This window comes from Neovison vison, chromosome 7 (genome assembly GCF_020171115.1).
Source record: "Neovison vison isolate M4711 chromosome 7, ASM_NN_V1, whole genome shotgun sequence".
In the NCBI taxonomy this organism is placed as follows: domain Eukaryota; kingdom Metazoa; phylum Chordata; class Mammalia; order Carnivora; family Mustelidae; genus Neogale; species Neogale vison.
In genome coordinates this window covers 193,771,868-193,885,383 of record NC_058097.1, presented here as the reverse complement: position 1 = coordinate 193,885,383, position 113,516 = coordinate 193,771,868, and the positions used below count along the sequence as shown (strand labels likewise).

General features: G+C 39.7%; 1 protein-coding gene across 1 annotated transcript; it reads right to left on the bottom strand.

Moving 5' to 3' along the window:
* Positions 1 to 11,368: 11,368 nt before the first annotated feature.
* LOC122912930 (fatty acid desaturase 2-like protein FADS2B) lies at positions 11,369 to 49,447 on the bottom strand. Its single transcript, XM_044259329.1, has 12 exons — positions 48,841 to 49,447; positions 40,333 to 40,443; positions 36,869 to 37,066; positions 34,538 to 34,639; positions 27,905 to 28,030; positions 23,743 to 23,803; positions 18,777 to 18,853; positions 18,502 to 18,599; positions 17,428 to 17,524; positions 15,542 to 15,621; positions 13,291 to 13,416; positions 11,369 to 11,883 (listed from the first exon to the last, which is right to left on the bottom strand). Exons 1-12 carry the CDS (start codon positions 49,159 to 49,161, stop codon positions 11,832 to 11,834), a joined length of 1,449 nt encoding a protein of 482 aa, XP_044115264.1. The 5' UTR covers positions 49,162 to 49,447; the 3' UTR covers positions 11,369 to 11,831.
* Positions 49,448 to 113,516: the final 64,069 nt, after the last annotated feature.

Here is a 113,516-nt window from a genome sequence, read left to right as displayed (position 1 = left end):
CAGGGCCCTTGTACTTACTTCTGATTATCCTGCTTATCAGGATCTCATGGCAGGCTCCTTCACATTCTTCTCACACTCAATTTTTTCCCCTGACATCCTGTTTATCATTCTCTTACATAACACCCAGTTTATATTCATACATAATCTTGCTTTTTCTTCCACTTACTTGTTTATTGACTGTCTTCTCCAGCAGAATGTCAAGCCAAGAGACCAGGGTCCAGCCTTTCTCATTCACATCACCTGCCCAATGCCTGACACATGGTAGGGGTTTAATAATTCTTTCTAAATGAAAGAGGATGACGAAGATAAATGTGTAAGTAAGTGAAAAACAGTGAAAGATAAATGTATGTCCAATGTTTATTCTGTTTTGGTTTAATTTTCCAGAAAGTTAACAATGTTATTTTTCTCTTATAGCAAAATTCCCTTAAAATTCCTTGCAAGATGAAGCTGCTCCACAATTTTCACCAATTCTTTATGGAAGGAGAGAAATGTACTTTTGTGGTTGCCTAATCTGGGCTTATTTTAAAAAGTAAGCTTCTTTAGATTTACTTTGGAGCACATAAAAAAATCAGATGGATTAATGGACAGATAGGTGGATGGATAGGTGTGAAATGAGATGAGTTTTCTAAAGTGTTACTGTTCAATTTAGGTGATGGCTACTCAGATGTTCACTGTAAAATTCTCTCAACATTGATGTCTGTTTGCAAACTTCCACAAGTCATGCTAGGAGAGAAAAAGTCCCTGAGTATATTCTTGCCATCAAAAGGGTTTAAATTCAATGCCCTATACCTTCTGCATCTTTAAGGTTGATGACTAGCATGGGAATAGTCAAGAGAGTCCTTTATAATAAACTGATGAAGTAACAAATGGTACACTTGAATTGGGTATGATTTCCAACAATGACAGTTGTGCCTTCACATGGTTAACCAGGAGTCTGGACAAATAGAACCCCTGGCTCTCTTCTATCTCTCCAGCCTGAGATCTGGATGCTGGTCCCAGGAGATTTAAGATTAAGGGCAAGACATTTGCGACAACATGGATGGAACTAGAGCGTATCATGCTTAGCGAAATAAGTCAAGCGGAGAAAGACAACTATCATATGATCTCCCTGATATGAGGGAGTGGTGATGCAACATGGGGGCTTAAGTGGGTAGGAGAAGAATCCATGAAACAAGATGGGATAGGGAGGGAGACAAACCATAAGTGACTCTTAATCTCACGAAACAAACTGTGGGTTGCTGGGGGGAGGGGGTTGGGAGAAGGGGGGTAGGGTTATGGACATTGGGGAGGGTATGTGCTTTTGGGTAAATTGGAAGGGGAGATGAACCATGAGAGACTATGGACTCTGAAAAACAATCTGAGGGGTTTGAAGTGGCGGGGGGGTGGGAGGTTGGGGTACCAGGTGGTGGGTATTATAGAGGGCACAGCTTGCATGGAGCACTGGGTGTGGTGAAAAAATAATGAATACTGTTTTTCTGAAAATAAATAAATTGAAAAAAAAAAGATTAAGGGCAAGAGGTGGAAGGTGACTCATGGGTGTTACTTGTTGCCACAAGAGAAATCATTTTCTCACTTGTGACTCATAAGCTTATTTGGAGAAAGGTGTCCCTGTCATTATGAAAACAATTTAGTGTCTTTCTATCCTGTGGGTCTGTGTGACTCTATGGCCTCTCTTGCTTTTGGTAGGTCTCTGATTGGAGGAACCTCCTTATAACAAAATAACAATAATGAGCATGTGAATGGGTGTTCTCAGCTTATTAAACTATTACCTTACTCATTTGTCCCAACCATACTATGATGCATGTAGACCAGGTAACAGTAGGAACCACACCTATTTCACAGACTGAGATATGAAGTGTATAAATGACCTGGCCAATTTATTGTAGGGTGTTACAGAGCTGTAATTAGAAACTAGGTTCTGTTATAGGGGACTTCGATTCCAGTCACCCTTACTTAATGCCCAATGGAAAAGGCACGCAGGTTCTTACTGCATCATTTTACCAAGAGGCTTTAGAGGAAATACGGTTTCAGGGAAGGCCACATGAAAATAGCCACAGGGAAGATGAATTTTCTTTGACTGAATTCATGTTATAGCACCACAAAACCTCAAATCCATTTCTTCATCCTGTTCCTATAGGTTAAAGCAGTGCCTGCCATTTCTGAAAACTTAGATCTCAGCTTGACTACTCCCAAGTGATATTTCTCTGAGCAGGATACCCTTTTAGGATTGGTGAGTAGCTGTCAGTCAACAGGAATCCTTTCTGAGCTGGTGCTTTGCCTGTCATGCTGCTCTAGCCTTCCCTTCTCTGGGGTGCCTGTTCCTGCTGAGGTGAAAAGCTCACTCCCTTGATGCTTATTCCATCAGCTCCTGGCAAGCTATTGGAGATATTCCAGAAATGCCAACTGCCCATATCTATTAATGTCACATAATTATCCTTTGAATTTCTTGGCATGGAAATTAATGAGCGTTGAGTATGGAGTCAGATATCGCTGAGTCTGAAACTGCTCCACCACTTCCTACCTGTGACATCAGGCAAGTTGTTTGGCCTACTTAAGCCCCAAGTTTTTCACCTATAAAATGAGATTAGTTATAGGACTTGCACCATGGTGCTATTATGAGAATTAAATGGAATAATGCCATGAAAGGTGTAGCTCAGTACTTAATACTTGGTAGATGTTCTCCAGTTTTGATAAGCGTTCTAATAATTCAGAATTGGATATAGAAGTGCTTTTCATATATTTGACAAAATTTACCCTTTGATTTGACAAAATCCAGCATCTGTTCCTGATTAAAACACTTCAAATTATAGGGATAGAGGGAACATTCCTGAACCTCATCAAATCTATCTATTAAAGACCCACAGCAAATATCATCCTCAATGGGAAAAAGCTTGCAGTCTTCCCGTTGAGATCAGGAAGAAGACAAGGATGCCCACTCTCACCACTCTTGTTCAACATAGTATTAGAAGTCCTAGCAACAGCAATCAGACAACAAAGAGAAATAAAAGGTATCCAAATTGGTAATGAAGAAGTCAAACTCTCTCTCTTCGCAGATGACATGATTCTTTATATGGAAAACCCAAAAGACTCCACCCCCAAACTACTAGAACTCATACAGCAATTCAGCAACGTGGCAGGATACAAAGTCAATGTGCAGAAATCAGTGGCTTTCTTATACACTAACAATGAAAATACAGAAAGGGAAATTAGAGAATCGATTCCATTTACTATAGCACCAAGAACCATAAGATACCTGGGAATAAACCTAACCAAAGAGGTAAAGGATCTGTACTCGAGGAACTACAGAACACTCATGAAAGAAACTGAAGAAGACACAAAAAGATGGAAGACCATTCCATGCTCTTGGATTGGAAGAATAAACATTGTTAAAATGTCTATACTGCCTAGAGCAATCTATACTTTTAATGCCATTCTGATAAAAATTCCACCAGTATTCTTCAAAGAGCTGGAGCAAATAATCCAAAAATTTGTATGGAATCAGAAGAGACCCCGAATCGCCTAGGAAATGTTGAAAAACAAAAATAAAGCTGGGGGCATCACGTTACCTGATTTCAAGCTTTATTACAAAGCTGTGATCACCAAGACAGCATGATCTAATTAGGAAGTTACATTCATGTACTTTTTTTTCTTCCCTCCTTCCTCTCTCCCTACCTCCCCTCCTCCCACACATCTTTATTGTGGGTCTCTAACATGTCAGGAAGTTCTGACTCTTATGGATATTGCAAGCATGGGTAGAAGAGAAAAAAATTAAGACCTCACACAAAAGAATGTGAAATTTTACCTGTAGTGATGGCTACAGAGCATATCACAATAGATATTGACTTTGTGGGGAGGTTGCCCAGAAATCAGCAGTTTAGTAGCACATAACCAGGTGAGAAGGGAGGGCAGGAGGGTGACAGAGATGTTCAGATACTGTGTTCAGGAGCAAAAACCCTGTGGCAGAGGGAAAGTGATTACTAGAAGAAACCATGGGGTCTGAAGCAGAGGGAGCAAAGACCAGAGTGGCATAAGGTGGGGCAGGGTGCATGGGGATGGCCAATGTAGGCAAAGTCTGTTGGAAGTCCTGGGTTTGGTCTTTATTTCAAGAGCAATGAGAATCCACTGAAGAGTTTTAAGTAGGGCTGTGACTTAATTCTCAGTATCGATTGATTGATTGATATTTATTTCTTTTTCTTTTTAAAATTTAAATTGAATTAGCCAACAATATTACATCATTAGGTTCAGATGTAGAGTTCAGTAATGCATCAGTTGTGTATAATACCAAGTGCTCATCACATCATGTGCCCTCCATCATGTCCATCACCCAATTGCCCATCCTCCCTCCTAGCACCCCCTCCAGTTACCCTCATTTGTTTCCTATAGTTAAGATTCTCTCATGGTTTTTCTCCCTCTCTGATGACTTCCCAATCAGTTTTCCAACCTTTTCCCTATCATCCTCTGTGCTCTTTCTTTTGTTCCACATGTGAGCGAAACCATATGATAATTGTCTTTCTATGACTTGTTTTGCTCAGCATAACTCTCCAGTTCTACTCACATCAGAACCCTCCAGAACCCTCCAGTTCTACCCACATCAAATTAAATGTTAAATATTCATCCTTTCTGATGGCTGAGTAATATTCCATTTTAAATATGAATTGCATCTTCCTTTTTTTTAAAAAAATAGTTATTTGACAGAGAGAATTTGACTTCTTTGCCAATTTGAATGTCTTTTGCTTCTTTTTGTTGTCTGATTGCTGAGACTAGGACTTCTAGCACTATGTAGAGCAACAGCGATGCAAATGGGCATCCCTGTCACGTTGTGACCTTAGGGGAAAAGCTCTCAGTTTTTCCCAGTTGAGAATGATATTTGCTGTGGGCTTTTTCATATATTGCTTTTTTTCATATATGGCTTTTATGATAATGGTATATGTTCCCTCTATCCCTACACTGTGAAGAGTTTTAATCAAGAAAGGATGCTGTCTTTTGTCAAATGGTTTTTCTGCATCAATTGAGAGGATCATATGATTTTTGTTCTTTCTATTATTAATGTGATGAATCATGTTGATTAATTTGTGAATGTTGAACCAACCTTGCATCGCAGGAATACATCCCACTTTGTCATTGTGAATAATCTTTTTAACGTACTGTTGGATCCTATTGGCTAGTATCTTGGTGAGAATTTTTGCATCCATGATCCTGAGAGATATTCATCTGCAATTTTCCTTTTTGTTGGAGTCTTTGTATGACTTTGGGATCAAGGTAATGTGGATTCATAGAACGAGTTTGGAAATCTTCCTTCCAGTTCTGTTTTTTGAAACAGCTTCAGAAGACAAGGTATTAGTTATTTAAATGTTTGGTAGAATTCTCCTGGGAGAATCGGGCCCTGGACTCTTATTTCTTGGGAGATTTTTGATTACTGCTTCAATTTCTTTGCCTATTATGCATTTGTTCAGGTTTTCGATTTCTTCCTGTTTCTGTTTTGGTAGTTTATACGTTTCTAGGAATGCATCCATTTCTTCCAGATTACCTAATTTGTTGGCATATAGTTGCTCATAAGATGATCTTATAATTGTATTTTCTTAGTGTTGGATGTGATCTCTTCTCTTTCATTCACGATTTTATTAATTTGGGTCCTTTCTCTTCTTTTTGATAAGTCTAGCTATGGGTTTATTGATCTTATTAATTCTTTCAAAGAACCAACTTCAAGTTTCATTGATCTGTTCCACTGTTCTTTTGGTTTCTATTTCATTGATTTCTGCTCTAATCTTTATTATTTCTCTTCTCCTTTGTTTGGTTTGGGCTTTGTTTGCTGTTCTTTCTCCAGCTCCTTTAGGTGTAAGATTAGCTTGTGTATTTGAGACTTTTCTAATTTCTTGAGAAAGGTTTGTACTGCTATGCACTTCCCTCTTAAGATTGATTTTGCTGCATTCCAAGGGTTTTTAATAGTTGTGTCTTTATTTTCATCTGTTTCCATGAATTTTTAAAACTCTTATTTAATTTCCTGGTTCATCCTTTTAGTAGGATGCTCTTTAACCTCCAAATACTTGAGTTCCTTCCAAATTTCTTCTTGTGATTGACTTCAAGTTTCAATGTATGGTGGTCTGAAAATATGCAGGGAATGATGTCAATCTTTGGTACCAGTCAATACCTGATTTGTGACCCAGTATGTGATCTATTCTGGAGAAAGTTCCATGTGCACTGGAGAAGAATATGTATTCTGTTGCTTTAGGATGGAATGCTCTAAATATCTCTGTGAAGTCCATCTGGTCCAGTGGGTCATTCACAGCCCTTGTTTCCTTGTTGCTCTTCTGCTATGTCCATTGCTGGTGAATGGGGTGTTAAATCCCCTACTATAACTATATTATTATAATGTGCTACTTTAACTTTGTTATTAATTAGTTTATATAATTGGTTACTCCCAAGTTAGGAGCATAAATAGTTATAGTTGTTAGATTTTCTTGTTGGATAGTACCTTTAAATATGATTTAGTGTCCTTCTTTATCCCTTACTACAGTATTTGGTTTAAAATCTGATTTTTCTGGTATAAGGGTTGCTACCTCAGCTTTCTTTTGATGTCCATTACCATGGTAAATTGTTCTCCACCCCTCACTTCCAATCTGGAGGTGTCTTTGGGTCTAAAGTGTGTCTCTTGTAGACAGCATATGGATGGGTCTTGCTTTTTTGTTCAATATATTGCCCTGTGTCTTCTGATTGTAACATTTAGCCCACTTACATTCAGAGTAACTATTGAAAGATATGAATTGGTGCCATTGTAATATTCCTTGTGTGTCTCTTTGCTTATAGGATCCATGTTAATATTTCTTGCAGGGCTGGTTTAGTGATCACAAATTCTTTTAGTTTCTATTTCTCCTGGAAGTGCTTTATCTTTCCTTCCATTCTGAATGATGGCCTTGATTTATAACATTTTGTTAGTTGCAATTTTTCTCATTTAATACTCTGAATATGTCATGCCAGCACTTTCTGGCCTACCAGGTCTCTGTGGACAGGTCTGGTTGCCAGTCTAATGTACCTGCCCTTGTACATTAAGAACCTCTTGTCTTGAGCTGCTTTCAGGATTTTCTCTTTATCTGTGAAATTTGCATGCTTCACTATTATACGTTGGGGTATTGATCTATTTTCATTGATTTTTGGGGGGGTTATTTGTGTCTCTTGGACTTGAATGACTGCTTCCTTCCCCAGTTCTTAGTTATGATTTGCTCAAATATACCTTCTGTCCTGCTCTTTTTTTTTCCTTCCTAGGGGACCCCAATAATTTAAATAGATTTTGCTTTATGGTATTGCTGATTTCTCAAAGCCTCCTCCATGATATTAATTGTTTTTCTCTCTTTTTCCTTGGCTTCCTTTCTTTCCATCCTTGTGTGTTCTATACTGTGGACTATCTTCTGCCTCATTTATCCTTGTTGTTAAAGCATCCATTTTGGACTTCATCTCAGTTAAAGCATTTTTAATTTTAGCTTGATTAGATTTTATTTCTGCACTGAGATTCTCTAGTGTCATTTATCCTTTTTTAATCCCCAAAGCTCAGCTAGTAACATTATAATCATTATTCTGTGTTTATATATTATATATATAACATAATATATATAATATATATATAATAAGACCTATTCTAGATCTTATATTTTACTTATATTTATATTGATTAGGTCTATGAAAGGAAAATGTTACTTCTGGTGCTTTCTTTTGTTGTGACTTTCTCCTTCTAGTCATTTTGTTCAGAGAAGAATAGATGATGAGAGAACAAAATAAAAAGTATCAACCACGGGGTGCCAGGGTGGCTCAGTGGGTTAAAGCCTCTGCCTTTGGCTCAGGTCATGGTCCCATGGTCCTGGGATCGAGCCCCACATCAGGCTCTCTCCTCAACAGGTAGTCTGCTTTCCTTCCTCTCTCTGCCTGCGTCTCTGCCTACTTCTGATCTCTGTCTGTCAAATAAATAAATAAAATATTTTAAAAAAAAAGTATCCACCACAACCCTAGCAAAATACACACTAGAGAAATCTGAAGAGGTTGGAAACCAAAAAAGAAAAGAAAAAAAAAAGGGAAAAAAGAGAAAATATAATCTCCCAGGTGGACAAAACAGGGCGATTCACTTGGTCCTGGGTGTATTTTGGTACGTTTGTTAGAAGACATTAAGTTCCAAAATTATAAAGAAAGAAAAAAGATATATATATACAAAAATAAAATTGAGTAACATGACAGAAAGCCAAAAATGAAGAATATATCTATAAAATATTAAGTATAAAAATGAAAATTAAAAAAAAGAACTAAAAACAAAGAATTGGTAAAATAAGAAATTAGTTGAAAAGGACAAAGAAGAAAACAGAAACAGAAACAGAAAATTTGAAACTGAAAGAGTAAAATCTCATGAGAATAAAACCTCCAATTCTATATATTATTTTCCCTAGCACAGGAGTTTTTCAGTTCTGTGTGTTCCCTAGAGTTGGTATTTGCCCGAGATCCTGGGGAGGAGTGTTTATGGCAATACCTGGTTGAGAGGCCATTCCAGGGCTTGCTAACTGTAGCTGGCTTCCCTGCTCTAATGCTTGGGAGCTCTGCTGCACTCAGGCACCCCTGCTCTTTCTGTAACCCTGGGAATCCTGAGATCCCCACCACACTATCCTACCTGGTATTCTGCCCCACTTTGCCACATGAGCGCCTTTCAGATAAGGACACCCTCAGTAGAACAGATTTTAAAGTTCTGATTTTGTGCTTTGATGCTGTATCACTTTCCAGGGCTGGCGTATGGAGGTTCCTTCTCCCTTGAGGTTACCTTCCAATATATCCCTTAAGATTCATGTCTCTGTATCTCCTACCTTGCAAAAAATGGTTGTTTTTCTATTTATAGAATTGCAGCAGCATGTTTTCCTTAGATCACAGATTGAATTCACAGGTGTTCAGAATGATTTGACAGATATCTAGCTGAATTCAAGGGACCAGATGAAATGTGGGTCCCCTAATCTTCTGTCATTTTCCCTCCTCCTATTATATTTACTTATTTTTTTGAGGGGGGGTTAGGGGCAGAGGGTGAGAGTGTGAAGCTTGATGCAGGACTCAATCTCAGGACCCTGATATCATAATCTGAGCCTAAACTGAGAGTTGGCTGTTCAACTGATTGCTCCTCCCAGGGCCACTTTCAGGAGTCATTTAGTTTAAAGAGACAGAAGTCTGGTCCACCTTTATTCATGTGGCCATGGAGTAGAGCCCTACACTCTGGAGAACAGCAATAAAATGCCCTGAGTACTTACCATCTAGATTCTAACTCAGTGCTCAGTGGTCTGGGAAGATGTGAACATTATAGGACTTGGTTCTCCTTCTCTAGGAGGCTTAATATAGAAGTAATACAATAAAAGAAGTAATAAAATGTCCCCCCAAGTAAAAATACCAGTCAGCACAGGGTGAGGGAGAGAAATCAGTTGAGATAGTTTGTTAAAGAAAATGACTGTTACACTGAGATAAGATCCACAAAGCAGGTTAAAATTAACTCCGTCATAAATTTGAATTCTTTAGCAAATTTCTTGAACTGATTTCACGTGTTTCCCCTAGATAATGTGTCTCAATCTCCCAGATTTGTTCAGTCCCATAGTAACCAACTTCATCTGGGCAACTGCCAAGTGGACTAGTTTCAACATTGATGGAGGGATGTCTTTGAGGTAGTGAGTCTGTTCAGAAAGAGGTCTGGTTGCTATTTCAAGAGACAAGGAGAAGAAACAGTGCTGGAGCATCTCTGGGAGTTGGGCCAGATACAGCAGAGAAAACCAACCACTGTACCCCAGAACCACTTACAACCCTGACTTCAGGCGGGAGAAATCATGTGTAGATCCACTAGCATGTGCAATGTGGGTTCTTGCCACGTCAATTCAGGGCTTATATCATAAAGAATTATGAGGAAGTGATGATGCAACATGGGGGGTTAAGGGGGTAGGAGAAGAATAAATGAAACAAGATGGGATTGGGAGAGAGACAAACCATAAGTGACTCTTAATCTCACAAAACAAACTGATGGTTGCTGGGGGGAGGGGGGTTGGAAGAAGGGGGGTGGGGTTATGGACATTGGGGAGGATATGTGCTTTGGTGAGTGCTGTGAAGTATGTAAACCTGGCGATTCACAGACCTGTACCCCGGGGGATAAAAATATATTATATGTTTATAAAAAATTAAAAATTAAAAAAAAAGAAGAATCATGAAGTCAGCAAAGCCTTTCTTCCTTTCTATCCTCTGTCCAACTTCCCTGTTTGCTATCATTAGCATCTCTATGTTTCTTCTTCCTGAGTAGTTCTTGCTTTCTGAGCTTTGACATACATGAGTAACTCCTCTGGACCTCATGTATTGTTCTTCATTGTCCTTCTTGTACCACTCTGGCTTCTGCTCCTAATGCTTTAGCACCAGGGGCTTCTTTCAAGTCATCACACTTCCTTCTGCCTTAGGATCTTTGCTCTGGAACCCAGGGACTTAATTAAGAAACAAAGAAAAAGAGTATTTTATAGGGTTTGAAGAAGGGGAATGGAATACTTACTGGTAGCATTTCAGACAACAGATAACCCATAATGCTGACTTGTTTGGAGCTTCAGGTGGAAATTTATGCTGTTTGTTTTCCCTCCCACAGCTAGGGTCATCTCTAACATGACCCCATGAATGAATGAGCAAAAGCCCAGATGCTCGACATCAGTATGGTGCTGAGAGCGTCCCCTACCCTAATCCTTCTAGCACTGAAACTTTCTTGTCCTAACATGTGCTTAATTCAATGCTCAGCTTGAAAAATGCTTTGACACAGCCTGATGTCTACAGTACACAAAACAAATCTCTTTTCTTCATCAGGGTTACCTAATAACAAGGTGTAGTAATTCTTCTTTGGTGGGTAGGGATTACATAAATCAATCAAATGATCAGGGACAGTTTATACTTTAGCATAAGACCAATAATTTTAAAACATGGAATCTTAACCTCTTTAATCAATGGCTATTGGGCCTTGATGTAGGGAACTCCTTTAAGAGATTTTATAATTTAGAAGCAAAATTTATATACATAACAATTACAGCTATGTAGGTACAATAATGAAAAACCAAAGTGAAGATGAAAACAGTTAAGGAGGCTTTAACATTAATTAGACTTATTTTTTAAAGGAAAAGAGGCTCTGGGTCACCTGAGTGGCTCAGTGGGTTAAAGCCTCTGCCTTCAGCTCAGGTCATGATCTCAGGGTCCTGGGATCAAGCCCCGCATCAGGCTCTCTGCTCAGCGGGGAGCCAGCTTCCCCCTCTCTCTCTGCCTGCATCTCTGCCTACTTGTGATCTCTGTCAAATAAATAAATAAAATCTTAAAAAAAAAAGAAAAAGAGGCTCACACATTTAAGTAAGGAATAAGCAAAGATTTGTATTCTGGCAGAAATTTCCTAAATACACCATTCTCTTCTAGGAACAACTGCAGTGTTTCCTGAAGTGCCCATCAGAGGTCTCTTCTTTGGCCCATTTCTTCCTATACCCACCTCATCAGTAAAATTTTCTCTGGTTCTTGTGCTTATGACCCAGTGATGGAGACCATCCAATTGGTAGGACCAAGTTCAAGATTCTATTGAAGAAATAAAAGAATTTGACTCCCATTTCCCTTTTGTCACCTTAACCACCTTGTGTTTCCATTGCTTTGCATTTGCAGAGAAAACCTTCAGGGAAGGGGTTATCGTGTATCCTTGGAATTCACTCTCCTGGCACCCTCAGTTATGCCAGAGGCACCATCAGGTAAGCAGGAAAGATCTCTTGTACATTCATTAACCCCCTTCAGAGATACCCCTACATGTGTATTAAGGTTGATGCTCTTCTTCATGTTTCGTAGTAAGCATCCCTCCAGAGGGCTGCAGATTTCTTCAATGCCCTGCAGGAGAGACAGACAAAATCATCAGTAGGTGAGACTTTAATGGAAAAGGAGCTACTCCATATAACATGTGCTTTTTCATTTGATTCACGGCAATGTTGTCACTTCCAGCAATATCTGATGGATGTTTTTTTCTGTTGCCCAGAAAAAAAGTCAAATACACTGCATTGTTTTTGTTAGCAGAGGAGTTCACCTTTCCTCTAAGGAGGAGATTGAGTTTATATTTCATTTTATTCTCCTTTGTACCCCAAAAATCAATTGTTCTTTTTTCTAGTATTCAAAATAAAGTCTCTGAGTTTCTATAAGTTAAAGCATCCTATATCTACCCACCTATCATACTTTACAACGTGAAAGATACTTTTTTAGGCTTTGGGGATGTAGCAATGAGTAGGAGACACATGAGTCCCATCTACATGGGATTCCTGATCTAGGTTGGGAGACATACATTAAATAATATATTAGCCACGATGTTATTTAGTCATGATTGTGATGAAAGTCACAAGTGAAGAGAAGCAGGTGCTGTAAGTGCAGATGAAGGTTTGGCCCTGGAGGTGAGAGGGGATTGAGAGGAAGAAAAGGCATTTATAAGCCTTGGAAAGTGGATGGAAATCGAGAAGGTGATGTGAGGGGGAGGTGGTGGGCTGGAAGAACATTCTAAGCAAGGAAAAGGTGGGAAAGGACAGGAAATGGTAAGGGGCAGGGAGTTTTGTAGCAACTGAAGAGAAGCCAGATATCCAGAAGGCAGAAGAGGGAAATGGGAGTGGTGGGGAGTCTGAAACGGGAGCACGGTCCAGAGGTCAGATCAGGCCAGGCCTGGCCTTGTTGGCTTAATTCAAAACACAGGTATTTTATTTTTCTTCTGATTGTAAAAGTAAGAGAAACTTATTACATCCAGATCATGGGCTTTTAGTGTTTTGTAGGAGGATGTGAATATACCAAGATGAGTACAGATTTTCAGTTCCAGCATGCATCTCTGCTCTTGGTCAGTTACCGCTCTCCGATCCACACATTTATGTTCTTGGACCCTGTAGGCATCTAAGTTCGTAAATCTGGGCAAGATGATTGGAGAGTCCCCCACACCCCCGGCATATAAATTATAAAGCATGATAAGGCTCTTGAAGAAATACAGGGGCAAATAACACACAATTCTGGTCTTAAGAACCTTGAAATTTAGGAAGGCAGCAAGGCATTTTCACAAAGAATTAATTACCTAGAAGGAAGTAGGTACACAGTAAGAATTATTTACTATCATTGCATTGTTGACGTTGTTCCCTGAAGGTTCTCATGTCCATGCTAAGCACGCAGATGCCCTTTAATAAATAGTTTTTGAATAAATGGTTCACAAGGCAGTGACAGTCTGGGGACCAACAGTGATAGGAACTGTGAGCTGAAAGACTCTGTAATTACCTGACAATATCTCCAAATGCTTCCAGCATGGGCTTACTCACATACGGCAATCCGTGTTTGGCACACAGTGACCTCACCAGGGGTGCCACCTTGTGATAATTATGGCGTGGCATTGTGGGAAACAGACTAGAGATACAGAGACAGGAGATACAAAACTTAGATCAAAAGAGCAACCTGAAGAAGTTTTCTTCCCCCTATTACTAGATAAAACTCTATTAGCAAGGCAGACCCAACCTTGACATTGCATAGTACTCCAGTTCCAGGAAGTTCAAAACTCTTGTCAAAACACTCTAATCTAGGGGGTGCCTGGGTGGCTCAGTGGGTTAAAGCCTCTGCCTTTGGCTCAGGTCATGATCTCAGGGTCCTGGGATCGAGCCCCACATCAGGCTCTCTGCTTGGCAGGGAGCCTGCTTCTGCCTCTCTGTCTGCCTCTCTGCCTACTTGTGGATCTCTGTCAAATAAATAAATAAAATTGTTAAAAAAAAACAACAAAAAAACCCCCACTCTAATCTTATCTCTTAATCTTCTTCAAGCCCTGTGGGTGGCAAATGTTTGGGAAGACCTAAGAGAACTACCTCTACCAAATATATTTATTTTTAGCCAGGTCAAATGAAAGTAGAGGGCTTTCTACCATCTTGAAATACCTACAGAGTTGGAGATAACCACCCCTCCACCATTCTGTCTCTCTCTATATATACGTTTAACTCCTGCACAATTAATATGTTGATTATTCAGTAAGTTGTAGTCAAGGTATGTGGAGAAAATTTCTAGGATAGGAATAAGAAGTGAGGAGAAATGGATTTTATCCAAGTCTTTCCCTAATCAATCAGATGAAATTCTTGGCTTTTAACCTTTTCTTTGATAAAATATGAATAATAAACTTTGCCGTTTTGATGAGATCTTAAAGATTTTATTTATTTATTTATTTGAGAATGAGAGAGAGAGAGAGAGCGAGCGAGCATGGGAAGGCAGAGGCAGAGAGAGAGAGAGAGAGAGGAGGAGAGAATCTCCCCCTGACTCTGGGCTGAGAGTGGAGCCCAGAGTGGCACTTGATCCCATGACACTGAGATCATGACCTGAGCCAAATCAGGAGTTAGATGCCTAACTGACTGAGCCACCCAGGTGCCCCTTGCTGAGAATTTATTTTATTTTATTTTATTTTTTAAAAAGATTTTATTTATTTGTTTGACACAGAGAGAGAGAGAGAGAGAGAGAGAGCAAGCACACACACAGCAGGGGGAGAAGCAGGCAGAGGGGTGGGAGAAGCAGGCTCGCAAAGCAGGGAGTCCCATGTGGAGCTCAATTCTGGGACTCTGGGATCATGACCCGAACCAAAGGCAGACACTTAATGACTGAGCCACTCAGGTGTCCCCCTTGCTGAGATTATAAAGGACTAACAGGAGAAGAAGGTTGAGAAAATTCCGTGAGTACATATTTTTCCTTCCTCTGATTATCAGATACAGCTTAGGGAAAAAGGGTGTGGAAAGTCTCTTCTTTGAATATTCTGGAGAGACTGACTTTCAAAGTACTATCATTTTCTCTTTCTTTAGTGGACATCCTCTTAACTGCCCGTTGGTGAAGTATTTCCAGATATCATTTGGAAATTGCAGCAGGAACTGGACTTCATTGTTATTTTGTAACCTCAGCTCTAACGATATAGATTGATATTTTTTTTTTTTAAGAGCTCATGTTTTTTTTTTTTTAAAGATTTTATTTATTTATTTGAGAGAGAGAGACAGTGAGAGAGCGCATGAGCGAGGAGAAGGTCAGAGAGCGAAGCAGACTCCCCATGGAGCTGGGAGCCTGATGTGGGACTCGATCCCGGGACTCCAGGATCACGCCCTGAGCCGAAGGCAGTCGTCCAACCAACTGAGCCACCCAGATATGAAATCTTAATTAAGTTTCAACACAACTTGGTTACACAAGTATTATGATTTTTCTTGGGTATTACCAACAAACCACATGCAAGACAAAACGAAACCAATCACCAATTCGTAAGTCTTTGGGAATCTAGAAACTGAGTCTTTGGTATTTTTTTCAAGAACTTCAGTTTCTCACAATTGTTACACTTTGTTTTCTTTATTTCCCTTCCTTACCATTCATGTTTTAGAAAGAAAGCAGCCTTTAAAGAATTCTGGTTCATTTTTTTCTCTCTGAAATCTTGGCTATAGGGCTCTGCTCTGGACTGTTTGCGGGGGCTATTCAAAGTGACAGCCCTTGCCTTTTACCATGGATTGTTTTTATTACTCACTGGTGCTCGATTTGGAAGTTCAGGTGCCCAGTGAACCAGTCATTGAAAAAGGACTGTTCAATATTACAGGTGGCCAAGACCTGCAAAGAAAAATCTTACATTAGATGTAAAGTGAGCCCAAGTGTCAAATAAAATACTTATTCCTTTAATAATTCAATTGTTCAACAAGTACCTATTTAGCGTAAGAAACTATGAGGGATGAAAAGGATACACAGTGTGTTTTTCCAAAGAACTTATGATTTTAAAAAGTAATAAAACATTTTGCTAAGAAGTTTATACAAGGCAATAGATACGAAGAAGTATGTGGGGCCTGAGGGGCTAAATCATCATCAGCTTTTGGATATAGATGACTAAGTTGTCATGAATGAAGACTCTGGCAGAGGGAAATGGGACTGTAGGAATTTGGTAGAGATTATAGGTGTTAGAATATCTTTTCTATAGGGCACACTTGGAGGACTTCTAGATGGGGAGTAAGGCGTTCAATTGTTTCAACCACAGGTTCTGGTCATAGAAGTGCATTTCAGTGTAAGTAGTTTCCTTTGTAATCTATGTATTCTATAAACTTAAAACCCTTATCCTAGGAAGGATTCAAGGGGTTCTCTAGATTGCCAAGATTAAGAACTCTTATAAATGTCATTTTATTCAATTTTCTAAGGTTTAATTCTAGTTGGGGTTGTTGCCATTTTGAGTATTATTTTTATGGTTCGATGTCAGTGTTTCTCAAAGTATGCATCTAGCACACCTTAGGATTCTCTAGGATCCTTTCAGGGGATCTGTAAGGTCAAAACCATTTCCAGAATACTTCTAAGATAGAATTTGCCTTTTTCATTTTCAAAGTCTCATGCTTGTACTGTGGAGTTTTTTTCCCCCAGAAGCTTCTAAATATGGGATGACATCATCAGTCTGATGTTTAACGTGTATTGATGAGTTTTATTTTCATTATTTTAAAGTTAATTAATAAATAAATGTTTTAAAATTATGTTTTAATATTAAATATAGTAAATATCAGTGGATATAACCTACATAAACAAAAGTTCTTTGACGTTCTCAGTAACTCCTGAGTATGAGATGGTTCTGTGACCAAAAAGTTTGGGAACCAATACTCTATGCTTTAATTGAAAGTCCACTGAATTTGGAAATGAGCTTGGGGAACAAAGTGTTATAATGAGAGAATTCTCCAGTTAATCATGGCACAGACAGCGGAAAGCTTAGGAGGCTGAGATAGTCTGCGGCGATCATAGCTCTGTTAATCATTAACAGCGTGCTCAGAGATCATGCCATGTCTCCTCTCTGGGCCCTTCTATTTATACACTGAAATGAGGTAAATTCCAGGGTCCTTCTAGGTGTAAAAATTCATTTTGTAATTCTAGGAATGCAGATTCTTTTGAAAGGCTGTGTCATATGGGGGAGGGGTCAGTAAACTTTCTATAAGCAAGACAAATATTTTAATTCTCTGTCACACTCAGTTTCGCTACTGTAGCATGAAGGCAGGCATAGATCATACGTAAATGTATAAGCATGGCTGTATTCCAATAAAATTTTTTTTATAAAAATAGGCCATGGGCTGTATTTGGCCCTTGGACTATAGTTTCCTGATCCTTGGTTTAGAGAAAAGGCTTTGAAATCAGACTGCCTAATGTTTAAAACTTACTTTCTACCACTGACTAGTTGTGTGATCTTATACAGTTACTCAATTTCTTTATGCCTTAATTTTATCATCTGTGGAGTAGTAATGATTGCAGCATTTGTATCATGTAGTTACGTGCAAAGCAGTGGACAATGCCTGGCCCCTAGTAAGCATTCCATAAATATAAATTATTATTATTTGAGGAAACCAGACTCTAAATCGTGGTCTCCAGGATCTTCTCCTAGGAACTTCACATTACCTGGGTGCTGAACCAGTCCCGGTTCTCCTCTCTGCTCATTTTCATTGGTATATGGCTCATTTGGGTAACATATGTCATCCAGGCACTTTCAAGAAACCTTTCAGAGAATAAAAGGAGGAGGTTATGACTCCTTGGGGTGTTTCAGTTCTTATCACTGGGTTCATACAACTGCTGGCAGATCTGGTTGAGCATTAGAGGAAATGAAAGGGAAGGAGAGATTCCAATAAAATGGTGGTCCTTTGTTTCCCTCTTTGGAAGCTCTTTGTATATGGAGATGACACACTAGGCTATGATCACTTGACCAGCCTTGCAGCCTAATGTATGGGAGAAGTGACCCCAAAGTTCACTGGAGCATTGGCCCAAGGATCAAAAGATACCTAGGATATGCAAAGTGAGTGAAATTTTGGCTTTGTCATCAGATAGAACTGGATTCAAGTTCTGGTTTGGCACTGCCACTGGCCCTTACCAGCTCTGTAACCTTGACAAATGATTTAATCTCCCTGAGCTTCAGCTCTCTTAGCAGAAAAATGATGGTGCTATCTACATTACAGGAATGTGCAAGGATTCCATCAAATAGGATAATGCAGATGAATCCTTTATCCAAGTGCCCAATGCACAGTAGCTGTCAATATCCTCATTATTATGTAGGGTTTAGAATAATAATGTAAAAGAATGGGTGAGGAATAAATTGTAAAGTTGAAGACAACTCTTTAGTCATTTTGGTTTTGGGAAAATCTCTTGTCTTAAAATAACTATTAAAAATTCCTGTCCTTCCATTATGGAAGGATTTTGGTGTCCAGCTGGATTGCAATTCAAAAGAACTTGGGGGTCAGATGGAACTCTGTAATTGGGAATTAAACATGTGGAAAGAAAAGGGCAAGATTGGGTAAATCTTTTTCTAAGGAACTTTTCTTATTCAATCAATTCAACTTCAAAAAAAAAATTTCGTGGAAATATGTCAGTTACAGAGAATGGGGCCTGTTGTCCCAATCTTCTGATAATCCCAAATAGCTCAGATAAGGAACATAAGAGGATCATTTAGGTTGCAGGAATAAAATATTCTTGCTTTCTTACTTGACCCCATATATGAGCAGTATGGTTCCGAAGATTCCATAGAAAGGGCCTAACATAATGAAATGGCGGATGTAAAAGCTGCTGATCCAGGCAATGTCCTGCAGAGAGAATGACTGACAGTTAAATACCCTGGACACAATTTCATTTCCCCTTCACCGGGCTAAGGCTAAGTCTTATGCCTTTTTAGTCAAGGAAGCCACATCTGAAGGGACTAAGCATTTTCATGTCCCCTTTTCTATTTGATCTAGCTTCAGAGGATAAGTCAAGTTACTCACTTCCCAACACCTTTGGAAGTACATCAATTGTATGGATTTTATGTTGAAATACAGAGGCACGAAGAGGGGGACCCCAACTGAAAACGAACAACAGCAAAAAAATATGGTAAGTAAATGAGTAGAATATGACCCCAGTGCAAGTCAGCAGGAGTCTACCTCCTTAACATGTCACTTCTGGAACGTTGCCCCTGAGAAGCGATACAAGGTGGAGAACCACAGCCACATCCTGGGCTCCATGGGGCTCTTTGAGTCTCTGAGGCTGAAACAAGGATTTAGTTCAAGCTCTCTCAAGAAGACTAAGGAAGCTTTGAAGATTTGCATCATTCTTGATAGAGACATCCTAGAAAAACTTCTATTCTGAACTCTCATGCTTTCTCAAGGTACATGGAATCCTTCAGTTTACCACAATCCTTGGGATTGGGCCCTGTCACAATATGTCAAGGTGGTAGAAATAAAGAAGCAATATTCATTTTCTGACCAGATGGTTATTTACCTTCTTCTCCCCAGGAGCAGTGAGGCTGCCTAGAGCACAGTCTGATGGAGTCTCTCTGAGTTTTGACAACTCTGCCTTTGATCAGACTTTAGTTAAAGTCTTCTTTGTTGACTAGATCTCACCATTGGCTTCTAGACTCTCAAATACAAACTCTTAGTACAAATGATTTTTAAAAAATTTTTTAAAAATTTATTTATTTTCAGCATAACAGTATCATTATTTTTTCACCACACCCAGTGCTCCATGCAATCCATGCCCTCTATAATACCCACCACCTGGTACCCCGACCTCCCACCCCCCCACCACTTCAAACCCCCCAGACTGTTTTTCAGAGTCCATAGTCTCTCACGATTCATCTCCCCTTCCAATTTACCCCAACCCCCTTCTCTCTAACTCCCCATGTACATATGATTTTGTCTATACCTCACACTGAGAGACGAGACTTGAACATCAGGAGCAGAGTTTCTTACCTTTTTTTTTTTTTTTAGGAGCAGAGTTTCTAACAGTGCAAGACCACACCTTTGGGATGATCCCAGACCCTTATGGTTCTGCCTGAGAAAGTTCAGTACCACCAAAAGAATTTACTGTTTGTTCAAGCCAAAGCTGATTATAGGCATCAGACCTTCCTTTTCTTAGAGTATATCTGTTAGAAAACTTACAATTATAAAATCCTTTCTCTGTCTCTTTGAAATGGATTTCCTACAACCCAGAAAAGTCTTTCTCAAGGACCTGGGAGACATACCTTTGAATATAATTGTCCAGGATAAGCCCTGTCTCCCAGTATCTCTGTGGGGAGGGGGAAGTGGGATCCTAAGCACCAGGTAGCAGATACAGATGGCCTAAACACACTGACCAACTTTCTCTCCCCTCAGTTCCTCTTGGTAATTTCCTTTAGCACACATTTCCCAGTGGTGGACGGGGGCAGCAGTGGGAATTGACATTTTTGGTTAATATTGGTTAACCAAAAAGCCAATAGACATTTTTGTCTATGTCCTATTGGAGCAACATTACTTCTGGTAGAGAACCACTGATCTACAGGAAATGTTTGGAACCTTCCATGATTTTGTCTTATTTCTCAAATGTGTAATGAGCATATTTTGGGGTTCCATGAAAACTTTCTTTGTGAACTGCCATGAATTTGATTTTGGTTAAGAACAAAGGATTTTTAATTCTCTCAAAGAACAAGCTCCCAGTTTTGTTATCTGTTTTTTTTTTTTAAATTTCTATATCATTGATTTCTAGTTTAATCTTTATTATTTCTCTTCTCCTGCTGAATTTAGGTTTTATTTGATGTTCTTTTTCCAGTTCCTTCAGATGTAAGGTTAGGTTGTGTATTTGAGATCTTTCTTGTTTGTTGAAAAAGGCTTGTATTGCTATATACTGCCATCTTAGGACCATCTTTGCTGTATCCCAAAGGTTCTGAACTGTTACATTTTCATTTTTATTTGTTTCCATGTATTTTTAAAAATTCATCTTTAATTTTTTGTTTGACCCATTCATTCTTTAGTAGGATGCTCTTTAACTTCCATGTATTTGTGTTCCTTCTAATTTTTTTCTGGTGATTGAAATAAAGAAATCGATCCCATTTACAATTGCACCAAAACACATAAGATACCTAGGAATAAGCCTAACCGAAGAAACAAAGAATATGTACTCTGAAAACTACAGAACACCTATGAAAGAAATTGAAGAAGACACAAAGAAATGGAAAAAACATTCCATGCTCATGGATTGGAAGAACAAATATCTTTAAAATGTCTGTGCTTCCCAGAGAAATCTGTACATTCAACACAATCCCTATGAAACACCATTGACATTTTTCACAGAGCTGGAATGAATACTCCTAAAGTTTGTATGGAACCAGAAAAGATCCTGAGTCACTAGGGGAATGTTGGAATAGAAAACCAAAGCTGAAGACATCACAATTCTGGACTTCAAGCTCTATTACAAAGCTATAATCAAGAAAGTATGGTACGGGCACAAAAACGGACACATAGGTCATAGAACAGAATAGAAAACCCTGAAGTGGACCTCACCTCTATGGTCAACTAATCTTTGACAAATCAGGAAAGAATATCCAATGGAAAAAGGACAGCCTCTTCAATAAATGGTGTTGGGAAAATTGGACAGCCATATACTATGTAGAAGAATGAAACTAGATGCCTTTCTTACAGCAAACACAAGAATAAACTCAAAATGGGTGAAATATCTAAATATGAGACAGGAATCCATCAAAATCTTAGAGAAGAACATAGGTAGTAACTTCTTTGACCTTGGCTACAGCAGCTTCTTGCTAGACATGTCTCCAAAGGAAAGGAAACAAGACAAAAATGAACTATTGGGACTTCATCAAAATAAAATATTTTGGCATAGCAAAGGAAGTAGTCAACAAAACTAGAAAGCAACATACAGAATGGGAGAAGATATTTGCTAATGACATCTCAGATAAAGGGCTAACATCAAAGATCCATAAAGAACTTATTAAACTCAACACCCAAAAAACCAAACAATCCAGTTAAGAAATTGGCAGAAAACATGAACAGATATTTCCCCAAAGAAGACATCCAAATGGCCAACAGACCCATGAAAAAATGCTCCATATCTCTTGGCATCAGGGAAACACAAATAAAAACTGCAATGAGATACCACCTCACACTAGTCAGAATGGCTAAAATTAACAAGACAGGAAACAGCAGATGTTGGCAAGGATGTGGAGAAAGGATAACCCTATTATACTGTTGGTGGGAATGCAAGCTGATACAGCCACTCTGGAAAACAGTATGAAGTTTCCCCAAGAAATTAGAAATAGATCTAGTCATGACCCAGCAATTGCACTACTATGTATTTACCTCAAAGATAAATATGTAGTGATCCAAAGGGGCACCTGTACCCCAATGTTTACAGCAGCAATGTCCACAATGGCCAAATTATGGAAAAAGCCAGATGTCCATCAACAGATAAATGGACAAAGAAGATATGGTATAGATGAGAATATTACTCAGCCATCAAAAAGAATGAACTCCTGCAATTTACAATGACATGGGTGGAACTAGAAGTATTGTGCTAAGTTAAATAAGTCAGTCAGAGAAAGACAACTACTATATGATTTCATTTATATGTAGAATTGAATAAAAAAAAACAGATGAACATAGGGGAAGGGAAGAAAAAATACAATAAAATGAAAATTGGCAGGGAAGCAAACCAGAAGAGACACTGAACTCTAGGAAAAAAACTGAAGGTTGCTGGAGGGGAGGTGGTGGGTGGAAGGGATATTTGGGTGATGGGCATTAAGGAAGGTACTTGATGTAATAAGAATTGGGTCTTATATGCAACTGATGAATCACTAAATTCTAACTCTGAGACTTAAAAAAAACAAAAAAAAATCCAAAGCATTTTGCTTATGATATTTTTTATTAGTATCAGAATTATTTAGTTATCCTATTGTCTTTCAAGCCTGAATCCACATTCATATCTAATAATATATATATATATGCATATACACATATATGTGTGTGTGTATATATATATATATATATTTGTATGTACCTGTGATTTTTGCTTATATTGGGTGCAGCTATCATGAAGGATATCCAGTGACTTGTGTTTATAAAGTGGGAATTCAAACATTTGCAGGATTAGTGAGCTTCAAAAGTTGAATAGACATGCCAACCGTTCTCCACTGAGAAACTGGACAAAGTACTATGTCTTCACAGTTATGCTTTTCTTGAATGCTTTTTGATGTCGAAGACACTAGCTTAGAAATTAAAAACCCTTTATCTTACAAAATACACTTTGAATGATGGAAGGTTTTAAGCATCTTTACAGTTGATTGTTTCAAATATTGGCTTTATATAAAAAAATAAGCATACTAATTTTAGGCTCTTTGTAGTAGAATAGTTTAAATATTCTACTACTAAATAAATTTTGCTGCTTGGGCCATTTTAAGTACTACCTTAAAAGTAAAATAGATACTGACATATATCTACATGTCTCTGTCCACCAAAATATCTTCTATAGCTGTAAGTAGGCCATGGGAATAACCATCTCTCTTTTACACAGAAGTTTAACAGGTGCCTTTTATTCCTGAGATTCTATATTTTCTGGCTGCACTCTGCCAATCCTTTGGTATTCTTTTCCTATCTCTTTTTCTTCCCTATACAAATACCACTATTCTTTTCTTCTTGAAAGATGTTTAGTCTTTCAAGGATGAGAGTACCAGATGCAAAATCTCTTGATTGGCATCCTGACTTCCATCTCTCTTGAAGCATCTCGTGAGATGCACATAAAAAATATCTATTTGCTTTTCCATTTTCCTTTTCAGAGTTTTGCCCCAGGAAACCCGAGATAAGACATGCTGCTCTTCCCAGTCATAAGAACATAAGAAGACATGGGCTTGTCTGTGAGAGTGCAACAGTGAAGCTGTCTGGCTTGACCTGATGGGATGGTAAAGAAAGTGGCTTCAAGGAAACTCACCCATGTAGAAATACAGGTGCTGCTTTTCATAGTCAATGAATTTGATTTTCTTCTTGCCATACTGAATGGAGAGAGAATAAAACTAAAATAAGAGACAAGACTTCTGGTCATTACACTCAAGGACAATGCCCTGTGTGTGTGTGTGTGTGTGTGTGTGTGTCTAAAATCTCTGTAGAAAGAACCATCTGGTCAGAGTTTTTTGGCTATCAAACTTAAAGTACTAGAAGAACCAGAACGGTAATAAGAGGAAATATTGAGGCACATTTTTGCTTTAATTAAATGTGGGCAATTCTTGCATTTGACTACGGGGATTGTGATTAACAAAAATTTCCAGGTGATGGATATCGGGGAGGGTATGTGCTATGGCAAATGCTGTGAGTTGTGTAAGACTGATGAATCACAGACCTGTACCCCTGAAACAGATAATTCTCATATGTTAATAAAAAAACCCACAACAATTAATGTTAAAAAATTTCCTAAGGAAGTCATTTTGAAACTTTTTGTCCTTAAATGGAGTGGAGTGGTGATCAGAAGGAATATTTCTGATGAACTTTCCTAGCTCATCTTAACTGTGGTGTTTAGAATCCTGCTTGAAGCCAGTCTCCATCTCCATCCATTCATCCAACAGATATTTATCAAGTGGTCATGTGATAAAAGATATAGTCATGCACCTCTTATCTGTCCCATCTTTCCTCCTTTATGTTCTCATCATGGATTTAAAACTGTAATTTACTATTTCTAAAGCATAATGATATTATGTACATCTTTTTTTGGGGGGTGGGTGTAATGAGAGGAAGAGGGAAAATCTTAATCAGGGACCATGTCCACTGAAGAGCCTGAAGTTGGGCTTGATCTCACAACTCTCTGAGCTCACGATCCAAAATCAAGAGTCAGATGTTTAACTGAGTGAGCTACCCAGGTGTCCCTACATACAATTTTTTTAAGAAAAGATTTTATTTATTTATTTGACAGAGAGAGATCACACGTAGGCAGAGAGGCAGGCAGAGAGAGAGGGGGAAGCAGGCTCCCTGCTGAGCAGAGAGCCTGAAGCAGGACTCGATCCCAGGACCCTGAGATCATGACCTGAGCTGAAGGCAGAGGCTTTAACCCACTGATCCACCTAGGTGTCCCCCTACATATAATCTTAATACTGGGAATTTTATTCATTTTCTAGTAATCTCCTTAATTTAGCCTGTGCTCAGCACACAAGGACAGCAAATACCCTGAGGGGAAGTGTAGAGGTAATGGTTATGTCTCCAATACCTAGTAAACATACAATACATCTTTAGTTGAAAGAATGAATGAATGAATGAATGAATGAATAAATAAATGAAAATTTACATCTCTGTATTTTTTTCTATAGTTCACTTGGTTACAACACTATGGGCAACATTTGATTTCTACCCCCCTTTCTTTTTTTTTTTATTTTTTTATTTTTTTATTTTTTATTTTCTTTTTAATATTTTTTTGAAGTTCAACTTAATTGATATATAGTATATTATTAGTTTCATAGGTAGAATTTAGTGATTCATCAGTTGCATATAGCACCCAGTCTACCCCCCTTTCTGTTGATATCTTCCCTCTTACATATAAACCTTTTTCTTTTGTATTTGGATAGCAGGGTTGACTTTTGCTTCTCTACTGTCATAGATAAGAAATATCATGGCGATAATGTTATAAGAGCTATTTGCAGTTACTCCCAAACCTCCAGATATTTAAGTAGTGGGAAACATGGAAAAAAGAGCAGGTGGACCAGGTTACACCAGTTAGAATGGCCAAAATTAACAAAACAGGAAACAACATGTGTTGGAGAGGATGTGGAGAAAGGGGAACCCTCTTACACTGTTGGTGGGAATGCAAGTTGGTGCAGCCTCTTTGGAGAACAGTGTGGAGATTCCTCAAGAAATTAAAAATAGAGCTTCCCTACGACCCTGCAATTGCACTCCTGGGTATTTACCCCAAAGATACAGATGTCGTGAAAAGAAGGGCCATCTGTACCCCAATGTTTATAGCAGCAATGGCCACAGTCGCCAAACTATGGAAAGAACCAAGATGCCCTTCAACGGATGAATGGATAAGGAAGATGTGGTCCATATACACTATGGAGTATTATGCCTCCATCAGAAAGGATGAATATCCAACTTTTGTAGCAACATGGACGGGACTGGAAGAGATTATGCTGAGTGAAATCAGTCAAGCAGAGAGAGTCAATTATCATATGGTTTCACTCATTTGTGGAGCATAACCAATAGCATGGAGGACAAGGGGCGTTAGAGAGGAGTAGGGAATTTGGGTAAATTGGAAGGGGAGGTGAACCATGAGAGACTATGGACTCTGAAAACCAGTCTGAGGGGTTTGAAGTGGCGGGGGGGTGGGAGGTTGTGGTACCAGGTGGTGGGTATTATAGAGGGCACAGCTTGCATGGAGCACTGGGTGTGGTGAAAAAATAATGAATACTGTTTTTCTGAAAATAAATAAATTGGGAAAAAAAAAAGAGCAGGTGGAAAATTCCTGGGAGATGGCACACCTAGATGGAGACTGATTTTGAGTATCACTCCAAAGGAGGGCTCTATGTCTTTTAGAACATGAACATATGTAGAAAGGTTGGCAGTAAAATGAGAAGGAAGGGAAAGTTCAGAGCTCTTCAGAACCATTTTTTATGTAAGACAACTGAATTTTAGAGTTTAAATAATTTTAAGCAATGCCTTAGGCAGTAGCTTTGAAATTATATCACATAGAACTATAAGGTCTAGGGACATGTCCCAAGAGCAGCTGTAAATCTTGGAGTGGTGAGCTCCATTATTTGTAAAGAGGTAGCATGTGTATTGAACATATAGTCCTAAGGAAGGTACTTCTGGAGAGGGTCATCCTGCTTCATAAAATTCAGTAAGACAAATCCTTGCTCTGTGGGGATGATTAGAGAAATCAGTGTCAAAGAACTAATGATGTGTTTTATGGTGACTAACATAACACAATTAAAAAAAAGAGAAATAAGTGTCACATTTTTGATGATGAGTATAGGAGTCCACAACCATCACAGAAGTCCAGCTTGGTTGTAGCCATTGTCAAAAGCAACTGATTCATGATCACAGCCAGAGACTTTTTTTTTTTTTTTTTTTTTTTAAATCTAGTCAAAAATCTGGTTCTTAATTCACCTGGAGAAGGTCAGGTCTTCCAAAGCTGGGAAAACTTACTTTCAAAAAGTTGCACGATTTTTCTTTAGATAGTGCCAAGTGCAGGTAGCAACTGACAGAGCTATACTCTTTTATTTTTAATAAAACTCCTAAATTCTTTTAAGAAATAGAAGCCTCTTTCTAAGTACCTGACTCTCAGGATGTATCATTCCCCTTGGAGGAGAAATACCTTTCTTTGATTATCCTTGTACCCTTTTTTTTTTTTTTTTTTTTGAGGTGAGACTTTTTCCTAAAAATTTTGGTAGAAGTCCTTCACATGATGATTTTAAGTTGAGGTTAAGAAAAAAAAAAAAACCACAAAAAACCAGCAACTGAGAAATTCTGGAATTGACGTTTCCCCTCCTTTTCCTTGTTTAAGAAGTCCAAATTAGTGGTGAGATCTCTCAGTGTCTTACAAAGCATTTGGGCTGTTCATGTATAAATGAACCAAATAAATACAAACTAAAAATACCAGCATAGCCTTTTCTAACTGAGCTAGAATTAGTTGAGATATCTAGTTATTCAGGTATTTGTGATCTAATGCTTACTGAATGTACCAACATGTTTTCTCTGAACGAATGTCTCCATATCCTCATTAAACTTTGGAGAGTCATTGTCAACCTTAGTGACCTGGTTTCATTATCTAAAATTATCTGTGTCACCTCAGAGGTAATGATGGCCATTGGGCAGGGATCTGTCTGTCACCAGGATTGCTCAAGCAGGGTGATGAGTTATCATTTTTCCTGTTATAGGAGGTTGGTTGGATGTCTTCAAGGTTGTAGAATCACATGCTCTACATCTCTCTCTATTCATACAACCCCAGTTTCATTATTTCATGTCTCTGTCCTGGGCTTAAAAGAAGGACACATGCTCTGAGAATGTGCTTGAAGCGGGAACCTCCCGCTTGATTTTTCCTGGACAAGATCATAGCTGTTTCCAGGAACCACTTCCAGGAACATTTCTCATATGCTTGGGAATTCTAAACCTACCTTGACAGGTTGTAAATCTCCAACCAGGAAAAGTGGGCCCACATCAATATCTGGGTCTTTGGGGTAGATGTTTGTTTTTACATGATGTTGGAAGTGTTGGTTATTCCACCATTTTGCTGAGAGGCCCTGAGGAGAAGAGAGAGTTTATTAGTGGTGAGATTTCTCTTCTGAAATGTCCTTCTTTGTCAGAGTTTCCTGCATGCATCTCTAAAGTCAAAGACATCTGCACTTCTTGTCTTGCCTTAGGCCATAGAATGACTCATTGGACAAAGGCTTTCAAAACCTACAAACAAATAACTATGTGGTCCAGGAACACAAGTTCAGACTAATGCAATTCCTGATTATGAAATTTCATAAAAACCTGTGGCAATGAAAAATTTTTCCATCCCTCTTTCTTTAGGGGGGGCTCCTCATTTGAAAAAATTCTAAAGGTGGGTGGGGCAGAGAGTATTCTTATTTTAGAAATAAAGAAAACTCAGCTCTAAAATTTTAATTAGCTTTGGGGGGCATAATGGTGCCAGGAATCTTGCTTTACTGAGTATTTCAAAGAACCATGGATCTGAAATGATTTCTTAGGGGGGCTTGACTCAGAAGATTGATGTTCAGGCTTCAGTGCTCTCATATAAAAATAAAGAATAAAGATATTTGAATTGATGTCAAGCTCAAATGATCTCTGATTAAGTTGTTTGTGATTTTCTCTCAATTACAGTCTGAACGTTTTCATAGAGCTAAGATTTGGAAGTTCATCGATGTGGTTTCATGTCCTGGATGTATAAATACTGTTGTGTGGTTTGGGTAATTTTCACTCTCTTTGAGGCTCTAGTCCATCTTCAGTAAATGTAATATAATGACATTTACCTCCATTAGTTTTTTTGGGAGACATGAGATGATATATGTAAATTGTGGGTACATTGAGATATTCAATTTCTCTTCTTTCCCTCTATTACATTAATCACTACAGAAGAATAAAGAGCATTTATTTTTTTATTGAATTTTTGACCCCTTTCAGTAACTGGCTTATATGTATTTTAGTTCTTCACTGTTCAATACAGTAGCCAGGAACCACATGCTGGTTATTGAGCACTTGAAGTATGACTGGTCAAATTAAGATTCGCTGTATGTGTATAATATTAGATTTTGAGACTCAGGATGAAAAAAGGAGTCTAAATACCATATTAATGATTTTTCTATTGATTACACATTGAATGATAATATTTTGAATACATATAAGTGGGGTAATATAGGTACCTTTTAAAATTTGGCTATTGGAAAATTTAAAGTGATTGATGTCATTTTTTTTTCCAATTTATTTATTTTCAGAAAAACAGTATTCATTATTTTTTCACCACACCCAGTGCTCCATGCAAGCCGTGCACTCTGTAATACCCACCACCTGGTACCCCAACCTCCCATCCCCCCGCCACTTCAAACCCCTCAGACTGTTTTTCAGAGTCCATAGTCTCTCATGGTTCACCTTCCCTTCCAATTTACCCAAATTCCCTACTCCTCTCTAACGCCCCTTGTCCTCCATGCTATTTGTTATGCTCCACAAATGAGTGAAACCATATGATAATTGACTCTCTCTGCTTGACTGATTTCACTCAGCATAATCTCTTCCAGTCCCGTCCATGTTGCTACAAAAGTTGGGTATTCATCCTTTCTGATGGAGGCATAATACTCCATAGTGTATATGGACCACATCTTCCTTATCCATTCATCCGTTGAAGGGCATCTTGGTTCTTTCCATAGTTTGGCGACCGTGGCCATTGCTGCTATTAACATTGGGGTACAATGGCCCTTCTTTTCACGACATCTGTATCTTTGGGGTAAATACCCAGGAGTGCAATTGCAGGGTCATAGGGAAGCTCTATTTTTAATTTCTTGAGGAATCTCCACACTGTTCTCCAAAGAGGCTGCACCAACTTGCATTCCCACCAACAGTGTAAGAGGGTTCCCCTTTCTCCACATCCCTCCAACACATGTTGTTTCCTGTTTTGTTAATTTTGGCCATTCTAACTGGTGTAAGGTGATTGATGTCATTTTAATGTGGCTTACATTATATTTCTGTTGGGCTATGCTGGTCTAGACACTGACATCCCCTGTAGAAGGGGATGGGTATGTTTGAAAATCTTCAAGTGTCTTGTCAATCAACATTGTCTTTCCATGGTCCTTGGAGAAGAGCCCTCTCTTAGCAAACTTTTCCTGACCCCATCAATCAGGAGAGATACTCTCTTTTCACCTCTAACACCCCCTACTATTCTTAGAGTAAAATCTCTCTTCCTTCATCCCCGTATCTCTCCCCTGAATCTCACGCTTGAAAGGGCAGACACTTTCCAAACATTTCCTTTTTTCTGGATCATGATAAGTCAAACTCAATGTGTACTCATCAATTTTTATTCCCTCTTCTGGGGCTCCATTGAACTCTGCATTATCCCATCAAACTGATGTGGGAAACAGAGGCAGAAGAAAAATTATTAAATTTCCTTACCCACTGACAAACCCTTGGAAAGGCAGAGTGACATTCCTCTAGGGACACAATTACCTCCACCTGGAGGATTTGCTAAGGGCAAAGGGCAATCCTATCCTGATGGACCCCAACCTCTACCAGGCTCCTGAAGTCTACTTTAACAATTCTTTTGAAAACTTTATCTCTAAACACTCCAAGATAGTCTTGACAATCATTACCAAGCATATGGCCCATTGAAACATATCTAAAGAGTCTCATGACAAAGATTTTATTACCAGTAATAAACAACCTTTTTCCCAATAATAGCTAGCCCCTCAAGGTCCTGGAAACCTTGCTTCCAAACTTCCTTAAAGACTTACTCTATCCCTGAACCCCTCCCAACTTACAAGTATATAATGGACCACTCCTCACAGTCCCAGGGCTTTAATAAACCACCATTTTGCACCAAAAATGTCTCAAGAATTCTTTCTTGGTCATTGGCTCCGGACCCCACCCCACCAAACTTCACTTATATTCTAAAACTCCATCAAAACAGCATACCACCCACTCACTCTTACAGCTGTGCATTTGTACTGACCCATTCATTATCTATTTTGAAGTAGATCCTATGCACCAGACACTGAGTCAAACATTGGAATACAAAGTCAGACATGATAAAATGGGGTTCCCTCATTTATGAAACATACAACCTTAATAGGAGCAATAAACACACAAGGACACTGTAATAAGCAGTGATTCACTTTGTTAATTCTTTTGAGAACCAACATTTTGGCCTTTTCCATCAGCTGACCGTAACTTTGCAGTCAATGACTATCTGTGGAAACTGATAATAGGAGAGACAAGTTTTGATTCATGATAGGTTGGGGAGTAGATCTTGACAGCTCAAGTTTCTGTAGCTTAGAACAATGGTCAGAATAATTGTGAGTGGAATCTAAAGTAGCTAGCTCTACCTTTACCCCTGGGTCTGGAAGTCACAGTTACTGGAACCAAGGGATAGACTGATCCATGGGGATGTGAAGATTATTAGCTGCATGCAAGTAGGCTGCCCCATATCAAATGTCATCTAGAAACTACCCTAAAAGTCATTTCTCATTTCCAAGTGAGGTCCTTTCTCCGTGCAGTATAAGGAATCCAAGCCTTGGCCTGAAGCCATTTTTTGGCTTGAATTCAAATCCCTGCTACTGGATGTGTGTGGCCTTGGGCAAAATCCTCATCTGTGAAATAGGTAAAAAGAGGATTACAGGAAATAACATGCTTGACTCCTCCCTCCCAAATTATTTTCAGATGTAGTCATAGAAGCAGGATAGGCCAGTTTCAAGGTAAGTCTTAGTATCAAATATTTTGTCTCTTTGTCCCTATAATATACTTTGATTCTTATAGTTTTCAAACTGTGTATACTGGGTGTTGGGGGAGGGGTTGAAAGATACACCACAGGGGGTCGATTTGGATTTTGGCATTGCACAAAAATCCAAAATGTGTGCAGATATTTAGCAGTGTGTTTTCACAAGGGTTCTTTTATTGCTATGAAGACCAGGCATACACATTTGCTTAGTGCAGTGAGTGAAAAAAAAATCCCTCCCCCCCATAAAAACCCAAAACAAAACCCAACTCAATGTCTGTGCTTTTCCAGGAGGAGGGTAAATGGACATGAAATCAAGTTTTAAAACTTAAAGTTGTGATGTATGTAAGGGTCTATTTAGCCAGAGCAGTCCCACCTCGGTGGAACAGCCATTTTGTTTATGCAGTAAAACTTAAATTGACACTGCCCCCCCCCCACCCAAGGGAACTTACTTAAAAGCCAGTCCAGGAAACCAGTCCCAGGTAACAAAGCCCAAATACAAGGGTGGGTCAGGTCAGGTAGAGATAACAGCCCTAATGCAGGGATGAGTCCGGTCAGGTGGACACATCCAATCAGTAAAGCTCACATACTGTCTCCCTAGCTACAAGGAGTGTGGGCCCTGCCTTTTGGGCGCCAGTTCTCACTAAGGTGATAGGCTAGTTCAAATGTTTACTATGGGGTGAATTGTAGTTCAATTGGCCACCGGTCTGTGACCTAGCATGACCATACTGCTGTCTCTGTGTATTGGCTACCTGTGTGTGGCCAGGCTCAACCACATGGCCTTTGTTCTATAAAAGTTAGTCTGTGAGGCAGGGAGGGGTCGCGCTCTCTGTAAGAGGCGTGGCCCTGGCTGGTCGGTTTGATTCTCCATGCTTGGCGCGAAATAAAGCTTTGCTTGACCTTCGCTTTGTATCAGTCTTGCTCCTTTAATCACGGACCCATTATTGGGGGACCCAACATTGGGGACCCAACAATGTACATAGAAGGTGAAGTTGTTGCTGCTTATATTATAATTGTTATAATTGTTATCTCCCTCCTGCCTGCCTATTCCTCCTGGATAGTTTTCTCTCCTGCACAGAGTGAAGCCTATATTCATTTTTCTCAAAATTCACTCACTGGTTTTGCGGGCAAAACAGCGGAGTATAGTCGATTTGCTTTTTAGAGCATTTCCCATTTACTTACTTCGCTCATGAGTCATCAAGGTTATATTCACTTAAACTAGTGCAAAATTGTTTCTGGCAACACAATTTACAGAGAGAGAGCAGTGTAAGAATTTGGACCAACAGGAAAGCAGTGACTTTTTAAAAGCACCAGAGAGGATGGAGCTTGAAATATTGCATATACTAGCACTGAGTCAACTGTCAGTTATCTTCAGGCTACATGAGTCCCCCTTTTCCTCTGACTTCCTCAAAACAGAGAGAGTTGGAGAGCCCATTACCTAGTTCTCACAAGGACAGAAGAAACTATATTTGCTTTTATTCTGTGGTAAAGATTCTGAATGGATGCAGAAATGTTTTGTCAATCCAGCACTGGTGGATAGAAGGCAGAGCAGTGTACCTGTAGGAATTTTCCAGTTAAATGAGACTTGGCACATAAAATGACAGTATATTTTTCATTCTAACCAATTTGAGTAACAGACATAATTCTAATATGAACCTAGATCCAAGTCTGTGCAATTTAATCTACTTAAACTTAGTTTGCTGAACCAGAAAGAGGGTTGATAAGGCTGTGATTTTAAGTGTCTTCCCATTCAATATAAAACCATTGTGTTAAAGCAAAACACATAGGCTCTGAGTCAGTGCTTATGAGTTTTTCCTAAAATGACCTGGCTCAAATGCAAGATTTGGCTTAGTGGAAGGCTCAGAGGCACTTCCTCCCTTCTGGGCCAGAGTACATAGTCAATAAATCCTAGAATGTCATAGAAAAGCACAGATTCAGTTTAAGTCCTAATCTTAGAGATGAGAACACTGAAAACCAGAGATGGAATATGACTCAGTCAAGATCACACAAGGAGCCTTATCATAGCCAGGCTAAAACCCATTCCTAGCAGTTCTGTACTGCTACCTTGGTTCACAAAACCACCCAATCATCCATCCATCCATCAACTCAGCAAATGCTATTGAAATTGAAGGCCTACTATGTGCCAGGAACTCTGCTAGGTGCTGCATTGCAGCGGCACATAGGACAATGTGCCTGCCTTCGTGGAGCTTATGTTTGAATTGGGAAGGGAGACAAGGTCAACTGTCACCATCACCACTGCTTTTTCTAGCAGTCTGGGGTTTGTAGTCCTTGACTCAAATGGTGCCATCTGACCTTTCTGGTCCATTCTCTTTCTCTTCACTTTTTTCTATTCTGCTGCCTTTCCTTTATTTCTTCATACCCTATTCTTCCAAAACTAATCAGTCTTGCTGGATTCCTGTATCTTTCTTGCAGTAAATGTTCAGACCCCTTCTATGAATGCTCCCATTCATGATTTTACAAGGCACATCTTCATTTATAAAGGCACAATCCTTGTCCTGTGAGGTGGTTTCTTAATGGGGCTTCAGGGATTGGGCCAAAGAGTTTATTAGGGTAAGAAAAGATGTTGGAACTTCCTAAATAAAAATAAACTTATCTCCATAAAAATTTAACATCCCAATCTTAGCATATGTGCTATAATATTATATACATATTAGCATATACATAGTATCTACATTACTAGTGTATTTACACTTATTTATAAATCTGTTTGTGCACAAACATTTTTTACTGAGCTCACGAACTTGGAAACCACTGCATTAGGAAATGATGTCTGAGAATCCCATCACATTCCCCTAACATCCTGTACCTTGAGATGACTCATCAGAAATTTCTGCATCAGGTGGTTCCACTTGGAGTTTGTAAACACGGAAAGGTGTCCTGAATCATGCTCCAGGAAAAAACTCTGCATCTAGAAGAGAGAAGTTGTTGTTAGAGAAATTGGGGGAGTGTCAAGAAGAAATTAATAACTAAGTCTGCTTGTAGACTCAGGAGACCTCTGGAGAGGAACTGTGGGGGATCTCAGCTGACCCCAAGCTATGTTCACTTTCTATTTCCCACATGTTGGATTCTTTCCCAATTGTGTGCCTTTGTCCATGGGGTTCTCACAACCTAGAACATTTTCCTTGCCACTGTCAAAATCTTCGAGTGAGAAATAGAAAGAGTATGGCCTTTGGAGTCATGCAGATTTGGGTTCTTAACTGTTCTTCACCATGTAAGTTTTGCATGGATTGTGGCAAGATACTCAGTAGCTCTGAACCTTAACTCTTCTTCTGATAAGTACGGATAATAATACCTTACTCATGGACCATTTGGTATCTTAAATACCAGTAAAGTGCCTGGCTTATGCTAAGCACCAAGAACTGTTTGTTTCCTTTCTTAAAAACAAGTTGACTTTTCAAGAAAAAATTAGCATAAAATTCTGGAGTTAACATGGAAAACTTTCCCAGATATACCAAGGAGAATTAAATGTCTTTTTCTGCTTTAACAGCACATACTTGTTCTTCTCCTTAGCATTAATGTCATTCTGTTTAGCAATTTGGAGCATCAATCTCCTGCACTTGAAGACTCTTTTCCCAAAGGCAAGAACCGGGTGCATTTCTTTTCATGCCCACAACACAGTGCTGTGCTCACAGAGGGCTATGTTCAGAGATTCATACTTCATTCAACAAAGATTTATCAAATATTCTGCTATGTGTCAGTTGTTGATTATAATTTATGGTAGAATCCATATGTTCTTCTTTAAAAATTTAAATTCCACTTAGTTAACATACAATATAATATTAGTTTCAGGTGTATAATATAGTGACTCAACACTTGCATACAACCTCCAGAGTGCTCATCACAAGTGGCCTCCTTAGTCCTCATGACTTATTTTACCCACCCCCAACTCCCTCCCCTCTGATAACTATCAGTGTGTTCTCTATAGTTGAGATTCTGCAATTGCAGGGTCATAGGGAAGTTCTATTTTTAATTTCTTGAGGAATCTCCACACTGTTCTCCAAAGAGGCTGCACCAACTTGCATTCCCACCAACAGTGGAAGAAGGTTCCCTTTTCTCCACATCCCCTCCAACACATGTTGTTTCCTGTCTTGCTAATTTTGGCCATTCTAACTGGTGTAAGGTGATATCTCATTGTGGTTTTAATTTGAATCTCCCTGATGGCTAGTGATGATGAACATTTTTTTTTTTGAGTTTGAGGAGTTCTTTATAGATCCTGGATATCAACCTTTTGTCTGTACTGTCATTTGCAAATATCTTCTCCCATTCCGTGGGTAGCCTCTTTGTTTTCTTGACCATTTCCTTGGCTGTGCAGAAGCTTTTGATTTTGATGAAGTCCCAAAAGTTCATCTTCGCTTTTGTTTCCTTTGCCTTTGGAGACATATCTTGAAAGAAGTTGCTGTGGCTGATATCGAAGAGATTACTGCCTATGTTCTCCTCTAGGATTCCGATGGATTCCTGTCTCACATTGAGGTCTTTTATCCATTTTGAGTTTATCTTTGTGTACGGTGTAAGAGAATGGTTGAGTTTCATTCTTCTACATATAGCTGTCCAGTTTTTCCAGCACCATTTATTGAAGAGACTTTTTTTTTCCACTGTATATTTTTTCCTGTTTTGTTGAAGATTATTTGTCCATAGAGTTGAGGGTCCATATCTGGGCTCTCTACCCTGTTCCACTGGTCTATGTGTCTGTTTTTATGCCAAAACCATGCTGTCTTGGTGATCACAGCTTTGAGATTCTGTTTCTTGGTTTGCCTCTCTCTCTCTATTTGTTGATTGGAAGACGAACACAAGATAAAGGTGAGTGTTACATGGCTGAGAAAGGACTCCAGTTACTGAACTGGTATGTAGAGAATTGGGTGAAATGTAGCATGTGTCATAAATTAAATATTTCCTATGTGCCAGTCACTGTCACTGCTAGGCATTTTATATGTTAGCTTGTTTAGTCTGGAATATTTCCATAAGCAATTATTATTCCACTTTTACAGAAAAAAGAACTGGGGTCTGGCAAGTTGTGTCAGATGCTGATGAGTAGCTTGACAGGAAGTGTCAGGCAGCAGCTGATGCCAGTCTAGAGAGAGAAGGAAACCTTCTGAACCTTCCATCTAAGCCACTGCCTGAGCTTAGGCTACCTGCTTACCTGGGAAATTAAGAGAAGGAAGGAAATGAATATTGTCATCAGCCAGCCATTGCCAAAATGCCACATCATTAGCCAAGCCAGGGTCTCCAAAATCAAGATCTGGGCCAGGTGAAGGAAGAAGAACACCCAGTTGGCCTTGAACATGTTCATGGCCTCCAATGTTCTTCGCAGTTCTTGGAAATCTTCCACCAACCGGGGCTGAGAAATAAATATTCATGGAAGGAATTAGTTCGCTCAGGGAACACAAGTGAACACAATGAATAATCCATTCTATAAGCTTATTAATACCTTAATTTTAATGCATAGAAATTTATTGATATTAATATGTTTAAATGGGTGAAATTAAAAACATAAAACCATGGACAAACAAAACCTTTTAAAAGGTTATAATTACATATATATGTATATTGTAAAAATAATATATTTTTTTTCTGGAGAAGAGAAAGACGAGTAGTGATTTGTTTTTTTTTTTTTTCCCAATTTATTTATTTTCAGAAAAACAGTATTCATTATTTTTTCACCACACCCAGTGCTCCATGCAAGCTGTGCCCTCTATAATACCCACCACCTGGTACCCCAACCTCCCACCCCCCCCGCCACTTCAAACCCCTCAGACTGTTTTTCAGAGTCCATAGTCTCTCATGGTTCACCTCCCCTTCCAATTTACCCAAATTCCCTACTACTCACTCATTTGTGGAGCATAACCAATAGCATGGAGGACAAGGGGCGTTAGCGAGTAGTGATTTGTAAACTGTCCTCAGACTGTTTTGGAAATCAGAATTGGGTTTGTTTTGGGGGGTGAATGTGGTTATTGTGTCTAATAGTCGCCATTTACTTATTTATTTATTTATTTTTCTTTAAGATTTTTATTTATTTATTTAGGACATAGAGAGAGAGAGTGCATGAGGGAGAGGGAGAAGCAGATTCCCTGCTGAGCAGGGAGCCCAGTATGGGGGTCAATCCCAAACCAGGGGCTCTGGGATCATGACCTGAACTGAAGGCAGATGCTTAACTGACTGAGCCACCCAGGGACTCCTAATGGTTGCCTTTTAAACCATCAGTATTATTTCAGATGTTAATTGATCTCTGATAACATTGTCTATATGGGTACCCCATACTTAGGGGTACAGTTTACACAACATTTTCTATGTCATCAGCAGTTTAGTATGTGTGAAGGGCTCTTTCATTAAAGATGTTGAGCAGAAAAATACCGTTCACTTAGTGTAGCTCAAAGGATGACTTTCATGTGAGCTGCTTGATGGAGCCCCAGAAACAAGGCAGGATCTCTAGTGACGTTAGTATGTATCTGCTGCCATGTGTGGGGGCCTTGGTCCTCTGTCTGTGTAAGAGGTATACACGCATGTGTGTGTATGCACAAGGCTAGTTTTGGTTTGCCAGCTTGCCGGTCAGACTGGAGAATCAGTGTGAGGGCTGGGAATAGATATCTCTTAGCTTAATGATTAATGGGTTTGAAATTGGGGCAGTTGACACAGTGACCAGGGTATAAGGAAGAGAGCAGGATTATTCAGATACATGAAGAGAGAAACATTTGCAGCATCAAAAGAAAGAGCCATGAACAAAATTCTAGAAGCAAGCATTTTCACTTCAAAATTCACTGATGGAACTTTTAGAAGATCTGCTGCCTGCATTTATCTTTCAAGCCGCCATCAACTTTGGAATTCTGGTAACCATGGATAACCTTAAGAGGCCATCTCTTCGACTGCCTTCCATCCTGGTCATCTTTTCCAACCCATTTATTTTGCCGAGTAGTGGGTCAGCAAGCCTAGTAGAGCAACTGCTCGGAAATCATCATCAAGTCAGCGACAGATACAGGACTTCAACCTATGCTACCTGACACAAGTGCTGTACTCAAACTAATTGTCTATATGCATGTATCTGAGTATATATGTGTTATTTTACACACACACATGAATATGTATATCTGTGTATCCATGTAGATGTACTAAAGACAATTTAGAGCAGACCTTTCCCTGCAGAGACCAATACACTTTTAGATAATGAATGATTGTCTTACAGCTCTCAACCATTAGTGGACTTTCTTTTCCTTTTAGAAAATTTTAGGAAAAACAATTAAGCTTTTCATCACTTTCTCTTTTTAAACCAAGAGACTCCTGCTCTAAATGGTGGGGACATATCTAGGAGGTTTGTCAATTGCTAGTGTCACCACTGAGTTCATGATAATGATAGTATATTAAATGTATGAAGTATTTACTACATTCCAGACACTGTGCTAACTCGAAATGCCTCTAACTCTTTCCATAATCCCCCAATTATGGAAGGAAGCTGGTGCTACTACTGTTGCTGCTTGAGAGAGAAAGAGAGAAACTGAGTCATGAAGAGGTTTGGTAACTGGTCTGAACCCATAAAACCTATGGTAGGGCTGGGCTGTGAGTACCAGTGTGCAGCCTCAGAGCCCTTGCTGCCAAATGCAGGGCTGTGCCTCCTGACACATAGCCGTGTGGGATGCATGTGGACCTGAGGGGTAAGCATAAGTGTTCATCTGAGGTTTGCCCCAAACCTGTTGTGTGTCCTCTTCTTGGCAAGTTTGTGTCCTCATTTCTTCAAGCAGAAATATAATGCTTATTCAGCACTCAGTAAAAATTATTTCTTAACAATTAAACTGAACGTAAACAGGTTTTAACAAAACTTGCTGAAAAAAAAAAAAAAGAAAAACAAATGCTCGATGTTAGTTAAAATCTCTGTAAGCTTTATGTAAAATCATCCGAGGGAATGTTTGATCTTACAGAGACCCTGTCTTTTGGAAGACAGCACTCAGATAGCCAAAGTATTAGAGAAAGAAAGAGTGGCACCTTTCTTTGGGAATACCTAAGGGCTGGGACCAGAAAGAAGAGACTTGGAGTCCCAGTTCTTTGACCCACCAACTGTGGGACTTCCAGAAAGTAATTTATTCTCCCTGGACTATAATTTCACCAAATTAAAAAGGTGCTGCTGTTATGATATACCCATATCTTTCATTCAATAGCAATTTAGAAGTCTCTATTACATGTCTGATCCTGGGCAGGTGGGTGCTTGAGGACAGAGGGATAAGCAAAATACACATATTTCCTGCTCTCATGGAATTTACTTTAGCAGGAAACACAGATACACACATCTAACAGCTATAAGCTGAAACCACTGAAAAAAATTGTATGTGTACATTGCCTGGGACGAAGCAGGTACTTAGAGACGTGGAATTATTGTTTGGTGCAGGACCAAAAATTTCATTCTATTCTCACACAGAAGTTTAAGAGTTTGAGGGTCTAAGGAGGATAACATTGTTTTGAAATATGAAGAATCTACTCATTCATGGTACGGCAGGCTCACCCAGGCATAATGGCTGGTGTCTCACAGAAAATGATCAGTTCTTGGATATAGGAAGAAAAAGTCAACTGGATCTTATCTCCATCCCTCCATATGCGCCTGGGTCCCAACACCTCACTCACATTTTTGTTTCTTTCCTGGCTGGGCTCTTCTGGGGCAAGCTCTCCGATAAGCAGTGGCTCAAGGTACAATTTTACAATGTCAAGCTTCAGGTGCATGGCTCTGAAGACATCCTGTAAATCAGAGAGAACTGTTGGATGCTTAAGGGATACACACTTACCTGCAGAATATTTCCCTTCCTTACCTCATCCCGCACCCATCTTGGGAATCAGTAGACTCTATTATGGAGGATTTCTTCTATCTCCAGGTGGATATTTCAAGTTGGAAAATCAAAATTACTCTTGGAAATCCTCTATGAAAGCCTATTGCTAGAGACCCACCTACTTAGCACACTGCTTCACTGGCCAAGCCCAATACTGCCAGGACATTCCTGAGCATTGAAAGAGATCACTATTTTGTTGAGCACCAGAAGAAGTAATCAGCTTGAGTTAATGAGCCATGGTGACTCCTTAAAGCCCAATATCAGGCTTGGTGAAATTTGCTCACACTGTCTGGGGCGCAGATAAAAATCCCATCTCCCATCAAATCTCCCTCTTGGTTCTTGGTCAAAGCCAAGAAGACTGAAGCCTTTGAATTACATTATTTCTAAACAAGGACAGTTTAAAGTTGGCAATGGTAGTGTAGGACAAGTGCACAAGAGAGCATGGGAGCACAGCTCTGAGGTCTGTGTCATCTAAAGTATTACACTCTTGGCACAGTTTGACACTGAAGGGGTCTTGTCACTTTTTCTAAAAAATTCTAAGACAGTCTCTGCAAAGGATTATGACAGCCAGGCATAGAAGAGAGGTGACCAACGGTGTGTTTCCCCGCCCCCCCCCACCTCAGCTCCATGTTAAGTAGCACTTCGTAGAGGTTATGAGAAACAGTGGTGGTTCCTCTATCCTGCTTATATTTGGAAGTAAGAAATGTTCTCTTCCACCCCAGGGATTTAAGCAGTTTTTGGGGAAGGAGAATTTTCCAAGAGCTAGATGCTAGACTTTCTGCTAGTGTGGCTTTGGGGACAGGAGTGATTAAAAATGAGGAAATATTACCAAGATTGTAACTTGAATACATGGAAGTCTTACATATGACTCTGAAGCGCTGGTGTTCCATAGTATTCACTAAGAAAGTGGACCCTGGAGCAGCATTCCTACTTCTAAATTCTGGTTTCTATTTACTATCTGTGTAATTGTGGACAAGTCCCGTTACCTGTTTGTACTTCCATTTTCTCTACTATAAGGGTGATGATCATAGCCAAACAATTTATAAAGTTATTGTAGGGATTAAGTGAATCAACTAGAATCCAGTTGGCATATAGTAAATCCTCAATACATATCAGCCAACTTTTTTTTTTAAAGATTTTAATTTATTTATTTGACAGAGATTGTAAGTAGGCAAAGAGGCAGGCAGAGAGAGAGAGGAGGAAGCAGGCTCCCTGCTGAGCAGAGAGCCCGATGCGATGCGGGGCTCGATCCCAGGGTTGAGGGATCTCAGGGTCGAGGGATCTCAGGGATCATGACCTGAGATCATGACCTGAGCCAAAAGCAGAGGCTTAACCCACTGAGCCACCCAGGTGCCCCTCAGCCATCTTTCTTGTATGTATACTTCTAGTTCTAAGAACTTACTACCCACCTTCTCTTCAATACAGCAATTCGTAGATTTTCTTCATATATTCCAATGCCTAATGTAGTACGAGCTCTCAGTTATTTTAGTGAATATAATGAGCCCTCCATTTTCAAAGTATAAAGCAACTTTAGATACATCTATGAACTACATACAAGCCTACTTAGAAGGTGTTTATATAATGAATAACATTAATTAGAGGGGTACAATATCAACTCTTTAGACTTCCGTCACCTAAGGGTCTCTAGATACAATGATGTAAAAAGGGCTTTGTATTTGCTAGAACCAGGCTCAACTGTCCATTCTGCTTCTCTATGCTTCCTCTGACCCCCTTGGGAAAGGCTACACTGTATGATTTTAAGTGTGTTTCTTAACTGTTATATTCTACAAGTCTAAAACTTAGTTCCCCAAACCAGGAAGAGAGCCATTCAATGATTAAGAAGGTGATTAAAGTATTTTAGGACTGTCCATAGTGAAAAATCATATCCTACTTGTTGTGTAAGAGCACATTAGGATGGAAAACATTCTGATGGATCAAGGTAAGAGTGCGGAAGAAAGGTAAGCTGTTGAAATTTCATATTACCTTGAGCAGTCATGCAGAGTCCTTGAACAATGTGCTGACAATACTGTTCTTCTGGGTTTATTGTTTTTTTTGTTTGTTTTTTGTTTTTTTTTCTGACTCCCAGCAAGATTTGCAGGTAGTATTGTGACAAGAGATCCTGAAAACATACAGACTTTTCCAGAATAATAGGCATTGTCGTGCTATGTGGAAGTCTTTTCACTGTACTGATGAGCAGTAAAACCCAGGAATTTAGGTAGTCTTAGATGATTCAATTTAAAAGACTTTCCTAGGGGCGCCTGGGTGGCTCAGTGGGTGAGAGCCTCTGCCTTTGACTCAGGTCATGATTCCAGGGTCCTGGGATGGAGCCCTGCATCAGGCTGTCTGCTCAGAAGGGAGCCTGCTTCCCTTCCTCTCTCTCTGCCTGCCTTTGTCTACTTGTAATCTCTGTCAAATAAATAAAATCTAAAAAAAAAAAAAAGACTTTCCTAATAGAGGCTGGATATTATATAAGTTGTGAAATCCTCTTTTGAAAGACCTATAAAAATAGTCTATATTATTAACACTATTGGGCAAGTATAATCCTGCTAAAAGATATAGGGGTAACAATATAATCCTGCTGAGGAAGAAGGGATAAAAAGGGGAGAGGAGGTAGTGCCAACAACTGTTGAATGTGTCCTATGTACAGGGTATCCTATGGGCCAAATCATAATCAACACCTTTGTTCTATGAGGCTCCCTCTTGTCTTATGTAAAGACACCAAATCTCAGAGAAGAGAAATATCTTGTCCACAATGCCACAATAAATTGATAAATAGTAGAGCTGGGATTTGAACTAGAGGCTTCTTGACTTTTTTTTTTTTTTGCTTCTTAATTTTTATTTTTATTTTTTATAAACATATAATATATTTTTATCCCCAAGGGTACAGGTCTGTGAATCACCAGGTTTACACACTTCACAGCATTCACTATAGCACACACCCTCCCAATGTCCATAACCCTACCCCCCTTCTTATCCACCAGACCTTTCCCCATTCAGTAAACACTCCATGCCTCTCTGTTGTTCAGAAGCTTTTCATGTTGGTTCCTTGCCTTGACTGCCTTCCTCCATTTTCTCTCTCAAAAAACTCTTTACCTTTCCAGATTCAGATTATAGTGCCTCTTCTAACTCACTCAGGGAAGTTATTTATGATCTCCCCTGGGCTCCCATAATTCCTATAGCTTTTCAAATTATAGTGTAATGAAACTGTGTATTTTGTTCCTTCTTTAATGGTCTTCGTATTTTTTTAAATTGACATATACTTGATATACATCATTGTATTAGTTATAGGTATGCAATAGAATGATTTGATATTTGTTTGCATTGCAAAATGATCACCACAATACGTCTAGTTAACTTCTGTCACCTTACATAGTTCTCCCAATTTTTTTCTTGATAACTTTAAAGATTTAATCTCAACAATTTTCAAATATACAATATAGTATCATTAACTATAGTCAGCATGCTATACATTACATCCCATTATTTATTTATTGTAACTGGAAGTTTGTACTTTTGAACCCTTTCACACTTTTCTCCCATCCCATACTTCCCACCTCTGGTAACCACCAGTCAGCTTTCTGTATCTATGAGCTTGATTTTTTTTTTCTTTTTTGGATTCCACATATAGGTGAGATCATATGGTATGTGTCCTTCTCTGTCTGATGTATTTCACTTAGTAAAATGTCTTCTGGGTCCATCCATGATGTTGCAAATGGAAAGATTTCATTCTTTTTTTTTTTTTAATTTCTTTTCAGTGTAACAGTATTCATTGTTTTTTGCACCACACCCAGTGCTCCATGCAAGCCGTGCCCTCTCTAATACCCACCACCTGGTTCCCCCAACCTCCCACCCCCCCGCCACTTCAAAACCCTCAGATTGTTTTTCAGAGTCCATAGTCTCTCATGGTTCACCTCCCCTTCCAATTTCCCTCAACTCCCTTCTCCTTTCTAACTCCCCATGTCCTCCATGCTATTTGTTATGCTCCACAAATAAGTGAAACCATATGATAATTGTTTCATTCTTTTTTAATGGCTGACTAATCTATCATCTATCTATCTATCTATCTATCACTTTTTATTTATCTATTCAACTGTTGGTGGACACTTAAGTTGTTCCTATGTCTTTGCTATTGTATATAATATTGTTATGAGCTTAGGGGAGCAAATAGCTTTTTGAGTTAGTGTTTTTGTTTTCTTCAGACAAATATCCACAAATGGAACTTCTGGATCATGGGGTAGTTCTATTTTTAACTTTTTGAGGAGCTTACATGCTGGTTTCTATAGCAGCTGCACAAATTACTTTCCCATCAATAGAGTACAAGAGTTCCTTTCTCTTCACATCTTCATCAACTCTTGCTATTTCTTGGGTTTTGATAATAACCATTCTAACAAGTGTGAGGTGATCCTTTACTGTGGTTTTGATTTCATTTCCTTGGTGATTCAGGCCTTGTGCTTAAGTCTTTAATCTATTTTTAATTCTAGTGTATGATGCAAGATAGTAGTTCAGTTTCCTTCAGTGGCATGTAGCTGTCCATGTCCAGTTATTCTAATACCATTTTATTGAAGAGACTGTCCTTTCCCATATTCTTGGATCATTTGTCATAAATTAATTGTCCATGTATGTGTGAGTTTATTTCTGGGTTCTCTATTTTGTTTCATTGATCGATGTGTCTGTTTTTTATGCCAATACCATACAGTTTTTATTATTATAGCTTTGTGGTATGTATTGAAATCAGGGAGTGTGATGCCTCTAGATTTGTTCTTTCTCAAGATTGCCCCCCTATCAGAGAAGATGCAACTATGATTACTGATTATTACTTTCTTTTCATCAACAGCTTAGAAATCCTGGCTGCTTTTGTGGTGGCTGGGGGTGGGGAGGGATGACGTGCTAGGGCAGCGTCACTATGTGTAATGGAAGAAGAAGAAGAGGAAGACATGGCTCAGCACTCTAAGACCCCTTCCTTTCCTCCTCTTTCTCTTTTCTCTTTCTCTACCTTTCCTCTCCAACCTCTCCTCCTCATGTCATGATAGTCACTGATGCTAATTGAGCATATACTATGTGCCAATATTGTGCTAAGCAGAGGAAGTGGCTAAGCTGGGATGTCCATTCTGGCTGGGTATTTAGTCCTGATGTGAATCCTATTTTCATTCCACTTCTGTGCACATCCTCTCCATCTCCTACCCTAGCCTCACCTCTCTTGGCTCCATACCACCCTTTTGGAGTTGCACACAACGCTCCTGTCTTCCACATGGTAGTCCTCTAAATAGATGAAATGGACTTTTCTATATTTCCTCTAAGTTTTTGTCATCCCTTCTCTGTCAAATTGACCTTTGACCCACACAAGAAAGCACTCGAGTTTCTCAGCGTCCTTCTTAAGAGTGTGGCTGTCCAGGGGCACCTGGGTGGCTCAGTGGGTTAAGCCTCTGTCTCCCAGCTGAGGTCATGATCCCCAGGTCCTGGGATCGAGCCCTGCAATGGGCTCTCTGCTCAGCAGGGAGCCTGCTTCCTCCTCTCTCCCTGCCTGCCTCTCTGCCTACTTGTGATCTCTCTCTGTCAAATAAATAATTAAAATCTTAAAAAAAAGAGTGTGGCCTCCAGAGATAAGGAGGAAATTAACCTGCTTTGTTTGTTCTGGACATGTTGCTGATGTGCATGCACCACAATATTGCATTTGTTCCTTCCCTACTGTTGCCTTACATAAAATTTGTGACCAAGTAGGGTTTCATGTCATGTCCTCCAATGCTTTGTAAACCTCATTTCAATAATTGCAAAAGCAGCCCATCATATAAATATATACTTAATTATATAATCAATCCTACTTGGACTTTTCCTGTAAGCTCTTCTCTGGTAAGAAGACTAGGCCTAGACTGTAATTATTAGCATCATGTCATTATTATTTTTTAAGAAGATTTATTTATGCATTTTGGAGGGTGGGGAAGGGCAGAGGGAGAGGAAGAGAGAGTCCTAAGCAGACTCCTTGCTGAGTATGGAGCCCAACATGGGGCTGGATCCCATGATCCTGAGATTATAACCTGAGCCGAAACCGAGAGTCAGACACTCAACAACATGTACCACCCAGGTGTCTCAGCGTGTCATTAGTTTTAGATCACATAGTTCAAAAACAGTAAGTTAAGTTGTACATGGAGTAATAGGAGCTGATGTACCCACTTCGTTTTATGGACTTATTTGTCTTGTTTGTTCTTTGGAGAAGATTACAACCCATTTCAGAATAAAGTAATAAAAAAGCCCAGGAACTGTCATTTTTTTTAGTGTTTAATCTGTGCCAAACACCACAGGCACTGTTGAATTTCACAAGGCTAACATGAAGGTATTATTATCCTCACTTTCTAGGTAAAGGAGCTGAAGCTCCAAGAGCTTCTGCAGTCTCCCCTCAAGGCATTCTCAGTGAGAACTCAGATACAAGCCAGGCCTGTTTCGTTCCTAAGTCTGTACTCATACTCATTAGGCTGGACCCTTAACAAAGGTTTTAGAATGGCTGGCTACATGAAGGAATGAATTAATCATTCTATGGGAAAGGCTATCATTAGTCACCTTTTGTGAGGAGGATGGAATCTTGGAGAAGAGTTTCCATGTAAATAAAAGAAAGGTGTCCCCCTCTGGGCACCTTTGGGTCCAGGGCCAGCACACAGAGAGACCATACTTTCTTTGGTCCACAGTTGCCTTTCAGGGTACAACCTGCAAACACTTCTTAAGTGGTAGAGTAAACATCTGACTGCAGGTCCTATATACATTTTGCTCTCCTTCACTAGGGAGCATGATCCTTCCCCACCATGGGTTCCATCTTTCCCCAATCATGTGACATCAAATACAACCAGATTTCTAACCTGGTGCTAAACAAGAAATAATAATTACACCTCTGAGGCTAGGAGTAGCCTAGCCAGTGAGATAAATAATAATATTTATTATTAATAATAAATGAGATAAATAATAATAGTGAGATAAATAATAATAGGTACAATTTAATGAAACTTTATTAAGTATCTGGCATTGTGATAAGCACTTTGTAAACATTAGTCCAATTTGCCATAAACCTGTCAGATAGGTAAGGTCATTCCTGTTTCACAAATCATGAAGTAGAGGCTGAGAGAATTGCAATAACTTCCCCATGTTCACACAATCACTTCCAAAGTTCAGGATCCCTGAATTCTGAGTAGCTATGGAACATTACATTTGTCAGAATTCTTTCAGAACCTCCCATTCTTCTCAAGACATCTTCCTTTGGAAGAACCTTTTCTCTGAATATTTTTGGACTTATTTACCTTACATCTAAGGTACACGGTTGACCATGTTCAGGATTTTCATTCTTAAGATATGAATCCTTAGATGGCATGGATATTTTCCCCTGAAGTTCTCTGATGGTTTCTTTTTTCTTTTTTTTTACTACTCAGTTCCTCCTTGTTGGCTAGAATTGAATGCAGAATCATGGAGTTTTCCTAATTTCTGGGAGATAAACATCATCAGCAAGTTACATATTTATCAGCCCAGCTATCTCAAGCTGAGTGAATTTATCAGTGATTTATTTCTAAGGTGGTAGAAAGCCCATATCTTTGGCAACAGATCATCTGAGCTGATTCTGGGACTTGAACTAGAAAAGCACCATCCTTAATTGTAGGTTTGCATTATTGTTATTAACATTTTATACCTATCAGATGAATCACTAGCTGTCTTTTACACACTTCATTTATAAGAGTCTGAGAAATTTCTCCTTGGGCACAGATATTTTTTTCCCTAGATTTTACTCACCCATTTGTTACTATCTTCTTAAAAGGCAATGACAGATGGTAGCCACACTTCTGGTGAACATAGGATAATATATAGAGTTGTTGAACCACTATGCTGTACACCTGAAACTAATTTTAACACTGTATCAACTATTCTCAAAAAACAAAGCAAAATAGACAGTGGCTTTAATTCAAATCAAAACAAAACACCAAGAGCACTGGGTGTGGTGAAAAAATAATGATACTGTTATGCTGAAAAAAAAATGTCTACACCCACTACACACACACACACACACACACACACACACACACCAAGAGCAGAACAAAATCCAAAATACACAAACAATATCCACTGTCAACATCTGAGCTCATCCCCAAGTAAGAGTTAAACCTCGAGGCTTAATGTGCTTTCAGGTTCTTGCTGGATAGGAATCCTGTAAAATTGGTTTGGGAGGAGATGAGCAATTGTGGAGTTTGAGCACACACTCAAAATAATTTTGGGAAGAGAGCCAAGTCTCAGTCACCCATTAGCTGGAAGAGAGAGGGCAGAGCTCTGGGTTCCTTACCGTGGCATCTTCGCCAGCATAGTGGTTGAGGACCCGGTGCCCACCTGGATGCCTCTTGGCCCAGTCAGTAACATCGTAGACCTTGCGATTGATCACCAGCCACTGATCAGCCTCCTGATTGTGTCTCTGGATCTCCTGCCAGCTGTACATCGTGAGGATTTTTCTGGGCATGTCACATTTCCCATTTGCCTCCTGTTTTACAGAGTCTTCACCTTTCCCATTTGTTACTGGTTTCCCATTTGCTTGTTGCTTCTCACCTAGATACTGCTGACTCTTTCCCACAAGGCTCCCATTACCTGCATGCTTGTCTTCAAGTGTCATTGTCAACACCCCTGAGATTTCTGGGTTCACTCCTGAAATTCTAATACTTGCCTATGATTGGATCACAAAATGACCCTTTTCCTTATTTCTTATTCCACTACAATGTGATGTCTGCCTGGAACACTTCTTTTTAGCCTAGTTACCTCTTCGCAAACCTGACAGTGTGTACGTCCCCAGCTTCTCACCTCTCTGTCTGTCCTGAATCTTTTCTGCACTGATAGAGGCAAGATCACATTTTTTTCCTGGGGGGTGAGACCAACTGTCTCTCCTCACTTCTCCTTTCTCTGCTGGCAGGTGTCTTAGCAACATCTTCCTTCAGCATTAAATATCCCTTAGGAAGGAACTTGAGCCAATCATTTGGTCTGAAAGTTGTAGCCTGCCCCAGGTTGGAGGGAAAAGCCTCAGGTTACTGGGCTGTCCTACACTGTTACCCCATGGGGTTGGGTTCACTAGGTCTCTGGCATGCTTGTGGTTGGAGGCATTTAGGTTTGTTAATTCCGCATGAAAGCAAAACCTTTCAAAACCTCCAGGATGACATGAACGCTTGGTAGACTTGGGAAGTGTTCTTTGTGGACAGCTGTTATTTCTCCCTAGGTTTTGCTAACTTTTTAAAAAAAACAACATTTAAAAAAATGATTTAGATTTACCAAAAGAGCCAATGAGCAGAAAACTAGTTTTTCTCTTTTATCTCTTTTTTCTCTTTTACTACTAAAGGGAACAGCAACTGATGTTTGCTAGAAGACGTGATGGTTTACAAAGCCTTTATCACATGTTATATTTGATTTAATCCTCACCTTAACTTTTGAGGGAGGTGCTCTTAGTGTCCCATTTTCCAGGTGAGAAAACATGAACTGAAGACCCCAGGTAACATGCCAGAATCACTTCATTCATAAGTAAATTGCTGAGGAATTCAGAATTTCCATATCTCCAACTTTTCCCCTGGCGTTCTTCAAACCTAGGGTCTAGACATATATGATAGTAACTTAACTCAGTGGTTTAGAAATGAGGCAGAAGGAGAGCTTCTGGAATAATATAGTGTTGGTGGTGGGGAAGGGTCTTAATTTCAAGAAAAGAAGATGCATGAAATAATAGAAAACATCCATTCTTCTATTTGGGAATCAGTCCAAGATTTATATGCTAAGGGCTTATTCTAGTACTGTTTACAATTGCTATTGTCATACAGCTCACATTGCTTGCAAGTTTGCTGAGCTGAAGGAGAAGCTAGATCATCATTCTGGAAAAAAGCTGGAAGATGGTCCCAAGTTTTTGAAATCTGGCGACACTGCCATTGTTGATATGGTTCCTGGAAAGCCTATGTGTGTTGAGAGCTTCTCTGGCTCTCCTCCTCTGGGCCGTTTTGCTGTTCGTGACATGAGACAGACGGTTGCTGTGGGTCATCAAAGCCGTGGACAAGAAGGCAGCTGGGGCTGGCAAGGTCACCAAGTCTGCCGAGAAAGCTCAGAAGCCTAAATGAATATTATCCCCAATACCTACCACCCCAGTCTTAATCAGTGGTGGAAGAACGGTCTCAGAACTGTTTGTGTCAATTGGCCATTTAAGTTTAATAGTAAAAAGACTGGTTAATGATAACAATGCATCGGAAAACCTTCAGAAGGAAAGGAGAAAGTTTGGTGGACCATTTTTGTGTGTGTGTGTGTGGCAGTTTTAAGTTATTAGTTTCTAAAATCAGTACTTTTTAATGGAAACAACTTGACCAAAAATCTGTCACAGAATTTTGAGACCCATTAAAACAAAAGTTTAGTGAGAAAAAAAAAAATCAGGGATGGCCCAAATGTCCAGCAATTAAAAGAAGGTGAATGAACTATGTATATGTTGAATATTATATAGATATAATATTATTATATTATAATATTATATATTATATTATTTATATATTATATCATTATATTATAATATAAATATATAGATATTTATTTATTATATAGATATTTATTATATAGATATTTATTTATGTTGAATATTATATATATATTTTTTTTTTCCAATTTATTTATTTTCAGAAAAACAGTATTCATTATTTTTTCACCACACCCAGTGCTCCATGCAAGCTGTGCCCTCTATAATACCCACCACCTGGTACCCCAACCTCCCCCCCCTGCCATTTCAAACCCCTCAGACTGTTTTTCAGAGTCCATAGTCTCTCATGGTTCACCTCCCCTTCCAATTTACCCAAATTCCCTACTCCTCTCTAACGCCCCTTGTCCTCCATGCTATTTGTTATGCTCCACAAATAAGTGAAACCATATGATAATTGACTCTCTCTGCTTGACTTATTTCACTCACCATAATCTCTTCCAGTCCCGTCCATGTTGCTACAAAAGTTGGGTATTCATCCTTTCTGATGGAGGCATAATACTCCATAGTGTATATGGACCACATCTTCCTTATCCATTCATCCGTTGAAGGGCATCTTGGTTCTTTCCATAGTTTGGCGACTGTGGCCATTGCTGCTATAAACATTGGGGTACAGATGGCCCTTCTTTTCACGACATCTGTATCTTTGGGGTAAATACCCAGGAGTGCAATTGCAGGGTCGTAGGGAAGCTCTATTTTTAATTTCTTGAGGAATCTCCACACTGTTCTCCAAAGAGGCTGCACCAACTTGCATTCCCACCAACAGTGTAAGAGGGTTCCCCTTTCTCCACATCCTCTCCAACACATGTTGTTTCCTGTTTTGTTAATTTTGGCCATTCTAACTGGTGTAAGGTGATATCTCAAAGTGGTTTTAATTTGAATCTCCCTGAGGGCTAATGATGATGGCCATTTTTTCGTGTGTCTGATAGCCATTTGTATGTCTTCATTGGAGAAGTGTCTGTTCATATATTCTGCCCATTTTTTGATGTGTTTGTCTGTTTCGTGTGGGTTGAGTTTGAGGAGTTCATTATAGATCCTGGATACCAACCTTTTGTCTGTACTGTCATTTGCAAATATCTTCTCCCATTCCATGGGTTGCCTCTTTGTTTTTTTGACTGTTTCCTTTGCTGTGCAGAAGCTTTTGATTTTGATGAAGTCCCAGAAGTTTATTTTCGCTTTTGTTTCCTTTGCCTTTGGAGACGTGTCTTGAAAGAAGTTGCTGTGGCTGATATCAAAGAGATTACTGCCTATGTTCTCCTCTAAGATTCTGATAGATTCCTGTCTCACGTTGAGGTCTTTTATCCATTTTGAGTTGATCTTTGGGTACGGTGTAAGAGAATGGTCGAGTTTCATTCTTCTACATATAGCTGTCCAGTTTTCCCAGCACCATTTATTGAAGAGACTGTCTTTTTTCCACTGTATATTTTTTCCTGTTTTGTCGAAGATTAATTGACCATAGAGTTGAGGGTCCATATCTGGGCTCTCTACTCTGTTCCACTGGTCTATGTGTCTGTTTTTATGCCAGTACCATGCTGTCTTGGTGATCACAGCTTTGTAATAAAGCTTGAAATCAGGTAAGGTGATGCCCCCAGCTTTATTTTTGTTTTTCAACATTTCCTTAGCGATTCGGGGTCTCTTCTGATTCCATACAAATTTTAGGATTATTTGCTCCAGCTCTTTGAAGAATGCCGGTGGAATTTTGATCGGAATGGCATTAAAAGTATAGATTGCTCTAGGCAGTATAGACATTTTAACAATGTTTATTCTTCCGATCCAAGAGCATGGAATGGTCTTCCATCTTTTTGTGTCTTCTTCAGTTTCTTTCATGAGTGTTCTGTAGTTCCTCGAGTACAGATCCTTTACCTCTTTGGTTAGGTTTATTCCCAGGTATCTTATGGTTCTTGGTGCTATAGTAAATGGAATCGATTCTCTAATTTCCCTTTCTGTATTTTCATTGTTAGTGTATAAGAAAGCCACTGATTTCTGCACATTGACTTTGTATCCTGCCACGTTGCTGAATTGCTGTATGAGTTCTAGTAGTTTGGGGGTGGAGTCTTTTGGGTTTTCCATATAAAGAATCATGTCATCTGCGAAGAGAGAGAGTTTGACTTCTTCATTACCAATTTGGATACCTTTTATTTCTCTTTGTTGTCTGATTGCTGTTGCTAGGACTTCTAATACTATGTTGAACAAGAGTGGTGAAAGTGGGCATCCTTGTCTTGTTCCTGATCTCAATGGGAAGGCTGCAAGCTTTTTCCCATTGAGGATGATATTTGCTGTGGGTCTTTCATAGATAGATTTGATGAGGTTCAGGAATGTTCCCTCTATCCCTATACTTTGAAGCGTTTTAATCAGGAACGGATGTTGGATTTTGTCAAATGCTTTTTCTGCATCAATTGAGAGGACCATGTGGTTCTTCTCTCTTCTCATATTAATTTGTTGTATCACATTGATTGATTTGCGAATGTTGAACCATCCTTGTAGCCCAGGGATGAATCCCACCTCATCATGGTGGATAATCTTTTTAATGTGCTGTTGGATCCTGTTGGCTAGGATCTTGTTGAGAATCTTAGCATCCATATTCATCAGTGATATTGGTCTGAAATTCTCCTTTTTGGTAGGTCCTTACCTGGTTTGGGGATCAGGGTAATGCTGGCTTCATAGAAAGAGTCTGGAAGTTTTCCTTCTGCTTCAATTTTTTGAAACAGCTTCAGGAGAATAGGTGTTATTTCTTCTTTGAAGGTTTGGTAGAATTCCCCAGGGAATCCGTCAGGTCCTGGGCTCTTGTTTTTTGGGAGGTTTTTGATCACTGCTTCAATCTCGTTATTAGATATCGGTCTATTCTGGTTGTCGAATTCTTCCTGGTTCAGTGTTGGTAGTTTATATTTTTCCAGGAATGCATCCATTTCATCTAGGTTGCTAAGCTTATTGGCATATAACTGTTCGTAATAACTTCTGATGATTGTTTCTACTTCCTTGGCGTTAGTTGTGATCTCTCCCTTTTCATTCATAATTTTATGAATTTGGGATTTCTCTCTTTTCTTTCGGATTAGTGTAGCCAGTGGCTTATCGATCTTATTGATTCTTTCAAAAAACCAGCTTCTAGTTTCATTGATACGTTCTACTGTATCTCTGGTTTCTCCCTCATTGATCTCCGCTCTAATCTTGGTGATTTCCCTTCTTATGTGTGGAGTTGGTTTGATTTGTTGTTGATCCTCCAGTTCTTTAAGGTGTAGAGACAGCTGGTGTGTTCTGGATTTTTCAGTCTTTTTGAGCAAGGCTTGGATGGCTATATATTTTCCCCTTAGGACCGCCTTTGCTGTATCCCATAGGTTTTGGACCAATGTGTCTTCATTCTCATTGGTTTCCATGAATTGTTTCAGTTCTTCTTTGATCTCCTGGTTGATCCAAGCATTCTTAAGCAAGGTGGTCTTTAGCTTCCAGGTGTTTGAGTTCCTTCGGAACTTTTCCTTGTGATTGAGCTCCAGTTTCAAAGCATTGTGATCTGAGAATATGCAGGGAATAATCTCAGTGTTTTGGTATCGGTTGAGTCCTGATTTGTGACCCAGTATGTGGTCTATTCTGGAGAAGGTTCCGTGTGCACTTGAGAAGAATGAGTATTCTGCTGTTTTAGGGTGGAATGTTCTGTATATATCTATGAGGTCCATCTGGTCCAATGTGTCATTCAATGCTCTTGTTTCTTTATTGATTTTCTGCTTCGATGATCTGTCTAATTCTGAAAGAGGTGTGTTAAGATCTTCTACGATTAGTGTATTCATATCAATATGGCTCTTTATCTTGATTAACAGTTTTCTTAAGTAATTGGCTGCTCCCATATTGGGAGCATAGATATTTACAATTGTTAGATCATCTTGGTGGATAGTCCCTTTAAGGATTATGTAGTGTCCTTCTGTATCTCTGACTACAGTCTTTAGTTTGAAGTCTAATTTATCTGATATGAGAATCGCTACCCCAGCCTTCTTTTGAGTCCCATTGGCATGAAAGATGCTTCTCCACCCCTTCACTTTCAGTCTGCGTGTATCTTTAGGTTCAAAATGGGTCTCTTGTAGACAGCATATGGATGGGTCCTGTCGTTTTATCCAATCTGCAACTCTGTGCCGTTTTATGGGTGCATTTAGGCCATTCACATTGAGAGTGATTATTGATAGATATGTTTTTATTGACATCGAGTTACCTTTGAAGTCTTTCTTTCTGTAGACTGTCTCTATATTTCTGTTCAATGCTATTCTTGGGATTTTTCCTCTTTTATAGAACCCCCCTTAATATTTCCTGCAGTGTCGGCTTGGTGGTTGCATAGTCTTTTAAGCCTTGCCGGTCATGGAAACTCTTTATCTCTCCATCCATTTTGAATGTCAGTCTTGCTGGATAAAGTATTCTTGGCTGCATGTTCTTCTCATTTAGTGCCCTGAATATATCTTGCCAGCCTCTTCTGGCTTGCCAGGTCTCTGTGGACAGGTCTGACGTTATTCTGATGGGCTTCCCTCTGTAAGTAAGGAGCCTCTTTGCCCTGGCGGCTTTCAAGAGATTATACCTACAATTATAATTTCTCAATTTGACTATCAGGTGTCGTGATGTTTTTTTGGAGTGTATAATCTTGGGTGGAGACCGTTCAGCCTCTAGTACATGAACGCTGGTTTCATTCGCGAGATTCGGAAAATTTTCATGAAGGACTTGTTCCACGATATCTTCTAGACTTCTTTCTTTCTCCACCCCTTCAGGAATTCCAATAATTCTGACGTTGGAACGCTTCATGGCATCATTTATTTCCCTGATTCTGCTTTCATGGGATCTAAGCTGTTTGTTCCAGGCTTCCTCCTGATCCTTTCTCTCTATCTGTTTGTCTTCCAGATCACTAATTCTATCTTCTGTCTCAGTTACCCTAGCTTTGAGAGAGTTTAGATTGGATTGGAACTCATTGAGAGCATTGTGGACCTCCTCCCTGGTAGCTTTAAGCTCCGCCCTAACATTGTGAACATCCTGTCTGGTCGCTTTCAGTTTGGCCCTAATCAACTCTGTTTGGTCATCCATGGCTTTCTCCAACCTAGCTATTGCCTGGATAATTGTTAGCCTGAATTCTCTTTCCGACATATTGTCTATGTTGATAGCTGTTAGCTCTGTTGCAGAAGGTCCATCCTCTGTATTTTTCTTCTGTTGGGCATTCCTCCTCCTAGTCATTTTGGTGGGAGAAGACTGAACAGATGTAGCTGGATGTATCAACTCTGGTGCAGTCAAGGTGCACCCTGGAACACTTCCTGATCTCCGTCTCAGAGAGAAGCCTCAGTCTGGGTGCAGAAGCTGAATAAATTCCCCCTTGGACGCTGGCAATGCAGGTTCCAATTTAAAGACCCTGGGGGCGCAGGATCTTTTGCTCGTCCCCAAAGCCAAGGCAGTGGCGGCTGTCTGGGAGCTCCCGACCGCCAGAGAGGTTCCAAGCAGCGATCGCACACTGAGATTTTGCTGCCGGCCCGGGCTGGGAGGGCCCGGCTTGCGCGCACCTCTTTTCAGAGGCGGCTGTGGGTCGGGCGCGCGTTTTGCGCGCCTCTGTCCGGGGAAGAGTTTCGCGCGCGCGGCTTTGACTTTGAAACAATGGCCCGGGTCAAGAAGCGCCCCCGGGCCTTAGAAACCCAGGAGAGCTGGAGGGACATGCGCGCGCATCTCAAGCTTTGTGGTAGGGCTAGCGCGGGTTCTGCAGACCGGCGCGGCTCCCATCCGCTCACAGGAGCCAGAACCCCCGCGCTCTGGGGCGCGCTGGCGGCTTAGGGACCAGGAGCCGGTTTCTCCGCCGCACTCTCTCTGCCTCCGCGCCGGGGAGGCCGTCTGGGACCGGGGACTTAAGCCCCTGTCCCTAGCCGCCCCGATTCCCACAATTTGCCCCCGCGATCCTTTGCTCTTTTGGAGTGCTTTCAACCAGTCTCCAAGTTAATGCTGGTCCCCAGACGCAGGGCGCTCTCGCTCGGATTGGGGTATTACTTTTGCACCGGTCGCCTCTGGTGGCTCCCTCCCCCTTTTGTTTATCTTCCGATATCAGTCCGCTGTTCCCATTCCGCTTTACCTGCTCACTGGCGTCTTCTGCCCCTGTAGAGATCCAGACGTGTATAATTCTGATCTCAGGCTGATTTCATGGGTGATCGGAGTTCTTTGGTAGGTAATCAGCTCACTTTGGGCTACCAGCTGAAAAGACGCCTCTTCCTAGTACCCCGCCATCTTGTCCCCCCTATATATAGATATTTTAAAAGTAATTTTTATAGAATTTTTAAATTCGTGTATACAATGTATGTATACAATATAATGAAAATAATCAGTTGATGAAATTCTATTTACTGAGTAGTATATGATTGGAAGGGAAAATGTTAAAATGTTGCCATTAGTTTGGATTATAGTGTTATTGAAACATGTTTTTAATCTTTATTTTTAATAGCATTTCCCACATTCCTACCAATGAATACATATTACTTTTATAATTTAGAAAAAGCAGATTTTTACAAAATAAGGATCCAATAAAAAATACATGAAGCATGAATTTTGGAGGTAGATGAACCTGGGATCATATTTCTGTTTGCCATTTATTAGCTGTAGAGCATCATGGAAATCACTTTTTTTTCTGGGCTTTAGTTTTCCCATCTGTAAAATGAAAGAAGCACTATTCTCAGTATTTCAATGAATTAATATAAATGCGGTGGTATTTACAGAAACTCTCAACAGTTTCCATGACTTTTGTATGGAAGTTTCATGAATCCAACATATATACACTCAGTATTTGTACGCTCTACACATACATTCAGGCATCTTGCAGAATTTCAGTGTAATTGAGGTTTGAGGGCAACAATCTGGTTGGAAATTTGTTGGGGAGCTGGTAGATGGCTTGCCTAGGGAAGTAGGCTGGCCCTTTATGTATGCTTGAGATAATGTCATTTTGCTATACTATAGAATGCAAACACACTGATGGGAAGTGTGGCTGTGTGTTGGGGGAGATAATCAAGGACTTTCCCATCCCTCCAATGGTGTTGCGTTGGAAACACTTGGCACATAGCAGACTTCTGTAATTTTTAGTTTCTTGTCTGTACTTGCATGAATATTGAGTGTAGCAACTCATTCTTTCAAGGCTTTTGTATTTGCTTGTTTTGGGGGAAGAGAGCCTTCTTATAACATTGGAAATAAACTCTGGATTCAGAAATACCTAAGCTGAGTATTCTTGCACAAGATTCTTATGATCTCTGTGTGTACATTTTCTTATTCTACAAAGTGGGGTGAGCGAAAACCATACTTATGAATTTGTGAAGAAGATTATATGATGTATTGGAAGAAGCTAGTGTAGTGCCTAACACCTGGACAAACAATAAATGTTACATTTGCTATTGCTGTTATTGTATGTGTTTTATTTTTGCTTTGGAACATCGTCACCTGTGTTTGGGTGCTCACTTCATATTATTATTATTGTTTTTAATGTTGGCATTAAAATGACCATCGTTATTAAGGTCCAGGAGAAGAGACCAAAGGTGTTTGACTACCGAAGTTGGGGCTCTCTGGATTCTACCTCTTTCCACTCCAAAACAAAGGGCCCTACATCTGGCACTTTCTAGGCTAGGAGTTCTGTTCTATCTTCTTTTAGGAGAGAGAGAGTCCAGTGGACTCCATTTTTGTTTAACTCAATTCTGTGGAAGAAAGAGAGAGGGAAAGAATGGGAGACAAGGAAAGTGACAGAAGAAATGATAAATGTGAATGAAACGAGAGCAAAACCCCAGAGGAAGTAGATAAGAAAGGAGGAAGTGGTATGGAGTAGAAAAAGGAAGTACATACTACAGTGGGGACTGGGATGCACATCCCAGCTTCGTGCCCAATTACTGCCAGCCTGACCCCTTCACTGGCACTGTTTGTTCATTTGTAACATGAGATGTTAAAATTGATGGCCTCCAGCAGCCCTTCAAGTTTAACAGCATAAAAAAAGAGAGAGAAAATGTCCTTACTTCATTTCATAGGAAAATGTAATGATGGGCTTCTGAGTAGTTTTGAGTAGTTCTCAGTAGTGCTAGGATTGTTGCTGGCCTTTCTGGAAGGACCTCTTGTGGTTTAGGGGACAGTTTAGAATGATTTCTTATACTGGCCTTGTCACAGAGGGAGAGCACATGAGCCTTTGCTAACTGGGGACCAGAACCTCTTTAAATAAGGTAATTGGGCATGGTTTGGTTCTTGCTTTATGTGCAAGGTGTCTTGAAGGCTCAGAAAGTTTTGGTAATGGAGGTTTTCCTAGCAAAGTCCTCAGTACACTTGGTTCCTGCCACACATTCCTTTCCAGAATGGATGCAAGTCTGTAGAAATATGAGTGTATGTGGCTGTGTTCAATTCTTTCCCAAACTTCAAGGGTCTTGTTCCAGCCTCACAGAGAGCAATCTCCCCTCAGTAACTATCTTACTCATCATGTTCTCTCTTTTTAAATTACGTTTAGTTAGCCAATGTATATTACATCATTAGTTTTTGATGTAATATTCAATGATTCATTACTTGAGTAAAACACCCACTGCTCTAACTCTTACTTGGGGAGGGGAATGAGGTAAATGCCTTACATCAGAGGTAATGCTCAAGATTGTTCTGATTACAAAAAGGTGTGTTTAACCCCAAATATCGTTGAAGGATATGATTCTGATATGTCAATCCCACAATAAGCTTTTTTTTAAAATTTATTTTCAGCATAGCAGTATTCATTATTTTTTCACCACACCCAGTGCTCCATGCAATCCGTGCCCTCTATCATACTCACCACCTGGTACCCCAACCTCCCACCCCCCCGCCAATTCAAACCCCTCAGATTGTTTTTCAGAGTCCATAGTCTCTCATGATCCACAATAAACTTTTAAAATTTTTTTTAAATTTTGTTTTTTTTTTAAAGATTTTATTTATTTAATTGACAGAGATCACAAGTAGGCAGAGAGGCAGGCAGAGAGAGAGAAGGGGAAGCAGGCTCCCTCCTGAGCAGAGAGCCCGATGTGGGGCTCCATCCCAGGACCCTGGGATCATGACCTGAGCTGAAGGCAGAGGCTTTAACCCACTGAGCCACCCAGGTGCCCCCCACAATGAGCTTTTTGAAAAGCTAGCATCTCTTACCAGGGCAAGGGGAATCATTCATGTATTTACGGATCCATCCACCAAGCCTGTAATGAGGAGATTCTGTGGGCTGGCATTGTGCCTCCAGGCCTCTCTGCCATCTTTAAAAACAACACGAGTCTTCTTGACATCATTACTCCCTAGAAGGTCAGAGTACGGATTAACTATGACTTGAATGTATCCATTCAATCGCTCTGGGGAGTCAAGGCAGCATCCTGGGTCAGGCAGATTAGACCAATATAAGACCTTCTGAATCCAGGTGCCCCCACATCTCAGCCTAGAGCTTGTCAGAAGCTTATAGCAGTTCTTTCTGCCATCAAGGATTTTCTCACCTTTACATAATTCACTGAAGATTTACAGACAATTTAATTATTTTCTAGTTGACATGCTAGATAACCTGGAAATAAGGAATGGATAGAGCTTCCTTTTCTCCATATGGACAGCTGCTAAAAACAAAACAAGTGGACAAAATGCATTTCCTCTCCCCTCCCCAAGCATTTAATATCTTTGAGAGGTCAGACACCTAGGGTTCAAAATCCAGTACTAATGCTTCTAGCACCATGCACTTGGATAAATGCCTTCACTTTCCCGTGGCTTGGTTTCCCCATTTGTAACATAGGTATGATGCTAATAGATGATGCTAATAAATGCTAATATGATGCTGAAAACCTTATGTATTTTCTTTTGTGAAGATTAAATGTGCTAGTTCATGTAAAGTGCTTAAGACAATGCCTGGCATATATTAAGTTCATTATAAATATTAGCCTCTGGGATTCTCTAATCTCTGAGTCAGCATGTTATCCAACCGCAACAAATATTTGCCAAATATGGTGTCTTCACAAGAATTCTGTTCTCTTAAAGGAAGTGGGAAGGTAGTTAAATAGGCAAGAAAAAGAGACAAAGATGTATCAGTACAGCAACTGAAGTAGTGACAGAAAATATCAAAGCATAAATTAAAATTTATATTCATAAAATTTATATTCATAATACACTCATATTTCTACAGACTTGCCTCCATTCTGGAAAGGAATGTGTGGCAGGAACCAAGTGTACTGAGGAAGCAGGCTGAGGGTTCTTCCTTACTCTATCATCCGTTTTCGTCTCTGAACCATCTTCTACCCCTTGGAATCTCTTCTCCAGGCTCCTTGTCTCCTTTTTTTTTTTTTTTTTTTTTTTAGTGTCATTATATTTCTTTCTTTTTTTTTTTTTTCTTTCCCCAATTTATTTATTTTCAGAAAAACAGTATTCATTATTTTTTCACCACACCCAGTGCTCCATGCAAGCCGTGCCCTCTCTAATACCCACCACCTGGTACCCCAACCTCCCACCCCCCCGCCACTTCAAACCCCTCAGACTGTTTTTCAGAGTCCATAGTCTCTCATGGTTCACCTCCCCTTCCAATTTACCCAGATTCCCTACTCCTCTCTAACGCCCCTTGTCCTCCATGCTATTGGTTATGCTCCACAAATGAGTGAAACCATATGATAATTGACTCTCTCTGCTTGACTGATTTCACTCAGCATAATCTCTTCCAGTCCCGTCCATGTTGCTACAAAAGTTGGATATTCGTCCTTTCTGATGGAGGCATAATACTCCATAGTGTATATGGACCACATCTTCCTTATCCATTCATCTCCAAAGGCAAAGGAAACAAAAGCGAAAATAAACTTCTGGGACTTCATCAAAATCCTTGTCTCCTTTTAAGTCAATCAGTGAACATTCTCCAGCTCTGTAATGTCATAGGCTAATACAAAAGCCTACCTTATGCACAATTTTACAGTGGAATGTCCTCAAAACAAAAGCATGGTCCTTTTAGGTGAAAAACAATCATTTTTAAAAGAAATTCTACAGTAAGTGCTAGTGACACTTGCTCTCCTGAGGATTCAAACTCTATCACTAAGGGAGAAAGAAACACTTGTTTGAAAAGTGCACAGATAGTGCCAAAACTCTGGTCTTAGCAGAACTAATCACACCTCTTTCATGCTACTTCCTTCTAAAAGCTGATCATCTTTATGGAAGTCATTTATCCTCTTTGAACCTCAGTTTCTGCCCTTGTTAGATTGGGTATAATGATACCCATTCTGCCTATTTTTTAAAGTGTTGTGAGGTTCAAAAGAGATAATGAAATTGGCAAGTGCTGTGAATTCTGTAAGACTGATGATTTACAGACCTCTACCCCTGAAGCACATAATACATTATATGTTAATAAAAAAAAGAGAGAAAGAGAGAATGAAGCTGGAAATGTTGTTGTAATGCAGAAACTGTGATTATAAATAACCATTGTGATGTTATGGTGAGTGAGAGATTTTCCAGTTTCCCATGAGATCCATTCCAACTGGATCCATCGAGGCACAGAGAAACATGAAACCATTCTTTTTTTTTTTAAAGATTTTATTTATTTATTTGAGAGAGAATGAGTAAGAGAGAGCATGAGAGAGGAGAAGGTCAGAGGGAGAAGCAGACTCCCCAAGGAGCTGGGAGCCCGATGCGGGATGAGATCCTGGAAGTATGGGATCATGACCTGAGCCCAAGGCAGTTGCTCAACCAACTGAGCCACCCAGGCACCCAAATGAAACCATTCTTATTAATCACAATATCATGCAGCATGGTGGACTGACTGTAGATGATTCAGTTCTTTGACTTGCCAGAATTAGTTGCTATCTAGCCTACCTATCTGTTTATAACATGCTTGGAGCTCCTGGAGGACTGACATTATATCAATGCTTGTGAGTTTCACTGTTAGGATCACCTACGACCTGCTTTCCTCAAGGGTTCATTTGGTTCAGGGCATGCTCTGGTTCTGCGAATGGAGTAATGGAGTGACTGTATGAAATGCACATCCATTTTCCTAGGACAACTGTTCCAAAGTTCTTTTCATTTCAAACGTTCAAAAAATATCCTCTTTAGCTACTGGTGCTTTGGCTTTAAAGCATCTCATTGTCTCAACGCTGACATTCAGGAAGAACTGAGTTGCAAACACTTGCAGACACTTCCAGCACCCATCTAGCCCCCCTGTCAGCTGCTGTTTGGCCGGCCCCGGTCCTGCCAAGGGCTGGGTTATTGTGTGGCAACATGGTCTATTCTTCTCCTAGACTCCGTGGTGGTCTCCCCTATCTCACGGGGAGGAAGGAGATAGTTCCTGAGAAGGAGAACATGAACACCCATGAGTTCATGTTCCACCAGTCAAGGAAGGAATGGGGAAGGACAGAGGACAGAGCGGGGATTAAATTCTACGGTCCAAGGGGGGCAGGGCTTTTGCCTGTTTGAGTCTCATCCCCCTATTTGTGCAGTCCATCTTGAAATTAGATTCTCACCCAATAATTGTTAAGCACATGAATAAACACACAAATGAAGGATTAGGAAAATGGAATAAGTTTCAGGATTGCCAGGGGACTTTAACTGGTCTCTAATCTACATCATTTATAGAGAGAACGCATGGCAAAACCAGACATTCATTAAGTGTTTGCATGGGTCCGTCATCTTTACCTCCCTCATTTTACTTACTTCTTACCAGAGTGGCATGGAAAGTGCTACAAGCTCTATTTCTCAGGCTGGAGAAAACAGATTCAGAGAGATTGAATATATTCAATACTGTGCCAGGGATTTTGTGGCTCAAAAGTGGTGGAGAGCAAGGTGATTTGCTTCTACTCTCTAGTATTAAAAAAAAGATAGATGCGTGCCCTAGTGGTCATGCTTAAGGTGGCTTCACGTCCCTGGTCACCACAATTTTGTTTTAACACCTCCTGGCGACTTTGCTTCCTGCTGAGTAATAGTCAATGCAGTCTCATGTTGATGTTGGCAGACACTGTAAGTTTACTGTGTGGTTTCATGAGATCCTTGGCCATGGTCCCAAGGTTCACTGAACTTTGTGTGAGGTCTTTTGGGCTCCAGGAGGCAGAAGCCATGTTTGCCAGTATATACCTGTGGTACATGGGAGGGGTCGAGTTTGTGGGGAGATGTGATTGTAACACATTGATTTATTAAAACAGATGCCATCCCACAACTGATATATTTTTCTAAAAAAGATTTTATTTTATTTGACAGGGAGCGAGAGAACACAAGTAGGTAGAGAGGCAGGCAGAGGGAGAAGGAGAGGCAGGTTCCCCACTGAGCAGAGAGCCGGAGGTGGGGCTTGATCCCAGAATGCTGGGATCAGCCTCCTGCCTATAAGGCAGACGCTTAACTGGCTGAACCACTCAGGAGCTCCCATAGTTGATATCTTTTTTTCATTTTATTTTTTCAGTGTTCCAAGATTCATTGTTTATGCACCATGCCCAGTGCTCCATGCAATACACGCCCTCCTTAAAGCCCACCACCAGGCTTGCCCATCCCCCCACCTCTGCCCCGCCCAAACCCTCAGTTTGTTTCTGAGTCCACAGTCTCTCATGCTTCCTCTCCTCCACAAACTTACCCCTCTTCACTTTTCCTTTCCTCCTTCTAATGTCCTCCATATTAGTCCTTATGCTACACAAGTAAGTGAAACCACATGATAATTGACTTTTTCTGCTTGATTTATTTCACTCAGCATAATCTCCAGTCCTGTCCATGTTGATACAAAAGTTGGGTATTTATCCTTTCTGATGGCTACATAATATTCCATTGCACATATGGACCACATCTTCTATATCCATTTGTTTATTGAAGGGAATCTTGGCTCTTTCCACAGCTGATGTTTTGATACTTCTTCTCTCCTTTTCTTTTTCTCTATCCCAGGCTAGTCTTTCTTTTTCCTCCTTCCCTCTCTTTTCTCCATTTTCCTTTCTTCTTCCTTTCTGCAGACATTTCAGAGATTCATAACTATGTCTGTTCAGGTGAAGAGAAAACTAGCATTGTGTTTCATCAAGATCTTGACGGTACTTCCCCTAAGTCCATGTGTATGAGAGTGTGTGTGCCTGAGTTACAGTGAAGAAGGAAGATTTGACTTGCCAGAACAAGTTGCTTTGGGGCAAAATCTAGATAGGTCTTTATGGGTGGACATAGGAACCCACTATGGTGATTCATATGATATGTGACTAGAGGAGGCTCTGGAGGTGTTTTGAAAAAATATATTATAATAATTTTTTTTAAGATTTTTTATTATTATTTATTTATTTGACAGACAGAGATCACAAGCAGGCAGAGAGGCAGGCAGAGAGAGAGGAGGAAGCAGGCTCCCTGCTGAGCAGAGAGCCCGATGTGGGGCTCGATCCCAGGACCCTGAGATCATGACCTGAGCCGAAGGCAGCGGCTTAACCCACTGAGCCACCCAGGTGCCCCTATTATAATAATTTTATTTTAATAAAATATTAAGTCATTTTACTGGTTATCTTGAATTTAAACACCCTTATTTTCAGCACCACTATTATATAAGTCTTGAACATAACATTAGGAAATTATTAGTAGAGATACATACTATGCATCACATCAGAATAATTTATCTTTTATAGGAATTAAAGTGGCAAAATTTAACATTCTGATGAAATGGAACATGATGGCTATCTCTGTGAAAGAGTTAACTAAATTTCAAAAATAATGTGGATGATCAGTGATCATAAACCAATCCCTTGGTTTTATTTTTTTAAAATTTTAAACATTTTAAAACATTTTAAACATTTAAATATTTTATCTATTTGGCATAGAGGGAGAGCAAAAGCAGGGAGAGTGGCAGGCAGAGGGAGAGGAAGAAGCAGACTCCCCTGCTGAGCAGAGAGCCCGATGTGGGTCTCAATTCAAGGACCCTGGGATCATGACCTGAGCTGAAGGCAGTTGCCTAACTAACTGAGTCAACTGAGTGCCCATGAATCCCTTGGTTTTAAAAGAGAGATAAAACAGGAAACAACATGTGTTGGAGAAGATGTGGAGAAAGGGGAACCCGCTTATACTGTTGGTGGGAATGCAAGTTGGTGCAGCCTCTTTGGAGAACAGTGTGGAGATTCCTCAAGAAATTAAAAATAGAGCTTCCCTATGACCCTGCAATTGCACTCCTGGGTATTTATCCCAAAGATACAGATGTCGTGAAAAGAAGGGCCATCTGTACCCCAATGTTCATAGCAGCAATGGAAACTATGGAAAACTATGGAAAGAACCAAGATTCAATGGACGAATGGATAAGGAAGATGTGGCCCATATACACTATGGAGTATTATGCCTCCATCAGAAAGGATGAATACCCAACTTTTGTAGCAACATGGATGGGACTGGAAGAGATTATGCTGAATGAAATAAGTCAAGCAGAGAGAGTCAATTATCATATGGTTTCACTTATTTGTGGAGCTTAACAAATATCATGGAGGACAAGGGAGTTGGGGTAAATTGGAAGGGGAGGTGAATCATGAGAGACTATGGACTCTGAAAAACAATTTGAGAGGTATGAAGTGGCGGTGGGGGAAAGGGGAGGTTGGGGTACCAGGTGGTAGGTATTATAGAGGGCACAGATTGCATGGAGCACTGGGTGTGGTGAAAAAAATAATGAATACTGTTTTTCTGAAAATAAATAAATCAATTTAATTAAAAAAATAAAAAATATTTTCTGTTCAAAAAAAAAGAGAGATAAATCTTTTTATTTACAGAGAGCTTTTGAAGTCCAGAGTTGACAATCACTTAAGCGTAGAGTCACTTGGTTCAATTCCTCCCTCAAATTTGTATTTTTAAAAATCTGAAACCTACATAAAAGTTGAAAGAATAGAAAAATGAATACTCATATACCTGTCATCTTGATTCACCAGCTGTCAGAATTTTACCACATTTGCTTTATTTCTTTCATGGATGTATAAGGACTCTATCTATCTGTCTGTCTATATATCATTTATCTACCTATCAATCATCTCTCATCTATCTATCAATCTATCATCTATCATCATCTATGTATCTATCATCTATTTATCTATCCATCCATCTTTATTTATTTATTTTTTTTCCAATTTATTTATTTTCAGAAAAACAGTATTTATTATTTTTTTCACCACACCCAGTGCTCCATGCAAGCCGTGCCCCCTATAATACCCACCACCTGGTACCCCAACCTCCCACCCCCCCGCCACTTCAAACCCCTCAGATTGTTTTTCAGAGTCCATAGTTTCTTATGGTTTACCTCCCCTTCCAATTTACCCAAAGCACATACCCTCCCCAATGTCCATAACCCTACCCCCCTTCTCCCAATCCCCCTCCCCCCAGAAACCCACAGTTTGTTTCGTGAGATTAAGAGTCACTTATGGTTGGTCTCCCTCCCTATCCCATCTTGTTTCATGGATTCTTCTCCTACCCACTTAAGCCCCCATGTTGCATCACCACTTCCTCATATCAGGGAGATCATATGATAGTTGTCTTTCTCCGCTTGACTTATTTCGCAAAGCATGATACGCTCTAGTTCCATCCATGTTGTCGCAAATGGCAAGATTTTGTTTCTTTTGATGGCTACATAGTATTCCATTGTGTATATATACCACATCTTCTTTATCCATTCATCTGTTGATGGACATCTAGGTTCTTTCCATAGTTTGGCTATTGTGGACATTGCTGCTATAAACATTCGGGTGCACGTGTCATCTCACACCAGTCAGAATGGCTAAAATCAACAAGTCAGGAAATGACAGATGCTGGCAAGGATGCGGAGAAAGGGGAGCCCTCCTACACTGTTGGTGGGAATGCAAGCTGGTGCAACCACTCTGGAAAATAGCATGGAGGTTCCTCAAAATGTTGAAAGTAGAACTGCCCTATGACCCAGCAATTGCACTACTGGGTATTTACCCTAAAGATACAAACTTTGAAGAGTTTTGATCAGGAAGGGATGCTGTACTTTGTCAAATGCTTTTTCAGCATCTATTGAGAGTATCATATGGTTCTTGTTCTTTCTTTTATTGATGTGTTGTATCACATTGACTGATTTGCGGATGTTGAACCAACCTTGCAGCCCTGGAATAAATCCCACTTGGTCGTGGTGAATAATCCTTTTAATGTACTGCTGAATTCTATTGGCTAGTATTTTGGTGAGAATTTTCGCATCTGTGTTCATCAAGGATATTGGTCTATAGCTCTCTTTTTTGATGGGATCCTTGTCTGGTTTTGGGATCAAGGTGATGCTGGCCTCATGAAATGAGTTTGGAAGTTTTCCTTCCATTTCTATTTTTTGGAACAGTTTCAGGAGAATAGGAATTAGTTCTTCTTTAAATGTTTGGTAGAATTCCCCCGGGAAGCCGTCTGGCCCTGGGCTTTTGTTTGTTTGGAGATTTTTAATGACTGTTTCAATCTCCTTACTGGTTATGGGTCTGTTCAGGCTTTCTATTTCTTCCTGGTTCAGTTGTGGTAGCTTATATGTTTCTAGGAATGCATCCATTTCTTCCAGATTGTCAAATTTGTTGGCGTAGAGTTGCTCATAGTATGTTCTTAAAATAGTTTGTGTTTCTTTGGTGTTAATTGTGATCTCTCCTCTTTCATTCATGATTTTATTTATTTGGGTCCTTTCTCTTTTCTTTTTGATAAGCCTCTGCCCATTTTTTGATGTGTTTGCCTGTTTCGTGTGTGTTGAGTTTGAGGAGTTCATTATAGATCCTGGATATCAACCTTTTGTCTGTACTGTCATTTGCAAATATCTTCTCCCATTCCGTGGGTTGCCTCTTTGTTTTTTTGACTGTTTCCTTTGCTGTGCAGAAGTTTTGTTTTTTTTTCACCTTTTTAATAACATCTTTTTATTTTTTTTAACATATTTGTATTCTTTTTTTTTACATATTTGTATTCTTGATATCATCTTGTTCCATTCATAGTCCTAATCATCTTTCATGATTCCATTCTTTAATACATAAAGACCTCCTTTATTGTTCTAAATTCTTTTTCTAACAATTCCAATATCTGCAATTTGTTATTTCTGCTAACTCTCTGTCTTGTGGCTTGCTCCTTCTTTTTTTCTTGATAAATAAGAGCTCATTGCTTCATGTTAATTGGTGTGAGTTCTGGCAGCCTAATTAGGCCATGGAGAGCTGCCTCCTACTAGTAGCCATGGATATCAGGTCAGCCTCCTCTAAGAGTCCTGGGTCTTCATAGGGATTAAGGATTCCCACCCTCTTCCCACGGCTAGTCCACCATTCACTTTCCAGTGCACTCTAGACACCTCCAGCCTTCTTGGCTCCTGGATCTCTACCTCTGGCAAGGTTTCTGCATAGATCCAAATCCTCATAATCACAGTGTCAACCCAGATTATATTTTATTAAAATGAGGGATCTTTGAAGACCTCTCCAACTTCTTATAAGACCAACGCTCTATCCCAGAGGATGTTCTTTCCAGGTTTTTGTTCTTGTTGTTAAGGATATAAAGACTCACTGGAAGCTTTTGATTTGATAAAGTCCCCAAAATTTATTTTCGCTTTTGTTTCCTTTGCCTTTGGAGACATATCTTGAAAGAAGTTGCTGTGGCTGATATCGAAGAGATTACTGCCTATGTTCTCCTCTAGGATTCTGATGGATTCCTGTCTCACGTTGAGGTCTTTTATCCATTTTGAGTTGATCTTTGTGCACGGTGTAAGAGAATGGTCGAGTTTCATTCTTCTACATATAGCTGTCCAGTTTTCCCAGCACCATTTTTTGAAGAGACTGTCTTTTTTCCACTGTATGTTTTTTCGTGTTTTGTCGAAGATTATTTGACCATAGAGTTGAGGGTCCATATCTGGGCTCTCTACTCTGTTCCACTGGTCTATGTGTCTGTTTTTATGCCAGTACCATGCTGTCTTGGTGATCACAGCTTTGTGGTAAAGCTTGAAATCAGGTAACGTGATGCCCCCCATTTTATTTTTGTTTTTCAACATTTCCTCAGCGATTCGGGGTCTCTTCTGATTCCATGCAAATTTTAGGATTATTTGCTCCAGCTCTTTGAAGAATACTCTTTGATCGGAATGGCATTAAAAGTATAGATTGCTCTAGGCAGTATAGACATTTTAACAATATTTATTCTTCCGATCCAAGAGCATGGAATGGTCTTTTATCTTTTTGTGTCTTCTTCAATTTCTTTCATGAGTGTTCTGTAGTTTCTCGAATACATATCCTTTACCTCTTTGGTTAGGTTTATTCCCAGGTATCTCCCAAAAAACAAGAGCCCAGGACTTGATGGATGCCCTGGGGGAATTCTACCAATCTTTCAAAGAAGAAATAACACCTATTCTCCTGAAGCTGTTTCAAAAAATTGAAGCAGAAGGAAAACTTCCAGACTCTTTCTATGAAGCCAGCATTACTCTGATCCCCAAACCAGGCAAAGACCCTACCAAAAAGGTGAATTTCAGACCAATATCACTGATGAATATGGATGCTAAGATTCTCAACAAGATCCTAGCAAACAGGGTCCAACAGCACATTAAAAAGATTAACAACCATGACCAGGTGGGATTCATCCCTGGGCTACAAGGATGGTTAAACATTCACAAATCAATCAATGTGATAGAGCAAATTAATATGAGAAGAGAGAAGAACCACATGGTCCTCTCAATCGATGCAGAAAAAGCATTTGACAAAATCCAGCATCCGTTCCTGATTAAAACGCATCAAAGTATAGGGAAAGAGGGAACATTCCTGAACTTCATCAAATCTATCTGTGAAAGACCCACAGCAAATATCATCTCAATGGGAAAAAGCTTGCAGCCTTCCCATTGAGATCAGGAACACGACAAGGATGCCCACTCTCACCACTCTTGTTCAACATCGTATTAGAAGTCCTAGCAACAGCAATCAGACAACAAAGAGAAATAAAAGGTATCCAAATTGGCAATGAAGAAGTCAAACTCTCCCTCTTCAGAGATGACATGATTCTTTATATGGAAAACCCAATGGAAAACCCAAAAGACTCCACCCCCAAACTACCAGAACTCATACAGCAATTCAGGAATGTGGCAGGATACAAAGTCAATGTGCAGAAATCAGTGGCTTTCTTATACACTAACAATGAAAATACAGAAAGGGAAATTAGACAATTGATTCCATTTACTATAGCACCAAGAACCATAAGATACCTGGGAGTATTTATTGTTTTTGCACCACACCCAGTGCTCCATGCAATCCATGCCCTCCCTAATACCCACCACCTGGTTCCCCCAACTTCTCACCCCTCACCCCTTCAAAACCCTCAGTTTGTTTTTCAGAGTCCATAGTCTCTCATGGTTCACCTCCCCTTCCAATTTCCCTCAACTCCCTTCTCCTCTCCATCTCCCCTTGTCTTCCATGTTATTTGTTATGCTCCACAAATAATGAAACCATATGATAATTGAGTCTCTCTGTTTGACTTATTTCACTCAGCATAATCTCTTACTATTCTCTTTTTAATTCTGTATTAGATTTACTCCAGGACTAAACACTCAAGAGGTCAACTAAAACTTATGGCATTACTACTATTGGGTGTGTGTATACATGTATTATTTTCCCCCATTTTCTTCTTCACAATGGACAGGTAGTTATTTGCATTGCTGTCATGTCAATGAGGAAATAGAAGATCTGGGAGATTAAGCAGTTTATTGTGGATCATTGATTTCCCAAGGGATTGAGTGGAATTTGATCCTTAGTGTGTATGAGTCCAAGGTACTCTGCTAAGTTTATTATAAGTGATTTGTCATAGATAGTGTTATACATTCTTGGCTAGTGTGTTTGGGAGAAGTAAGGTTTGACAACCATGTTAGTGGGTTGTAAGAGGTCTTATTTGTCTATCTTACTAATTGCAAGCTGGTAAAAGGAATTCCTCTTAGTGGTGATGGAATAGGGTTTTTAAAAATTTATTTTTATTTATTTATTTTTTTTACTTATTTTATTTAAATTCAGTTAGTTAACATGCAGTATATCATTAGATTCAGTAATAGAGTTCAGTAATTCATCAGTTGCATAGGACACCCAGTACTCATTACATCATGTGCCCTCCTTAATGCCCATCAATCATGAGTTACCTCATCTCCCCCACCTTCCCTCAGCCATCCTCAGTTTTTGCCTATAGTTAAGAGTCACTTATGGTTTGTCTCCCTCTATGACTTTATCTTATTTTATTTTTCCTTCCCTTCCCCTATGATCCTCTGTTTTGTTTCTTAAATTCCACATATGAGTTAAACCATATAATAATTGTTTTTCTCTGATTGACCCATTTCACTCAGCATACTACCTTCCAGTTCCATCCACATCATGGAACTGGATGGAATAGGTTTTTAAGGAAGACTTTTTAAAATCCCATAGGGAGAAATGAATGAATGTAATGTTCTTTAGTTCATTTATTCAACAAATATTTACTAAGCTCCTTTTATAAGCTAGGTGTTGGGGATACCAATAAAAACAAGACAAAACACTAAACCTCAAATATCCTGGTTGAGTGTGAGAGAAAATCATTATAGAAGGTTATGAAGTTACAGAGAAGAGAGTATCCAAAACTGTCTTTAAGAATTCAGGGAATTTAATTTCTTTTCAGTGCAACAGAATTTATTGTTTATGCACTACACCCAGTGCTCCATGTAATATATGTCCTCCATAATACCCAGTACCAGGCTCGCCCAACCTCCCACACCCCACTCCTTCAAAACCCTCAGATTGTTTTTCAGAGTCCATAGTCTTCATGGTTCATCTCTCCCCCCAATTTCCCTCAACTCCCTTCTCCTCTCCATCTTCCCATGTCCTCCAAGTTATTTGTTATGCTCCACAAATAAGTGAAACCATATGATAATTGACTCTCTCTGCTTGACTTATTTCACTCAGCATAATCTCTTCCAGTCCTGTCCATGTTGATACAAAAGTTGGGTAGTCATCCTTTCTGACGGAGGCATAATACTCCATAGTGTATATGGACCACATCTTTCTTATCCATTCGTCTGTTGAAGGGCATCTTGGTTCTTTCCACAGTTTGGCGACCGTGGCCATTGCTGCTATGAACATTGGGGTACAGACGGCCCTTCTTTTCACGACATCTGTATCTTTGGGGTAAATATCCATTAGTGCAATTATAGGGTCATAGGGAAGCTCTATTTTTAATTTTTTATGGAATCTCCACACTGTTCTCCAAAGTGGCTGCACCAACTTGTATTCCCATTAACAGTATAAGTGGGTTCCCCTTTCTCCACATCCTCTCCAACACACATTGTTTCCTGTCTTGCTAAAAACAAAAACAAAACAAAACAAAAAAACTACTAAAAACCAAAGAAATTTTCACTGAAAAAAAAAAAGTATTCATGGAAGACTTGATGGATGTGATCCTAAGCTGAATTTTGAAGAATGAAAAGGCCCCAGAACAAACTTTTTAGAAATGGAGATTCCTACATGAAAGATTTGTCCTGCAAGGCTAACACTGGGACATGGTCATGGTCATGGCCTTCTATGTTGTGCTCTAGCCTATTCCATGTTCCAGGGATGGCCTCAGGCTTCCCCCGTATAGAAATGAAGGGCAATAATGCATCTCTTCTCTTGCCGTCTGTCCAACTGTTAATAGAAATTCTCTATCAGACCATGAGCTTATTTTCCTTTTCATTAAAAATGTTTCATTCCATATCTTTAAGATAACTACCCTTTCCCTCCTATCACTCTTGCCACCTTCTTGAAAGAATAACCTTCAGTTACTGCTTCCATTCCTAAGCACCCACTTATTTCCATGTAAAATGGCTAGCACCCCACCATCCAGTGAAACTTTTGGGGTTATCATGACTACTTGGCTGCCCATCCCAGGAGTTCTTGCTCAGTATTTGCTCTCTTGGGTTTCCATGCAGCATCTGGAATTGTTAAGCAGCCCACTCTACTATTCTGGTTTCTGGATGCAGGACTCCCTTTATTTCTTGCCTTTTCCAAACATTCATTAGTATCTCCCATCAGGTGAGCATTTCCTGAGGTTCTGTTTTCTTCACATGTACCTTCTCTCTTTGTGCATAGTACCGACTCTCATGACTTCTGTACAAGAATGTCTCAAGTTCTCTCTACCTCTACTTCTGGTCTTTTACTGTTGCTTCTAAATCATATTTGGCAATTTGGTGAGGACTATGAAATTCTCCTTCAAGTCTAAAAAAAAAAAGATAGTTTAAACACACAAAACAAAGGAGTACTAAAAATTCAGTTATTTAAAAATATGATCAAAGGCATGAGATCTGTCTGCTCTGTTCAATAGAATTTTCTGCCTCTTTGTCAGTGCTCTATATATGTGCTGTCCAGTATATGTGACTAGTGAGGACTTGAAGTGTGGTTGGTGCTAAAGTGTGGTTACTGAGACTGAATTTTTAATTTCTCTTAATTAATTAAAATTTAATTATGAATAAATAGACATGATTGGAGTCTTGTGCATCAGAGAAGTGGAGATCTAAATACTTATTTCTCCATACATGGTAGAAAATTCTTAACCAAGTAGGTTCAGTCTCCCTAAAATATCATTGAACCCTATTCTGAAGCAGCTCCTTATCTTGACATCTCTTTTGATATTAAGGTATTATCAGTCACCAGGAATCAAAACTTCTGTCATCTTTAAGCTACCCTCTTAAGTGCCATAAATAGTGAGCACTTATTAAGTAGTCACTAGGTCTTAGGCACTGCTTTGAGTGATTTTCATATATTATCAAACTGCATTAAAAGCATAATATAGAAACTGTTGTTTGCTAAATTTGCAATAGGTTAGAAGGTTAACTAATTCACCTGATGATATAGCCATATCATGAACTGGCAGATCCAGTTGTTTCCAGGTTCACCAGAAGTACTAATTTTTCATATAAGGTCAATGAGACCCATGGAGAAGTCAGGTTCCTTGCATGTGCCTAGAATTTGTTTATCTCAGTGATGCCATGAGTTATCACATGGTGATCTGAAGCTCCAAATGGCAGTTACCTACATGATCAAAACTGAGAATAGGAATTCGCTTTTCAGAGAAAATAATACTTGCTGACATAATGCTCAATTGAGGAGTCTCTACTTGTTGAGATCCAAAGATGAAGGTTTTATTTTCTTTAATACCTGCTACTTCTTCTGCTCTTTGGATCCTCCCTCTCCAGGTGGGCAGTGAGTTCCATTAGTATGATTGGAGTCAGATGTCTTAGCTGTGCAATCATATTAAGACAGTCTCATTATGGTTGTTAAGATCTAGCACTTTCCATTTTAAAACATCAGTCTCATAAGTGAATGTCATATGCGTTGCTGATGGGAATGTAAAGTGGTACAGATCCAATGCAAAACAGTTTGGTAGTTTCTTCTAAAGTTAGATATGCATTTATTGTAAGAATGATGTGTTCTTGGTATTCTAGAGAAATGAAAACTTATGTTCCCACAAAAACCTGGACATGAAAGTTCATAACAGATTTATTTATCAGAGTTCCACACTGGAAACAATCCTAGATGTCCTTTAACAAGTAAAGGGTTAAACAAACTGTAGTATATCCATGCAATGGAATACCATTGATCAGTAAGAAAGAATAAATTATTGACACATATAACAACTCGGATGATATTCAAGGGCATTATGCAAAGTGAAAAAAAAGGGCTATATACTGTTTGACTCCACTTACATAATGTTATTGAAATAACAAACTGATAGTGATGAAGAACAGATCAGTGGTTATCAGAGATTAGTGCTGAGGGAATGGAGGTGACTATCCAGGGGTAACACAAGGGAGTTTTGTTGCAATTGAGCGATTCCCTATTTTGATTATGGTGATGGTTACTTGAGGCTGCACATGTGATAAAACAAAGAAAAAAAGAGTGCGTGGAAATACTAGTGAAATAGAAATAATGTGGTACTTCCGTTAATAGTATTTATTTTGTCATGGTCAGTTTTCTGGTTTTGACTACATTCCATGATTACATTAACAGTAACAAAGGGAGAAGATAGGTGGAGGGTATGTGGTTACTTTATACTATACTTCTTGCAACTCTTATGGGTCTTAAATTATTTTAAAATAAAAAGTTATTAAAAATCAACATGTTCAGTTTAAAGCTTTTCCTACACTTTCCAAAAACCTTGCACAAACTGGCCTGGTGGCTCTCTCTCCCTTCTGGTGTTGGAGTGGGAAGGAGATCGTTTTCTATAATTGCTCTTTCCATTTTATCAGAACTACTCAATCTTAGCTCTATTGATGTTTTGGGCCAGATAATTCTTTATTGCTGGGGGTGGGCCATAGGAGTGGGGCTGTCCTGAGCTTTGTAGGATGTCGGGTAGCATTCCTGACCTCAACCCCTTTGGTGTCAGTAGAAAGCTGCTCCCATCCCTCTGCCAAATCCTGACATACAAACTGTATCTCCAGATATTTCCAGTTGTTCACTGGCCAAGCAAAATCACCCATGGTAAGGAATCAGTGCCTTATATGATCATTCCCATAATGACAAGGATTTTACGATGGATGAAGCACTCACAGGCCTCATGGAGGAAAGAAGACTCAACTCCAAGCAGCTCTTGGGTATTTGGCTACAACTTCTAGCTAACTCACAACTGGTGATGAAATGCTGTCCCTCTACCATGGTTGTCTGTAGGAAGCATGCAATGGTCAATTTTGCCTCCCTGCCTGACTCTTCTGGGGCTCATGCGATCCCCCTTCTCTTTTCTTTTGCCAGATTATGCCACTACACTAAGTTAAGTAAAAATAAAATATTTGTAAATATAGTGATTATGGAGGAAAATAATAAATAATTCAGGCCCATCCTCTCTGAAAAGATTTCTTCACCTGCAATAGTCTTGGAGATCTTCCTTTTAAACCCCCTCTAGTATCTGTAGTTGACTTCATTCATTTGGCATGAAGCCAGGGTGATGTGAATTGTTAATTACTTAATGGGCCATGTCTACCATATCAACTAGAACAAAGATGGTAGAATGTCAAATGACATAAAGAGAATGACCTAAATGACCTGAGAAAAGCTGGAGTTCAACCTCCTTACAAACAGTTGATTAGGACTTATCTAGTATCAGACATGGAAAAAGTTATAGACCGAGGCCATACCCAGGGTCCTAACCCAGAGTTTCTAACTCACTGTCAGTGGCCTTCTAATAAAAGTACTTTCCAAAGACAAAGGAGATTGGTTGTACAGAATGATGATTGAGTATTAATTATGGAACTAGATAGATCTAGATTCCAGTGTCAATTCCACAATTACATAGGCTATGTGACCTTGAAAAAGAAATTTGTCCCACTCTGAATTTCACCTCACCTGTGAAGATTGTGATAGACTCTGATTCATAAATACATCAGTGAGGATTAATTGAAATAATATACTTAAATTGTTTAGCATAGAACTTGTCTCATGCAAATACCCATCATCCTAATCCTCATCTTCATCATCATAGCAAGTGCTTTGGAGTTTAGAAAACTCTTTTACACCATTTAATCTTCCTAACCCACAGGTGGCTCTTGGAGGTAGGTGTCAGTGACATTTTATAGATGTGGAAATAGGTTCAGAAAAACACTTGGCTAAGCCTGCACATCCTGTTGACATGAAAACACAGGCATGGGTCTTCTGATACCAAGACTCGTGCTTCTCCATCAGTTTACCTGAACAACGAGTTAATACTTTTGTCCTTAGTGGCCATCTTGGGGCCTTGCATGTTTACAGTAGGTGCTAAATATTTTCTGGGACTAGTTGTTTTATTGTTTCTTGTGTGTTTAATTGCCTCTCCCCTAACCTCCCCATAACCTCCCTAAAAATTCTTAGAGGGCGGGTCCTCATCTCAGGTATAGGACCACACACGTATGGTTTGGAACTGAACCCATAACTTGTTTTCCATAAATACTCATTGATGAAGATGACATTACAGAATGCAAGGGAGATAGGACATGAGCTCTGATATCTAGGCAGCCCATACTTCCATGCAGGGATCAGAGAGAGGCCCAAATGAAACCATAGGTCAGTCAGGTGAAATGGGGCAGGAAAAGATCACCAGGCCACAGCTCACTAAATGCCTTCTGTCACTTTGATTCTGGTCAAAAAACCCAAACCAAAACAAACCAACAAAGAGTGGAGCAAAGAGAATACAAAGATGGGGACGGTTGTGCTATCTTCCATAATTGTGGATGGGGATGGTTGTGTTATCTTCCATAATTCAAAAGGCCTCAAGAAAAACACACTTTTACCCCAAGATTCATGAAAAAGGTATGTGTCTTTGCTTTTTGCTAGTGCAGCCCAAGTTATAATAACAACTACTAGCTAATGAAATTTTGACATGGAGTTGAAAGTTAAATAACCTTTTTTGTTATTCTTGAAATGAAACAACTTTCCCCTGAGGCTTGAGCCACAGATGTAAAAGAATCTCATGGGGGGAGCTGAACATGAAGGTCTGTGTGCCTGCTGTCCTTGATGGGGACGGAAGGAGTGGCATGGAAAGAATTAAACAGCTAGTAAATGCAAAGTCAGCCTAATACCTTGATGGGATATGTGTTTTATTTAAAGCATAACTGGTCACCACTGGGAGATTTTAAGTCGCTGAGGAACATGATCTGATTTGAGATTTTCCAAGATCATTCATTTGGATACTGCATAGGAAGCGGGGGGAAGAAACGTTAAGTGGAGAGATCAGTTAGGATGCCCTCATGGCCCTTGTCTAGGTAAAAGGTGATAGTGGATTGGATAAGAAGTGTGACAGTGGAAATGGATTGTATGACTGAATTTATTCTTTAAGATTCTTCTCTGATATATCGCTTTCTAACTAGAAAAAAAAAAGTAAAATTTGAATTTTCAAAAGGCTTGGGCGCCTGGGTGGCTCAGTGGGGTAAGCCTCTGCCTTCAGCTCAGGTAGTGATCCCAGGGTCCTGGGATCGAGCCCCACATTGGGCTCTCTGCTCAGTGGAGCCTGCTCCCCCCTCTCTCTATGTCAGCTTCTCTGCCAACTTGTGATCTCTCTTTCTGTCAAATAAATAAATAAAATCTTTAAAAAAGTCGGTAAAAATAAAAAAAAAAAGAGTCAGCTCCTTGTTTCTACTTCCCTGCTCTCTCACATTGTCTAATGCTTAATCCTATCAGAACCTGTATTAGATTAAATTATATCTAATTGCCACTTTCCTTTGCACATTAAACTGTCAAATATCATAAGTTTCATATGGTTCCATGTAATGAACAAACTAATATCAGTTGAACATACACTTGCTGAGCATCTATCTTGTGCCATCCTTGTGCTGGGTCTGACCACCTTGTATGTGTATATTTTTAATTGCCTGACTTTGCTAATACACAGGGACACTCCACCAAGGGGCAGAGAACATGACCTTGATGTCTGCATTTCCAACCTGCTGCACAGTGACTGGCAGATTTTAGCAGAAAGAACATTATTTGAAAGAAGAAGCAAGCCTCAAAGAGTTGAGAGTCCTTGGCTAACCCAGGAGAAAATGTAAATAGAATTAACAAACTGTGTGGTTCTGGAATGGCTTTTCTGCTTCAATACGTTACTGTCCTCACTGCGGGTCATTGATTAAAGAGAGAAAGGAGAGGAAGGAATAGAAAGAGTTCTGTAATTGCTACCCAAACCTGAAGAGACATGGATCCCATCTCTTGAGTAGAGACTCTAAGCACAGGCAGGAAATAGTTCTAAAAAACAAAAAAGCCTGTCTGCACCAAGTGTGAAAAGTAAGGAAACATCAGGAAAAAAAAAAAAAGTTAAGTTTATAAATTCAGGAAGATTTCCTGGATAGAATTCTTTTAGTACTATAGTGACTGAGATCACAGGCTCCATGAGGAGATGGTGATTTATATCATGATCAGTATTATATCCTCAGGTCTAGCACAGTATACATTTTGTAACTATTTGTTCAGTGATTGAATAAGTAGGGTCCCAAGAAGAGGAAATATCTGGATGAAGGAAAGGGATAGCTCATCCCAATTACCTTGATTACCTTGATTCTGGAAGGACTCATTTCTCATGCTGGATTCCAACTGACTGCCATGACTGATTTCATGATTTTAACTTAGAATCTTTTGCTCTGAAAAATATGGCAAGAGTTTGTTTGGGTAGATTAGATAATTATGGGTTACCTAGAGAGCCACTGTAAATGTTGAATTCTGGGTAAAACCCTGTGGAAATTCTGATTCAACTAGGCTACAGCGGTGTTTCAGAGTCTGCATTTTCCTAAAGCCCCCAGTGGTTTTGCCAGCCAGGTTCTTAGGAACCATGCCCTGTGGTTCCATGAATCCCCACACGCTGTGACTCACTCACCTCCCAGTTCTGAGATAGGTTATTTACCGTATAAAATGGGTGTTTTAGGTAATGTCAATTTGCTATTCATTCAGTGAGTACTTACGAAATATTAAATATAGGTAAAACATGGCAAAAAATAGATTGCTTGATCTGCTTTAAAAATTTCCTAATAGGGGCGCCTGGGTGACTCAGTCGTTAAGCATCTGCCTTCAGCTCAGGTCATGATCCCAGGATCCTGGGATCAAGCCCCGCATCGGGCTCACTGCTCGGTGGGGAACCTGCTTTTCCCTCTCCCACTCCCTCTGCTTGTATTCCCTTTCTTGCTGTATCTCTATCAAATAAATAAATAGAATCTTTAAAAAAAAATTTCCTAACAGAAAAGCAGTTACTACCTGCTTCAACGAACAAAAAAGAGTACTACTTTGGGGTCAGAAGTTTCATGGTACCATCTAATCAGGACATAAGAAAAATTTCTTCTTACACAATACAAGAAGGTCAGAGAGTGAGGATTTTTTTAAAAGCTATTTTCATTATCTCAAGCTGGAGTCATTTATCCTGAACTTTTCTGCTTGCTTCTCAGAGATGGAGTACAGATGTAGTCCAAGATAAACTAGAAGATGAAACTCTGACTATAAAGGAAAATCATAGTTGTGAAATATGAAGTTGGATATGTACTCAGAGGTTCTGAAAGTCATGGGACTGGTGGCTAACTTGTGATAAAGCAAATGTCGAGCTGGGCATCTGGGCTTCTAGTCTGAGTTACTGATTATCTGGATGCATTACAAAGCCATTTTCCCTTTCTGGGTATCACATTGAGGGATTGTATCAGATAAAGTTGTTCTCAAACACAAGGTCTTGGGGATCCCCAAGAATACTGAATTAGAAGCCAAAGCTATCACTTTGGCTGATCATTTGCTATCTAGATAGTTAAGACCACAAACACAAAATACTTGAGCACCAGCGTTGCATGGCAGAATTTGCTAATAAGGTAGTCCTCCTAATATAGATATTATTTTTATAGGTTGAATGAAAACAAAATTTTTCATAAAGTAGTTAGGGATGCCAAGAAATTACATTGGATAGTATCTGAGATTCCTTCCAGCTCTCAGGTAAAAAGAAGCCATGTCTGATTTCCCGGCTGTGATAAACTCTTCAGTCCTCTTCTCTGACCATAGCCAAAACGTACTTCTGATTCTGCTCTATCACACAGGGAGATTAATCCTACATATAACATAAGGTTTAAGAATAGGCACTCCTTTCCTTAGAACATTCTAGTAGACATTCTTTGGTGATCCATAAAAAAGGGTACATGTGCAATCTGCCACCGCTCATTTACCATCTGTTACCCTGGTGCGTTTTCTGTGTTGCTACACTAGACTATGTGTGGACTCACTAAGGAGACACTGTGCCTTGCTTATGCAAACCACCCTGCCTTCCTGTGGGACACCTGTTCATCCTTCAAAACTCAGGTTAAGCAGCACTTTTATTTTTTCATGGTCAACCTTGCTTGAGCTAGGACATTTTTGTGTTCTCCCTGTCCCTTGGGCACAGTGTGATTATAGCTCTAGTCACATCTTAATTGCATTGTCCTTGTTGTCTCCTCCATGAGACCAAGAGTCATTTGAGGGACAAGCCATGATCACTCCTGCATTTTTCAAACCTGGCGCTACATAGTGCTTCGGACTTGATTACAGGATGAATGAATGGATCAGTGCATAAAGAAGGTCCATGTTCTGCTCTGTCATATATTCTCTGTAGTGGAAGTGGCAAGTCTCAGTTAAAACACACCCCAGGCTCACTTCCCACCTCAGCAGTGCTGAGCCTTGTGACCCCTTTCAGTGTCATCCCTGATTGTTCCCTCCTGCCCTCATTAGAAGTGTGCTATAATCCTATCAGAACCTCAGGTGAACTCATTTTTTTTTTTTTTGGATATGATATCATAGTCTTGTGTCATCTTCATCTTTTCAGATCTGATGATAATTGCGAAGTCTGCAAAAAAAAAAATTCTCAGGAAGGGAAAAGGTGATCTCTGAAGGCTCAATCAACTCTTCAGCTAACAACATAAACTTTGGGTTTCTAAGAGGTGTTTGCTGCTCCAAATGGTTGTTTCATGCCTGATTTCAGTAATAAATATTCAGCTCTGCAGTTGATTTTCTGATTTTTGTAGTACTTGTTACTTTTTATGGCATAAATATTATGTTCCAAAATGTTAATTGGAATTTATCAGGCAGTCTTCACAGCTGGCCCTTAGCATGGTTCTGTAAGAAAGATTCAGAAGTGACAGGAACCTGCTCGAAGTCACACAGCTGGAAAGTGAGGTGACCAGAATGTGGACATGGCTGCAAAATGGGTTCCAACTGAAGTTCTATTTTGTCACAGTGTCACTTGGCTATAACTAATCTTATTGGTGTCTATGTATTATCAAGCTGTACCCTAGTGATCCTCCATCTCTCTCCCTCTGTTTGGGCAGAGCCTTTGAATGTTTCCTAAAAGAATTTGTCTTCAATTTCTGAACTATTGTCTGTGGCCTGATCCCAAACTGGAGGAATGGAATATTGAGGACCTCCCCTTCCTATCCTTTTACCACATATGGTACCAAACACTCACTGTGCCCCTGGGAATCTGTGAGGCCCCTTAGGAAATGCCAAGATACATAGATTAGTTCTTCCCTTATAGTATATAAAGGGAACAAAATAATTTCACAAATAATGACAACACAAGGCAGTTAAAATTGCCATTCCAGTGTGGGGAGTAAAAGTTGGAAGAATTCTTATTTGCTTGCCACAAACAAGGAAATCTTCCTAAAGGAGGTGATGTTGAATTAGGCCATGAAAGATAGAGAAGCTCCAATGGCAGCACTCAAGGAGAACACTAGGGCAGAGATAATAAGCAAAGATCTCTGTAAAGATAAAGAGTACAGTGTGAGAATGAGGAACACTCAAAATTCCTGGGTCAGAGCATAAATGGAAGCAGCATTTGCAGAAAAAAATGGGAATTATTATTATTATTATTATTTTTTAAATGCAGATGAGATATTTTTATTAAAAAGACCAGGACTTTGATGCAGAAATATCAATTTTTAAATCGTTCTTCACGTTCAGAGATTTTACTTATACTACTTATATTTTGTTTACATATACTCATTTATTAGTTTTTTTAATTTATTTTTTATTTTCAGCATAACAGTATTCATTATTTTTGCACCACACCCAGTACTCCATGCAATCCGTGCCCTCTATAATACCCACCACCTGGTACCACGACCTCCCACCCCCCTCCCCTTCAAAACCCTCAGATTGTTTTTCAGAGTCCATAGTCTCTCATGGTTCACCTCCCCTTCCAATTTCCCCCAACTCCCTTCTCCTCTCTAACTCCCCATGTCCTCCATGCTATTTGTTATTCTCCACAAATAAGTGAAACCATATGATAATTGATTCTCTCTGCTTGACTTATTTCACTCACCATAATCTCTTCCAGTCCCGTCCATGTTGCTACAAAAGTTGGGTATTCATCCTTTCTGATGGAGGCATAATACTCCATAGTGTATATGGACCACATCTTCCTTATCCATTCATCCGTTGAAGGGCATCTTGGTTCTTTCCACAGTTTGGCGACCTTGGCCATTGCTGCTATAAACATTGGGGTACAGATGGCCCTTCTTTTCACTACATCTCTATCTTTGGGGTAAATACCCAGGAGTGCAATGGCAGGGTCATAGTGAAGCTCTATTTTTAATTTCTTGAGGAATCTCCACACTGTTCTCCAAAGAGGCTGCACCAACTTGCATTTCCACCAACAGTGGAAGAGGGTTCCCCTTTCTCCACATCCCTTCCAACACATGTTGTTTCCTGTCTTGCTAATTTTGGCCATTCTAACTGGTGTAAGGTGATATCTCAATAAGGTTTTAATTTGAATCTCCCTGATGGCTAGTGATGATGAACATTTTTTCCTGTGTCTGATAGCCATTTGTATGTCTTCATTGGAGAAGTGTCTGTCTATATCTTCTGCCCATTTTTTGATATGATTGTTTGTTTTGTGTGTGTTGAGTTTGAGGAGTTCATTATAGATCCTGGATATCAACCTTTTGTCTGTACTGTCATTTGCAAATATCCTCTCCCATTCCGTGGGTTGCCTCTTTGTTTTCTTGACTATTTCCTTTGCTGTGCAGAAGCTTTTGATTTTGATGAAGTCCCAAAAGTTCATCTTCGCTTTTGTTTCCTTTGCCTTTGGAGACATATCTTGAAAGAAGTTGCTGTGGCTGATATCGAAGAGGTTACTGCCTATGTTCTCCTCTAGGATTCTGATGGATTCCTGTCTCACGTTGAGGTCTTTTATCCATTTTGAGTTTATCTTTGTGCACGGTGTAAGAGAATGGTCGAGTTTCATTCTTCTACATATAGCTTCCCAGTTTTCCCAGCACCATTTATTGAAGAGACTATCTTTTTTCCACTGTATATTTTTTCCTGTTTTGTAGAAGATTATTTGCCCATAGAGTTGAGGGTCCATATCTGGGCTCTCTACTCTGTTCCACTGGTCTATGTGTCTGTTTTTATGCCAGTACCATGCTGTCTTGGTGATCACAGCTTTGTAGTAAAGCTTGAAATCAGGTAACGTGATGCCCCCCTTTTATTTTTGTTTTTCAACATTTCCTTAGCAATTCGGGGTCTCTTCTGATTCCATACAAATTTTAGGATTATTTGCTCCAGCTCTTTGAAGAATACTGGTGGAATTTTGATCGGAATGGCATTAAAAGTATAGATTGCTCTAGGCAGTATAGACATTTTAACAATGTTTATTCTTCTGATCCAAGAGCATGGAATGGTCTTCCATCTTTTTGTGTCTTCTTCAATTTCTTTCATGAGTGTTCTGTAGTTCCTCGAGTACAGATCCTTTTTAAAAAATATTTTATTTATTTATTTGTCAGAGAGAGAGAGGGAGAGATAGTGAGAGAGAAAGAGCACGAGAGTGCACAAGCTGGCAGAGTGGCAGGCAGAGGAGGAGAGAGAAGCAGGCTCCCTGCTGGGCAAGGAGCCGATATGGGACTTGATCCCAGTACCCTGGGACCTGAACCGAAGGCAGTGGCCTAACCAGCTGAGCCACCTAGGCATCCCAAAAATGGGAATTATAGTGTTAGTGTTGGATTGCAAAATGCTTTGAATGCCAAGTTTAGGCGATTAGGTCTGAACATTCTTAAAGATTCTGGGAATTCTATGATCTAATTTGTAGAGGAGCTTCAAAGTTGTGAAAGAGAGTGTTTTTATAAGAGCTTTACCTGGAAGGTGGTAAATTGGGCAAGACACTGTGGAGGACAGACTAGAATGGGGAAAGACTGGAGGCAGAGAGAACAATGAGATAGTTTGTGTAATGGTTTAAGGTGAAAAGTAATGAGGGTTAGAAAACAGATGAGGATGGTGGGAGTGAAGGAGGAGGAGCCAGGTATCGCCTAGCCTTTTCATTGTGAACACACACATCATCTCTTGACTCTTTCGTTGAGATATCAAGAAATAATATTTTTAGTAGAAACCCCACTTGGTAGAATTAACAGCTGCAAAAGATTCACATTTTCCTTCTCAAATTCCACTGTAGTAAATGGTACATTTATTACCCTGAGCAGGTTCTTCAGATCTCTTCTTTGTCTTGTAAGGTGGATAGATAATATAAACATTATGCTGCATTTAAAAAGAATATCAAATATCTGAAGGAAAACTTACTAAAGATTAGGGATTAGCATGATACGGTATATCAGAGAGAGTCCTAGCATGGGAACCAAGAGTTTGGAGCTCTTGCAATGATGTGTCCCTATCTAACTGTGGCTTTGGGCTAGCCATTTACTCTTTCTGAGTTTCAAGTCCTCTCAGACTAAATGGTGGGGTTGGGTCTCTGTAGATTATCAACTTTTCCCTGTATAAAGCCCTTGATTCAAGTAAGTCCTTGTGAGGAACCCAAGATATAAAACAGGTACATGAAATATGCAGTGGTGAGCCTGGAGTGAGGAGCTTGAATTTTGCTTGGCCTCTGTATGAACTTCCCTGCCCCCAATCTCTGGGACTCTGTGAGGGCATTGTCAGAATTCTAGAGGGCTTTGAAGGTTATTAGATAGTCTCAGATGTTTCTTTAAGCTTATCATAGTGATGCATGAGTTTCTTGGTCAAAGTTCCACATTGAATTCCTTAACACTCTTGCTTTGAGCCTTTGTACTGGCCAAATCAGTGCAATCTTTTCCAAAGATACTGTTTCTCCATATTTTTACATGATTTACTTCTTTCTACTCATTTAAATCTCTGAATTAATAGGTTCCCAAAGGGTCCTTCTGTTAGAGGCCAGCTTGCCAGGAAGACCCTCATTTGGATCCATCCCTTCCCAGGCCCTGTGAGGAATCCCAGAAAAGTGCTCACACACCATTTGTTTTTGCAAAGTTTACGCAAGTGAGATATTTTAATTGCAATTGACTATGGCCACTGTTTCCTCCTTCTCTTGCTTTTCCCTCTGTCACACTTTTCCTTGTGAATGGATTTTGAAATATAGTACCTCGCTTTCTTCATCCATGAAATGAAAATTAAAGTATCTACCTCCAAATGTTGCGAGGTTTAAATAAGTTCCCACATGAAATGTGTTTAGAACAGTGAGAGATTGGCATGCAATAAATGCTTATTTTTTAAATTATGTTAGTCACCATATTTGTTGTTTGCATATAATACCCAGTGCTCCATGCAATACATGCCTTCCTTAATACCCATCACTGGACCAGCCCATTCCCCACACTTCTCCCCTCTTAGTTCCTCAGTTTGCTTCTTGGTGTGCACAGTCTCTCATGGTTCATCTCCTCCTGCAATTTCACCCCTTCCCTTTTCCCTTTCTTCTCCTAATGTCCTCCATGCTATTCCTTATGTTCCACGAATAAGTGAAACCACATGATAATTGAATTTCTCTACTTGACTTATTTCACTCAGCATAATCTCCTCCAGTCCCATCCATGTCAATGCAAAAGTTTGGTATTCATTATTTTTGATGGCCGAGTAATATTCCGTTATACATAGGGACCACATCTTTTTTATCCAGTATATATTTTTAAGTGAAACAGAAAAGCAGTAAATTTTTCTAGTATATATTATTTTGGGATAAGGAAGGAGGATAAGAACATGAAATTGTATTTGCTTGTATTTGCATTAACACTTGAATGATGCTCGCAAAACCAAAAATAAACCACTTTTAGTTAGTGCTAGGGAATGGGGATGAAGGATGGGGTGGGGTGCACAGGGAAGGAGGGAAAGTGAGACTTCCAAATGAATATGTTTTTATATTGCTTCAATGAAACGTAAATGATTTGCCTATCCAAAAAGGGAAAATGAAGTTAAAAGAATTCCCCCAAGTGGAACATATTTGTAAAGAACTTTGGGCAAGTTTTTTAAACTCAAATTTCTCAGCTATAAAATGGGGGAAAACAGAATTTACTTAAAGCCTTTTTTAGTTGTTTACACAAATTAAGCTTGTTCTTTTTATTATTTATTCATTTGAGAGAGAGAGAGAGAGCAAGCAGCAGGGAGGGGCAGAGAGACTGGGAGAGAGAGAATCTTAGGCAGACTCTTTGCTGAGCATGGAGCCCCATACAGGGCTGGACCCCAAGACCCCGAGATCATGACCTGAGCCAAAATGTAGAGTCAGACGCTTAACTGACTGTGCCACGCAGGCGCCTTACAAATTAAGCTTATTCTTGACTGAGGACACACACTTGCGTGCCTTCTGCAAGGGGGTTTGGAGAGCCTTTCCATCTGACAGACAGTCTGATCTGTTGCTAGTTTCCTCCTTTGAGAAAGCTTCTCCCTGCTCTGCTCATTAGCCTCTGGACAATTTATTTTTTCTCATAACTTAAAGTTGACTAAACCTCTCTCTCTCTTTTCACTTGTTTATCTAACATTTGTGTGTTGAATCTCAAGAACCCAGAGCCATGTTTCATGTCTAAGGTATTTTTTTTCCAATTTATTTATTTTCAGAAAAACAGTATTCATTATTTTTTCACCACACCCAGTGCTCCATGCAAGCCGTGCCCTCTATAATACCCACCACCTGGTACCACGACCTCCCACCCCCCTCCCCTTCAAAACCCTCAGATTGTTTTTCAGAGTCCATAGTCTCTCATGGTTCACCTCCCCTTCCAATTTCCCCCAACTCCCTTCTCCTCTCTAACTCCCCATGTCCTCCATGCTATTTGTTATTCTCCACAAATAAGTGAAACCATATGATAATTGATTCTCTCTGCTTGACTTATTTCACTCACCATAATCTCTTCCAGTCCCGTCCATGTTGCTACAAAAGTTGGGTATTCATCCTTTCTGATGGAGGCATAATACTCCATAGTGTATATGGACCACATCTTCCTTATCCATTCATCCGTTGAAGGGCATCTTGGTTCTTTCCACAGTTTGGCGACCTTGGCCATTGCTGCTATAAACATTGGGGTACAGATGGCCCTTCTTTTCACTACATCTCTATCTTTGGGGTAAATACCCAGGAGTGCAATGGCAGGGTCATAGTGAACCTCTATTTTTAATTTCTTGAGGAATCTCCACACTGTTCTCCAAAGAGGCTGCACCAACTTGCATTTCCACCAACAGTGGAAGAGGGTTCCCCTTTCTCCACATCCCTTCCAACACATGTTGTTTCCCGTCTTGCTAATTTTGGCCATTCTAACTGGTGTAAGGTGATATCTCAATAAGGTTTTAATTTGAATCTCCCTGATGGCTAGTGATGATGAACATTTTTTCCTGTGTCTGATAGCCATTTGTATGTCTTCATTGGAGAAGTGTCTGTCTATATCTTCTGCCCATTTTTTGATATGATTGTTTGTTTTGTGTGTGTTGAGTTTGAGGAGTTCATTATAGATCCTGGATATCAACCTTTTGTCTGTACTGTCATTTGCAAATATCCTCTCCCATTCCGTGGGTTGCCTCTTTGTTTTCTTGACTATTTCCTTTGCTGTGCAGAAGCTTTTGATTTTGATGAAGTCCCAAAAGTTCATCTTCGCTTTTGTTTCCTTTGCCTTTGGAGACATATCTTGAAAGAAGTTGCTGTGGCTGATATCGAAGAGGTTACTGCCTATGTTCTCCTCTAGGATTCTGATGGATTCCTGTCTCACGTTGAGGTCTTTTATCCATTTTGAGTTTATCTTTGTGCACGGTGTAAGAGAATGGTCGAGTTTCATTCTTCTACATATAGCTTCCCAGTTTTCCCAGCACCATTTATTGAAGAGACTATCTTTTTTCCACTGTATATTTTTTCCTGTTTTGTAGAAGATTATTTGCCCATAGAGTTGAGGGTCCATATCTGGGCTCTCTACTCTGTTCCACTGGTCTATGTGTCTGTTTTTATGCCAGTACCATGCTGTCTTGGTGATCACAGCTTTGTAGTAAAGCTTGAAATCAGGTAACGTGATGCCCCCCTTTTATTTTTGTTTTTCAACATTTCCTTAGCAATTCGGGGTCTCTTCTGATTCCATACAAATTTTAGGATTATTTGCTCCAGCTCTTTGAAGAATACTGGTGGAATTTTGATCGGAATGGCATTAAAAGTATAGATTGCTCTAGGCAGTATAGACATTTTAACAATGTTTATTCTTCTGATCCAAGAGCATGGAATGGTCTTCCATCTTTTTGTGTCTTCTTCAATTTCTTTCATGAGTGTTCTGTAGTTCCTCGAGTACAGATCCTTTTTAAAAAATATTTTATTTATTTATTTGTCAGAGAGAGAGAGGGAGAGATAGTGAGAGAGAAAGAGCACGAGAGTGCACAAGCTGGCAGAGTGGCAGGCAGAGGAGGAGAGAGAAGCAGGCTCCCTGCTGGGCAAGGAGCCGATATGGGACTTGATCCCAGTACCCTGGGACCTGAACCGAAGGCAGTGGCCTAACCAGCTGAGCCACCTAGGCATCCCAAAAATGGGAATTATAGTGTTAGTGTTGGATTGCAAAATGCTTTGAATGCCAAGTTTAGGCGATTAGGTCTGAACATTCTTAAAGATTCTGGGAATTCTATGATCTAATTTGTAGAGGAGCTTCAAAGTTGTGAAAGAGAGTGTTTTTATAAGAGCTTTACCTGGAAGGTGGTAAATTGGGCAAGACACTGTGGAGGACAGACTAGAATGGGGAAAGACTGGAGGCAGAGAGAACAATGAGATAGTTTGTGTAATGGTTTAAGGTGAAAAGTAATGAGGGTTAGAAAACAGATGAGGATGGTGGGAGTGAAGGAGGAGGAGCCAGGTATCGCCTAGCCTTTTCATTGTGAACACACACATCATCTCTTGACTCTTTCGTTGAGATATCAAGAAATAATATTTTTAGTAGAAACCCCACTTGGTAGAATTAACAGCTGCAAAAGATTCACATTTTCCTTCTCAAATTCCACTGTAGTAAATGGTACATTTATTACCCTGAGCAGGTTCTTCAGATCTCTTCTTTGTCTTGTAAGGTGGATAGATAATATAAACATTATGCTGCATTTAAAAAGAATATCAAATATCTGAAGGAAAACTTACTAAAGATTAGGGATTAGCATGATACGGTATATCAGAGAGAGTCCTAGCATGGGAACCAAGAGTTTGGAGCTCTTGCAATGATGTGTCCCTATCTAACTGTGGCTTTGGGCTAGCCATTTACTCTTTCTGAGTTTCAAGTCCTCTCAGACTAAATGGTGGGGTTGGGTCTCTGTAGATTATCAACTTTTCCCTGTATAAAGCCCTTGATTCAAGTAAGTCCTTGTGAGGAACCCAAGATATAAAACAGGTACATGAAATATGCAGTGGTGAGCCTGGAGTGAGGAGCTTGAATTTTGCTTGGCCTCTGTATGAACTTCCCTGCCCCCAATCTCTGGGACTCTGTGAGGGCATTGTCAGAATTCTAGAGGGCTTTGAAGGTTATTAGATAGTCTCAGATGTTTCTTTAAGCTTATCATAGTGATGCATGAGTTTCTTGGTCAAAGTTCCACATTGAATTCCTTAACACTCTTGCTTTGAGCCTTTGTACTGGCCAAATCAGTGCAATCTTTTCCAAAGATACTGTTTCTCCATATTTTTACATGATTTACTTCTTTCTACTCATTTAAATCTCTGAATTAATAGGTTCCCAAAGGGTCCTTCTGTTAGAGGCCAGCTTGCCAGGAAGACCCTCATTTGGATCCATCCCTTCCCAGGCCCTGTGAGGAATCCCAGAAAAGTGCTCACACACCATTTGTTTTTGCAAAGTTTACGCAAGTGAGATATTTTAATTGCAATTGACTATGGCCACTGTTTCCTCCTTCTCTTGCTTTTCCCTCTGTCACACTTTTCCTTGTGAATGGATTTTGAAATATAGTACCTCGCTTTCTTCATCCATGAAATGAAAATTAAAGTATCTACCTCCAAATGTTGCGAGGTTTAAATAAGTTCCCACATGAAATGTGTTTAGAACAGTGAGAGATTGGCATGCAATAAATGCTTATTTTTTAAATTATGTTAGTCACCATATTTGTTGTTTGCATATAATACCCAGTGCTCCATGCAATACATGCCTTCCTTAATACCCATCACTGGACCAGCCCATTCCCCACACTTCTCCCCTCTTAGTTCCTCAGTTTGCTTCTTGGTGTGCACAGTCTCTCATGGTTCATCTCCTCCTGCAATTTCACCCCTTCCCTTTTCCCTTTCTTCTCCTAATGTCCTCCATGCTATTCCTTATGTTCCACGAATAAGTGAAACCACATGATAATTGAATTTCTCTACTTGACTTATTTCACTCAGCATAATCTCCTCCAGTCCCATCCATGTCAATGCAAAAGTTTGGTATTCATTATTTTTGATGGCCGAGTAATATTCCGTTATACATAGGGACCACATCTTTTTTATCCAGTATATATTTTTAAGTGAAACAGAAAAGCAGTAAATTTTTCTAGTATATATTATTTTGGGATAAGGAAGGAGGATAAGAACATGAAATTGTATTTGCTTGTATTTGCATTAACACTTGAATGATGCTCGCAAAACCAAAAATAAACCACTTTTAGTTAGTGCTAGGGAATGGGGATGAAGGATGGGGTGGGGTGCACAGGGAAGGAGGGAAAGTGAGACTTCCAAATGAATATGTTTTTATATTGCTTCAATGAAACGTAAATGATTTGCCTATCCAAAAAGGGAAAATGAAGTTAAAAGAATTCCCCCAAGTGGAACATATTTGTAAAGAACTTTGGGCAAGTTTTTTAAACTCAAATTTCTCAGCTATAAAATGGGGGAAAACAGAATTTACTTAAAGCCTTTTTTAGTTGTTTACACAAATTAAGCTTGTTCTTTTTATTATTTATTCATTTGAGAGAGAGAGAGAGAGCAAGCAGCAGGGAGGGGCAGAGAGACTGGGAGAGAGAGAATCTTAGGCAGACTCTTTGCTGAGCATGGAGCCCCATACAGGGCTGGACCCCAAGACCCCGAGATCATGACCTGAGCCAAAATGTAGAGTCAGACGCTTAACTGACTGTGCCACGCAGGCGCCTTACAAATTAAGCTTATTCTTGACTGAGGACACACACTTGCGTGCCTTCTGCAAGGGGGTTTGGAGAGCCTTTCCATCTGACAGACAGTCTGATCTGTTGCTAGTTTCCTCCTTTGAGAAAGCTTCTCCCTGCTCTGCTCATTAGCCTCTGGACAATTTATTTTTTCTCATAACTTAAAGTTGACTAAACCTCTCTCTCTCTTTTCACTTGTTTATCTAACATTTGTGTGTTGAATCTCAAGAACCCAGAGCCATGTTTCATGTCTAAGGTATTTTTTTTCCAATTTATTTATTTTCAGAAAAACAGTATTCATTATTTTTTCACCACACCCAGTGCTCCATGCAAGCCGTGCCCTCTATAATACCCACCACCTGGTACCACGACCTCCCACCCCCCTCCCCTTCAAAACCCTCAGATTGTTTTTCAGAGTCCATAGTCTCTCATGGTTCACCTCCCCTTCCAATTTCCCCCAACTCCCTTCTCCTCTCTAACTCCCCATGTCCTCCATGCTATTTGTTATTCTCCACAAATAAGTGAAACCATATGATAATTGACTCTCTCTGCTTGACTTATTTCACTCACCATAATCTCTTCCAGTCCCGTCCATGTTGCTACAAAAGTTGGGTATTCATCCTTTCTGATGGAGGCATAATACTCCATAGTGTATATGGACCACATCTTCCTTATCCATTCATCTGTTGAAGGGCATCTTGGTTCTTTCCACAGTTTGGCGACTGTGGCCATTGCTGCTATAAACATTGGGGTACAGATGGCCCTTCTTTTCACTACATCTCTATCTTTGGGGTAAATACCCAGGAGTGCAATTGCAGGGTCATAGGGAAGCTCTATTTGTAATTTCTTGAGGAATCTCCACACTGTTCTCCAAAGAGGCTGCACCAACTTGCATTCCCACCAACAGTGTAAGAGGGTTCCCCTTTCTCCACATCCTCTCCAACACATGTTGTTTCCTGTTTTGTTAATTTTGGCCATTCTAACTGGTGTAAGGTGATATCTCAATGTGGTTTTAATTTGAATCTCCCTGAGGGCTAATGATGATGAGCATTTTTTCATGTGTCTGATAGCCATTTGTATGTCTTGATTGGAGAAGTGTCTGTTCATATCTTCTGCCCATTTTTTGATGTGTTTGTCTGTTTCCTGTGAGTTGAGTTTGAGGAGTTCATGTCTAAGGTATTTTTGAATGAATGAATGTCTGAACCCAATGCAAGATGCATATAAAAGACCCAGTGGATTTTAGCTATTTCTGTCAGGGGCTACCTATCAAGGATCAGGCTGGGGTACTCCTCCACTTCAGTATCCAAATACTATCTTTAAGAATATATTCCTTTGTTTAACCTTAACACCAAGACTTAACTCCCATAGATAACATTTGGAGTAAGAATTAAATAAAATTAAAAGACTTTCTAAAATCAAGACCACTCTCCCATTCCCTGGATTGACTTTTTATATTTAATTAGACTTTTGATATTCTCCTAGCCTCATTATAATCTCACTCTGATTTTATTCCACAACAAGCAGGAACCAAGGAACTGTGCCCTCCCTAAGATGTAGGTTCAGAGTGAACGCAGCTCAGCGGCTGCTTGTACCTTGGTGTCAGATAATTGCTCATAATTAGTTTGCATATCTTATCAGCGAGAAGTAGCTTAATTATCTCCCTCTGCAGAATCTTTGGAGAGAAAGTTCAATGTCTGTATTTTCTTTCTTTTTTTTTCCTCCTTAAGAAAAGTACTATCTTTGAACTTGATTTCACCTTGGGGATGGAAACGGAAGAAGGAAAACTCCATACATATCTATCTATCTATATCTATATTCATCTATATCTGTATATCACCTTTTACGTGTGTGTGTGCGTGCATGTGCAAATAATTTTTTTTTAAAGCCTGGTTCTCTTGTTTTGTAGAGAAATGTTTAGAGTGGCATAAGGGAGTTATATCCTTAAACACAACACGCGTGCTGTGGTATAAGTTAAATTTTATCTAATTCGCATATTTTTTTCCTTTGGACTCCCTTCCCCCATGCCCAAGCATGGTGAGGTCTCTGGGAGGCTTATCCTCATGCTTACTTTCCAGTATATACAATAATTATAAAATTAACTTAATTAAAAATAATTAAATAAATACATATAAAATGATAAAATACAATCATTATGTGTGAAAAAAAGATTCTCAAGTGGAGCAAACGGTACTAACAGCATCATTCAAAATAGGGTGGGGAGGATCTTGAGGAAACAGGAGCAATGCACTTCTTTTGCTTCAATTTTCTGAACACTATAGACTTGTGAATTTTGTCACTCGCAACCTGTCATCTGCACCTCGACCACCTCCTGGAACTCATCCTTCTACTTTGGACTGAAACCGAGATAATATAGCATCTGTTAGCTAAATGGCCAATCCTGTCTTAGACAGGCAGTGCAGCTCTGTCAGGACTCATCTTAATTCCTTCAAAACAAGTTATATAACCTTGTGGTTTTTGCCTTTCCAATCCTGCACTCCCTGCTTGCAATTCAGAGCACACTTTTAATTTTTGGTCTCTCTCTGTTTCCCGTATTGCAATCTCCAAGACCCCGAATAAATGCTTTTGGTTGTTTACAGCCTCTTCTTCTAGGTCAACACATGTTAATAGAACATTATATATACATCTCTCCCTCTCCCTTTCTCTCTCTGTATAGTTTTAGCAAAATGAGTGGCGAGGTGAGTTATTTTCCAGCCACTTTGCCGAGCATCACCAGTTCTCTGGCTGATTCCAGGCCCTACAATAACAAATTCTCAGGTGCTCATTATCTGGTTGATTACTTCAATTTCCCATTACACCGATAGGGGCTGAATTAATGAGGTAAACAAGCTGGGAGATTTATATACAATATTGCAAACATTATGCAAGGGAATCTTCGGAGATTTTCCTTTGCGCTTGAGAGCATAACAGAGATGTCCAAGGTAGGAGTTTGGAGAGGCAGAGCCATTTCAGTTCCCCTGCACACGTGTGTGTGTGTGTGTGTGTGTGTGTGTACGCATGCATGTCATATTTCTTGCTTGCCTGGTGTGTGAGCAGTGTTTGGTGCAGGTGCTGGATGAGGGATCAGGAAATTTTACATGATGCAGTAACTCATTTCAGGGTAAGAGACTGGACCCAAACCTCTGTCTAAACCTCCTTTCTCAGCATGAAGTAAACAGATTTCTGGTAAGCCAGAGCAACACTGAGAGGGCAAGCCAAATGAAACCAAGGTATGACTGCATTTGATGATAAAAAGCTGGAGGCAGGAAATGTGTCTTTGCTCAAATTTGCACCCTGCAGCAGCTTAAGTGGGCAATCAACTGATGGTACTTTTCAGCATCCGTAATAACAATGCCTAAGTTTACAAAGCACTTTGAAATGCATCAATCTCTTTCATATTTACTTTTTTATGTAACAGAAATGTCCACAGTTCAGAGTTGGGTATATTGTCCTTATTTTACAGATAAGGAAACAGACTCAGAGAAGTTAAGGCACTGTCCAAGTCACAGAGCAGATAACGGTTAATGGCTCTGAGCACTGGTGGCAGTTCTTTCATCTCTAAATTGACTCTCCTTCCTATGCCTCAGCTGCTCTCATTTATTGTAACAGTTGAAAGAAAAAGGACTGAATGACTGACTGACTGAATGAATGATGGCCTGGCTAGTGTGCAAAGCCTCAGGATTGGAGAAGCTAGCCTGGTAGAGAAGACCTAGATCAAAGATCCATCAAATCCCTTTGAGAGGTCCAGAAGTCCAGACTATGGGGCTTGATTGGAAAAGACAAATGTAATAGGGGTTGTTGGTGGGCGGGGGGAGATCCATTTACATTGCATTCAGATGTACAAATAATGTGTATTTGAACATTTTTTTCTGTAGCTGATTTCATCTTAAGGGCCCACAGGCTGCTAAGTAATAGGGACCACGACACTTGAGTTCAATCTATGAGACACAATTGAACAGATCTCTTAAGGTCCTGTCTTTCAGATGCCTCATCTCTCTGCTTCTCTCCAGGTTGGCCTCCTGAGGAATGAGGAAGGGGATTTAGGAGACTGTATGGTGAACAAAATGGGAAGAATCTCTTGGAATCAAGTGTGGGAATTTGTTCTCTGGCATCCTGGTCTCTATGGTAGATTTCTTGCCACCTCCTTGTTTCTCATCATGCAGTGGCGATGATAGTATGGGTTATAAGAAGAGGTGCATAGGGTCTGGGAAGGTTCTGGGATACCTATTGATTCAGTGCATAGATGGTGTCTGTGTCCCTAAGTGTCAAAGCAAACTAGACCTCTGACTGTACCTGTCAGGCCTAAGAGAGCACCCTCTACCCATCATCCTACCAGATCACATCTCTTTCCAAACTGGCTTGGGTCGAGTGTACAGAGTTGAAGGGGAGGAGAAGCAGTGAAAATTCTGGTTTGTCAGGGGATCTTGGGAGGTAAGCAGTTCTTATAGGAGGATTTTATTAGCATCCTAAGAAAGCCTCAAGGGCCACAGGACTCAAACTTTCATAAAAAGGACTGTAAAACCTCAGTGCCCATCACCCAACTTCTCAGTGTGTGCCTATATAAGTGAGATGGTCTCGGTATAGGTGAGTTAGCCAGCCATGAGCTATCCAGCTATTTAGATCCTGGATAGTGGCTGGATATTGGCTGGGAAGAACATCTAGTTTTGACCCAGATTTATGAATCTCAAAGTTCTTGGCCTACCCTCGGGAAAGTTATTGCAAATTCAGAGGTGGAGTGAATGTGCTATGAGAAATTAGAGCAAGGTGGCTCAGTGGCTTAAGCTGCTGCCTTCGGCTCAGGTCATGATCTCAGGGTCCTGGGATCGAGTCCCGCATCGGGCTCTCTGTTTGGCGGGGAGCCTGCTTCCCTCTCTCTCTCTGCCTGCCTCTCCATCTACTTGTGATTTCTCTCTGTCAAATAAATAAATAAAATCTTTAAAAAAAATATAAATGAACATTTACTGAGTATCAATGACATGCCAAACACTATTCTAGGTAATAGGGAAAAAGCAAGGGAATGGGAGTTGGGGGGTTAGGAGGAGAAAAAAAAAAACAGAAAAAAAGGTACACCTTCATGAAGCTTATATTCAAGAATGGGGGTCAGATAACAAGTAAAATAACTAAGCAAAATATATAGTACCTGAATTGGTGATGATTGTTTCAGACAAAGCAAAAGAAGAGAAGAGAGGGAGTATCTTGGGCCGAGTATAGTCAGTTGATCTGGTCAGGAAACATCTCATGAATAACTGAAATTTGAGCCCCAAATTGAAGGAGGTGAAGAAGTGAGCCACATGGATATGTGGAAGAAGAGACTTTCAGGTGGAAGGTAGATTGTTTCTAGTATGTGTTGAAAGAACAGGTAGGAGGTCAGTGGGACTGGAGGTAGGAGGCCAGTGGGGCTGGAAGGTGATGAGTCAGCAGAAAATAAATTTCAAATGACATAAGAGAAATAAAGGACCATAGTCCTGGAAAGGGCTTTTGGTTTTGTTCCAGGTGAGATGGGAAAAACCACTGATAACTTGAGCAGAGGACTGACCTGGTCTGACCTCTTTTCTTAAAGGATCATTTAGCGGCTGTGCTGATACTCCATTTCATGACTCAGGGGGAAAGGTGGAAGCGCAAAAACCAGGTAGGAGAGTGTTGCAATAATTCCAGTGAAAGAATTACCAGTAGGTGGATCAGAGTGGTAGCAAGGGAGGGAGTAGGAAATAATTGGATATAGAAATATTTTGTAGTAGACCCCATAGTGTTGGTGAATGGATTGGAGGTGGGGTAGAAGAGGAGGAAGAAAATCAGGATGACTTCAAAATTTTTGGCTGAAGTATCTAGAAAAATGGAAGTAACATTAACATGGGCGAAGGCTGTGGGTGGATCAGGTTCAGAGGAGAAGATCAGGCATTTCATTTTTGAATGTATTAATTTTGAGGTGCCCATAAAACATCCAAGAGTATTTCTCGAGTAGATGTTTGGAGTCTGTGTTTGGGGAGAGGTTTCAATGGGACATATAAATCCAGGAGGCATTGGCATATAACAATGAAACCAGATAAGACCATCAAAGAAGTGAGTATAGACAGAAGCCAGAACTTAATAACATAGAAGAGCAGAGCAAACCCAGTCTAACAACAAAGCCTGCATAATTGCCCCAGAGAGGATGAGTTAGGTAGTCTTTACCGGCTTTAAACCCAGAAGCTTGTTTTTCTGGGTATCTTTGTGTGCCAAAGTGTTTTCTTCTCATATAGATATAGTTTGTCTGTGTGGAACATTTATCCTGTCCATAACCTTTTCCACAATGAGCCTCTTCCACTTTTCAATTTAGGTCAACACACACACACACACACACACACACACAGGGAAGTCAGATGATACTTTCTTTTATCAAATTTACATTAAAGAAAGAAGTTTCTTAAAATTCTCCCACCAACCTTTACTTGATAGTGAACCTTGGGCAGGTTCACAGTAGCTTCACTATTTATAATTTAAGGCTGTGTACTTGCAAGTTCCCAATTTTCCTACCTGAAGTATTTTTCTACCTGGAGGCATTTATTTCCTGTGTTGTTGCTCGTGTGATGAATAAACCACCTTTTCAGTCTTCACTACTTTTGTCTCTCACTTGATGAGTAAATTTTTTTTTTTCACGGAGACACTTCTGCTAAGTTCTGCTTCTGTGTGGAGACTATGTGGAGATGTATGCTATCATTAAATCTGATATTCCACTTTTCCATTCAAGCAGCTCTGTCTTCAGCCTGAAAACCACTACTTTCTCAGACTCCCCATCTCTAACCCTAGAAACTAGCTTTCCTGCGAGGGCCATTTTTTAAAAAAAACCACAACAGTCTGAGGGGTTTGAAGTGGCAGGGGGGTGGGAGGTTGGGGTACCAGGTGGTGGGTATTATAGAGGGCACAGCTTGCATGGAGCACTGGGTGTGGTGAAAAAATAATGAATACTGTTTTTCTGAAAATAAATAAATTGGAAAAAAAAATTTAATTCAAACAAACAAAAACAAAACAAAACAAAAAAACCACACCCACCTCCATCAAAAAAGAGTTCATCCTTTTAAGTGAGTTACCATAGTCACACTGAAGATAAAACAACAAAGCTTCATAAATTATGGACAGATGGTTAGGCTTAGTCACTACCTAAGTGATTCTGTTTATGTAGACAATGTGATAAAAAATTTGTGATATGAGAAAATGAAAAGTGGTTGCTTATCAGTAAGGTAGGTAAGACTCCCTGAGGATTGCAATCCTCTTTGGAGATATGTGTTCCAAAGGCTGTAAAACTTAAGATTGATCTCATGTCAGTCATTCAGGGTCTGTACTGGTACCAGAAGCCTGCCTCCCTGTTCGAACATTTCTTTTTGTTTTAACACATTTTTTCATGTGTTAATAGGTGTTCATTCCTCTTTGGTGAATATATCACTTTTATTCCTTTTTCCTTTTTTTTTTTTTTTTTTTTTTTTTAAACTCTCCTCCCCTAGTTCTTCAGAGGAAGGAACTATTTTTTTTTTTTAAGGATTTTGTTTATTTATTTGACAGACAGAGATCACAAGTAGGCAGAGAGGCAGGCAGAGAGAGAGGGGGGGCGGGAAGCAGACTCCCTGCTGAGCAGAGGCTTAACCCACTGAGCCACCCAGGGCCCAGGAGCTGTGTTTTTAACATTTACCGAAAGTCTATTAAATTCACATTCAAAGTATATATTCTTCACTCATTTTGTCTTGTCATTAGGTAGCACTTACTGCTTTCAGGAGCCACTCAGTTTTTCTACTTTAGAAATTTCCTGCTCGTTTCTGCCATCTAATTAATTTATTTCTTTCTTTCTTTTTGAAGGAGGAGGCATAGGATCTTTATTTATCGTTTTTTACCTTATTATTTTACTTAAGCCCTTAAAATTTTAATTTCTGATCTCTCCTCTCTCTCTGTAGTTTCCTGTCCAAGTCTTGCCTTCTATGTGATGAGCTACTCCCATAACATCTAGATTCCCTAGTCCTGGCTCCCTGGAAAGGGGAATTAATCCTCCACTCTGACTGCTTTTCTTGTAAGTGTCTCTTCATACCACTTATGGCTTTTCTTTCCTCTTCGTGAGAGAACAAAAGGGGGCATAGCACTAACAGTTCTGTGTCTAAGTGCTGTGCCTGGACTGAGAAGCTGAGGGGAAAAGGCTGTAAATCTAGATCTAAGGACACTCTCATTCTGGACAGTCTCTGTGCATTCCTGAGGAATGGTGTCCAGTATCTGGTTCGCTGAAATGTAAATTCTTCCTTGATATTCTATTAGCAATAATCACGCCTTGGATAAACCTCTTTGGCTACAATACTGCCACTGCGCAAAGCTTTTCCTTGATATTCTAGAATTGCTGCTGGGTAGAGCCTGGCAAAAGGCGTCACATTCCCTACTGCGTAAACCTCGAGGCTGGGGAACAGTTTTGTTCAGGAGCAAATTAGTTAGAATTAGAATTTAATCTTTCTGTCTAAGACCAGGCTCTTTGCTATCAGAAGCAAAGGGAACAAGGAGGTAAGCAACCACCAGATATCCATCTCTAACTCTAAGACATTAGGATTTAGTCCATGCCCTCTGGGGTTCCCAGTTAGTCAGAGGGTAAATGTAAATGACTGCATGACTCTGACCATTCCTCTTATGGTTGGACTAGGAGGGAACCAGGGACATGCTCCGGGGCAGGGATAACATTCACTCATCTCCACTTTTTGGGGCCCTCCTTGGATTTCATCCTTCAGTTCTACATCTTACTAGGCATGAGATTTACTTCCCTGTGTTCCCAAGTCAAGTTTAGATTCAGTTAACAGTTGGCTATTAACAACATGGTGCCTGTAGCACACTGCTATGCAATGTATAGAAGAGTTGTTAGGAGAGTATATCCTAAGAGTTCTTATCACAAGGAGAAAAGTGTTTTTTTCTTCTTCCTATATTCCTTCTTTTCTCAATATTTTATCTAAATGAGAACATGGATGTTAGAGAAATCTATGGTGTTAATCATTTTACCATAATAAATGAAACATCATGCTGTACACTTTAAACTTACACAGTGATTATATCAATTATTTCTCAGTAAAACTGGAAAAGCCAGTTGGCTCTTGGCATTATTTAATAAGTCCTGTGTATTGCTTAATCAAAAGCTCAGCTGGCTTACTTATGAGCTTCTAAGCATTGTTCCATTTGTAGCTGGATAGTGGGATGCTATAGTGGCTTTTCAAGTCAGGACTGAATTACTAACATGTCATCTGAATGTTTCGAGGATGGTGAGTCAATCTTTCAGAGAAGCATTGGTTTTAGTGGATCTGAGTCCATTGACAGCCTTAGGAGAAGGCATTGCAAAAAAACTTCACAGACAGAGACATTTCTGGACTTGTGAATGTTTTCACTGTCTGCTTTATGTTTTGTGTTGTTTTTGTTATTTATTTATTTATTTATTTATTTGTTGTTGTTGTTGTTTTTGTTTTTTAAAGTAGGATCCATGCCCAATGTGAAGCTTAAACTCATGACCCTGGGATTAAGAGTCAGATGTTCTACTGACTGAACCAGCCAGGTGCCCCTGCTTTATGTTTTTACCTTGACTCAAACTCCTTTCCTTTTCAACCATTATCAGGTTTACCATGTGAATTCCTGCAGTCTGAGCGGGAAGAGATTTATACCAGTGGCTCCAGAGTTTTAAGTTGACCAACCTTGCCACGAAAGCCAAGGCCCAGAATTTTCATCCTTAACCTGATTAACTTTTATTGCAGAAGATCAAAAAGGTTTTACTTGTGGCAGGGAGAAAGCAGTGATTCTCTTTTGTGCTTGAGAGCAGTATTGTTTTTGTCGTTGGAGAGAGGACCCACTACCTCCAGCAACAGAGCTGGGAGTGGTCAGGCATGAGTTGGATGTACTAGTTGGATGTATTTAATGGCAACTAAATATGACCCAGAAGGAAGAGCAGCAGGTGCCAATCTCAATTACAACCAGTAGCCAACAGAATTTCAGGCATCTTCTGGCCTCAAAAGGGACTGAAGGAGAATATTGAATAGGAAGAATGGAGGGATGAGAAGTAGCATGGAGTCAAAAGATGTTTTTCCTACCATTGTGTTAGCACTTTACCTTAATTGCCTCTTCTGGTTTGAGGAAGTGCAGGTTCTATGTGTAAATGCAGAATTAATAACAACTGACCCGTTGAATCTTATGCTTATTTCCAGGGATGACTGGAGCCAAGGTGCAGACTCTTGCCAAATCACAATGAAATTAACTAACTTCGGATAAGTATGCCCGTCCTGGGGTCTAAGAGAGATGTGGTAGGCACTCTCTACTGGTTTATTAGCTTTGCTCTTAAAAAACAGGTAGATGGTTTTGCACTTAGTTTCTGTTGTGTTCTCTTGGTTTCTTCTATTGGTCTTGGTCATGTAGCCTATTTTACTGCTATGCAAGCAGAGGCCTATTGCAAGCCCAGTCCATTGGAGAAGACTGTGGCTCTCCTGAGCCCAAGGTCCCCTGCATGTATTTTGGTACTTCATGATTTTCATACAAAAGTACGTAAGTGTGATTTCCAGTATGATGGAGGAAACATACTGCAATCTGCATCTGAAGTCCTGGACCTCTTTGATGTTTGCCTGTGCTTTCGTTTTCCTGCTTACTGGAGTATCATGAGTCATTTCAATTACCCAACCATGCATAATTGATGCTTTATGTTAGCTTTGTATTCACTCTGGTAATGATTCAGTAAAAAGTCTACGTGTATTTGCAACTCATGTCTAGAGTAAATGTTAGGCTTAGCTGGACAAGGTCACAGTGGTAATGGGTAGTCAGCCTTTGAGGAACCTAAAGTCTTGATTTTTCTCCTCTCCTCATCTCATCACACTGTTTCCCCACCCCCCAATCCCTCTTAGATATAGAATGCCTTCATAGTTTTCTTTAACATTGTCCCATCAAAACCCTCTGTGGATTGCTCCAGGAAGCCTTCATAATGCTCCCCTACCCCACCCCACCTTAAATAAAATTAGTTCTCAGTCCTCTGTAGCATCAAGAACATGTTTTCACAGAACTGCTGTGCCATGTCACATCTTATTAGATCCCCCTTTCCCGTGATAGACTGTGAAATCTGTGAAGACAGCAATCTTGCCTTATTCATTTGCATGAATTCCACCAAATCTTAGCAGAGTCTCTTACAGGAGCAGGTACTCATTAAACGCATGATCAAAGACCTCAATAATCAACAAATAGCTCTTTAGAGAGAAAGGAGTTCTTTCACTTTGAAGAGTTATTGAGGGCTGATTGACCCATGACGAATCTCCAAGATGCATTTGCATTCCCACTTTAACAAGTAGATAAAACCGTAAGCTAAAGTAATGCTATTTTAATCAAGGCATGTCAGACACTGCCAGACTATAGGTGAGTCAGGTGATCAGGTGTTTACAAATATTCATAAATGGGGCACTGGGGACTTTCATGGAAACTTAAAATGATATCATATAGATTACTGTGACCATGAAACAACTTTGGAAACTGGGAAGGTCAGTGAACACTAACTTGTTTAAGCTGGAGTCAATTTACCCCAAATAAAACCTCAATTTTATTTTTATTGAGGTCATTTCTGTATGGCACCAGTGTCCTGTGGTCAGTTTGCTGTCACCCAATAGTTACATGACTGTGAGCCATGTTGCTTGTGTGAGAGCTTTGTTTCTTTATTTGTAAAATAAGAAGCTGGATTCTATGATCTCTAGAATGCCCTTCAAGTAAATATTTCATATAAGCAGAATAAATCAATCATCCAAATATACTTGACTATGAAGGACAGTGCTTTATGTGAAATTAGTGAGATCAATCACCTTTCACTCTTTTGGCAAAGGGAAGGGAGGAGCTGTGGCACAGAGGATTTATAAGTCACCTTTGAATTGGAAAATAGATGAAGTCCCAAAAGTTTATTTTGACTTTTGTTTCCTTTGCCATTGGAGACATATCTTGAAAGAAGTTGCTGTGGCTGATATCGAAGAGATTACTGCCTATGTTCTCCTCTAGGATTCTGATGGATTCCTGTCTCACGTTGAGGTCTTTTATCCATTTTGAGTTTATCTTTGTGCACGGTGTAAGAGAATGGTCGAGTTTCATTCTTCTACATATAGCTGTCCAGTTTTCCCAGCACCATTTATTGAAGAGACTGTCTTTTTTCCACTGTATATTTTTTCCTGTTTTGTCGAAGATTATTTGACCATAGAGTTGAGGGTCCATATCTGGGCTCTCTACTCTGTTCCACTGGTCTGTGTGTCTGTTTTATACCAGTACCATGCTGTCTTGGTGATCAAAGCTTTGTAATAAAGCTTGAAATCAGGTAACATGATGCCCCCAGTTTTAGTTTTGTTTTTCAGCATTTCCTTAGTGATTCGGGGTCTCTTCTGATTCCATACAAATTTTTGGATTATTTGCTCCAGCTCTTTGAAGAACACCGGTGGAATTTTGATTGGAATGGCATTAAAAGTATAGATTGCTCTAGGCAGTATAGATTGCTCTAGGCAGTATGTTTATAGTATAAACATTTTAACAATGTTTATTCTTCCGATCCAAGAGCATGGAATGGTCTTCCATCTTTTTGTGTCTTCTTCAATTTCTTTCATGAGTGTTCTGTAGTTCCTCAAGTACAGATCCTTTACCTCTTTTGTTAGGTTTATTCCCAGGTTTATTCCCGGGTATATTATGGTTCTTGGTGCTATAGTAAATGGAATCAATTCTCTAATTTCCCTTTCTGTATTTTCATTGTTAGTGTATAAGAAAGCCACTGATTTCTGCACATTGGCTTTGTATCCTGCCACGTTGCTGAATTGCTGTATGAGTTCTAGTCTTTTGGGGGTGGAGTCTTTGGGGTTTTCCATATAAAGAATCATGTCATCTGTGAAGAGAGAGAGTTTGACTTCTTCATTGCCAATTTGGATACCTTTTATTTCTCTTTGTTGTCTGATTGCTGTTGCTAGGACTTCTAATACTATGTTGAACAAGAGTGGTGAGAGTGGGCATCCTTGTCGTGTTCCTGATCTCAACGGGAAGGCTGCAAGCTTTTTCCATTGAGGATGATATTTGCTGTGGGTCTTTCATAGATAGATTTGATGAAGTTCAGGAATGTTCCCTCTATCCCTATACTTTGAAGCGTTTTAATCAGGAACGGATGGTGGATTTTGTCAAATGCTTTTTCTGCATCAATTGAGAGGACCATGTGGTTCTTCTCTCTTCTCATATTAATTTGTTGTATCACATTGATTGATTTGTGAATGTTGAACCATCCTTGTAGCCCAGGGATGAATCCCACCTGATCATGGTGGTTAATCTTTTTAATGTGCTGTTGGATCCTGTTTGCTAGGATCTTGTTGAGATCTTAGCATCCATATTCATCAGTGATATTGGTCTGAAATTCACCTTTTTGGTAGGGTCTTTGCCTGGTTGGGGGATCAGGGTAATGCTGGCTTCATAGAAAGAGTCTGGAAGTTTTCCTTCTGCTTCAATTTTTTGAAACAGCTTCAGGAGAATAGGTGTTATTTCTTCTTTGAAGGTTTGGTAGAATTCCCCAGGGAATCTGTCAGGTCCTGGGCTCTTGTTTTTTGGGAGGTTTTTGATCACTGATTCAATCTCTATTCAGGTTGTCGATTTCTTCCTGGTTCAATTTTGGTAGTTTATAGTTTTCCAGGAATGCATCCATTTCATCTATTTTGCTAAGCTTATTGGCATATAACTGTTGATAATAACTTCTGATGATTGTTTCTACTTCCTTGGTGTTAGTTGTGATCTCTCCCTTTTCATTCATAATTTTATGAATTTGGGCTTTCTTTCTTTTCTTTTGGATTAGTGTGGCCAATGGTTTATCGATCTTATTGATTCTTTCAAAAAACCAACTTCTAGTTTCATTAATATGTTATACTGTATCTCTGGTTTCTACCTCATTAATCTAAGCTCTAATCTTGATTATTTCCCTTCTTAGGTGTGGAGTTGGTTTGATTTGTTGTTGATTCTCCATTCTTTAAGGTGTAGAGACAGCTACACCTCTCCATTCTTTAAGGTGTAGAGACAGCTTCTGTGTTCTGGATTTTTCAATTTTTTTGAGAAAGGCTTGGATGGCTATATATTTCCCCCTTAGGACTGCCTTTGCTTTATCCCATAGGTTTTGGACCGAAGTGTCTTCATTCTCATTGGTTTCCAAGAATTGTTTCAGTTCTTCTTTGATCTCCTGGTTGATCCAAGCATTCTTAAGCAAGGTGGTCTTTAGCTTCCAGGTGTTTGAGTTCCTTTGGAACTTTTCCTTGTGATTGAGCTCCAGTTTCAAAGCATTGTGATCTGAGAATATGCAGGGAATAATTTCAGTCTTTTGGTATCAATTGAGTCCTGATTTGTGACCCAGTATGCAGTCTATTCTTGTGAAGGTTCCGTGTGCACTTGAGAAGAATTCTGTTGTTTTAGGATGGAATGTTCTGTATTTATCTATGAGGTCCATCTGGTCCAGTCTGTCATTTAATGCTCTTGTTTTTTTATCGATTTTCTGCTTCGATGATCTGGAAAATAGATGTGTAATTATAACAAATTTTCAGTTGTCAATTTATTTTGTGTGAAACAATATTACATCAGATTTGCCCCTCTTTGGGATACACTGCAGCAACCGACCTTAGTATTTTTTTCTGATATCACCCATTTGGCTGAGGCAGAGGCTACCCTGGCATTTAACAACCATCATCATTAAGTCTATGAAGTAGTCAAGTGACCATTTATTTCTATCTCTGTGGTATTAAAAACAGGAGCATATATGTAAGTAAGTTGAATATTCATCAGAGAAGATTTGCTGATGCCTGAAATTTAAGTCCATTTGCTTGAAGTGTCATGAGAGGAAGCTAAGAGCTTGCCCATAGATCTCACTAAAATGAGATCTTTGCTTTGGACACTTCTGGTCTAGGATCTAATTAGGTTTTCAAATACAGAATCTTGGTCTGAAGTGTCATTGGGTTGATGAGTTCTAACTTGTGCCAAAGAATATCTCAAGAGCATGATACCTAAAAGCTCCCAAAAGCTCACAAGAGAATGGTAGATACAAGTAGAGTATTAGTTTATGATTTTATTATTAGGTGTTAATTTCCATAGACAGTGAAACTCACATGGGCCTCATTCAGGCTCCCTAGAGAATATCTACATATTGGTGTGTGGGATGCCATGTACTAGTTTGAAGCTGTTTGGGTATGGAAATGGGTACAGAATTTATGACTAAAATTTGAATATTTAGTGGCATCTGGCTAAGCTGCCATAAGCATGATACACCAGAGTTCCTTACCCCATGTAATACATTTGAATATGGACTTTCCCACTTATACTTTTTTTTTAAAGATTTTATTTATTTGACAGACAGAGATCACAAGTAGGCAGAGAGGCAGGCAGAGAAAGAGGAGGAAGCCGGCTTCCTGCTGAGCAGAAAGCCTGATGCAGGACTTGATCCCAGGACCTTAAGATCATGACCTGAGCCAAAGGCAGAAGCTTAACCCACTGAGCCACCCAGGCACCCTTAGACCTTTTTTTTTTTTAATGATTTTATTTATTTACTTGACAGAGAGCATGAGCAGGATGGGGACAGAGGCAGAGGGAGAAGCAGGATCTCCTCTGAGTGGGGACCCCGATGCTTCGCTCAATACCAGGACCCCGATATCATGTAGATGCTTTATTGACTGAGCCACCCAAGTGCCCCTAGGCTTTGCTTTTAGAGAACCCCTCCTTCTTCCCTCCCTTCCTTCTCACCTTCCCTTGCCCCTTCCTCCCTTCCTTTCCTTCCCTTTGCTCTTTCCTTCCCCCTATCTTCCTTCCTTCCTTCCTTCCTTCCTTCCTTCCTTCCTTCCTCTCCTTCCTTCTCTTGTGGTTGCATTACTGGCAAACTCCTCTACCAATGGACTTACTCTGTCTTTAGATAAGGAATTAATTGAATCTTATTTCTGTTCAATGTCAGGACAGATCTTTCAAAAGTGACTTCATATATTTTTGTTCTTAATTATTTTCCTCTCACTTAAACTTCTACCCTCAGAATGAGCAATCCTAATTTCCTTTTATTTCAAATATTTTATTTTTTAGAGGGGAGGGGTTGTGGAGGTAATAGCGAGGCATCTTAATATTATTCCCATGAACTGCCTATAAAATATAAGGTGACACTTTCTACTCAGTAAACACTATAATGATTTAATGGGTAATCCTGAGATGCAGTGGTGTTCCTCAAGTTCTTTTTAATTTTTAAAAAATATTTATTTATTTATTTATTTATTTGAGGTGAGGGGAGAGAGGGAGAGGGAGAGGTGGGAGAGGAGATAGGAAGGGCAGACCATGAGAGAGAGAGATAATCCTAAGCAGACTCTCTGTTGAGTGCAGAGCCTGACTCCGGCTGGATCCCCCAACCCCAAGATCATGACCTGAGCCCAAACCCAGAGTCAAATGCTTAACCAGCTACATCACTGAGGTGCAGTTCTTGAAAGGCTGTTTTTGACTCAGCAAATCAATTAACAATAAGACTTTCAGGAGCAAACTGTTGTGGCAGATTCTGTTCTGAATGGGCAGCAGAATTTGTAAATGGGGATATCTGAAGCTTACACAGGCACAGGAGACATTGTGGTGGGAGCAGGATACTAATGGTTGAGTTTTGAATCTTCTGCCATGATTTCAAGTTGGGAGAGGAAAGGCATTCAAAGAAACTGGAAATCGGGACAACCAGCCTCTTTGTACGTGAATATACTGCCACCCATTGGTCTTTTCTTGTCACTGGCCAGGTTGAGAAGCCTGTTTCTGTGGATTCTTAATATGGCCAGGATCTAGACTCATTCTAGTTATGACTCCTTGGGTTGAAAACTTAGCAGACTTTTTAACATGTGTGTGTGTGTGTGTGTGTGTGTGTGTGTGTTTCCCCTGCTGGGGTGGGAGTCAAGAAAGTCAGATTCTAGTGCCAACAATGACACTGACTTTCTCTGGGACCCTGGACAAGTTCTTACTGTTTTGGGTGGTGGTTTCCTCATTTGCAAAACAGTCAAAAAATTGATCATGATAACCAAATATTTTTTGAGCTTAGAAAATAACATTTGTTAAATACTTTGGATGTATTAGGTTACCGAAGCCAAATAATCATATCCACTTACAAATGAGGAAACTGGCAAAGCAAGCAAGCAAGTGATTTGATAAATGACAGGGGTGGGGTTTGATCTAAGGACGATCTGATTTAAAAACACATACCCTCAGTCTTGATGTTAAATGTTTTTTAAAAGAATTCTTCCAGCTTGGTTTTTTCAGTATCTTCTTTTCTTAATGAAATAATTATAATGATAGCTAACATTTATTGGCAACTTGTTACTTGACAGAAAATGTGCTAAGGTTTTTACCCGAGTTCTCTCATTAAATCATTGTTATAGTCCTATAAAGCAGATACTGTTATTATTCCCATTATATAGGCCAGGACACTATGGCTTACGTTTGTTGATTCCTGAATCCCTAAAAGTTTCCAGTGGCCCACTCTTAGTTTTTCTTCCTGATCCCTGACACTAATGTAGCACTTGAAAGTGTATATATTAGTGAGTTCTTTTTTTGGACAAATGCTTGCACTGGGTGGCATAAGGAGGGGAATATAGAGCTTATTCCAATATAGATCCATCCCTGAAGGAGAATTCTATCTAGTACAGAACAGTGCCTTGTCATATGGTTTAGTATGTGCACCTCCCATGTCTGCCATGGGGCGGGGAGTCCAGCTAGAATACCAAGGAGTCCGGTACCTAGGGAGAGAGATGACACCAGTCTGGCCACAGGGTAAGCTTCCTGGCAAAGGTCACAGTAAACTGACCCTTTAAGGACTGGACCCTGAGTAGCTCTGAGCTCAGCTTTGTGCAGCTTGGAACAGCTTGTGCAGCTTCATCAACCTCCTGGAAGCCACCCGAATCACACCTATTTGTGTCCAAGCATCTATTCCTCTTCCTAACTGCACTGACAATTTCTGCTTTCCATATACCAATACGACTGATGCTTCTCACACTTCCTCAGGTCTCAGGATGATCTCTGATTCCACCAAATAGACATATAGCTATTCTTACTGCTTTAGAATGTGTCTTTTCTTTTTTCTCCAAAATATTATTAAAAAGATAGAAATAAGTGTTGGCGAGGCTATGGAGAAAGAAGAACTCTAGTACACCATTGGTTGGGAATGGAAATTGGTGCAGCCACTCTGGAAAGCAGTATGGAGGTTCCTCAAAAATTAAAAACAGAACTGCCACACAATCCATACAACCCAGCAGTTCAATTTCTGGGTGTTTATCCAAAGAGAATGAAAACACCAACTTGAAAAGATACATATACCCTATGTTTATTGCAACACTGTTTATAACAGCAGAAATATGGAAGAAACCTAAGTGTCTAACAGTAGATGAATGGAATGGATGGAAGGGAGGAATATTATGCAGCCATAAAAAAGAATGAAATCTTGCCATATGTGACAACATGGATGGATCTTGAAGGTGTTATGCTGAGTGCCATAAGTTAGGATTAAATAGTATTCAAACATCCATGATTGTACAAATATTACCTCCCTCCATGGACCATGGCTGCTCTGTTCATGGGTCCATTGTGCTGGCATTGAGGTGACTGAGAACACGGGCTGCCTGACATTTTGTCTACCTGGTCAGTGATGTCTGCACCAGGTGATATTGTTGGCATTGATGTAAGACATGAAGAACTGCATCCATTGGACACAATCTATCCATGCGCTTTCCCACCAGAGCTCTTTGTGTCTGCTTTCCCAGTGTTGCGTCTTCCAGGCACCTAAACAACCCACCAGGCCATTTGCAATGTCTCAGAAGTCCAAGTATATTTTTAACTCAGGCTATTTCCATTTGTAGTAGAATCTATAGTGTTGTCACCTCTTTAGTTGTTGATGCTGGTAATTTGTTTCTTTTCTTTTTTTCTGATCAGTCTGGTAAGTGTATTGATTTTATTGATCTACTCAAAGAACCTGGTTTTGATTCCATTGCTTTTAAAAAAGTTTTTTTGTTTTTGTTTTTTTTTTCTTAATTGATTTCCACTCCGACTTTCATTGTTTCTTTTCTTCTGTGTATTAGTTTACTGTGGCGACTGTAAGAGATTACTAAAAAGTGGGCCTAAATCAAGAGGGCAGCAGGGTCATTTTTCCTCTAGCGATTCTTGGTAGGTGGGGGAGAGGGGGAATTCATTCCCTGCTTCTTCCAGCTTTGCCAGAATTCCTTGGCTTGGGGAACACACCACTCCAATCTCTGCCTCTGTCTTCACATTGCCTTCTCCTCTCTCTCTCTCTGTAGTCTTTTCTCCATTTCTTCCTCTTATAAGAATAATTTATTGCATTTGGGTCTCACCTAGATACCTAGAAAACCTCTTCCTCTCAGATCTCAATTTAATTATATCAGTGAAACCCATTAAACCAAATCAAGAAAAGTTTACAGGTTCTAGGGATCAGGATCTGAACCCTTTGAGTTTCACATTGTGCTCATTTGGGTTTTATTTTCGCCTCCTTTTCTAGTTTTTCTTGGGTAGAAGCTGAAGTCATTGACTGAAGACTTTTTATTTTATTCTCTGTTGGATGTGCTAGAAATTTCCCAAAGCTCCAAGTGGAGCTTTAGGTTTTTCCTATTAATTTTGATATGTCATGTTTTCATTCTGTTAAAGATAATTTCTATATTTATTTAAATTTTTTAAATTTATTTTTTATTTATTTTCAGCATAACAGTATTCATTATTTTTTCACCAAACCCAGTCTTTGGTTGAAAACTGTCCCAGGGAGTGTCTATTTTATTATTTATTTTTTTTTATTATTATTATTATTTTTTTTTGCGGGGGGCACTTCTAGCTTGCTGAGTAGTAGAAAATTCGTAGGAAGAGAAATCCTCAGAAAAAGAAATGCAGGTGGGGGTACTGAGAGTTGGCTGGTAAGAGCAGGGTACAACAGAGTAACAGGAAACAGTGCACACACTACATTTTCTGAAGAGCCTAAAGTTCACCAAAGATATTATTTAAAAAAAAAAAAAGATTTATTTATTTATTTGAGAGAGAGAGGAAATACAAGCAGGGGGAGAGAGGGAGGGAGAAGCAGGCTTCCTCTGAGCAGGGAGTCCTGATCCCAGGACTCTGGGATCACGACCTGAGCCAAAGGCAGAAGCTTAATGACTGAGCCACCCAGTCACCCCCAAAGATGTGATTTTAAGCCTCTTTCTTGCTGGCTAGTACTTGGAGAGGCAATCTCATGATGGTGGGGTGCCCAATGAGTAAGTCGCTAAGGCTCATTTTAAATGACTGTTTCTAGATCAGGAGAAAATACCAATAGGATTCAAGGAAATAGCTGGGAATATTAGGACAAGGTATTTTATTATTTATCAAGGTAGCAGTATCAGCTTTATAACTTTACCTCTTGGCTTTATCCCAGGGATTAAATGGTGGACACAAAAGGGATTATGTAGCGATGAATTGAAGATGGTAGGCTAAGGTGGGACATTAACAGTCAGAAGCCATTTCAAGCTAGGACTATCTCTACCAACACTTGTATTATTCATGTTGAAATACATGTACATTTTCTAAAGAAGTAAATTGTTTGCTTTATGGATGGTGGCTTACATGTTATATTTATTTATGGACAACTTTAGGAAGAAAGTGAGATTACAAGGTATAGAGATAAAGACATAGATAAAATAATAGATTTGGATGTAATTTCTTAGATCATACTTGCTATACATACTTTTCATATTCTTTTTCTAAATTAATAAAATATGAATGTCTTCTTATCTGTTTAAGTTTTCATCC

What these genes read in the sequence shown, in the direction of transcription:
- LOC122912930 (XM_044259329.1), bottom strand. Translation starts at nt 49,161, where the DNA reads ATGACACTTGAAGACAAGCATGCAGGTAATGGGAGCCTTGTGGGAAAG. An exon ending in TTCTGATGAGTCATCTCAAG is followed by an intron (nt 28,031 to 34,537) that starts GTACAGGATGTT and finishes TCTTCTCCTCAG; the next exon opens with GGCCTCTCAGCAAAATGGTG. An exon ending in GGGACTGGTTCAGCACCCAG is followed by an intron (nt 15,622 to 17,427) that starts GTAATGTGAAGT and finishes TTTTCTTTGCAG; the next exon opens with GTCTTGGCCACCTGTAATAT.